This window comes from Lepisma saccharinum, chromosome 8, assembly GCF_977018435.1.
Source record: "Lepisma saccharinum chromosome 8, izLepSacc3.1, whole genome shotgun sequence".
Taxonomy (NCBI): domain Eukaryota; kingdom Metazoa; phylum Arthropoda; class Insecta; order Zygentoma; family Lepismatidae; genus Lepisma; species Lepisma saccharinum.
Genome location: NC_139236.1, coordinates 10,318,294 through 10,462,472, shown reverse-complemented (window position 1 = coordinate 10,462,472; position 144,179 = coordinate 10,318,294). Strand labels below are relative to the sequence as shown.

At 40.6% G+C, this 144,179-nt stretch overlaps 2 protein-coding genes and 1 long non-coding RNA gene across 3 annotated transcripts; 2 read left to right on the top strand and 1 right to left on the bottom strand.

The window, feature by feature from the left end:
- The first annotated feature begins 22,298 nt into the window (after positions 1–22,298).
- On the top strand, positions 22,299–22,649 carry LOC145991349 (histone-lysine N-methyltransferase SETMAR-like). The gene has a single exon (XM_083127350.1). It carries the CDS (start codon positions 22,299–22,301, stop codon positions 22,647–22,649), a length of 351 nt encoding a protein of 116 aa, XP_082983476.1.
- A 39,218-nt stretch (positions 22,650–61,867) lies between these two features.
- On the bottom strand, positions 61,868–112,633 carry LOC145991366 (uncharacterized). Its single transcript, XM_083127360.1, has 5 exons — positions 112,348–112,633; positions 95,102–95,236; positions 87,128–87,306; positions 78,121–78,292; positions 61,868–62,592 (listed from the first exon to the last, which is right to left on the bottom strand). Exons 1-5 carry the CDS (start codon positions 112,631–112,633, stop codon positions 62,045–62,047), a joined length of 1,320 nt encoding a protein of 439 aa, XP_082983486.1. The 3' UTR covers positions 61,868–62,044.
- LOC145991368 (uncharacterized) lies at positions 105,531–112,647 on the top strand. The gene is made up of 3 exons (XR_014442046.1): positions 105,531–105,828; positions 106,676–106,766; positions 112,402–112,647. It is a non-coding gene; the product is annotated as an uncharacterized LOC145991368 (long non-coding RNA).
- Positions 112,648–144,179: the final 31,532 nt, after the last annotated feature.

The following is a 144,179-nucleotide window of genomic DNA, read 5'->3' as shown; positions in this document are numbered from 1 at the left end:
CGTCCAAGCCCTGCCCTCCTACCTCCGTGACACCAACCACTTCCTTAACATCATCCAAAACTTACCACCCCTACCACCTAACACCATCCTCACAACTGTTGACGTCACATCCCTCTACACTAATATTCCCCATGCCCATGGCCTCCGTGCCACAGAATCATTCCTTAACTGCCGACCTAAACCCCACAATCCCAGCACTCACTTCCTGATACAACTAGCCAACCTTGTACTTACCTGCAACAACTTCTGCTTCGGTGATCAACATTACCTGCAGATACGTGGCACAGCCATGGGTACCCGCATGGCCCCCTCTTATGCCAACCTGTTCATGGGCAGGCTGGAACAGGAATTCCTTGACTCCCAGCAACTGAAACCACTCCTCTGGCTCAGCTTCATAGATGACATTTTTCTCCTCTGGACACATGGCGAACCCTCCCTCACTACATTCCTAAACCAACTTAACGACTTCACCACCCTCAAATTCACCTGGTTCCATTCAGAAGACCAAGTGACCTTCCTAGATGTGGACATCCACATTGCGGGAGACCACTTGGAAACCTCCATACATATTAAACCGACCAACCACCTCCAGTATCTCCACTACTCCAGCTCACACCCCTACCACACCAAAAATGCCATCCCATTCTCCCTTGCCCTCAGAGGCCAGCGCCTCAACTCATCCCCCTCATCCCGCCGAAACTACAACCTACGCCTGCACCAAGCCCTAACCAACCGTGGCTATCCCTCCACCCTCATCAACAAACAAATCACCAGAGCCAACTCCCACAACCGCACCAAACAACCTAAAACCAACCCTCCAACCCTGATCACCCAATACCACCCCCATATTACGAAAATCAGACATACCCTCCACTCCCTCCTCCCCATCCTGCACAGTGATCCTGATACGAGGGACATCTTTCGGGATAAAGCCAGGGTCGTCTTCCATCGCCCCCCCAACCTCCAAAACATCTTGGTCCGAAACACTCCCACCCCATCCACACCACTCCCCCCAGCTCACAGGTGCAACAAACCCAGATGCAAGACCTGCCCCTTACTCATCACCTCCCCCCACCCTCCTGATCCCCACAGCAGCAGGTGAGTTCACCCTTCACCCTAAGGGCACCTGCCACTCATCCAACCTAATTTACACCCTCATCTGCCAAATCTGCGGCAACTTCTACATAGGCGAAACCTCCACCCCCTTGAACCTAAGGATTAATAATCACCGTTCCTCCACCCAAAACTCCGATTTCACTGTTGCCATCCACACCAACAGCCATAACACCACCTTCAATAACTGCTTCCGTGTCGCCATCATCCATCTTTTACCCCCCCGCTCTGACACATCTTTCCGCAGGCGCTGGGAAAGGGCCTACATAACAGGCATGCACGCCACTATACCCCTCGGACTCAACCTAGCCAATTAGTAACCCTTTCCTCTCCTCCCCAAAATTACCCACCCACCTTACAGTAAACACTGGTGGAAGTACTTCTCATCATCTATCAACTGTTTCTGGCAACACTGATCGTAGAGACGCTACGGTCAGTATTCTGTGCCTCTACTCTTCGTAACGCCGATCTTTCTTCTTCAACTTGAAAATGCGACTTAGATCGCGAAATATAGAATAATTTCTCTTGGTGTGGTAAGTGTTTACTGTCTCCTTCATCATTAGTGTGTGTGTGTGTGTGTGTGTGTATATAGATATATATATATATATATATATAAATCAAATAAGGTAAAAGGAAACACTCACCGGACAGTAGGAAAATTCAAAATTTTCGCTAATTTATAGCATCATCGGTGTGAGAAGAAACAGAAGACGGAACCGGAAGTTGGGGTCCTGCAGAGTTGCCAGGTCCCCATTGAAGAAGAAGCGGTGCGTAGAACGAAAAAAACACTGTTTTGTCACCAGGCTCGTCGTAAACTGTGAGTGTGTAGGATGAGTTGGGAGGGAGGGCGGGAGGGTGGGTGAGGGTTGGGCATTACTGGGTGGCCTTGTTCAGGCCAGGTGGAGTGGTTGCACTCATGGCCGATATATAGGCCCTCTCCCATCTTTTGCGAACAGAGGTGTTGGCTGGTTGGGGTAGGAGGTGGATGATCGCTACCCGGAAGCAGTCGTTGAAACTGATGTTGTGGTGGTTGGTGTGGACGGCGACAGTGAAGTCAAGGTTGTGGGTGGAGGAGCGGTGGTTATTGATGCGGAGGTTGAGGGCCGTTGATGTTTCCCCCAGGTAAAAATCACCACAGATGTTGCAGGTGAGGATGTAGATAAGGTTTGAGGCATGGCAGGTCCCTTTGGGATGGAGGGTAAATTTGCCAGTGGCCGTGTGCACCTGGAGGGTGTGAGAAGTGATAAGGATGGGACAGGTCTTGCACCTGGGTCACGAGCTGCCTCACATACCACTACCACCAAGAAACCTGCTGCCACCAACCCACCTGCACTCATCACCCAATATCATCCCCACCTCAACAAAATCAGGCACACACTGCACTCTCTTCTCCCAATCCTCCACAGTGATCCCGAAACCAAAAACATATTTCCCGACAAACCCAGGGTGGTTTTCAAACGCCCCCCCTAACCTCCAAAACATCCTGGTCCACAACACTCCTTCACCACACATCCAACACCCCCCTGCCCATAAATGCAACCGACCCAGGTGCAAGACCTGTCCCATCCTTATCACTTCTCACACCCTCCAGGTGCACACGGCCACTGGCAAATTTACCCTCCATCCCAAAGGGACCTGCCATGCCTCAAACCTTATCTACATCCTCACCTGCAACATCTGTGGTGATTTTTACCTGGGGGAAACATCAACGGCCCTCAACCTCCGCATCAATAACCACCGCTCCTCCACCCACAACCTTGACTTCACTGTCGCCGTCCACACCAACCACCACAACATCAGTTTCAACGACTGCTTCCGGGTAGCGATCATCCACCTCCTACCCCAACCAGCCAACACCTCTGTTCGCAAAAGATGGGAGAGGGCCTATATATCGGCCATGAGTGCAACCACTCCACCTGGCCTGAACAAGGCCACCCAGTAATGCCCAACCCTCACCCACCCTCCCAACTCATCCTACACACTCACAGTTTACGACGAGCCTGGTGACGAAACAGTGTTTTTTTCGTTCTACGCACCGCTTCTTCTTCAATGGGGACCTGGCAACTCTGCAGGACCCCAACTTCCGGTTCCGTCTTCTGTTTCTTCTCACACCGATGATGCTATAAATTAGCGAAAATTTTGAATTTTCCTACTGTCCGGTGAGTGTTTCCTTTTACCTTATTTGATTTTTACTTAGCCCTTTTGGCCCTCCTTGCTTTTATCCATTATTATCCACTTTTGGTATGAATCCTTTCACGTATAACTCCTATCAACTGAACCGCCTGCGATCTCTTATTGTTTCCTACACCAAAGCTACGTCCCATGCACGCTTCCTGCACTCATGTTTGATATTGGGCCTAACACCCAAAAGCCTCACACCCAAACTGCCGTTTTCCGCCATGCCCCCAAGCATAAAACCCACGATTTTCCCACTAGCGAGAAATTTCGCTATTGAACTGACCCACGCCATGTACCGATCCCAGCTAAATCGTGCCCGAGAACTGTCCATTTCTATTCAATCCCTTACCAAAATCCTGTTGCTGACCCCAGGTAACCACCATCACAAAATAGACTCCTTCTGGCACACCGCCCATTCCATTGCCAGTGATCTTAACACTAAACACCTCCAAAAACTCTCCAATCTCTGCCGTCAAGCTTTTCAGACTGGCTGCACCCTTCCCCTTCCACTGCCGCCCAATTTCAGTCCCACACCAACATGCCCGCTATTACCCGACCCCCCTCTACCATTGCCCACCCCTCCCACACCACCACAGACCCCCCCTGAAAACCAAAACTGCACTCCCATACATCGCACCTTGGGAAACAACCAGTCCACGGACAAACCCACCCCTACCAGATCCATGACCACCAATGACCCTAACCCACTCAAAAACAACCAGACTGTACTCAATTTATCCAGCCATAAACTGAGCACTGATGAAATAGCTGTTTTATCCAAAGGCCTCACCTTCTCCCCCACAACTCCCCCCAACCAATTCCGCCTACTTTTTGACATACACACATTTGCTCGCAGCCTCCGATGGCAACATTTCTGGGCCAAAAATCCCTCACTCCAAACTACTACCAGTGAAACCTACCCGAGCCTCCTTCAAATTAGCCCCCCCCTCCTCCCAAGATCCACCCCCCCTGCCCACCAACCACCCCTTGGAAAGATACATCACTGCCGTCATTTCCACCACCTCTGACAGCTCATTCTTAAATAACTTTCACAACCAACCTAACCTCAATCCCCCCCAACAGAAAGCTCTCAGAGACCTCCGCAACAACCACAACATCAAAATCCTCCCAGCTGACAAGGGGTCCACCACGGTGGTCTTGAACTCTCAAGACTACCTGGCGGAAGCCAACCGCCAGCTGGCTGACCCCTCCACCTACAAACCCACCACAGTTGACCTATCCGCCGAACACCTCACCAAAATCCGGGACTTCATCCACACCCGCGGCCCACCTGAAGACCTAACAGCTCGTACCACCGCCATGTTAATACCCGACAATCCCCGCACCCCCACCTTCTATCTATTGCCCAAAATCCACAAACCTGGCAACCCTGGCAGACCCATTGTGTCCAGCTATAACTCACCTACAGAACGAATCTCAGCCATTGTTGACTCCCATCTCCAGCCTCTTGTGAAAGCTCTGCCCTCCTACCTCCGTGACACCAACCACTTCCTCCAGAAAATCAGCACCCTCCCGCCATTGCCCCCAAATACCATCCTTGCCACCATTGATGTCACTTCCCTCTACACCAACATACCTCACTCCCATGGCCTCCGCTCCATAGAATTCTATCTCAATAGCAGACCCAAACCTCACAACCCCAGCACCAACTTCCTGACCCACCTAGCCCACCTTGTCCTCCCTTGTAACAACTTCACCTTTGAAAACCAAAATTTCCTACAGATCCGAGGTACAGCCATGGGTACCAGAATGGCCCCATCCTATGCAAACCTCTTCATGGGCCAACTTGAGCAAGAGTTTTTGGCTACCCAACCCCTCCTCTGGCTCCGCTTCATCGACGACATCTTCATGCTCTGGACACATGGAGAACCATCCTTGTCAGCCTTCCTGGACCAACTTAACCACTTCCGTTCCCTAAAATTCACCTGGACACACTCCCCCAACCAGATCACCTTCCTGGATGTGGACGTGCACATCGAGGGAGGATACCTGACTACCTCCATCCACATAAAACCCACCAACCACATGCAATACCTACACTTCTCCAGCTCCCACCCGTTCCACACCAAAAAAGCAATTCCATTCTCTCTGGCCCTCAGGGGACAGTGCCTGAACACTTCACCCACCTCCCGCCAGAATTATAACCTCCGCCTACACCAGGCCCTGGTTAACCGTGGATATCCCTGTCACGGTATCTAGTGACATGTGAAACGCAGTTCGATATAAATTATTTTTTGTTTATTGATTCATTTTATGCACAAACATGAAAGTGTGAGGTTTGATCTTATTTTTTGGATAAACTTGTATCCGAGCCAGACGTCGGGAGTTGGGAGAAGGGTTTTTCTTGAGTGACAGCCGCCGCTTAGAACATGACATATTTGCACCAACGCGAAGATAAGGGAAGATTATTTTCGCCGCTACCGGGCTCGAGTCGCAGCGGGCGTTCGAACCCATGTTCACGGATGACCAGAGAGATCAGCTGGAGCTCAAGCCTGCAAGGATCGAAGACGCCTCGGTGACCGAGTTTCTAGACAATGGAGAGAGGTCATTTCCATCCCCTGAGAAAGCGAAGCCAAGCCACCTTAGCGTGGGTTTCAACGGACGAATTTGAATCTCTTATATATATGCGGTGCTACCACCCCAGAGTCAGTTTTTACCCGGATTTCACAGAGAGAGCAGCTCCGCGCTACACTCTCCCGTGATCATTGTTTTGTGTCCGTGAACTTTGTTTCCTTACGTACCGTGAACGAATCGGAGATAGAGAGTTACCAGTGTGCGCCTAATTTTGGTCAAGATTACGCGGTGATTTGTTTTTGCCAAGCGTGGACTACGTAATAATGGAGGGCTAAAGAAGATTGAGAAGGGAGTCCGTCGACTCCCCTGACGCCTGCAGCGACGCCGAAGCCAGCCAGACGACGCCAAAACCAACCACTGCCCAAAGCCCGAAGGACGTTTCCAGACCGACGTTCCAACCGAAGCTCGTTACCAGAGAGAGAGAGGGAAGGACGATTCCAGAACGACGCCCAAACGAAGCATGTCACCAGAGAGAGATGATTGCAGATCGACGTCCAATTGATGCCCGACACTAGAGATATTCCGGACCGGCGCGTGACCACGTACATCCGACGCTAGTGGCAAGAGGAACGCCCGAAGTTCTGAGGAGGTGCAAGTACACCATATCGTCGCAATTATTCTTTGTCGCGATCGACCTCGGAGGACAATTTCGCCACAAAGGAACCGTGTGCAAGTCCCGCGTCCAGGAGAGATGAAGGACCACGCCATGTAGCAGAGTCTGGTACAGTATACTTCAGAGGGTCTCATGTACATGTAAACGTGCGCCGTTATTATCAACACCGTACAGTTAACGCCGACGTCTCGCTTATTTGCAAAGTTACTCAGGAAAACCCAAACCTAACTTCCGCGTCTAAAAATTGTTTTGGTATTGTTATAAAAAAGGGTTATTTCATGTTCAGATGTTCTAATTTAATTGTCTGCATTCAGCGTTAGAAGCTCCATTTCATTTCTTTAATATTTAGTATAAATTGTCAAAGTGTGCTCCATTTTTTGTGTAACCGACCGCCCCGTCGCGCCATTTAATTTGTCAATAGTTGACTGATGAGTCCTTTTTAATTGTGGAAAGCGTAGTTGTTTTTATTGCAAGGTCGTGTGCGTGAAATAGTATTATTTGTTGCATAGTGGTTTTTAAGGTAATTTTTGCTCGCGCCGACGATTGATTAGTGTATTCCGGCAGCTGGAGCCAATTAAGTTTTTGCATCCCTATGTAATTGAGTAGTTGTTCTCATTGGACGAGAGAGGCTTATGTGTAATACCCCGTCCGAGAAACTTGTATAAGGTCGTGCTCACGACTGGATGCATACGTTCATTGGAACGAAAGATTTAACCACGCCGACCCAATTGTCTTAGTTAACCGCTTTCCGAGGGCTGGCACTCAAGTTAATTTAAAAGAGCACAGAAGCTGGCAGACAAATGCCCTAAATTCGTATAAAGGTTTAAAATTAAAAGGAATGATATGTTATTGAGGTCTATGATTTGTATCCATACTTCACATGTAAAAATACCTCATGTGTGTGAAAGAGAGAGAGAGTGAATGAGTGAGCGTTTGAGGAGGCTTTGTAAACAGTTGTTGATTGCAATATTTCTTTGTTGTTACAATATATATTCACTTTTTTACCGTTCGTCAGTGTTGTTATTTGACGTTTTTCAGGTACCAGATATTATGCTATTAGTGTTTTATGAATGTTCGAATCTACATATCAAAGGTAAACAAAACAGTGTAACTTTTCGAGGTATTAATCTCCGCCTCGCAATAGTATGACAATAAACGACCGTCTCAGTACCGAACTTGATAACTGGACCGTGAGTCACGACCGGTTTCCCGTACACATAACGACGTTTGGCCCCGTGCCGGGGTATGATTGACACGTCATTTCGGGGACCGTGAGTGCACTCGTTACATTTGACGCCGCGAACATGGGACGGCAACTTTTGTCATGTCTTTCCAGGAAAACCAGGTTGCGAGAGCGGTAGAAATTTCATTGTTGTATACGTCATGCATAAAATTCTTGTGTTAGGTTCCTGATGATTGTGCGTTTTTCGTTTTGTATTTCGAGGGTTATCTTCATGTATTTGTCGTAGGTTCACGTGTAAGGACACGTTATTGGGCGTAATTGGTAACAATAGGGCAGATATTTTTTTCGGCGAAAGCAGCAAGGGCAGCTGCATAGGGCATTTTTATGTACTTTTTTGTGCATTTTTTTTGGTTTTTGGCGTAATTTATGGCATCAGGCTGAGTTGCGGGATAAGGGATTCCCGACGGACCTCCTTTTTCTTTTCATGTATCGATTCGTAATTCACATTTTGTGTGAGCTCGCGTAAGTTTGCGTAACTGTTCCTAAGTGCGACAGAAGATTGAGCAGATAATTAAGGAAAGGCCTTCATGAGATTAAGAAATCGTCGCATAGACTGTTTGAACAAGAGTGACGTCATGATGGTTTGCAAGGTTTGTGGACAGGAATTTCATGATTTCGAAGTCGACAGCGAGGGAGATTCCGGACCGGTTTGTCTCCAGTGCAAGAGCCCGCCAGGAATGGAAAGGGAGATACCAAGTGCCCAGGGGGGTACATCGTCACCTGCGGACAGCGACCACAGCAAGGAACAAGATGACGTAGGAAGTGGCAGTGGTGCCAACCAATTCCAGCTTATCCTCCAGATGCTCCAAGGGATGCGTACCGACTCCGAGAGGTTGCAAGCCAACATCCAGGGGTTGGAAACCAGGGTCCAGACGAACATCCAGGGATTGCAGGCTGAGGTGCAAGGGATGCAGACCGACGTGCGAGGAATGGAAGAACGCCTACAAGGGACGGTTCGCGCCTCCGGAGAAGAAGTGACGCAACAGCTCCTTCAGACGATCCAAGAATCCGAGGCTCGAATCGAATCCAGGATCGCCAGGACCGACGTTCGCCTCAATGAACAGGAAGCCAAGGTGGCAACACTGGCGCAGAGCGTGCGTGAACAGGAAGGAGCTTTGCAACACATCGGCCAACAATGTGCACAGCTGGAGTCAGCCTGTAATCGGAGCAACGATGCCCTCGAGCGACAGGTACGGCGAGCAGCGAGTCTAGCGGAAGGGAATTCCGAAAAAATAAAGGAAATAGAGGACAAACTGGAACGACTAAACGTAGCCGACGTTCCGGGATCATCGCGAGAGGCGGCAGCCATGACGTCATCGCAGCCAGCTGCGGTCCCCTCGTCTTCAAGGCGCGCGAGTGACGCAAGACCGACTACGCTTGTCAACGGGGGAAGCGAAGTGGAACCTGGACTACATCTTCCATCGCCGCGACCGTTCGAAGCCCAAACTTCAACCCGGGAAGATATACGATCTGAACCAGCACCGGCGAGGAGGGCTCTGTTCCCGCCGGAATATAAGAAACATTTCAAGAAGTTCTCCGGGGCCGACAGGATTTTGCCGTCTGCCTTCATCGAGGAATTCGAAGCAACAGCGCGGGAGTTAGGACTTGCGGATGGGGAGCGATTACTCGTGCTGAAAGGCCTAATGCAAGATCGGGCAAAGAACTGGCTGGATCGGAATGAAAGACACTTTCATTCATACTCGGCGTTTAGGGAAGCGTTCTTGACACACTTTCAGCGCCCCATGCAAGTGGAAAGGATGCTTATCCAACTGAGGAACGAGAGGTACGACAGGAACGGGGGACTTACTTTTGCACAATATTTCTGGCGTAAGTTCAATGAGTTCCAGGCTCTCCAGCCCCAGATGACCACGTCCGAGATAATTGCGGCCCTAATTTATCATTACCCGCAAGAGATAAGACGGCATCTCAACGGGGCGTGCGTTTTCGATGCAGAAGCCATGTCGCTCACGCTAGAGAACCTGAACCAGTGCGAGGAGGAACGCGAGAGGATGCGGAGTGACAGATGGAACAAAAGGAGACGACCAGAGGATGAAGGAAACCGGGGAAACAAGCACCCACGCGTCCATTTCGTCCAGAGGAGGTACGATGGGCAGCAACGCGCTCCAGGAGCCGAAGTTCGCCAGCTTCGAGATGATCCGCCTTCGCCACGACAGAGACGCCAGTATCGGGGACAGAGACGTCGAGGTGGCCAGACTCGCAGTTCGCCGGGCCACTATAACCACGACAGCAACTTTTCCAACGGGCGAGTGAACAATGGTTATTATCAACGTCACCCCGACAGTAGACCGGAGAGCCCGCGTTCTGACAACGGGCACACAAGACGCAGCCCGCCGAGGGTTCAAAGGAGCCCGACGCGAAACGCGAACGGGCCGAATCCCAGCAACACGTCTCCACAGCCGGGGCCGTCAGGTCGTCAGCGCCGAAGAGAGGAATGGGATGGCGAAACATGGTTAAGCGACGTCGCGCCATTTTAGAAGTATAAAATAACATTGCGCCATACCCAGAGTGTATAATATGTATATTTATTATGTAAATTGGAGGCATCATTTATATCATGTGTTTCGTGTTATCGAACTGGTTTACTTTTCTTGTACAGGGTGTTAAAAAATTTGTAGTCAAAATTTTGTGCCCCTGAGTAGTGAAAAATTTTATTCGCCTACAGAATTTTTTGATCGGAAGGAGGGCGAAATGTCACGGTATCTAGTGACATGTGAAACGCAGTTCGATATAAATTATTTTTTGTTTATTGATTCATTTTATGCACAAACATGAAAGTGTGAGGTTTGATCTTATTTTTTGGATAAACTTGTATCCGAGCCAGACGTCGGGAGTTGGGAGAAGGGTTTTTCTTGAGTGACAGCCGCCGCTTAGAACATGACATATTTGCACCAACGCGAAGATAAGGGAAGATTATTTTCGCCGCTACCGGGCTCGAGTCGCAGCGGGCGTTCGAACCCATGTTCACGGATGACCAGAGAGATCAGCTGGAGCTCAAGCCTGCAAGGATCGAAGACGCCTCGGTGACCGAGTTTCTAGACAATGGAGAGAGGTCATTTCCATCCCCTGAGAAAGCGAAGCCAAGCCACCTTAGCGTGGGTTTCAACGGACGAATTTGAATCTCTTATATATATGCGGTGCTACCACCCCAGAGTCAGTTTTTACCCGGATTTCACAGAGAGAGCAGCTCCGCGCTACACTCTCCCGTGATCATTGTTTTGTGTCCGTGAACTTTGTTTCCTTACGTACCGTGAACGAATCGGAGATAGAGAGTTACCAGTGTGCGCCTAATTTTGGTCAAGATTACGCGGTGATTTGTTTTTGCCAAGCGTGGACTACGTAATAATGGAGGGCTAAAGAAGATTGAGAAGGGAGTCCGTCGACTCCCCTGACGCCTGCAGCGACGCCGAAGCCAGCCAGACGACGCCAAAACCAACCACTGCCCAAAGCCCGAAGGACGTTTCCAGACCGACGTTCCAACCGAAGCTCGTTACCAGAGAGAGAGAGGGAAGGACGATTCCAGAACGACGCCCAAACGAAGCATGTCACCAGAGAGAGATGATTGCAGATCGACGTCCAATTGATGCCCGACACTAGAGATATTCCGGACCGGCGCGTGACCACGTACATCCGACGCTAGTGGCAAGAGGAACGCCCGAAGTTCTGAGGAGGTGCAAGTACACCATATCGTCGCAATTATTCTTTGTCGCGATCGACCTCGGAGGACAATTTCGCCACAAAGGAACCGTGTGCAAGTCCCGCGTCCAGGAGAGATGAAGGACCACGCCATGTAGCAGAGTCTGGTACAGTATACTTCAGAGGGTCTCATGTACATGTAAACGTGCGCCGTTATTATCAACACCGTACAGTTAACGCCGACGTCTCGCTTATTTGCAAAGTTACTCAGGAAAACCCAAACCTAACTTCCGCGTCTAAAAATTGTTTTGGTATTGTTATAAAAAAGGGTTATTTCATGTTCAGATGTTCTAATTTAATTGTCTGCATTCAGCGTTAGAAGCTCCATTTCATTTCTTTAATATTTAGTATAAATTGTCAAAGTGTGCTCCATTTTTTGTGTAACCGACCGCCCCGTCGCGCCATTTAATTTGTCAATAGTTGACTGATGAGTCCTTTTTAATTGTGGAAAGCGTAGTTGTTTTTATTGAAAGGTCGTGTGCATGAAATAGTATTATTTGTTGCATAGTGGTTTTTAAGGTAATTTTTGCTCGCGCCGACGATTGATTAGTGTATTCCGGCAGCTGGAGCCAATTAAGTTTTTGCATCCCTATGTAATTGAGTAGTTGTTCTCATTGGACGAGAGAGGCTTATGTGTAATACCCCGTCCGAGAAACTTGTATAAGGTCGTGCTCACGACTGGATGCATACGTTCATTGGAACGAAAGATTTAACCACGCCGACCCAATTGTCTTAGTTAACCGCTTTCCGAGGGCTGGCACTCAAGTTAATTTAAAAGAGCACAGAAGCTGGCAGACAAATGCCCTAAATTCGTATAAAGGTTTAAAATTAAAAGGAATGATATGTTATTGAGGTCTATGATTTGTATCCATACTTCACATGTAAAAATACCTCATGTGTGTGAAAGAGAGAGAGAGTGAATGAGTGAGCGTTTGAGGAGGCTTTGTAAACAGTTGTTGATTGCAATATTTCTTTGTTGTTACAATATATATTCACTTTTTTACCGTTCGTCAGTGTTGTTATTTGACGTTTTTCAGGTACCAGATATTATGCTATTAGTGTTTTATGAATGTTCGAATCTACATATCAAAGGTAAACAAAACAGTGTAACTTTTCGAGGTATTAATCTCCGCCTCGCAATAGTATGACAATAAACGACCGTCTCAGTACCGAACTTGATAACTGGACCGTGAGTCACGACCGGTTTCCCGTACACATAACGACGTTTGGCCCCGTGCCGGGGTATGATTGACACGTCATTTCGGGGACCGTGAGTGCACTCGTTACATCCCTCCATCCTGGTCACCAAGCAAATATCACGAGCTGCCTCACATACCACTACCACCAAGAAACCTGCTGCCACCAACCCACCTGCACTCATCACCCAATATCATCCCCACCTCAACAAAATCAGGCACACACTGCACTCTCTTCTCCCAATCCTCCACAGTGATCCCGAAACCAAAAACATATTTCCCGACAAACCCAGGGTGGTTTTCAAACGCCCCCCTAACCTCCAAAACATCCTGGTCCACAACACTCCTTCACCACACATCCAACACCCCCCTGCCCATAAATGCAACCGACCCAGGTGCAAGACCTGTCCCATCCTTATCACTTCTCACACCCTCCAGGTGCACAAGGCCACTGGCAAATTTACCCTCCATCCCAAAGGGACCTGCCATGCCTCAAACCTTATCTACATCCTCACCTGCAACATCTGTGGTGATTTTTACCTGGGGGAAACATCAACGGCCCTCAACCTCCGCATCAATAACCACCGCTCCTCCACCCACAACCTTGACTTCACTGTCGCCGTCCACACCAACCACCACAACATCAGTTTCAACGACTGCTTCCGGGTAGCGATCATCCACCTCCTACCCCAACCAGCCAACACCTCTGTTCGCAAAAGATGGGAGAGGGCCTATATATCGGCCATGAGTGCAACCACTCCACCTGGCCTGAACAAGGCCACCCAGTAATGCCCAACCCTCACCCACCCTCCCGCCCTCCCTCCCAACTCATCCTACACACTCACAGTTTACGACGAGCCTGGTGACGAAACAGTGTTTTTTTCGTTCTACGCACCGCTTCTTCTTCAATGGGGACCTGGCAACTCTGCAGGACCCCAACTTCCGGTTCCGTCTTCTGTTTCTTCTCACACCGATGATGCTATAAATTAGCGAAAATTTTGAATTTTCCTACTGTCCGGTGAGTGTTTCCTTTTACCTTATTTGATTTTTACTTAGCCCTTTTGGCCCTCCTTGCTTTTATCCTATATATATATATATATATATATATATATGGAAATTATTGGTTTTGACTGTAATTACTTTTAGCTGGCCTCTGTGCCAGACTGGTTAGTGCAGTATGCTAAATGTCGGAGGTCCCGGATTCAAATCCCGGTCTCCATCCTCATTGTGGTTAGTGAAAAGTGGCAGAAATGCAAAGTAAAATAAACCAAATCAATCAGTATAATTTATTTTACCAGCTGGTATGAGACAAATATCCTGTAAATTAATGTTTCCCCTATTTTGTAGCTGGTAAAAGAAAAACAACACAAAAACAGGTTAAAATTCAAACCAAGCTTTTGGTCTGTCTCAGAGGAATTTGTAGGCAAATTGGATGAGGAAGGAGTTCCACTCCATTGCTCACCACAGATTAATGTATTCTGTCCCAAGATCTTCCACAGTATGGTTTTGCTAGATGTTCTTGTAACCATCAAGTGTACACAGATACGAGGCACATTTCAAAAGAAAGGGCTGATTATTTATAAATAGTGACTGCCAACAGGGATAGGACTGCCCCTGCACAGTAACATCAATTTGTCCATTGACGACCTAAAAGTAAAAGTAAAGTGCTCCCCTGTGCGTAGCACCACGCCATGAAGGCGTATAGGGGGTGTGGGGGTAACGCCCCACACTTTCTTGATCCGGTCGTGAGGGGGGGTGATGTGATCAGCATCACGCCCCTGACCGCCTTTACCCCCCAGGGTTTCCCCCAGGTACCCATGTTATTCGACGCTGGGTGGGCGCCGGGGCCGCTTCCAACCTTAGAAAAGTTCCCGGATTTGAACCGGCCGGGGATCGAACCCGGGACCTTGAGCATGGTAGTCAGACGCGTTACCGACTGAGCCACCGCGGCCATTGACGACCTAACAACCATATTTTCGCTAGTCAGCTTTTGGTTATGGTGTGAGTTAGAATGAGTTAAAATGTCTGCGTGAATAAACAATCCTGCCAGTTGAGAACTACAGTTGATTCGATTTCTTAACACCAAAGGTCGTAATGCTGCCGAAATTCACCAAAATGTGTGAAGTGTATGGTCCGAACGTAATGAGTGAATTAAAAGTATGGCAATGGTGTCCTGTATTCACACCCACCAAAGGCGAAAAGTTCAAGCAAACTCCATGTGCATGAAAAGTCATGGCAACTGTGTTCTGGGATCAACAAGGTGTGTTTTTGGTGAATTTCATGAAGCTGGGGAAGTCAATCACATTGCAGGCATACTCTGAAACGGTATCAAAACTCAAGATGTGCCATGCAAAACCAACACTCAGGAACTGTTCTTATCCATAACTGTGCTGAACCACACACTGTTGCCCTCTCTCTCCAGACGATTGAAAGATTCGAATGGAAACTTTTTGATCACTCCTTGTATAATAGTCCAGATCTTACACCTAGTAACTATCACGTATACTGCACATAAGCAAATGGCTTGGATCTAACAATTTGAGGAAACTGAGATGTTGAAAATTGGGAATGTTTTATTGGTTGAATTCCCAGATGGCGAACTTCTATGCAGAGGGTATAAATCTTGTTCAACAGTACCAAAATGGATTGGAAAATAATGGTGACTACGTTGAGAAATGAAGTAGATATGTATGTGATTTTAACCACTAATACAGTGTTGCTACAGTTATTTTCTTCTTTGTTATAATGAATCGGCCCTTATTTTTTAAATGTACGTTGCAAAGTGTGGAACAGCTTTTGGACTTTATTTCAACATGCCACGTTAAATAAAGATTACTGCTAATGTTGTCATTTAAATTATCATGGAGGAAACAAACGTGACACCCTCAACATCTTTTTCAGTCTTGTTTTCAGCATGTGTAAGAAATACCCCATTATATTCTATTCTGTTTTGATCGAGTGTTTAGAAAACCCTGATGTGCAATCACTCTTTTTAGTGCATCTGTGGTGTTTTGGAATTCTCTCCTAAATTGCTCATTTTCTTCATCCAATATATAATGTTACAACTGAATTTTAAACTACAGTTATCTTCCTTTGTGTGGTGAAAGTAGATTTTGTAATTCAATTCCAGTCACTCTGACAGTATTGAATAAACGTAACAACATAATGATTACTATAAATTGCTGGTTTAGAAAGCTAATAATATTTTTGAAACAGGAAGCACTATTTTCTATAAAAATTAAATTGTAAGCCATTCAACTATGTAAATACAAGCCAAATAATCCATTTTGTATCAGTGAGTGAAAAGGGAATTTGTAATGCTTATTTTCTTAATGTATTGCAAGTAATTTCAAATTGCTACACACCTTCAAGTATTGCCATCAGTACAAGTTCAAAGAGGTATTAACTTACACAGTTCAATAACTTAGTGCAGAATTCTGTAATTTCTTGATTATTAGTATGGGTATAAATATACAGGGTATCCAAAAAGTCACACAACCAAGATTTTGAACATATGTAACTTTTGTACAAAAAGCGATAGAAATATGAACCTTGCACTGAGTATTAGCTTTGTCTATGTGAATGTTTTTAAATTTCAAACATGAAAATTATTCCCTACATGAACGTTCAGTATGGGAGAAAAGTTACTAAGGTGTAAAAAAGTTTTTGTATGAAATAAAACCAAACAGAATAAAAAACTGCTATGGAGTAGCTTGCAATAATTTTTGATGTGTACTGATGGTCTCCGTGGGTACTTATCGAATTAATGAAAGAACAATAACTTTTTACGCATAGCAGGACAATTTAAAGGGTTCCTTATTGCATATTCACATAAATCTGTGTTGTTTTGAAATTATGAGGTGTACTGGCAATATTAGGTGTGTCAGAGGACAGTACCAGGTGTGTCTGGCTATGTTATTCAATCAAACCCTAGATGAAATAAAATAGTGAAATGAGAATTATAAGTTTCGCGAGAGTACATTTTTTCTGGCGGTCCCTGCCAGTTCCCATAAGGCTGCGTACTATTATATTTCAGTTATATGATTTTTCCAGTTATACGTTCGACAAGTTCAGTCCCAACAAGGAAAATACTTCAGTTATACATTTTTAACTCGACTTGCTCGAAAGAATGCTGCTCTTGGAGTTCAAGATTTCCGTGATGATAACATCTGCCACCCATTTTCATACAGGTTTTCTTATCAGCTGCAACCCTGGGATCAGACTCTCGACTTGGAATTCTATTTTTGTTGCTTGCATCCGACAGAAGGGGAGGGGCTATGCACCGTTGAACAAGATTACCCTATGCTAAATAATCCTTATTTTGTTCTTTGCATTGCCTTCGGCAAGTCGTATCTGCTGAAGCAGATTGGAGATTGATATCTTTCAAGCTTGTCAGACAAGTCACTTGCGCCACACTTCCCGGTCTAAGCTAAACATTACAAACAAGCTGAAGAAAGGAAGGGGAGTCGACAGCTGCCTGCTGAAAGGGGAAGTTCCGTTGGGTCTTATTACTACCATATTTAAAGATAATACGGTTGTTGAATACAGAGACGTTGCAGTACTTTTTATTATGCAAGATGAAATCGCACGTAAAGGAATTTTTGAAGACTGTGACTTATTTATAATGTGTGAATGTTTTTGAAGTAAAGCAGCGATCATACACTGTGTGCCTTTTTCTTTCTGCAAGCGCCATTTGAAATTAGCACTTTTCCCCTTTTGTTACTATGGGATAAATTGAAGATAAAAGGCTATAACTGCTTAACCATTGTATCTTTTTTAAAAATTTAAATTCTAAATGTAAGAATAAACAAAAAGCAACATTTTAAGTAACTTCCGACAATTAAGAGTCCAGGGGGGAAGCGGGGGCAAAATCCCAAAGTTTAAATTTTTCTGCAATTATTCAAAATTTCTGAACGCCGTAATTTCCATCTTTTTTCAAAGTTGCGGCGGGGGCATTACATATGCTCATAGAGTGGTCTTTTGTTGTCCTTCCCTCAAAAATTGGTCCATCCAGCGTCCATAGGACCAGTGCTAGAAGCAAAATCCGTAATTACGCAAAATTTCGAAATGCCTTAATTTCAGTTGTTTTTTTTGTTTTTTTTTCCAGTTTTTTTATTTTCTAAGTTGCGACACGAGCATTACATATCTTCATAGAGTGGTATTTTAATTTGTGTCCCTCAAAATTTGATCCATCCAGCGTCCATAGGGCCAACGCTATACTGGATTTCATTATAGGAACCAAGCACATCGATGTTTCTCTGAATTTTGAGGCAGCGGCCTTTCCACCCCTCGCAGGTCATCAACAGGCAGGGTTGGGTATCACCGTTGTAGACAAACAATGTTTCCAGCTCGAGTAGTTTGTGACCAGACTGAAGAATGACCACATATATGCAAACACTTACAAGTGGTCCCGAATCAGGGTGCAATACATGCAAAAATAAGTATAATGGTGGCAGGATGCCTACGTAGATTATCATACCTCAGGGCAAATAGTATTATTCTTAGCAAATAACTATTCTACTGTCGAGACAGCCTAAAATATGCAATGTGTTAAAAGTAATTATCTTCACAAACTGTACGATTTCTTGAGTCACATATTATTTTACTGGATTTCGTTACGACCGATTTTTAGAATCCTTCTTAACAAACAATGCCTCCCCGATGCCGCAGTGATAGCGTTGTTGCCTTGTAATCAAGGGGTTCTGGGTTTGATACCCGGTGAATGCACATAGTGGTTCGGATCCTACTTTAAACCGTAGATCCATTCCCAATTAGTCTTACTGTGCATAAAGTGGACTTAAATACCGTCTCAACTCCTTAACAAACCTTTCGAAGAATCAAAAATTTAAACAAGTAAATGCATTTTTTTTCTCTTTGGGGTAAATTATCATCTTTGGCTATTTTTGGTTCGTATGAATCTGCCTCGTCCTCCTCTGTGGCCGTGCAGTCTGAGGTGCTGTTCTTTGGGCTCCGACTGCGGGACAGCATGGGTTTGAATATGCCTGGGTTCTTGGCCTGTGTATAGGACCGGTGGCAACCCACCATCGTGAAGAAATTGGGGAAATACAAGTGAATAGTGTAACCCGGTCATAAAAATCTCATATAACAGTGAGGGGGTTTGTCGTGGTGACTCCACGTCACCCCATTACGAGTTGAATATCTCCACACCTCTAGGTAGGATTGTGGGAGGGAGACTGGCAGTCGGGAGATAGGTCAAGGGCTGTCGAGCCACTGGTTATTATTATTATTATTATTATTATTATTATGAATCTGCCTTGCTCAATAAATTTATTTTAGTGAGTCAAGCACAATAGCCAACTCTTGCAATGAGTCACTGTGTGGTTGCACATATATTTAAACATCTAAAGAATAATTATATTCTTGTGGTAAGGAGTCGTTGTCATTTAACAAACTTTATTGATTTATTCTATCAGCATTATTGAAAATATTGTGCCATCCTGAACTTAACAACTTAAGAAAGGCACATTGATTGCTTAATGAGGCATTTTTCTTGTGTTGCAGAGCAGGTTCAGTTTTTGGAGTATTACAATGCTTTACACAGTCCGTTCGAAAAATTTTGAGAATACTGATATTTTATCAGAGGGACCACCCCCGAATAGTTATCTGATAAATATCATCGCAATTAAGATGCCAATTTTTCGGTGCGACATGTCTGTTGTCACTCAGGCTGAAGAGCCTGATGATGTTGACGAAGTTCCGATTTATAGGTGGCAATACTTACAGGCAGAAACGACCTTGGCAGGAAGGAACTCTCATTCGCACCATGTTGACAACTGACTCAAGAAGTCCCGCGACCGACAGAACTCGAAGTGCTCGGATCCTTCGCTGACATAAACTTTAGAAGCGAAATTCCGTAATTACGCAAAATTTCTGAATGCCGTAATTTCCGTTTTATTATATTTTTTTTCAAAGTTGCAGCACGAGCATTACATATCCTCATAGAGTGGTCTTTTGTTGTGCTTCCCTCAAAATGTGGTCCATCCAGCATCAATGGGGCCGAAGCTAGAAGCGAAATTCCGTAATTACGCAAAATTCCCGAATGCCGTGATTTCAGTTTTATTATTTATTTTTTTTCAAAGTTGCGGCACAAGCATTACATATCCTCATAGAGTGGTCTTTTGTCGTGCTTCCCTCAAAATTTGGTTAACCCAAATTATTGGGAGGTACAATGTCTAAATTTTACTTCTGCTAAAATCCATGTGTTTAAAAAGAAAACAAACCTAATTTCCTTCTCTCTACGACAATTACTTCTCAAGCTACGATTTTTTTTGTACTAGCGGCAAGTTTGAAAGTGCATGCTTGCAAAGGTGTCAGCTTCAACGGGAATACAGGTACGTGTGGCTTGATTCGCTAAAGGTTTTAAGTCCACTTTATGCACGGAAGGCTAATCGGGACTGAACCTACAGTTTAAAGTGGGATCCAAACCACTATGTGCCTCCATCAGGTATCTAACCCGGAATCCCTTGTTTACAAGATGACCTTACCACGACACCATCGGGGAGGCAAAAATAAATGTATACATACCCCCTACCCCCCTTGAAAATCCTGGGCACGCCACTGATTCTAGTGTTCAAAAGGATTAATCTTGTGTTATCTGCAAGATAAGAGTTACGGTTTTGTTTATCAGAAGGCAAGACAAGATCGAAAAATTGCATCCTTTATGTTGGATAAGCCATTGCTGTCAGAAGCGATATAGGCAAGGGACTGCTTTGGAAGACCTAGCACTTGCGCCGGTAGCAACCTCCCTCCGGACAGACTGGCACCAATGCACAGGTGGTGGAATAGAATGTTCTGCACGTTTTAAAGATAAAGCACTTGTTGAAGACAAGAAAAGCTGGACTACAGAGTTCATGTTTTTTTTTAGTCAGCAGCTTGCTTATTCCTGAACCAAGTTACAGAAAGAAAGGAGGAAGGATTATTGTATTGTATAGGACACACGAGCAATATTTCGTATGCAGATAGCTGCATTAAAAAGAAGGCTGCTTCGTGAAATTATTGCATAACCCTGCACAGTGGCATGCCGAAGGGGGAGTGGGCAGCAAATATGGCAAAATTAGGGCTGACTACTAAAAAAAAGGTATACTTAAACACTCCCTTTCAAAAATCGTGGGCACGCCACTGGCCCTGCACAGCAGTTGCAGATTAATTATCTCTTGTGAGAGGAGATTAACGACTTTTTTCACTCGTCCTAAACCAATATCGGATAACCGGGATTGGCAAATTATTCTTACTGTTCTCCCAGCAAGCAAGAAAGGAAAGTTTTCCAAGCACTCTCCTCCTTCCCCCTTCTACTAGATATGTTGAATGGATTAAGTGGGTAAACCTTGCTTGTACCCCTTTCACCCCTGATGCCTTCAATGTCTATTTCTCGTGAATTTCTGAATTTACAATAATGATTTAGAACAGATTAGTGCAATACAGCAAACTTTGGTGTATATGTAGTACTCCTTTTCTTTCCTTGCGTACTTAATTTTACCATTTTAATTATATTTCAATAATATGTTTTTACCCTTCTGTCCCTCATAAATACCGATGAAGACCATCAGTACACATCAAAAATTATTGCAAGCTACTCCATAGCTGACCTTTTTTTCATGTTTGTTTATACTTCGTACAAGAACTTTTTTTTACACCTTAGTAACTTTTTCCCCATACTGAATGTTCATGTAGAGAATAATTTTCTTGTTTAATGTTTTAAAAACATTCACATAGACAAAGTTAATATCCAGTGCAAGGTTCATGTCTTTATCATTTTTTGTACAAAAGTTACGTACATTCAAAATCTCGGTTGCATGACTTGTGGACACCCTGTGTAATTTGTGTGGCTGGTTTGTGAAGAAAATGCCTAAATATGGAGTTACATTCCCTTAGCCAGGCCTCCCCAGTGGCATAGAAATAACACAGTTGCCTTGTAATCAAGGGGTCCTGGGTTTGATACCTGGTGGAGGCACTTAGTGGTTCAGATCCAACTTTAAACTGTAGGCCCAGTACCAATTAGCCTTACTGTGCATAAAGTGGACTTAAAACACCAACTCAATCAAGGGGCCCTGGATTCAATACCCAGCAAAGGCACATAGTGTTTTGGATCCCCCTTTAAACTGTAGGACCAGTCATGATTAGCATATAACTCAATTCAACGTATTTTTCTTTCCATTACATACATTAAATTTAAGAGGTAAATAAACCATTTAGGTTCTTTGTTCAAAATTTGAAATTAGATATGAGTTTGGTAACATATCGCAATTGATACAAGGGTTGGAACTTAAATAGTGGCAACACTGCTGTGGAGACACTATGCAATGGAATGTAGTAGTGGCGCTGATAGCACACGTTGTTGACATACCTACCTTACCTCCGAGCAAATGGACTCCCCCGTCCCACATCACAGGCAGGTGCACAAGCGAGGGAAACACAGTCACTTGTGAGCGAGCGGTCTAACGTGAAGGTCACTATGTTTTCCAAACAGGAACAACGGAGTTGGATCAAGATTGAATGTGCCAGAGGTCGTACATCATGACAGTGTCATCAAGGGCTTCAAGAGGCGTGCGGGGAATTGGCATTGCCGTACAGAACAGTGGCACGGTGGGTAAAAGCCTTCAACGAAGGTCAGTAAACTGTGGCAGACATGCATCGGGCAGGTCGTCCTAGCGTCTCTGAAGAAGAAGTGCAAGCTGTTGCCGCGTTAGTGGACAGTGATCGAAGCATGACGATTCGTGAGCTCGCCCACGAAACCGGATTAGCGCATACGACTGTGCTTCGCATCCTGAAGGAACGCCTGGGCATGCACAAAATTGCATCACGATGGGTTCCGCATGAGTTGACGGAAATTCAGAAATGGATACGTTACGACGCTGCTCAGACGCACTTGGAGCGCTATGAGCGTGAAGGTGAAGCTTTCTTACGCCGTATCGTAACACTGGATGAGACATGGGCCAGATCTTACGAGCCAACACTGAAACGCCAATCCAACGAATGACGTCATTATGGGCCGCCACGAAAGTCGAAAGTGCGTCAGAGCCTAAGTGTGGTGAAAGTTATGGTGATTCTCGTGTACGACTGTGATGGTGTTATCCTAACGCATTACGTTCCTCCACGGCAGACTGTAAATGCCCAGTATTACTGTTCATTTTTGGAGCATCAACTGCGACCAGCTTTGCGAAAGAAGCGGCGACACTTTCTGCGCAACCCCCCCATCATTTTGCACGACAATGCACGGGCGCATACAGCGCAAGCTGTGGCTGCTCTGTTCGGTCGATGGGACTGGGAAGTACTGTACCATCCACCATACTCCCCGGACTTAAGTCCTTGTGACTTTGATTTGATTCCGAAGATGAAGGAACCACTTCGTGGCATTCGCTTCAGAACTGTTCCAGAGATTCAACAGGCAGTAGACCTCTCCATTCGCACCATCAACAGAACAGGCTATGCTAACGGTATACTACGCCTTCCACATCGCTGGCAACGGGTTCTACACAACGCTGGTGACTACTTTGAAGGACAGTAACAGGTACAAACATGTAACTCTTGTGTATCGGTTGTGAATAAATAGTTGCCACTATTTAAGTTCCAACCCTCGTATATAACTCATATTGGTTCTTACCTAATTTTCTTTTATTTAATAATAGGTTCACAAGCATTTGATAGACCTGCTTCAGTTGAGTGAGCTGTTTTGCAAGTTTGCAGCAGACCTCGGGATAAATTTAAGCACAGAACAACAGAAGTGTCTGGATGAAATGACGGAGCAGTTTGAGTATGAAGTGTTTGGCCTTTTGAAACTTCTGTCAGGACTTAAATCTCGTCCATGCGGCACACACCTTTCCCAGCTTCTGCTTCGTTTGGATTTCAATCGCTGGTTTAGTAAGCAAATAAACATTTCTGTAACAGGAAGCACATACTCTGTGTAAATTTAAATTGTAAGCCATTCACTTATGTAAATACAAGCCCAAGTAATGCATTTTGTATCAGTAAGTAATGCAGTTTTAACATGTATTATTTTTCATTGTAAATATCTTGCAGAAATCAATTGTTTGTTACATTATACCATTAAACAGAATAAATATTTTGTAAATACTAATTTAAAACATTTTTTTAAGATTCTTAACTGGTTGATCAGTTGATGATAGCATAATCAACAATGCTTATGAATATGCAGGGTGTCTATAATGTGACGGGTGCAAAATAGCCTTTAAGTGCCGACGCACCCAAAATTTTAAATTCAATCAATCATTATATTAGGTGTCCCTAAAGTCCCATTACAATCAAACAACTTTGAAACCACATGACAGAGCAGAGTGGTTTGACCTTGAACACACGCAGAAAAAACTTTCAGCCCTGCTCTATGTCATGTGGTTTCAAAGTTATGTTTGACTGGACTTAGGGACACCCTGTACCATATAAACTTGTAATTTTCTTCCATAATTATGCCAATTTGTTATTGTTTGTATGAATTCATGAAACATTCAGTAAGTCAGTTTACCAGACCCTTGCACTAAATTGTAATATATTTATAGATATACTGGATCAATAATTTAAAACAATAACCAACCAATAACAGTGGTATCAGCTCAGGCCTTATAAAGTGACTGTTATTAACCAATACAGATAAACTCTCTGCAGCATGGTGGTCTGTTATTTCTTCCGACTTTACTGTATGGAGAAGTTTCACATTCTTTTCCTAATAAACTTTTACTTTACAAAAATTAATTTTGTGATATTTTTAGAATTAAACATGAACTTGGATCAACATTTGAAAACTAGAAGTGGTTATTAACAATGACCAGGTGAGAGAAGTGGAAATGTTTTCACACAAATATAGCAACATACAAATTTTTCACAAAATGACTCGGCAGAAAAAAAAAGTATGTTTGGAAAAAAATAACATTTTAATCCCATTTTACACACACACTGGAAAAATAGAATTAGTTGTCAACCACTGGATTGTCCTCCCACAGACAAATGAACCCATGACCCCTCGATTACAATAGGATAAATTTTTCCTTTCTGGTTAAAGAAAAGTGCAACAATAATGTAGTACCTTTATTCAATGAAGCATCCACTATCCACATGATTGACCATGAAATACACGTGAAAAAGACAAAAGTATTTTTAGATTAGTACTCTTCGTTTTTGCATTCAAAATACATATTCTGGTAACAAATGAGAGTTAAAATTATGTGACATGCACAGACCTGTCATGTGGCAAACTTTGCTCCAACGGATTCAAGTAATCTGAAATTAAATGATGGATCTGTGATTAAAACATCACAGCACTATTATCAGAATGAACTAATACTTTAATTAAACTGAACATATTCATTCACATGCATTGACAATTGCATGAATTATGCGAGGATGTACAATATTAACTTTTTCTTTTATTAAAAAATGCATTTATATCCTTCGCTTGGATTTCACTTTAGTGTTCATTGGACTACAATATTTAAAACAATATTTTTGAATCAATTCAAAATTATTGCCTGTGTAATACATTCACAATCACATTCTTATCACATCAAATCTCAATAAATGTTCACCCGTGTTCACAATTTCATCGATTCACATAAAAATATATCTGTATAAAAATGTTAAAGTTCTAAAACTTCTTCGCCATTTATGTGTGAATTTCCACATTCATTATCAATGAATGTGTCTATATTCCAAGTCTCATGCCGTGTAACTCCGACACCATTGAAAACACACAGAACAGCCATTGATGGAGTATACAGTAGATCTGGAAGGTAGGGAGAGTGTGAAAAAATATTAATTTTGCTGCTTTCCTTGTGCAAAGTAATTTATTGTAAAGCATTTTTATTATTTATTGAATGTTTGGAGTTAGGATGAGCCCCCCCCCCCCCCCCGAGAAAACTCCTATGCATTTGACCAATGTGTTTACTTAAAATATCGAAAGAAATGCAACACTTATTTATTTACTTGCACACCGCCTGTGTTTCATACTAAGGGTTAGTGGTAGCAATTAGGAGGCAGTTGTCCCCCCCCCCCTTTTTGCCACTTTGTCCCCATTCTATGCTATACCTTATGTACCAAAGAAAAGTAAATTGCTCTTGCTTCCCCTAGTTCTTGCACCTTGCCCCCTAGTTTTGGAACCCAATCGCTGCCACTGTTTAGTATTAGTATTTTCATTATATGAAAAACAAGGACTATGTTGAACATCTCTAGCACATGCAAGAATACAGAGATACTAATTGTTTCTTTTTATCATGTAGGCAAAGAAATTGCCTTTATTTTGATGTATAACACGTGTATAGTAAGACCAAAAAATAAATTGTTTCACATTGTTGAAAATCACATAAAATGCCCGGGTTTTTGAGTTATTGCCAATTTAAATACCCTGGGATTCAATGTGTTTCTGAAACAATAGGAGTGGATTGTCTAACATTTATTTCTTTATTTATACATTTCATTAATTTACTCTCCTAAAAACACATCCCTAAGGTGTGTTCCTAAAACAAATTAAAAATGAAATGTATTACAATGAAACCTTGCCATGCAGTTAAGTGGTGTTTTGATCTAAAATATACCAGTTTTTTTTTTAATGCTACTGTCACACAGCCCGATGAATCAATGTGCTAACATTTTTCACTGTCTCATGTTACAATCAACAGTGAAAATGTTCGATATTTTTACATTCTTTGTTAGTACTTTTAGTTCGTTTGATGAGATTTTCGGTCATGTTAACTTCACGTACATATACAGTCCCGTGCAAATTAATCGGAACACAGCAATTACATCCAAAAATTTACATACATACAACATAGAATACTTCAACTTTTTCAAACACATTTGTACATATGTTCATTTTTCACATAAGGTACAAACATATAATCATTTCTAATAGTTAATATGTCCTCCTTTTTGTTTTATAACTACCATTACACGTTTTGGCATAGATTCTACAAGCTTTGAACATATTGCATTAAGTTCATTATCATGCAACCAAACACGAACAAGAGACTCAATCACTGCTTGCTTTGTGGAACAGTTCAGTTTTGATATTCGTCGTTTGCAAATAGCCCATAAATTCTTGATTGTATTTAGATCCGGGGAGTTCCCTGGCTACTTTAACACTTAAATATTGTTCTCACTCATAAAATTCTGTACTTTTTTGGCAATGTGACAAGAAGCCAAATCTTGTTGGAAAATGCTGTCGAAAACTTCTCCTGGAGCACTGGAATAATTTTCCTTCTCAGAACATGTATGTATTTGTCAGCATTCATCATACCATCAATTGGCACTAATGATCCTGGTCCTTCATGGGTGAAGAATCCCCAAAACATCTTCTTGTCAGGGTGTTTTACGGTCTGTTGCAGATGTGCTGACGTTACAGATTCATTACTCGACCGACGCACGTATTGAACCCTCTGTCCCTGGACCTCAAAATGTGTTTCATCTGAGAACACAACTTTCTTCCAGTCGTCTTCTGTCCAATTTTGATGAGAACGGGCCCACGAGAGATGTTTCTTGCACATTGCAGCCGAAATATTATTTTCTTTTCTTTTTACTGGTTTCCTGGCTTTCCGTCCAGCTGCAAGAAGTCTACGTTGTACATTGGAAACGTCCAAATGCATTCCTTTGTCCTTCAATTCCCTTGTCAATTTCACTGCAGTTAGAGCCAGGTTTTATTTACTTTTACTGAGTGAAAATCGGTCATCATATGGAGATGTCTTCTTCCTCTCACATTGCCCCTTTTTATTAGGTGAAATGGAACAGTTTGTCTGTACTGCTTGATAATTCGATTTACGGTAGCTACACCAACAGAGCATTTTGCAGCTATCTCCCTTTGCGTCATAGACATATTTTGCGATAAATTCACAATCGCAGAATGTTTCCTAGGTGTTGTATCCATTGGCAGAATCTCACTGACACCTCCACCACAATTAGCCTACTGATTATATGGAACAAAATACACTTATGAACACACAAATATGTACACAAACGCAAAGGATCAATGCACGAGACACCTGACCGTGTCAACAATGCTCAAGTTAATGCACAGAAAATACAGGAGATAAAAATAACCACCGCGTGTAGATTGCTGCCACCTACTGGGAAAGTGCTGACAATTCAGACAAAAAAGGAACTTGTTCCGATTAATTCGCACGGGACTGTAGCTAATCAATATGTTACCCGTGGTCCACAGTGAATTCTGAACTACCAAGTACACACTTTTGATTATGTACAAACTATTTAATGTCAAGTGACAAACAAGTAGAATGAATCTCATAATATTTGCAGACTTTATGTACAAAATATAACTATATAATGTATATACCGGGCATGTATAATGCACACCCTGGTTTTTCATAGGAAAAGTGACAAAACAATTATATCTCGTATATAATGCACAGTATACTTGCACCAAGACATTTGAAACCCTGGCTTGGAGGCAGTGGTGCTAGTGTCGCTAGGCTAAGTTACGGGGAAGCGTGTAGTTCGCATATTATCTGAGGTTTCAGAAAGCTTAGTGGATCTATATAATCCAGGTTCAAAAAATGGCTTTCTTAGTTGTAGGTTGTTAAGCTGTTTCATTCACTCCACTTCAACCATCCTTCGTGTATTCGCTTCGTTCCTGAGATTTCATTCACACCACTTCAACCATCCTTTGTATATTCGCTTCCATCTTCAGGTTTCACCCACATAACTTCAACCATCCTTCGCGTATACGCTTTCTTCTTGAGATTTCAACCTCTCCCCTTTAACTATCCTTCGTGTATTCGCTTCGTTCCTGAGATTACATCCACTCCACTTCAACCATCCTTCGTGTATTCGCTTCTTTCTTGAGATTACATCCACTCCACTTCAACAATCCTTCGTGTATTCGCTTCCTTTCTGAGATTACATCCACCCCACTTCAACTATGCTTCGTGTATTCGCTTCCTTCTTGAGATTTCAACCTCTCCACTTCAACTATCCTTCGTGTATTCGCTTCCTTCTTGAGGTTTCATCCACTGCACTTCAACCATCCTTCGTGTATTCGCTTCTTTCTTGAGATTACATCCACTCCACTTCAACAATCCTTCGTGTATTCGCTTCCTTCTTGAGGTTTCAACCTCTCCACTTAACTATTCTTCGTTCTTCTTGAGATTTCAACCTCTCCACTTCAACCATCCTTCGTGTATTCGCTTCTTTCTTGAGATTACATCCACTCCACTCCAACAATCCTTCGTGTATTCGCTTCCTTTTTGAGATTACATCCACTCCACTTCAACTATGCTTCGTGCATTCGCTTCCTTCTTGAGATTTCAAGCTCTCCACTTCAACTATCCTTCGCGTATTCGCTTCCTTCTTGAGGTTTCATCCACTCCACTTCGCCCACACTTTATATAATTAACTTCTTCCTCGAAATAGGACCTACAGTGTTAAGTGGAGTAGAAAAACAGTGTTGTGTGCCTCCACCGAGTGATTGAACTCCGAACCACTTGCGTAAGACGCACTACCACTGCGCCATCTAAGTAAGTAGATTTCCGCTACCACCCAACTGCCTCCAAAAAAGAGACAGTTTATAAGGCATTCACGATCATTACATAGTTAAACTAATTAATATTCTGTATACTTTTAATGATTCCGTTTAGTGCATTCTTAACTGCACGATATTCATGATAGCATTTTTAAATTTAAATAAAAAACTGTTGTCTACTGTTTTTGTAAATTAATAGGCAAACTGTTACATTTTAACGGTAGATTATTGTAAATGTTATGGTAGCGTCTAACGGTGTGGGCGTACTCAGAGACATTCCCGAGAGAATTTGTGATGTACTTTAGTGAATCGTTGAAGCTGATGTCGCCACTGATTGCGGACTGCAGTATGAATGAACCGGTTTGTCGAAAATGCCTCATTCACGGCCCACGCTACGCGAGAGCTGGCCCCCGAGGGGGAGGCACATGTGATGGTCGTCGTGGGAACCGATGCCAGCAAATGCGGGTCCATCTTTTATGGATAGTGGCGCTGAGTTCTGCGTCGGTGGGCAAGTGCACTGAGACGAGATTGACGCAGGCTAATTCTTTCATCATGCGTATACACTTTTTGTATGGGCAGGCACAAGTACTATTTTAGGAGAACGTAACGGTAAATAACCAGTTTCCAAATTCAAATACTTAGGAGTAATATTAATTTATTTCTCTCCACCCATGCAATTATATACATACATACATACATACATACACACACTTTATATATAGTCTAGTGTGGTTGGGATTGTCTTGTGTAGTAGTTGTGCTGTCTAGTGTGTTTGTGTTTATCTTGTGTAGTAGTAATGCTGTCGAATGTGTTTCTGTTTGTCTTGTGTAGTATCGGTGGTGTGTATGTATGTGTCTTGTGTTGTAATTGTGCTGTCTAGTATGTTTGTCTTGCCTTGCGTAGTAGTTGTGTTGTCTAATTTGTTTGTGTTTGTCTTGTGTAGTAGTTGTGGTGTGTAGTTTGTTTGTGTTTATATTGTGTAGTAGTTATGGGGTGTTTGTGTTTATATTGTGTTATAGTTGTGATGTGTTTGTGTGTGTCTTGTGTAGTAGTTGTGCTATCTAATGTGTTTGTGTTCATCTTGTGCAGTAATTGTGCTGTCTAATGTGTTTGTGTTTATCTTGTGTAGTAGTTCCTCCATTCATATTGGGGGTTAGGCGTAGAGCTGACAACTCTGCACTGTAAAAAGCCATGTCAAGAATCAGCAATATAAGGCCATGGATGTTCCCAAGGTAAAATATTCCGGAGGTAAAATAGTCCCCCGTTCGGATCTCCGGGTGGGGACTACTTTGGGAGGTCCCTGGACTAAGGATAAGATCTACATTAGGAATAAGGATATTAAATTAGGCACCTGGAATGTTCTGAGCCTTTACCGGCCTGGGGCATTTCAGTGTACAGTTAATGAGATACTTAAGTATAAATTAGATGTAGTAGCTGTCCAGGAAGTTAGGTGGCCAGGAGAAGGGAATTGTAAAACTAAAAATTATACTTTTTTCTATGGTGGTACTGAAAATCATAATTTTGGAACAGGCTTTTTTATAAATAATAGAATTATCTCAGCTCTTAAAACAGTAGAATTTATTAATGATAGGATATCATATGCAGTTTTACAGGGTAGGTGGTGTAAAATTATTTTAATAAACATACATGCACCAACGGAAGATAAAGATGATAATACTAAAGATGATTTTTATACAGAGTTAGAACAGATCTTTGATAAATTTTCTCAGTATGATATGAAAATTCTGTTAGGTGACTGTAATGCACAGATTGGCAAAGAAGAGACATTTAAACCTACGATTGGTAAAGAAAGTCTTCATGAATTAAGTAATGATAATGGTATAAGATTGATTACTTTTGCAACCTCAAAGAATTTAATTGTGAAAAGTACCACTTTTAAACATAAAGATATCCATAAATATACCTGGTCTTCTCCAGATGGTAAAACTCATAATCAGATAGATCATATTCTCATTGATAAGACAAGACATACTAGTATAATTGACGTTCGTACACATAGAGGTGCGGACTGTGCCAGTGACCATTATTTAGTAATTGCTAAATTAAGAGAAAGACTCTCAGTGTTAAATCATAAGCAACAAAATCTAAAAGTTCTAAAATTTGATACAGGAAAGTTTACTGATGAAAGAATTAAGAAAAATTACCAAATTAAACTGTCAAATAGATTTGATATTTTGCAGGATTTAAATGATGATGAAAATATAAATGAAATAGACGTAAATAAGAATTGGGAGCACATACGTAATGCAATAGAATCAGCAGCTAAAGAAAGTATAGGATACTATAAACCGAGAAAAAGTAAGCCATGGTTTGATAATGAATGTCATAATCTAATAGAAATAAGAAATGAGGCTAGACTTAGGTGGTTAAATAACTCTGATGATACAAATCTAAACAATTATAATAGAATAAAGCGAGAAGTTAACCGAACGTTTAGAAGTAAAAAAAGAGATTACTTGAAAAGCAAAATTAACGAAATTGAAACAAAGAGCAAAAATAAAAATATCAGAGATTTATATAAAGGTGTAAATGAGTTTAGAAAGGGGTGGCAACCTAAAGTAAACTTGATAAAAGATAAAGACGGTGATTTTCTTGCTGACCCAAGCGATATTCTAAATAGATGGAAGAACTACTTTAATGACCTTTTAAATGTCCATGTAGGAGATAAATCAGTAGTGAATGAAGTACACACAGCAGAACCTTTAGTTCCAGAACCTAACTTGACTGAAGTTAAAGATGCTATTAAAAGGCTAAAGAATAACAAAGCACCTGGCATTGATTTAATACCAGCTGAGTTAATTAAATATGGTGGAAATTCATTAATATGTCAAATTCATAAATTAATTTGTTTAATATGGAATAAAGAAGAAATCCCTCAACAGTGGAAAGAATCCATAATTGTCCCTGTGTTTAAAAAAGGTGATAAAATGAACTGCAATAATTACCGTGGAATTTCTCTACTCTCAACAACATACAAAATATTGTCTAACATTCTTTTAACAAGACTAACCCCATATGCTAATGAAATTATAGGTGATTATCAATGTGGATTTAAACGTAACAGATCAACTACAGATCAAATTTTTCACATCAGACAGACACTTGAAAAAAAGTGGGAATATAATCAAAATGTCCATCAACTATTCATTGATTTCAAAAAAGCATATGATTCGGTCAAAAGAGATAAATTATATAATATATTAGTAGAGTTTGGAATACCTAAGAAGCTTGTTAGTATGATAAAAATATGCACCAGTGAAACAGAAAGTAAAATTCGTGTGGGTATTAATATGTCTGACAAATTTACAATTCATGATGGGTTAAAACAAGGAGATGCATTATCTCCATTGCTCTTTAATTTTGCCTTAGAATATGCTGTTAAGAAGGTAAAAGAAACTAAAGAAGGACTAAAATTAAATGGTGTGACTCAGTTGTTAGCATATGCAGATGATGTAGACTTACTGGGGGATGATGTGAATACAATTAAGAATAATGCTAAAATATTTTTCAAAACTGCTAAAGAGATAGGTTTGGAAGTTAACAAAGAGAAAACTAAATATATGCTTACAGGCCGAAACCAAGTGTTAGGTAATAATCAAAATCTAATTATTGATAACAACTCGTTTGAACCAGTTTCCAAATTCAAATACTTAGGAGTAATATTAACAAATGAAAATTATATTAAAGAGGAAATAAAAAGTAGGCTTAATTCAGGAAATGCATGTTACTTCTCTCTTCATAAACTTTTGTCTTCTCGTTTAATATCTAAGAAACTAAAAGTTAAAATATACAAAACAGTAATTTTGCCTGTAGTATTATATGGATGTGAAACTTGGTCCCTTACATTGAAAGAGGAACATAAATTGAGAGTATTTGAGAATAAAATCCTTAGGAAAATCTTTGGACCTAAAAGGGATGAGGAGACAGGTGAGTGGAGAAGGTTACATAATTTAGAACTACATAATTTGTATTCATGTCCAGATATTATTAGAATAATTAAATCAAGAAGACTTAGGTGGGCAGGCCATGTGGCACGAATGGGAGAGGAAAGAGGAGTATACAGGATTCTTGTTGGGAAACCTGATGGTAAGAGACCTGTAGGAAGGCCAAGACGAAGATGGAGGGACAACGTTGAGATGGACCTAAGGGAAATCGGTAGGGATGGAAAAGAGTATATAGATCTTGCTGAAGATAGGGAAAGATGGAAGGCCTGTGTTGCTGCAGCCATGAACCTTCGGGTTTAAGAAGGCTAGAGAGTTAGTTAGTTAGGTTGTTAAGCTGTTGCTATGCCGATGAAGAGTGAATGACATCATACCTATTCAATGAGTCACCTGTTGTTATGTGGACTAAGAGGAGAATATTCTCCTCTTGTGTAAACAATAAGTCACCAACCTCCCCTCTCCCTCCACTGTGTTTAGCATCTCAAAGCTTTCACAGTTTAACCACCTTGTTTATTCTGTAATAGTAGAAAGCGAGATAAAAAATATGTTATGGATTGACAGCGTTCGGAAAGTTATTTTCTATTTCTTGCCCACCAAGTACCACTGCTGATATACATCCCATGTGACGGGAGATGCATGCTCAAATTCCACCAGAATGGCACTGCTTCTCTTAGTGTTGCAGAACATTACATTACAAAGTGAAAAATCATGGGAAATGGTCTTTAAAATATTATACGTGGTTTTGCTCATTCCTTCTTTACTGTTTCTAGAAAAAACTTCAAAATAAGCTTTTTCCCTGACTAATGTAACATTTTTAAGAGGCACATTCAGGACCTCAAACTACCAGTTAGCAACACAAAGATTTCTTCCATTAAAGCATTTACACCCTCCATATATATATATAAAAAATCAAAGAAGGTAAAAGGAAACACTCACCGGACAGTAGAAAAATTCAAAATTTTTGCAAATTTCATAGCATCATCGGTGTGAGAAGAAATAGACGGAACCGGAAGTAGGGGCACTGCAGAGTTGCCAGGTCCCCATCGAAAAAAAACACTGTTTCGTCACCAGGCTCGTCGTAAACTGTGAGTGTGTAGGAAGAGTTGGGAGGGCGGGAGAGATGGGATGGTTTGGGAGGGAAGGTGGGTGAGGGATGGGCATTACTGGGTGGCCTTGTTCAGGCCAGGTGGAGTGGTTGCACTCATGGCCGATATATAGGCCCTCTCCCATCTTTTTCGAACGGAGGTGTTGGCTGGTTTGGGTAGGAGATGGATGATCGCTACCCGGAAGCAGTCGTTGAAACTGATGTTGTGGTGGTTGGTGTGGAGGGCGACAGTGAAGTCCAGGTTGTGGGTGGAGGAGCGGTGGTTATTGATGTGGAGGTTGAGGACCGTTGATGTTTCCCCCAGGTAAAAATCACCACAGATGTTGCAGGTGAAGATGTAGATGAGGTTTGAGGCATGGCAGGTCCCTTTGGGATGGAGGGTTAATTTGCCAGTGGCCGTGTGCACCTGGAGGGTGTGAGAAATGATGAGGATGGGGCAGGTCTTGCACCTGGGGCGGTTGCATTTATGGGCAGGGGGGTGTTGGATGTGTGGTGAAGGAGTGTTATGGACCAGGATGTTTTGGAGGTTGGGGGGGCGTTTGAAAACCACCCTGGGTTGTCGGTAAATATGTTTTTGGTTTCAGGATCACTGTGGAGAATTGGGAGAAGAGAGTGCAGTGTGTGCCTGATTTTGTTGAGGTGGGGATGATATTGGGTGATGAGTGCCAGTGGGTTGGTGGCAGCAGGTTTCTTGGTGGTAGTGGTATGTGAGGCAGCTTGCGATATTTGCTTGGTGACCAGGATGGAGGGATATCCACGGTTAACCAGGGCCTGGTGTAGGCGGAGGTTATAATTCTGGCGGGAGGTGGGTGAAGTGTTCAGGTGCTGTCCCCTGAGGGCCAGAGAGAATGGAATGGCTTTTTTGGTGTGGAACGGGTGGGAGCTGGAGAAGTGTAGGTATTGCATGTGGTTGGTGGGTTTTATGTGGATGGAGGTAGTCAGGTATCCTCCCTCGATGTGCACGTCCACATCCAGGAAGGTGATCTGGTTGGGGGAGTGCATCCAGGTGAATTTTAGGGAACGGTTAAGTTGTTAAGTTGGTCCAGGAAAGCTGACAAGGATGGTTCTCCATGGGTCCAGAGCATGACGATGTCGTCGATGAAGCGGAGCCAGAGGAGGGGTTGGGTAGCCAAGAAATCTTGCTCAAGTTTGCCCATGATGAGGTTTGCATAGGATGGGGACATTCTGGTACCCATGGCTGTACCTCGGATCTGTAGGAAATTTTGGTTTTCAAAGGTGAAGTTGTTACAAGGGAGGACAAGGTGGGCTAGGTGTGTCAGGAAGTTGGTGCTGGGGTTGTGAGGTTTGGGTCTGCTATTGAGATAGAATTCTATGGAGCGGAGGACATGGGAGTGAGGTATGTTGGTGTAGAGGGAAGTGACATCGATGGTGGCAAGGATGGTATTTGGGGGCAATGGTGGAAGGGTGCTGATTTTCTGGAGGAAGTTTTTGGTGTCATGGAGGTAGGAGGGCAGAGCTTTCACAAGAGGCTGGAGATGGGAGTCAACAAAGGCTGAGATTCTTTCTGTGGGTGAGTTATAGCTGGACACAATGGGTCTACCGGGGTTGCCAGGTTTGTGGATTTTGGGCAATAGATAGAAGGTGGGGGTGCGGGGATTGTCGGGTATTAACATGGCGGCGGTACGAGCTGTTAGGCCTTCAGGGGGCCGCGGGTGTGGATGAAGTCCTGGATTTTGTTGAGGTGTTTGGCGGATAGGTCAACTGTGGTGGGTTTGTAGGTGGAGGGGTCAGCCAGCTGGCGGTTGGCTTCCACCAGGTAGTCTTGAGAGTTCAAGACCACCGTGGTGGACCCCTTGTCAGCTGGGAGGATTTTGATGTTGTGGTTGTTGCGGAGGTCTCTGAGAGCTTTCTGTTGGGGGGGATTGAGGTTAGGTTGGATGTGAAAGTTATTTAAGAATGAGCTGTCAGAGGTGGTGGAAATGATGGCAGTGATGAATCTTTCCAAGGGGTGGTTGGTGCGCAGGGGGGTGGATCTTGGGGGGAGGGGGGGCTAAATTGATGGAGGCTCGGGTGGGTTTCACTGGTGGTGGTTTGGAGTGAGGGATTTTTGGCCCAGAAATGTTACCATCGGAGGTTGCGAGCAAATGTGTGTATGTCAAAAAGTAGGCGGAATTGGTTGGGGAGAGTTGTGGGGGAGAAGGTCAGGCCTTTGGATAAAACAGCTATTTCATCAGTGCTCAGTTTATGGCTGGATAAATTGAGTACAGTCTGGTTGTTTTTGAGTGGGTTAGGGTCATTGGTGGTCATGGATCTGGTAGGGGTGGGTTTGTCCCTGGACTGGTTGTTTCCCAAGGTGGGATGTGTGGGAGTACAGTTTTGGTTTTCAGGGGGGGGGTCTGTGGTGGTGTGGGAGGGGTGGGCAATGGTAAAGGGGGGTCGGGTAATAGCGGGCATGTTGGTGTGGGACTGAAATTGGGCGGCAGTGGAAGGGGAAGGGTGCAGCCAGTCTGAAAAGCTTGACGGCATAGATTGGAGAGTTTTTGGAGGTGTTTAGTGTTAAGGTCACTGGCAATGGAATGGACGGTGTACCAGAAGGAGTCTATTTTGTGATGGTGGTTACCTGGGCTCATCAACAGGATTTTGGAGATGAACAGTTCTCGGGCGCGATTTAGCTGCGATCAGTACATGGCGTGGGTCAGTTCAATAGCGAAATTTCTCGCTAGTGGGAAAATCGTGGGTTTTATGCTTGGGGGCATGGTGGAAACTGGCAGTTTGGGTGTGAGGCTTTTGGGTGTTAGGCCTAATATCAAACATGAGTGCAGGAAGCGTGCATAGGACGTAGCTTTGGTGTAGGAAACAATAAGAGATCGCAGGCGGTTCAGTTGATAGGAGTTATACGCGAAAGGATTCATACCAAAAGTGGATAATAATGGTTAAAAGCAAGGAGGGCCAAGAGGGCTAAGTAAAAATCAAGGAAGGTAAAAGGAAACACTCACCGGACAGTAGAAAAATTCAAAATTTTCTCTAATTTCATAGCATCATCGGTGTGAGAAGAAATAGACGTAACTGGAAGTAGGGGCACTGCAGAGTTGCCAGGTCCCCATCGAAGAAGAAGCGTTGCGTAGAACGAAAAAAAATATAATATTATTTGGCCAGTAATACATTTTAATTATTATTTTCTTTCATCCAAACTACCATTCAAACTTCATCTTGTGATGAGCTAATTTCAACTACATTGCACATTAGTCATCTTGAATGGAATGCTGTTGTCATATTCAGAAACTGCAGAATTTAAACATTTTGGAAAAAAGTGTGCATTATACATGAGTAAACACGGTATTAAGGATTTTTAGGTATGTGCAGATATGAAAGTTTTGCTGATACTGATAACAGATATTCTAACAATCTCATATTAATTACAGAAAAATTTAGTATCCATGCTTTCTGCAAAGCTGTTTTTAGTTTGTTCTATTAATTTTGGTGACCACTGCCACCATCCTCGTTGGAACTTGTTGCGCTCTTATCTCCTATCTGCTGGCATTCATGTGTGTGTGCCATTCACCGGTGTTGGTTGCTGCAGTAGGGGAATCCACGTGTGGTGTGCTTAGTTGTTTAGTTGGGTTGGAAGTGCATGATGGCATGTGTTTCCTTGATGTTAGTGTCTATGAGTGTGTGCCCTTTGCATTTAACATGTAATTTTTCGATTTTATGGCTGTTGTATTTGATATGTTTTGCAAGTCCAGTGGTGTTTTTTTTTTTTTTTTTTTTGTTTTTTTTTGCATCTGTTAGGTGCTGTTGAATTCTCTCAATAATTGATGTGATGGATCTGCCAATGTAATGAGTCTTGCAGTCACACTCTGCAAGGTTAATTACATCATCAGGTCCATCAGATTGTGAAGAAAAGGGGGCACACCCGGAGTATGCCCACCTCCATCCGCATACATTCGAGGGTATGCACTTTTTGTCCTGGTGCCTTAAAATATACCAAGATGTCAGTTGCATGAATTTAAGGGTTTCCCCACCTTTTAATTTCTCTTATTTTTTGGATATTTATTGATACAATACACATGGCAAAATAACATACATCAAGTGCCGGACCCTGTGGCCGAGCTGTTAGCACATCGTGCTGCGATGCCAAGGGTCCTGGGTTCAAATCCTGCTCGGGCTTGGTTGTTTGTGAATGTCCATTCATCAATTTCATCATTTCATCACTCATCCCCATCTTCGCAAATTAGCCAAGAGGCACAAAATGCGAAGTAAAATAAACTAAATCAATCAATCAATCAAACATACATCAAGTGAAAAAAATAATAATTGCATAATACTTAATTTGGAGTATTTTATTTGTTTACTTTTGCCATTCTGGGGACCAGAACGATAAGTAAGTACCTTGTGAGTGAAGGGATTGATGATTGAATAGCAGGTGTGAGGTTTGTTATTTTTAATAGTATTATTCTATTCATATTGCTCTCATTAAGTTTGAAATTTAAAGATTGCAACTTGTGTCGGCAGATCCAGTTTTCTCAAAAATGTGTCTTTGGTTTGAAACTAGTTGGTTGTTTCCCTTTTTCTAGAGTCCAGAACAAATAACTTGTTTTTGAATAAAGTGAGTGCTATGTTACAGTATGCAGTTTGAAACTAATGAAATATGTTTCAGAACATATGCAATTTTGTTATTTTGTTATGATCAGATTAATCAATCAAAGAATTCAACTGCACCTAACAGATGAAAAAAAAAAAAAGCCCAACACACCACTGGACTTGCAAAACATATCAAATACAACAGAGATAAAAAGTAAAGGGCAAATAGAAAGTGCACACAGCCATAGACACTAAAATCAAGGAAACCCATGCCCATTATGTACTTCCAACCTGAACTAAACATCGATAGTGGACAAGCACAGCATGCATGGATTCTCCTACTGCAGCAACCAACACCAGTGAATGGCAGACAACACGGATGCAGGCAGATAGGAGACAACAGCACACCTAGTGGCAATCAAGGAACAAAAAACAACAGAAATGCACCAAGCAACAAGTTCCAATGAGGATGGTGGCAGTGGCTGCTGAAATTAATAGAACAAACTTAAAACAGCTTCTCGGAAACAGTGGGTACTAAGTTTTTCTGTAATTATTTACTACCACATCTCTCATTTCCCAAAATATGAATCTGATACTAAGTTGTAAATGTTCCAGTAATCTTTTATTTAATGTGTGTAACCAGCAGACTCCAATGTTTTTTTTAAATAAAAAGAAAAAAACTGTATACCTACATATTTACTTAAAAAAAGCCACAGCAAGTTAATTATATTTTTATATTGATAAAAATAATAATAAAATTGATTTATAGACATGTCAGATTGGTAAAATTATAGGAAATTTTACTGATAAACCAAAATGCTTTTATCAGCCAATACTGATGAGAGTACCAGTTTATATGTCCCATACCCAGTGCATTTCTTGTTTCTCACTTTTTAAAGGTAAACAAGTGAAATCTGCATGGAAAAACATTGTAGCTGACTTATCAGCATATGCTTTACCTTACCTTTGGTGTCAGCAGAAAGTACTGTGCTGTCCCTCTACTTGTTACATTAGCTAGCAACTCAAGCACTCGTCTTTCATTGGTAGCATCCATTCACTGAAATGAACAAAACACAATGTAACAGGGTTCCCAAACACCTGGAAAACCTGGAATTCTCAGGGAATTTGAAGAAAAGTAAAAACTCAGGAAAATCATCTGCGAGGGAGAAACGAAATGTCTTTGCACCTATTTTTTTTTCTAGCTTGTTATAAGTGTTATTACAAAAGTGAGATATACGAGCGATGCAGTAGGCTTTTCTTGAAACGGCCCTATTGTAACTTCCGATTTCTTCCATGGCACGGCGCTGTTATCAGTTGGCAAAGATGGCCGGAGTGCTCAGGAAGTCCATGCCATATGAGCAGCAAAGTGTTATTTGTTTTTTATGGTGCAAAGGACAAACAGCCAAAGATATCCACAGGGAAATGGAGCCAGTGTATGGGGACAAGTGTTTGTCAGTGCGAAGTGTGCATTGGTGGTGTAAGGAGTGAAAATGGACGGGAAAATGTGGAGGATAATGAGCGATCGGGCTGACCTCGTTCCTTGCTGACACTGGACAACATTACCCATGTCATGGGGTGGGGAGGGGAGATTATGGAGCATCCCCCATACAACCCAGACCTAGCCTCCAGTGATTGCCATCTTTTTGGTCCGTTGAAGAAGTTCCTGGCAGGACAGAGGTTCATGAACGACACCGAACTGCAGAACGTTGTTCCGTGATCAGCCGGCCACCTTCTATGCAATGGGCATTGCGAAACTTGTGGTACGGTGGGACAAGTGCCTCAACAGGTGTGGTGATTATGTGGGAAAAATAGCAAAAAGTATGTACAAGATTGTGTATATCTTGCTTTTCTTTTATGGTTTGTAATCTGGCAATAAATAGTTAGGTGCAAAGACTTTTCGATTTGCCCTCGTAATAATCATTGAGTTCCAATGAAGCACATCTGAAGAACTAAAATACGAGAGTGAATCAAATATGAACGAGCCTTGATTGGCTAAGTGTCGGAATGGTTAGCAGGGTGTGATTGGGCAACTTTTCTCAGTAACATGTTTCTCGTTGGTGCGTCGATTCGACGCTACAACCTGGATGCTGGCAACCCAACACAACATTTGATCTTATCTGTGACGTCATTTCCTGCGGCGAAACAGCACACGGCAGGGTTGCAAGGAACACACAAATTTTGAGAAAACTGAAAAACTACCAGCCACACTATTAGCTGTAAAACGAAGTGAGAAACGCATCCAGTAGACCGAACATCATAGCCTACCAGCCAGAAGATCAGCAGTCATCTAAGAGGAAGGGGGAAGTGAACCAAGGGTATGAGAAATGATAAAAAACGTATTCAAAATGAAGTGTCAATATCAGATTTTGTCTCAGCCTACATGTCAAATATCAACAACAATATTTTTTATTGTACTTGCAGCTTACATGTGGCTGTTTATTCCCAGCTACATGTCAAATATTATCAAATTTCGTTGCAAGGTTGATATCTACAGTTGTCCAGATACCTTGTGGTACTTTTGTACTGATAACGGAAGTATCCGAGGTTCACGTTGTTACATTAATACTAAAACACGTACAACCACAGTAGCAAAGTAATGATGAATCAGTAACGAATATACTGCCCTGTTCACAGTTGCAAACTATTACATGTGTATCCGGTGCATACATAAACACAGTCGTCGGAGAGCTTGTATTACTACTACATATATCCCTGTATTTTCAACCATTCTTGTCACTTTCCTCATAATGCCCTGAATATACATTATACAGAATGTTGTTCGCTTTATATCCGACCATTTTTGATGGGTATTCACCTTAAGAGATACCGCGCCGCCACCACCGATTATGTTCTATTGAACCCCCAGCATTGATGACTATCGCCCGGCATCGCAGTTTCCATTGCAGCAAGCTCCGGCGCAGGACAGGCATGGGAATTCTGTCTCACTCCTCTCTGCAAGCGATCCATAGACCATCCAGGGTGCGCGGGTGGCAATGTTGAAGATGTCGTTTCAACAGTCCAAATGAGCAAAAATCCATTGGACTGGTATCTGGGCTTTTCACAGGAATGTCTTCAAACGGAATGACACGAATTCCTAATTCCTCTGCCATTTCCTGATAAAAACGTAGTGATGTTCTGGCGGTATGACTCGAAGCCTTGTCCATATGGATCATCACCTGGTTCGTGTCCATTCCATACAATTGTGCATTCACCTTCACGTTTTTGTCCACCTTGCGTATCATCAACTTACCCTTATATCCGAATCCCGTCACAACCATAAAGCCACGAGGGAAACTTTCACTGCACTGACGAACAAAGTTGCTGCGCCCCTTGCCGTCAATATCACGGTATGTGATCGCCCGAATGTGACCACTAGCAGTGAGATGGACATATGATTCATCCATTGTAACAACTTTCTTCCATTTGGAACCCGCCAGGTACTTTTCATACAGTTTCCTGCAGTTCGTCTTATGTTCGGTAATGTGACGCAGTAGAAGGTGGTGTACACAGGCCTTCCGCACACACTTCAACCTGAGGCGCTTGCGAATTGTTTTGTTCACAGTTGACGGTGCGAGGTGAAATCTGTGGGCAATATCATGTTGAGTCGGGGGATTTTATTGGCACACCAATCGACAGATCCCCCTTCGCACTACGGGTGACACTTTGCTTGCAGCCCTTCTCCTGGTGGTTGTCGTGGGTAAATGTTTCGCAAGGAGAGCCTGTTGTGTGTAACGGGCCACAATAGCTTTCGCAGTAGTCACCCCGAGTGTTAACCCATTCTCCCGACACTGTTTCACAATGCGTACATATGAAAACTTAGCATGGAAAAGGACCATTACATAACCCTCCCAATACCGGTTGATTTTCGGTGCCATTTGATAACATTCACTAGCACTACCAACACTCACACACCTACAACGTCAGACACAACACTGCTTCCGCCAGCAGACCCATAGTTCCAGCATGATACGCCAGGTGGCAGCACCGAATCGACAATGGTCGGATATAAAGCGAACAACCTCTGTATTATGTGTTGCTTACCTTTGGAATTTTGAGTTTTTTCATATCTATTTTGTCATCTGTTTAGTGCGTCACAGACAACTAGTATCAGAAGGACGAAGTGGATAGACTAAATTGTGGAAGCCAACTTGGTAACTAGATTTGCAAATATTTGACATGCAAGCTGAGACAAAATTCGATATGACCACTTCCCCTTGAATTCTATTTTCTTTCTACCATTTTTTGTATCGTTTGTATACTTCCTGTTAGGTTACATAATGTGGCTGATTGTAGCTATGTCATTTTTCATAGAATATGTGAAAACTTTTGAATCTACTTGTCACTGTATTCATAAAATATAGCTTTTTGTCAAAATGTTATCTAAATCTTAAAACTTATGAAGCAAAGAAATACGATATAAAGGTGAATCCTACAATGTGTGCCAAATGTGGTGAAATATACGTGAAATACTACATTTGCATTCGCAACTTTGAATCGTGAAAATGTGTTTAGTATATTATTTTTACACGTGATATTATACGTAGCGATTGCAAAAAATACCCTACAGGTCACACACGCAACTGTTGCATGTGGTTTCACTTAGCCTTCCCTACATAACATGAAAACAAAAGACTTAATAAAAATTGTCTCTGACTTTTGGAACACCATGTACATAAAAACTTTCGTTTTTGCACAAAAGTAAAGTTGTAGGCAGGGTTCCGAAACTTTTTCGTCTCACGGCACTCTTAGTATTTCTAGATATTTTCGCGGCGCCCAAGTCAGAATGTAGGCAGGCCTATCTAACACTTGCAACGCTTAGTTAGAGTGCTTAGGTTGCTTGCCCTAAGTTAAACAATAAACACACACTTCAAATTCAGAAACATTTTATATGTAAAAAAAAGTACTAAATAAGTACATATTTGGAACAATTATATCATTTCAGTGAAAATATTGGAAGATTTCGCAGCGCCCCTGTAAGCTAGCTACGGCGCCCACTTTGGAAACCACTGTTGTAGAGTAACAATGTGGCAAAAATGTAGCCCCCTTAGCTCATTCATGGCTCCGTCAATTCCAATTTTCTCACATACCAGTCTCGTGGTTTCCATTCTCTATGTAGATTATGTACAGTCGCTTGCAATAAAAATGCCTCTGCCTTCTGCTTGTTTAGGCGCTAATCGCAACGTTGAGGATGAATTGATGCAGGAGTATTGAGGAAGGACGACCATGCCAGGTTGGAACTAGAACCAGGAACCTTCCCCCTGCGAGATCGTGAGTCGACCGCTCAACGTGCGATTTACGTAAACAACACATACAGATATCGTTGGATACAACTCCGATCTATCTCCTGTGCTTTACAATGTTATGTATCCAGAATTTTCAACGCAAGTAAGGGTGGTGTCAGCAGCACCACACTCTGATCATTTTTATCCCTCAGAATTGGCCCCAGGTATCCATTTATTTGAGGCTGGATGAACTCCGGAGCCATTTTATAGAGGATCAAGGTAGGGAAATTCAAATCTTAGATCACGGTAATCGAATCCGCCATATCCGCCTGGAAGTTAGACGCCCTACCACCTAAACGGTATGTTTTTAAAAGTTTGCGTGCCAAGGGGGAGGGCGCCACACATTGTCGATCTCAACTATTTTTAGAGGTGACGTGGTCAGAACCACGCTCCGGCTGCCATTACCTCCCAGGATTGATCCCAGGTATGTACCTATCAGTTTGAGGTTAGGTGAACACCATAGTAATTTTATACAGGGACAAGGCTGGAAAAAATTCTTACATTAGATCATTCACCCCGGGAATCGAACCAGCTCTACCCGCGTAACAGTCAGACGCCTTACCTACTAAATCACCGTGCCTTACTTAAAGGTATATTTAGTATAAAATAGCATCGGTTATATCTCTGTGAAATATAGGCCTATTAAGAGTGTGTGACAGTACGTGAAGTAGGCTATTTGTAGTTTAGGCCACTAGATGGCACTGCGTTTGCGCATCGAAGAACTGGCTCAATATGAACGATAAGGTTCAACAGGTTTTCATTCACATAGCGGAACACACCCGCCCGTGCAGACCTCTAGCGGGTACGGTCACAGGCAAGAAAAATGGGACATCTAGGTCCTGAAATACACTTTAATCGTTGTGTGCGTTGCCTAACTCTACTGCGATCAATGAATTTCAACAACTAAAGCAACTTTTCCTAGAGAGTTAGGCAGCACACATTGCGCCACGCTTAGAAGTGAGTATTTCAGGATCTGCATATGCCTCATTATTGCCGGCGAGTGTACATTTGAAGATGCGATATTTCTATTCTAATTCCAGGCCAGATATGGCCACTTTACTGCAATCATTCGCTTAAATTTCATACAGACTTATTGAATATAGAAAGTCACATAGTTCTAAATGTATTTCTTTCTCTGAGCTTGCTAACCAATTTTGGTGTCAACTGGTAGCTAAAAATCACTCTTTGAGAGGTTTTGAGACAATTTGGTGTGTCTTTCCATACTTTTGACGGTAATTGCTAATTTTCTGTCACTGAAGTGCAACGTCGGATTTTAAAAAAATTATAGATACTCGAGTTTAGACTGCAATTTAAAATTAACCAGTACAACGGGTGGTCCGATCGCGATGATATTTTAGTATGGTGCAGGCAGAAAGATTTTAAATACAGTTCTTAATTTTCAGATTTTTAAAAATTGTCATGAAACCTTTATGATCAATTTTTGCGGAACAACTTTCTTTTAGTATTGGATAGCCCTACAAATACAATATTTATCTTGTTTTGAAGCTCTTTGCATCTCTTTTCAAAATCCATTAACGTTGTCAATTCACATTGAGAAACCGATTCTATATAGATTTTTATTCAGCGGAGCAAAGATGTAGAGTCACTCGAGGGAATATGCCAATCGGGGTTAAATGCCCACCCCCTCGTATCTCACGCAACGTTAATGTTATGATTTTTTTAGATTTATTTTCTTTTTGTGCGAGCCATAGGCTGTACTCACTACATAGTTTTCAGTTTTCTACAATATTTTGTTACTTCTTCCTCGCGCCACTTCTCTTTTCCCTCACTCTCACCAAAAAACGCATACATTTTACTTTACACACACTTACACTTACACTGGCTCGTCTGGAGCATGATCACTTATTTCGCTGCCTTCTCTAATAGCTTTTCCCCGCCGTTCTCTTACTTCTCCCAGGTATTTCCCCACTTGCTCTCCCGCTACTTTAATCTTTATTCTGTCGTCTACCACTTCTATTACCTCTCTCCCTGTTAAGTTTTTCATCCATTTGTCCCTTAGGTCACGTGTAGAAGGGCAGTTCAGTAGGATATGCTTATCCGTCTCCTCTCCATCGCACAAAGGACATATCGTTTCTCCTGCTTCGTTTCTCTTTCTTAGTTGTTTCCATCCCCCTAATCTGAACCATGCCAGCGCGCCTCTTTATTTTTTTTCCACAACCTGGATATATTTCGCTTTTCCCCATTCTCTTACTCTTAGCTGTTCCCTGATTGAGGTCTTTGTTTGGCAGTCTGCTATTATTTCTTGTCTGTCTATGTCGAGTAACCTGTCCCTGATTTGATTTTCTGTTGAGATGCTCCCTACCACTTCCCATACCCAACCCATTCCGCTATTATAACTATAAAATATTTTCCACTTCCAAACCCCAGCTGTAAACGTTTTCCTCCCTTGTCTGTATTTCCAAACATTGCCCCCTCAGCGTAGTTTGGCCCTCTTGTGATAATCGCATCCAATATTTAACAACCCTCATCCGTGCTTGTACTGCGTCTCTGTTCAGGTCCAATTTCTTGAGAATCCCAACATTGGCCGTGCCTCTGCTTACGCCCATTACTCTCTTATAAAATTCTGTTTGTATGCCAATTATTGTGTTGTCCCCCCTTAACCCCCACAGTTCTATTCCATAGTTAAATGTACCTAATACTATTGATGAATAGAGGTTTTGAATGACCGGGAAAGGCATTCGAGGTGCCTTATTTATTGTCCTTATGACTTGTTCTATTGCAAATTTTGTTTTAGTTTTTCTTGCCCTTATGTGGTATGTCCAGCTCCCTGTCATGGAGACTGTTGCCCCCAGGTATGTGAAGTTTTTAACCCGCTCGATTAAATCTTCCCCGTATGTCCATGTCTCCTGTCTGCTAAATATGTAGCCATTTTTGAAAGCGATGATTTTTGTGTTTTTTTAATGTTTACCTTCATTTTATATTTGATGCACCCCTCATATATGCTATCTATGCCCCTTTGAAGACCCTCTATTGTCTCGGACAAGATGACTATGTCGTCTGCATACATAAGGACTGGTATACTTTGCACTCCTATACATGGGATAGAATCCTGGTCAATTTTAATTTCATGCGCTACCCAATCTATGAACAGTGAAAATAGCACTGGTGATAGGATGCATCCTTGTTTGAGTCCCCTGAGCGAAGGCTGCAGTGCCGAGACTTGGTTCCCTTCGCATCTTACTCCAAATTCTACTCTCGCATATATTGCTTGCAGTGCTCTGATCATTCGCGCGGACATTCCCTTCTCATACAATTTTCCCCACAAAATATCCCTATGAACTTTGTCGAATGCTTTTTCAAAATCAATGAAACATGCGTATCATTTCCCCCGCTTCAGTTTTATTTTCCTCTGTACGAATGTTTGTAATATGAATATGTTGTCAAACGTGCTGTACCCTTTCCTTACAGCGCCTTGAATAATGTAGTGGGGGGGGGGCGGCACGGTTCTGGGCTCTCTGGTTGGTTCCACTCGAATATGATACCGCTAGAGGCGCTCGTGTTCGTCTGGGTGCATGGTATTCGTCTGCTTATAATGGAAGTAAATGGAGTTTTCGCTGCAACGTCTGATTCTTTTACGTGAAGCATTGCTATGAATGTGATAATTGATATGATATTTAGTACGGTGGTCGCGAAGATATTAACGAACATTCTATACAGTCGACCACGTCCTTTTATCGTTATACTTTCATTAATAATACGGGAGAAAAAATACGCGTGGAATGCTCTTGGTAACTAAATTTTTGTGTATGAATTAGGTTCATAATTATTATCATCATCATCATCATCAATTCTTTTAAATATATACACACTGAAGCATTTATATTTTTTATATTTACTGTCTCTTTTCTTCCGCTTTAAACTAATCGCGGCGATGATGATAATGATGATTGCATGAAACGACAAGGGGAAACCCACAAAACGTCCTTAATGCGATCGACATGAGTGTAAGGAAACTTTCAGACCAATGCGACAAGCGACACGGGATGTTTACACTGATGTGACTGGTGACACAAATACTTCCAGACTGAAAAATAGCACATGAGGGTCGAAACAGCAAACGACACGTTCATATGTCGTATTCGCATTCTACTTATTACTTCGGTCGGAAAGCTCCTTAAAGGAAGGATACTCAGACCGAAGCGACGCGCTAGAGGGGGAGTTCGTTCCCAACTAAGTGATAAGCGACAGCCTTGAAGCGGCACTTCAGTCTATTAGCAAGCGTTTGCTGCTAATTGTGCGAACAACAGATCTAGGTGACACGATAAGCCACACACGTCGCTCAAACAGGGCCATTTCCTCAATAGCTCACAACGTGTTGCCGTGGTTTGTTGTTCGCGCATGGGCGATGCAATGAGTGTCTTGCTTTAGGGATATTGCGCACCAAAGCGGCACGCGACACTTATCGCTTGAGGATTTCACCAACCGAACGCTGGCCTGTGCTGCCCGTCATGCCTTTACAATGTGAAATGTTGCTCTTGATTGGCTCGTTTACAAGCGACATGTGTCGCGTCTCGCTTCGGTATGAAAGTTGCCTTGGCCCGAAGGACCCGTGTCGCTTTGGTGTGAAATTCTCGTATCGTTTGTGGCGTGTCGCTGTGGTCTAAACTCTCCTTGAGGAAACGGTGCAGTCAGAGCTTGTGTCCCTACAGTTCGAAAGGCTTCATTGATTACCGACTGCTCGCTTTCCAGCGACACTTGTGGTTTGTCGCCTCGCTATGAAATATCTCTAAGGATACCATTTATATTCTAATAACATTGTGAATGAGAATGAAATGTGGGAATGAAAATCATGAACGCCAAAACTGTGATAAAAAAAACCCAACCGAAAACATGCATTCCATGTAAAAAAACAGGAACAAAACATGCAATAGTAAAGACAACAAAGACTGCCCAACATACACCTCATGTGGCAAAGACTAGTGGACAAGACAGACTATGAAGTACACCCCTAAAACAAAAAGGAAAAGAAATCCACCAAGTAGAAAAAAGAAACGCTAAAAGAGCGGCAGCATACCGACTAAAAAAAGCAATCGTTTTAGTAAACTCTTTCACGCTAAACCCAGAAGCTCCCCCCTTCATGTACCCATATAGCACATACTTCAATCCCCCAACGCTTCTCGACCTCTCTGCTGAACCGTCCAACCCATCGGAGAATATAAAATCCACTTCAAACACCCATTCCATCCTCAATGACCCTTTTCCAACTCCTTCTGCCCCAATCGAGGTAATAAAACCCGCTCTGACACAAACACATACATCTGACACATCATCTCACACCCCTCTCACATTCAAGAAAATTGAACTCACTGCAGAAGACACACTTGACTTATATGACACCGATCTCGATACTGACTCGGAACCTCCATCACCCTCGCCAGAACACTCATCCCATCCCTCTGATCCGTACCTAATATATAGAAACTTTGAACACAACTTGAAACTTTCACGCCTAGAAGAGAGAGATATTCTCATTACTGCACTGAGACTACTAATCAGGAAGAAGCATAGCAAGGGCAAAACTATTAACTTCCCCATACCAGAAGCAGTGGACAGGATAACGTTAAAAACTCACAACCTTCCTACCGACACAGAGGAGCTGTTCCGGCTAACCGAGACAGCTTTCGGACGTCGCGGAGAGTCCCTGGTACTTGACGATGTTTACGCGGACTTTGTAAGGGCACACGGGATGATGGAGTTCATAGCAACAAACGAATGGCCCCGATGCCACCAATTAGTACGGCACTCATAGATAACGACAAGATACGCGTTGCACAGATCAACACCAGAAGAAACAAGCTTGCAACACTTGAAACAATCAATTACTGCAAAGAGCAACACATTGACATAATTCTCATGCAAGAACCATACACATCCAAAAACAAAATTCCCTACATACCACTCCACGTTCACACAATTCAGGACCGCAATCAAACCATGGCAGCAATAATTAACCTAAACAGAAATCTAACAATCACCAAAATAACACAATTTTATGACACACACATAAATTGCGCTCAAATATCTTCCGAGCATGGTTCTTGGATCCTAATAAATAGTTATTTTCAATTCAGCCATGACATAGACCCATATCTGGAAAAAATCAATCTGATCTGCAATGCGTACAAAAACTACAAGATCATAATCACAGCTGACACGAACTCCTCCTCTCCGTGGTGGTACAGCCAAGAAACCGACACCAAGGGGGTAGCCATGGAGGAATTCATTTCTGAGCACAACCTACAAGTCGAAAATCAGCCAGATAATCCCCCCACCTACAGGGGAAGGGCGGGCGCCTCAAGCAACATTGATTTAACACTCACGAATGCAAGGGCCTTGGGCGATGTCCAAAACTGGAAAGTTATAGATCTCGCCACAACAAGCGATCACAACTTAATACTATTCGACTTAATCTACAGGCAACATCAGCTTGAACAGACAGACGAGGAGAACATATTGAACTGGAGAAAAATGGATCATCAAAAATTCCTAGAAAAACTCATTATCCCTGAACAATTGGACCAACAAAAACCACTCAACACGCTCGCAGAGGAACTCTCTGCAAACATCAGACAAGCAATTGAAAATTCAACACCCAGAAATAACCAAAGAAAAATGAAGAGCAAGCCATGGCCAAAGAAACTAACCAACCTTAAGAAACAAATGCAAAAAGCCAGGAAACTATATCAAAAATCCATCATCGCACAATACAGAAATGTCAACCTCCAGATTTACCGCGCCAAAAAAAGCAATACGAAACTGAGCTACTAAATTATAAGACACAACAATGGAATATCTTCATCGAAAAACGTCTGGAAATAAATAAATGGGGTACCCCGTATAAATTCACTACCGGCAAAATAAAAAAACCGCAAACCATTTCCACCTTAATTAATGACGGGAACATCACGAATATGACAAAGGACTTAGAAGAAACCATCAACTTCCTAATGAAGAATCTCATACCAGACGACAAACCTGAAAACGACAGCGATGAAAAGAAAGAAAAATCTATCACCAGCCATATCCAGAATCACCAATATTACCTTTCACTACCCAGGAAGTAGAAAACGAAATAAGCAGCATGAAAATGAAGAAGTCCCCGCGACCAGACGGAATTCCTGTGGAAATAATACAAGAAATCATCCCAGTACTTACGCCTTACTTTACTCAACTATTTAATGAGTGCCTTATTCAGAAGATATTCCCAGAAACCTGGAAGGAAGCAAACTTAATAATCATCAAGAAACATCCAAATAAAGATGAAACCAGGGTCAATTCATACAGACCAATATGCCTTCTCAACGTTTTGGGAAAACTCTTCGAGAAACTTATCCTAAAAAAACTCAAAGAATTTCGCCTACTCAAACCCATGTCAGGGATACAATTTGGGTTCACGAAAGGTAAATGCACTGACGATGCATTACGCCTGCTATCGTCTACAACACAAAACACTCCAAACAAGTACATGGTTGGAATTATGGTGGACATCGCCGGGGCATTCGACAACTTGTGGTGGCCCAGCCTTTTTCAAACACTTAAAAACATGAACTGCCCAGGTACATTCTTCCTACTTCTGAAAAGTTATTTCTCTAACAGAAAAGTTAGCATCAAATATCCGGATCTACAAATGAGTAAGATTACGTCAAAAGGTTGTCCTCAGGGTTCCATTCTGGGACCCGAGCTTTGGAATACTAACTTGGAGCCTGCGCGTATGAAACTACAAGACCATCCAGACATAGACCAGATCATAGCTTATGCGGATGACATTATCATGCTCACTTCCGGTAACTCAAGAAGGGAAATCGAAGATAAAGCATCTACTGCAATCAATATGCTATCCGATTGGTGTGATCATGCTAAACTCAAAATAGCTTCCGAAAAGACACATTATATTATCCTTAAGGGGAAGTTACAAAGAAACCCTCAAATCAAACTCAGAGAAAGAAACTTAAAAAGAGTAAGAGAAACTAAATACCTTGGTATTACTCTTCAAGAGAAGATGTTTTTTAACAGACACATAGCCCTGGCAATAACTCAGGCCGAAACAACTATAAACAGTCTAGCCACATTGAGTTCTGCAAACTACAACCTTCCACTATCACACATAAAAACATATCTCATTACCACATATAATGCTATTATTTCCTATGGCTCGCCCCTGTGGGCCATGGAAACCAGTAAACAGTACATTAAAAACAGAATGAGATCTTCACAACGCAAAGTGATACTTCGCCTTACGGGCGCATTCAGAACAGCCTCAACCCTGGCTCTTCTCATGATTGCGGGCCTACAACCTATTGAAATCGTTATTAAAACTAGAGCATCAAAATATTACTTTAGAAATGGACAAGAGGACGAAATCTATAAACGAATTGGAATACGCCCTGCCACGGTACCAGAAATTTACCACCACTTATTTAGCGTCTGGCAACAGGAATGGACACAAGCTACGCAAGGAAGGAGACTTCACAGCTTCCTTCCAAACATAAAAGAACGACTTTCAATGGACCATTTCCATCCCACGAGAGGTCTCATACATTTCCTAACGGGACACGGTCCCTACGGTCAACACCTAAATAAGCACAACCTCAGACAGACTGATAAATGCCTGAAATGTACAACCGAAACGGACACACCGGAACATAAAGCCTTCTTTTGCCACACATCGAACAAACAAATTGAAGATTTAAGACAAAAGCTACCAAACTTCAACACGTACCAGTTAATAAGAAATCCCGAGCACTTTACGTTACTAAACGACTTAACAAACCTGGTGTCGAAAGAGGAACATTCCCTCTTCAAATCCGGCATCACTCACCTCCCCATTCAACACCTACCTCCGGAATGTAATATACCCCCAGAAGATCACAAAGAATCCACCTTCGACAAACTCAACAACAGGACAGGACTAAGATCACCAAGAGGATAATGAAGCCGAACCTTCCACAGGAACATCAAGAAGGACACACTAATACACAAGACAGTGATACGCCAAAACGAAAAAAAGGTTACGCCTCCCCGGAGAAAGGTAAAGGATAACACTGCAAGGATTCGACCCAGGAACCAACCGAATTTAACCCAGATTTTTCTTTTTCGTTTCTTTCTTAAACTGTAATCTTACACCCCCCCTTCTTTATTCTCGTTACTAAACACTCTGCAAACTTCTCTCACTGATTCTTGACAATTCTCCATATTTCCACTACTGAACGTACTAATGTACCCGATACTTCCCAGGAAATCTCCCTACTTCTTTCCTTCCTGATGATGTCCCGGGTACCAACCGTCGTACCGATGTTCATCCCAGTCCGACCAACTCTTGTTGGTCTCCCGCAAGTCTCCTTGCATCAGGTACCACTCGTTCTTTCATATCCCTTCCTAGTATTAATACTTACATCTCAAAGCCAATAATACTCTCACTATCTCAAACATAACATACTAGAACATAGACCCTGCTTAACATTCATAGAATCGTGTTAATGTCTATTCCTCATCTCATCCATCAACACTAATGCACACGACACACAATAAAACTTATCCTAAGAAAACATTACCCACCCAATTACACACTTATGTAATTTCGTATCTGTGATCATAAATAATATTAATGTTAAACACTAACACTTATTTACTTCTTACTATTTCTAACCTTTATCTTAATCTTCTTACCTTGTAGAATGATGTAAAACCAACTTTGTTCAGGAAAACCGAACAAATTTGGTTCTTCACACTGGGGCATTCTTGCCAATGTCACAGTGAATTATTGTAAAAAAAATGGTAAATAAAGGATGAATCAAAGAAAAGCTGGGGAATCCGTAAAAAACATTCGCGGAACTGACACCCTTGGTTAATTTTCAGGTACCAGGGCATAAGCGCATACCTCCGAAAGTAGTTTGACTACTTTTATCCGTATACATAAAATAATAATCGTTCTATGTAACCATATCTTGTATACTGTTTAGGAAAATTCTAATAACATAGAAAAATCAACTCTAAAACACGGTCCAAGAAATGACGTCCGGATTCACATTGCGATGTTTCTTCTTGTGTTACACACGCATGCTATTTATTTATTCATTTTATTTTACTTTTCTTTCCAAATTAATGCCATTTCGTGACTGCAAATCACTCCACAATTATAATTGTTTCCATCAATTCCTTTCAAGACAAGCAAATTGCATAATATATTCCGAAAACTAACAAAGCCGCATTACTTTCATAAGAAAATTAGCACCGATACTGATTGCACTGCCATCTATGTTCTCATCCGTCCCGGGAACCAGTTTCTTGGGTTGTTTTCCACACTACGTTATTCAAGGTGCTGTACTTTCCTAAAGCCCGCTTGTAGTTGTGAGATTTTGTCGAATATTTCTCTCCATTTCTGGATCCTACAGTTTAAGATGTGAGTGTGTGTGTGTGTGTAAATTTTACTCCATATACGTAATAAAGAAATGCCCCTGAAATTGTTTGTGTCATTTCTGTCCCCTTTCCCTTTATAAATAGAACATATTATGGAGCTTGCCCAGTCCTTCAGAAAGTACCCCTCTTTAAAAATCTTGTCCATTAATTTGCTTTGCGCTTCAACCATATGAATGTCAGTTTCGTTGGCTTTGAAAAATTCCGCCCCAATGGAGTCAAGTCCTGCCGCTTTCTCCTTTTTCAGTTTCCTTATCGCTATTTTTATCTCATCAACCCCTATATCTTCCTCGAGAATCGGAACGAAATCCCCTAAAAAGTATATTTCCCGCTTAACTTCTAGGCGTGGTGGCCCCCCTTCCCCCCTGACGACACAGCGACAGTGTGCTTCCCAAATGTAAGGTTCAATATGTGCCCAGTTGCTCTTTTAGCCCCGTAATTTCCGTAATATGCCCCACAAAGCGGTGTTATAAAAAAGGCCTTAGCAGAAATGAATATCTTCAAAATTTCCGTTCCCATTTTTCCTTTTCTTCCGGTAAAAAGTTATTATAAGCCTTTCTACTCGAGATATAGTTGTTTCTGGTTTCCATAGTATTTACGTATCTGCACCCTTTTAAACGGGCTCTTGTTTGAAAGCGCCCTCCGGGGTGAGACGAGGCAGCAGGTTTGGAGCTTGTGAGAAGATTCTGAAGCCATCCAGGGTTAATTTCATGAGGTAAGAAGACAATTTTTGAGTTAATAATTTTTTGGACGTTGCTGTATTAAAAGTATGCAATAATATTCCCAAGAGAGAAGGAAACTGAATTATATTTGGTGTAAAGATCAAGAGTGAGGGAAACATATCTGCAGAGTGAAACTGCCGCATGGTGCTCAGAGTTGCCAACCCAGTGATTCAATTTTCTGCTTGTAGCTGTGGGGTGATATGTCTACAGAAATTAAGAAATTAAGTACAATATGCCCATGGGCATTATTATGATAAGAAAGGACACAATGTGACTGGATCCAGTGTATTCGTTGTAGTATGTGGATGCATGAAATATCACATTCACGTCCATGTGTCCAAAGTGCAACGCAATTTCTCACAAATATAAACAGTAAAAGAGGCTGTGGTAAATTCAAAATAAATGTTGTTAGAAACGCTATGCTTGTCTGTACAAATGATGTTCTGTTTACGAAACAAACGTTAATAATCTTCCAGTTAATGCTGTGTATTATTTTCCTTTAAATATGTCATGTCAAGTATTACAACAATTGTTTCTTGTATTGGGCATTTTACCCCTAATGGGTGGGCATTTTACCCTGAACACGGGGTGATTTGCCCAAATTGGCGTTCATCTGTTTATTTTTCTATGGTTCTTTTGCTATAAGACTTACAGTAATAAAACTTACAGGTAACAATAACAAAACATGTAGCTTTCATTTGACATCCTTTTCATTGCGAAACTCCTTCATTTCGCGAAGCTATAAACTGCCAAAAAAAGTTGGGCGTATTCGCCCGAGTGACTCTACGTGAAACATGGCAACACCGTAAGCCAGACTCGCAGTGCCGGCCCGCAGTTTCCACGGTTCAACGGAAATCGCTGTGTGTATATGTGAAATACAGTTGCAATCGTGTGTATTCCCAGAATTAGTATCTTCTAGAGGCTAAATGGCGTGAAATCATATCACAATGCTATCGATAGGCCCTAAAAACGGTTTCATGGTTTCTCTTAAACGGTCAAAATGTTATGTTGTGTGAAAATGCAATGGAATGTACTTTCCTCACCTACCTTCAAAATTGCTAGAGTCTCTCCGGCTCTCTTGGTGTTAAGTCCTTCCGTTGCGGTTGTTTTCCGGTTCGGCTACATTGCAATAATTTTGATCCGTGTTTAAAGAAAATACATTTCCACAATAACATTATTCTTTAAACGCACTCGTAAATTGAATTTCAATAAAACACATAAGAAACCATAGCAACAAGAGAAAAATGGTACATGCCATTGTTGATGTCGTCATTATGTACTAAACACACACACACACAGCTACCTACGTTGGCCAAGGTATCCCAGCATATTTCCCCCTGGGCCCTGGCTAGTGTTGCACACTATCATCACTCACGAAATCACTGTTGTGGTGGTGGTGGCCACAATCCTACCTTGTCCAGGTGATGCGTGCCGTCCTCCGTCCAGCACTGGTCCGTGCGCAGGGCCAGAGGGTCGCGATGGGGGTCCTCGGGTCGAGTTCCGACGGCATGGGGCAGGAAGTCTGGGTGCCGACACCACGACTACGGTCAGCCAGTTCTCTCGCGCCGTTTGGTATCACAGTCGAACTCAAACACTACTCCCGTGTTACATAGGAGTCTTCCCAGTTCGAAGTCCGCTAAAATAACGTACTTCTTTAGTCGTCAGATTTCCACCTCAACACCCGAAACTCACTTCTGTGTTCGGTCCCTGTTCTAAATACACTCGAGAAACTACTTCTGCATATCACCGCAGTTTTACTCCAACTGTCGGTTCCCCTTTTGCCTTGGCCCTTCGTCCTATCACCTTTGATTCCGGGATTGTCACCCCCTCCTTTGGCGTGATCACCGAATCTAAAGGGGGGTGGGGGGCAATGACCACTCTTGGATCCTCGATATGTCTGAAAGCGGCCCTGGGACTGTCGCTCGCCGGGACCCGAAAGATTTCTCCGTTGTCCGGTGCTGCCATCTAGGGACTTCTCCACGCAAACACACACATCGACGAACAAAATATTCCATCTTTTTGTACTTCATTTTTATGTTATGCCTCAGTTATTTTCATTAAATATCAACCCTCCTAAATTGTTTCATTGCACACTAATGTTTCCCCTTTTCCAATCAAATAGATCACACATCTCCTATACAATATCAAGGTTCCCCCTTAATAACAAATGCCTGGTACCCATTAATCAACCGAACTACCCCTAAACATACTATTAATACTATAATACAATGAACTTATGCTGATTGTATTTGAAGGAATGTATTCAACACGGAATATTAAGTATTATAATTTAGCTATATGAATTTCTAAGGGGGTTGCGATCGTTGCTGCGGGTAACGTGGTTGACAACACTGACATGCCACCTTTCGGCAAAAAACAGACCCCTCCTTGGGCGCAAGTGCGGAAACAATGAATCAAGGCTTCCCTATACATACATTGCTGGACATAGAGAAGCGATTAAACGTTGCCCACCGGCGGTTAGGTCCTAGGAGGACCAAAATTTTCTGGCGCAGATTTTTTTTCCATTGGGAAATGGCAAAAATTTTCAGTCCCAAACGTCGGGATTGTAAAAATCTCCCTTCCCGATCCCGTTCGATCAAACATTTTCTGTGCAGCACACTCCTAGTGAAGCAGTCAATGTGATTATAATGTGTGTGTGGTCAAAACTTTATTTTGTTATTTTGTTGGACCCTAGCAGTTAATCGCTGTACTTTACATCCTGTTAATCATAGAATGCAATATTATTTGTAATAAAGTATCGCTTGAATTTCCCCATTCGAATTAATTGAACTTTTCACAGATATCTCACGGTTGGGCAAATGCCCTCTGCCCCCCCTGAGGGCACCCATTTATATGAACAGGAAGAAAGATTCCGGTACTCTTCAAGTTGGTCTCTTATTGTGTTCATCATAAGCACTACTCAAAATATTGGGATACGTTAAAAAATGATTGTGCATTCACGTAGTCACGCACAAACACACACACGCATACCTATATGAAGTTCTGATAAATTCAACTGTACTTGAAATTTTTTCCCAATTTTCTATGGGTACCTGTAAATCAAGGTAGTGTAAATCTACAAGGTAGACTGTACATTAGTCATAAACAATGTAATATTTGTGATCAAATAGTACCAAATGTTACATACAATTATTTCCTTTATATATAATCCTTCCACTACGAAGGACACATTTGAGATGTGTAAAAAAACACTATATAATTACAAAGTGGCAAATATTTTTACATCATTACAATAGGTAAATGTTCCGATTTAAGTATGAAATACAACATCCGGCATATATATGATATATCCCCCACGACTTGCTCTGCAGGACTTCACTCTCTCGATGAAATTTGCAATCACCTTTTCACACACTTGCACATTGATGTGCTTGATAACACATTCAATTTCCACCTTGAGTTTTTGCATTGTTCAGGGTTTGTTTATATAAACTTTCGATTTCAGAAACCCTCAAAGGAAGTAGTCCCAAGGAGTAAGGTCACATGACTTAGCTGGACAGTTCTGGTCACCGTTGCGAGAGAGGACTCGGCTCGGAAATCGTCTCGTGGGAGGTGTGGCAGGTAGCGCCGTCTTGTTGAAACCACATGCGTTCAGTGTCAATTCCGTTCAAATGCGGGCACAAGAAACTGCGAACCATATTGCGGTACCGTTCTCCATTAACTGTCACAGCATTTTCATCATAGTCTTAAAAAAAGTACGGTCCTATCACTCCACCAGCCCAAAATCCACACCACACGGTCACTCGTTGTGGATGCAATTGTGTCTCATGGATTTCTCGCGGATTTTCTGTTGCCCAAATGCGACAGTTTTGTTTGTTGACGAAGCCGTTTAAATGAAAATGTGCTTCGTCACTAAACAATATTTTCTGTGCAAAATCTTCATCCACCAGTTTCATCCCCAAAACCCATTCAACAAACTGTCTCCGTTTCACGTGATCATTTGGTTTCAGTTCCTGAGTTAACTGAATTTTAAACGCATGCATGTGCAGATCTTTCGTGAGAATGCGATGCATGGAACTTTTCGAAATATTCACCTGTTGTGAACGACGCCGAATGGATTTTTTAGGACTCACCATAACTCACGCACAATAGCAATGTTCTCAACAGACCGGCTAGATCGAGAGCGCGGTGTTTTAATGTCTGCTGTCTACCCTGTTCCTCAAATTTCTTGATCAACTTGCGAACTGTACTCGCATTAGGTGCACTTTCACGTCCAAGTATTGCACGAAGCTTCCTAACAGTCTCTGCATAACACTCGCCATTCTCGTAATGAGTTTTCATTATCAAAACTAGTTCCGTTGTGTAGCGCTCCATGCCGATTAAGCCAACAATCACTGATAAAGGAACTTGTAAGAACAGTGCTGCCAACACACACACAAGACATGTTGCGTAAATCAAACTTGGCATTCTTAAATCGGAACATTTACTCGTTATACTGATATAAAAATATTTGCCATTTCGTAATTATATAGTGTTATATTAGAAATATTAAATGTGTCCTTCTTATTGGGACACCCTTTATATAATTCCATGTTTTGTATTGTTATTACTAGGGAAAGGCTTTCTAGTTCCATACCTATTTTTTTGTACGTCCTAGACGTATACTATGTAGAGATTTTTGCGTTTCAAGTACTCAGCACCCCTCTGATGAAATTTCGTTGGACCTAAAATGCCTGAATGAACTATAAATTCCTACAAATGCTTAAAAGTGTATTTCGTACCTGAAAAACACCTTTTAAACCTTTCACGTATGTTTAAATATAAATTTTGTTAAGAAGGACACTTACTGCAAAAATGTGGAGTGACCTGACTGGACGCCGAACTTCCCAGGCGGTTAAAGGGACCGTAGGTGTTGCATACCAAAATATTTCAAGAATACCTCCGTCTGATTGGCTGTTTCGAGTGCCTGCTGTGACGTGTAGGAAAGGCAATCCTGCAAGTGACTAATCACGTCGCATATTTCCTCTCTTGTATCTTATTGTGAATGCCACCCCGTTGAAAGCAGCTATGCACTATCCACCTTTATATTTCCAGACCCTCCCGAAAAAAAGTCCTGCGTACGGCAGTGTCTCCAGCACCGAAGAAGTTCAAGGTTCGACAGTCCAAAGGCAAGGTCATGGCTTCCGTATTTTTGGATACAAAGGGAATGCTATTGGTGGAATACCTTGAACACGGCACCACAGTGACAGAGTGTTACTATGCCACCAGCCTAAATGAAAAAGTACGAAATGCTATAGAAACGAAGAGGAGCAGAAAGCTTACCCAGAGTGTCCTCTATCAGAATGATAATGCGCCCGTCCACGTATCCCAAATTGCAGAGGCCGCTATACACAAAACACAATTCCAATTGGTTGATCATCCACCCTATAACCCGGTCTTAGCCCCCAGTGACTACCACCTGTTCCGAACTATCAAAACCACCTGCGTGGGAAGAGTTTCAGTAGCGATTCTGAAGTGATGGATGCTGTAAACGTATAGTTTCAGGAACAGTCGGAAGATCTTTTCCGTGCCGGAATTGAAGTCCTAGAGCACCAATCGAAAAAGTGCATTGGAGTTGCAGGGGAACATGTTGAAAAATAATAGCAAATCCTTCTAGGTCAGGGGAAGAGCATGCTGATAAACCCTCGTATTTTCAAAAAAAGAGTAAGTATCCAAATTGGCTACGAAAAAGTACTTTAAACGATGTGCATGTACTATATTCCTAAATCAGGCATGTAAAATTTTATACAGTACATAACATACCTTAAAGTGTATTTTACTAAATATTACAAATAACTTATTTTAATGGCATATATAAACCAAACAATCAATATTTGTTAATTGTGTATGTTAAATGGCTAAATTGGATGGAAGACAGTGAGAGCAGGGGAGCTTACACTTGTAAATGGAGGTGCGTGTGCCGTCAAACTTCCCTCTCTACACGGTTAACTTTACACTCTACAACTTTTGTTAGGATAATTTTCCATATTATCATTTGTCACGAAAATACAGTGCAAAAAGAAAAAGGAAATATAAAAATGTACATTTTTTACACTTTGTCTTAAAACATAAAGAAGACCAAATTTGTTGAGCGTAATATAGAGATTGAAATAAAAAAGAAAGAACGTCAGGATATGCCCACTGGTTTCAGAGTTATGCATGTTTTCCTAAAACCCTGCATGTCGAAAGTTCAGAGGGTGTAGGGGAAGAAGCTCTGGGTGAAGGGTGCGTGCTTTCGGGAAAATACATCTCTTATGATGGCCTCACAATACACCAAAATTCAGCTTTCCGCTAATTACTTCCCACGAAAAAAATCACTTGGGATGCCCACCGGGCGCAACCGAACTGTTTGTACAAAATAATGCTGACCAAACAACAGAAAGTGGCTGAGAATGAATGTTTTGGAAATGGTGCACTTTTCCTGGACGCTCTAAACTTTTTTATTTTTCCCGAATTTTGTAAAATTACTCGAATGCAGCGGACTTCCAAGCAGCACACTGTTTGCGATTTCGGTGTTACAGTGGAATGAGGAGTAGGAAATGCGACTGGGCATTGTATTGTAGAGAATATGGTGGATTTTTTTCGATGTGAGCAACAAGCAGGAGAAAATAGAATCCCTGCATTCATAATGTAAAATGTAATTAAGGCGAATAGGTAAAGAGATATACACTTTTATTTTGAAGAGCTATCTGTCATCCCGACATTGAAATTTTAATTTACAGATAATTTTACAAAAGCTAGAGATGATGTGTGAGCTTTGTTATTACTAGATACATGCACGTAGAGTCAGTTTAATGCATTAAAATTCACTATTCACAAGCACACTAGTTCCCGTGGGGCTATTTGCAAATCAATACAAGTCCTCAGGGCCAGAGGGGTCCGAAGACGACGCCGTTCCCGAGAAAGTCCCGTTGCTGCTCCCGGAGAAGGCAACCTTCACGCAATATTCTTGCTCTTGTTCGCATATCTCCGCGTATATGTTCTCCTCCGCTATGGCATCAAACACGTGCGCGTACGGTGCTTCCTCCGGAGGAACACTTTCAACGGACGATCTGTCTATGGAGTGAGAAAACGTCTGCCTCCTGTGCTTATCTTTCGCGCTATTCTTGTCCCTAGTGGCACTGTCACTCGAGCTGTTCAGAGAACTGCATCGACGGAGTTCGGGCAGCGGGAACACGTGGTGGGCAACTTTCATCTGCCGCCTCCACAGCTCGCCTCGGCTGCGGCAGAAGGACAGAGCAGCCTGGAACAGCGGAGTCTTCACCAGGTAGTCCTCTTCCATCGCGCGGGTTAGCAGGAATTTGGAGTCCAGTTCGATTTCCAGGAAAGATGGTTCACGACTCAAGGTGCAAGCCAACAGAACCTCCTCTTGCTGGAATCTCTCCAGAAGCAATGTTCCTGAAATATAAACAGGATACATAAATTAAAAATCGGCGAATGACTGCACATGACAGTGGCAAAAAGGAAACAAGAAAATATCTGGATATCCATGCATTAGTTTAGACTGTGCCGACAGTCGACGATTTCCTCTCTACGAATTAACAAAGTCCCGTTACCATTACAATCAAACATGACTCTAAATTGCAAAATGTTATGCACTTCAAATAGTATTTTCTTCTTGTTGTTGTTATGTGTGTTCATTTTTGTCATTAATTCATTGGTGTTCATTTTTGCTATGTAGATTGAAAAATAATGACTCTACAGAAGATCCGATGTATGCTGTTGTATGCTGAGTACAAGTCACCAGTTACTGTGCAAAGAGATCCTCGCTCCTTCACTATTCTGGATAAATATTTCTCTGGAAGATGTTACAGATCGATCGTCTGGCCCAAAGCTCTCCTTATATCACCCTTGGATTTCTTCCTTTGGGGGTAACTCAAGGATTGTGTATACCAAACCCCTGTTCCAGATCTTGTTACACTTCGCAGAAGGATCATTGCAGCTGTGCAAACAGTTGATATTGATGTTCTGCAGCGTGTGTGAGAGAAGTGGAATATCGCCTTGACATACTGAGAGCAACCAGAGGGAGACACGCTGAGGTGCACTGACGTACGAAAAAAAAAACTTTTTGAGCTGTAGAACATTTTGCAAAAAAAAACATTCCTGCTCTATGTCATCTGGTTTCAGAGTTATGTTTGATTGTAATGGTAACTGGACTTTAGGGACACCCTCTATATTCGAGCACAATTAAATAACTTTGATCTGTATCCAAGAGAGAATGTTTCACATGAGGTCGTAGTGTGTTCGTTAATTATTATTAAAATTACATGATAATCATACCTAACGACTAGCTGATAGTTATTCATAGCTATTATTAGTTCTTGTTAAGGGCGAGAAAGTACAGACGTTTAGCGCCCCCAGTCGATCATTCCGGAGCTCTTACAATCCCCGCCCAGTAAAATGACAAACTATATTAATAAATACACTTTTATCCCACCATATCTAGTAGCGGTCCTAGACTGTTAGATTACCTGAATTAACTGAACGCTTTGTTACCTGTCTGTGCTTTGCACCAAGTAGTTTGTTACTACAGGAAATAGTAACTTATTTACGCAATCCATTTCTGTTCTTACTTTTAGGTAAGTGTTGTTAATATGTTTGTTCCAATGTTCAGTGAGACAGTTTCCTTCTAAATCTAAACAAGAAAAATTTCGTTCTGTTTCTATGGTAAATATAGGGCTGTGTATATACACCAACAATCGTTAATATATTCTTTATTTCAATTGAGTATGTTCCACCTGTTCCTTTGGTATTGTAACGGATTCAGTGCATATGTACTCCATGCAGAATGTGGATTTTCTAAAGTCAGCGACGTCGCTAGGGGAGGGGTCAAGGGGACTCTGACCCCGCCAGTTGTAACGCTGTAAAGTTCATGCAAACCAAACTGACCAAACTACACTTGCATGTTCTAATTTGGTTCTAACAAGGCAATTAAACAGGTTAGTCATTGCTCTTGCACTCCATATGTCTTGTGAATTTCTAATTAAGAACCCTGAAGCTACTTAAGCATCATTACAAAATTTGATCAATATGTATTCCAAAAGATAATTTGTTATTTAGTGTTACTCCAAAGTAATTTGTTTTGCCTGAAAAATATTATTTTGAAGCATTTTGTAATATTAAAGTACAATTTCGTTTGGTGACTCCATCTTTGTGCATTTAGTAACTCTGTAAATTGAGTGCATCGTTTGGAACTTTTATTACTTTATGGTCCTCTTACTTGCACAGTCTAATGCAATTTGTAAGACGCTATGTCATACACCTACATAAAGCAAGTTGTAAGAGAGACCGAACTTAGACAATATACTCGCTAATACATCGCGATCAAGATTAACAAAGGCTTTCGCAAAGCCCACTATAGCATCTACAGAATTCCTATCATCTAGAGAATCAGATATAGTCCGTGTGAAATTAACTAAATTAGTTACAGTGGATTTTCCAGGAGAAAATCCATGTTGATCTATTGATATACAGGGTGTTTCTGTGACCCTGTTACAGACTTGCAGGGGTGATGGAAGGGAACAAACGCAACAAAATGAGATAGGAAACCCCGGTCCGGAAATGCCCTAGTCAAAAGTTACAAGCCAAAACCTTCGAAAGGCAGGCAACCACGCACAAAACATAGGGGAACCATGAAAGAAAGGGGAAAGAATCCGCCGCGCATGCCCTGGAGAAGACGTGACGTCAAACTCGACGTGTGTAGACTAGAAGCACGAGTGTCGCTCGTGGAGTATACGCTAGAGGAACAGGCTGATATGGTGTTTGTGTATGGACGAGCAAATGGGAACATTAGGGAAGCAGAAAGGTTGTATCGGACCGCGTATCCATGGCGCAGACATCCAGCGCACACCATTGTTCCCAGACTTTTCCAACGATTACGGGAAACTGAGCAAGTGCAACCTCAATTCGAGGACAAAGAACTGCAAGGACACACGACCTTGAAGAAGCAGTGCTAGATTGGGTGGAAGGACAATCATCCATTAGTACACGGGCTGTGGTACGTGAAATTGGGGTATGGCCCATAGTATTGTTTGGAAAGTTCTGAGCTACACCCTTACCATCCATAGCCACAGCGTGTCCATGCCTTGGGTCCAGCTGATTTCGCACCCCACGTCGTGTTTAGTGAATGGTTACTGCAGCGCTGTGTGGTCGACCCTCAGTTCAATGCCTGTGTGCTTTTCACTGATGAGCTCTGTTTCACAAGAGACGGGATGCTAAATAGTCACAATAGCCATGTATGGGCCACTGAAAATCCCCGTGCCACAATCGTCAAGAGCCATCAAGACAGATTTGCTGTAAGCATGTGGGCGGGCATTTTCGGCGAACAATTAATAGGTCCACATCTTTTACCGCTACGATTAACTGTATCAGGGTACACTTTGTTTCTGAGAGACATCCTCCCCAAGTTATTGGAACATGTCCCACTTCTCGTTGGTTAGCGCATGTGGTTTCAACATGATGGGGCCCCAGCCCACTTCGTAGCTGGTGCTCGTGATATTCTGACGCAGATCTTCCCACAGCGGTGCACAGGGAGAGGCGGACCTGTTGCTTGGCCTGTCTGTTCACTTGATCTGGCCCCACTTGTTTTGTTGTTGTTGTTGTTGTTGTTGTTTTTGTTTGTTTGTTTCTTTTGTGGGGTCATGTCAACAGTGCTGTCTACGAGACACCTGTGAGTAATGTAAAGGAACTCTTGGCAAGAATCATTGCAGCCTGCGATCTGGTCGGAACGATTCCTGGGATATTAGAGAGGATGCGACAGAGCTTATTGCGACGCTGTTATGCCTGTATCGAGGCAAGGAAGTGCCACTTTGAACAACGGCTGTAATGATGGCTGCAGTTACTACTCATTAAATCCACTTCAGTGATTCTTCTATGTTTGTTTTCCACTTTCCCAGACATCGTTTATGGTTCCACTCCGCGTTGTACGTGGTTGCCTACCCTTCGAAGGTTTTGACTTGTAACTTTTGACTGGGGCATTTCCGGACCGGGGTTTCCTATAAATAGCCGATAATTTGTAACTTCACGTGTTTCCTTTTTTTCAAACAGGACAAATTTTACTAACTATCCAAATGAAAGGAAAATTTTGTGTTCTTAGAATAACATTGTAAGACAAAGGAGTACATAATAATTCGGCACAACCTTTGAATGAGCATGTTTGTAATTTTATTGCATTGAATTTTGGGGTCTCTTGAATTTAGTTTTAGTAGCTTTTGAAAAAACAACTAACTACCCTCTTACCGTAGTTATCTAAAAGTCGAGCATATATGCAGATGTAGATCGTACATGCAATTCAATTAGCTTGTTACTGAATGAGAAAAAATTAGACTCTTCTTTACAATTATTTAAAAATAATAAGTTCGTACAAATATTATCTTATCTTATACTGATACTCTTTGATGAAAAAAACGGTAAAGGTGTTATTATTTCCTTCTGCACTATTTATGTAATTTTCGGATATTGGAGACGAAATGGGGTGTAAGGGTTGATCCTTGCACGTAGTACACCCAGGGCAGGTTTAACCTATGGGCAACTGGGGCAATCACCCCGGGCCCTCCACCAAATTTATATTTTAACCAGCTGGCTATACTTGTAAACAATTACATAAGAAGTTGTATTTTAAAAATTAAAAAAAAATTCAATATTGTCGTATGTCTACACTGATCTGGTTCAGTATTCTAAATGAACTTGCAGTGGCAACTCCATCACAAATTACATCTGCAGCTCGCGAGCTTGTGAGCATCTATGAGGAGGATCTGGAACCCTCGCTAGAGAATAAGCTGATACAATTTGCACACCTAGTAAGCAGTAGCAATGTCAAACATCAGGAAGACATCCCAATGGAACTGTCTATGTATAATACTGTATGTAAGGACCCGTTCCGCAGTACATTTCTCAATGTCGAAATTCTCTTTAGAATATATTGTTCATAACGGTAACAAACTGCAACGGAGAAAGATCTTTCTCAAAAATGAAATGAGCAAGAAACAGGTTTTATTGGGATTATATAAAATCAGCATTCAGAATTCACGGATTTCCTATAATCACACCCTATAGCTAGTAGAGTAATCAATAATGAGGTCTGGCTCCATTCAGGTCAAACATTACGAAATAATCAAATTGTTAGAGATCAACATTTCGGGGGTGCCTTTTAGCTCCAAAGTTGTAATTAAAGTTCTTGCGTAACAATTTTGAATACTTGTTCCGGAAACTAGTTTTTCAGAAGGAAGTAGACATTAAAAATCAAATATGAAATAAACTCTGTTTCATACTAAATTTTTGAAAATTCTAATTCATTTAAATTCCTTGCTTGTTTACTCTCGATTCCTCTGATTCCTCGATTTCAGTTCCTGCGTACTGAAAATGCTCTATTTTCATATCAGAAAAGAGACTTTCAATATGGCGAACCGTATAGTCCATCAGGTGGTTACCACGCATCCCTTTCTTATTCGAATGTACGTGATAGATATAATTTTGGTTAAGGCATAGCTTACACTACATGCCATCATCTCACTAAGTACAGTGCGTTCGTTTTCGCTCTGGGCCAAGATAGCGCGTGACATGGAGCAGATGGCGGTATTTTCGACCCGTAACGTCTCGCTTATTTACGCACATATCTTCAGCATGTTACTTACTTACTTACTGGTCGGCGCTACAGTCCATGTAGGTCCTTGGCCTTCCTGACTACCTCCCTCCATTCGTCTCGATCCTCTGCTTTTCTTCTCCATCCCTTGACTCCTAATCTTCTTAAGTCCTCCTCCACGTCCTCTATCCATCTTTTCCTGGGCCTACCTCTTCTCCTTCTCCCTTCCAGTTTTCCATTGAATATTTTCTTGACAACCCGTGCTTCTTCCATCCTCTGAACATGCCCAGCCCATCGTATTCTACCCTGTTTGATCTTCACTACAATATCTGGCTGGTTAAATAATTCCTGTACTTCCATATTTGTTCTCATTCTCCATCCCTCTTTATCTCTTACCGCTCCAAATATCCTTCTCAGTATTTTCCTTTCCCACCTTAACAACCAATCTTCCTCTCTTACCGACATCACCCAACTTTCTGAACCATACATTACTATGGGTCTTAATATTGTTGTATATATTTTAATTTTTGTGTTCCTACTAACATTCTTAGATTTAAACACGTTTTGCAAAGAAAAGTAGCATCGATTTCCACTTGTTATCCTTTCCTGTATTTCTGTAGCTGTCTTGTTATCTGCTGTTATTATTGAGCCTAAATATTTAAAGGCTTCCACCCTTTCATATTCTTTTCCATTTATTATTATGTAAGGTTCTCTTCTGCCTGTTTCTGGATTTCCCATCTTCATATATTTTGTTTTATTTGTGTTCACTTCCAGTCCTAGTTCTTGAGCTTTCTCTTCTAATACTTGATAACTCTCTTCCATAGCTTGCTTATTCCTTGCTATTAAAGCTACATCATCTGCATATGCTACTATTTGTGTTAGCCTATTTAATATTGTTCCTCCAGGGTTGATTGGTAGTTGTCGGATTACTTTTTCCAATGCTAAATTAAATAATATTGTAGAAAGTAAATCTCCCTGTCTCAGTCCTTTCTCTACTTTAAACATGTTTGTCATTTCCTGTTCTACTCTGACTTTACATTCCGTTGTCTTCATTGTCATTTTTGTCAGTCTTATCAATTTCCTTGGGATCCCAAACTCTTTCATTATACTGTAGATCTTATTTCTTTCCAAGCTGTCGTATGCTTGTTTAAAATCGACATATAGTTGGTGAAGTTCTTTTTTGTACTCATAGAACTTCTCCAACACTTGACGCAGTAAAAATATCTGGTCCATCGTGGAGCGATTTTTTCTAAATCCTGCTTGGTAATCTCCCATGATTCTTTCCATCCAATCTTCCAATCGTGTTGCTAAAATTTTACCAAATACTTTATAAGTTCCATCCAGTAGTGTTATTCCACGGTAGTTTTCACACTTAGCTTTATCCCCTTTCTTATGTATCGGGCATATTATTCCTACTGTCCAGTCTCTGGGCATTTCTTCTTTTATCCAAACTTCTTCTATCACTTCATATATGGCCTTCTTCACTCCTTCTCCACCATATTTCAACAGCTCCGATTCTATGCCATCTTCTCCTGGCGCTTTATTATTCTTTAGAGACTTTATTGCATCTTTTACTTCCTTTAAAGTTGGTATTATCTCTTCCTCCTCTTCCTCACTTATTTCTTCCTCTTCATCACTTTTCCCCTCTTCTTTATCCTCCTCATTGGTTCCGTTAAGTAGTTCACAGAAATACTCCTGCCATCTTTCCATCATCTTTCTTTTGTCTCCAATGAGGTTTCCTTCTTTATCCTTGTAGAAAACCGCTCTGGGTTGGTATCCTTTCTTCAGATCTCTTGTTCTCTCATAAAACTTTCGTATCTCATTTCTATCTTTCATTTCATCTAACTCTTCTATTTTATTTCTCTCAAACTGTCTTTTCTTAGCTCTACATGTCTTATCTGCTTCTCTCCTCTTTTCTCTATATTCTTCCACTACTTGTCTTGTTCTCCGTTGAAGCATCCTTTTTCTGGCATCGTTTCTCTCCTGTATTAATATTGAGCATTCTTCATCAAACCACTGTTCTCTCTTCTTGTTTTGTTTCTTTCCCAATGTATCCTCTGCTGCCTTACCTATTACTGTTTTTAGTATTTCCCACTTACATTCTAGTTCTCCTTTCTCCCATGTATCCTTTTTGGTTTCTAGTGCCTCCATAAGTTTTTCTTGGTATTCCTCTCTTACTCTGGCATTCCTGAGTTCCTCTATATTATGTTTCATGTTCTTATTTTCCTTTTTTGATCTTTTCACGTCAATTTTCTGTCTATACTTGATTCTCACTAGATGGTGGTCTGAGTCACCATCAGCACCTCTACAACTACTGATCTCCATAATATCTGTGGCATGTCTCCTGTCTATTATAACATGATCTATTTGGTTCTTCGTGCGGCCGTCTGGAGACACCCAGGTCTCCTTTTTTATGTCTTTTCGTGGAAGCCAAGTACTTTTAATTACCATTTCCTTACTGCTTGCAAAGTCTATCAATCTCATTCCGTTATCATTGCTTACTTCATGCAGGCTTTCTTTGCCAATTATGCTTCTGTACATCTCTTCTCTTCCTATTTTGGCGTTTAAGTCCCCTAATATGATTTTTACATCGTGTCTTTGTACATGATTTATTTCTTCTTCTAATTTTGAGTAAAAAGCATCTTTCTCCTCCTCCTCTGCTTCTTCTGTGGGGGCATACACACAAAACATTGTGATATTGAAGAATTTTGCTCTAACTCTGACTGAGCACATCCTATCATTAATTGCTTTAAAGTTAATAATACTTGGTTTAATAGACTTTTGGATTAGGAAACCTGTACCATTATTACCAGTTTCTCCTCCACTATACATCAGTATATGTTTTCCAGACGTTATCATTCCTTGTCCTTTCCAGCGTGTTTCTTGTAATGCTAACACTTTCACTCCATATTTTTCTATTTCTTCTCTTATTTCTCTCAGCTTTCCTGGTCTCTTCAATGTTCTTACATTCCAGGTTGCGAGCATTATATCTGTTTTCCTTCTCATTAACCTTTTCTTTCGCCGGGTCGTCAACAAATTATCCAATCTCCTCCGAGGCAATCTTGTGGTATCCGTAACAAGTTCTTTTGACGGGGTAGGGGAGTTAACCCTACGCCCAACCCCCAACCTGGAGGACCAGGATTTATTTAGGGTTTACTCCCCTAGGTAGGTTGGTGTTGCTTTGCCTTCGGAGCCCTTCCTACCCCTTGGTTTTCTGTCAGGGTATCCTTCCCTTAGCCTTTGGGGATCCCTCCCCTCCCTGCAAGGCAGCAGGGGCTGTGCTTATTTAATGGCGGCACTTCTTCGCCATGTCACAGTGCTGTCTTTGGGCATTTCTGGGTTTTAATGGGAGTGATCCTGCCACAGATCACTCCCTCCAGACCCTGATAGCACTGCCGCCTCGGTCCGGGACTGCTTATTTGGTTATTCGCAGCTAACCATCATATCTGATGGCCATTCGCTATCCGCCACCTGCGACCCGCCCATCTTCAGCATGTAGACAATTATATTTATATTCCATAACGAGTACTAACCTTGTGTTATAAGAGTTGTACAAAGTTGTTCACGCACTATCTCGGCCCAGAGCCAAAACGAACGCACTGTACATTGATAGATTTGGTTTATTTTACTTCGCTTTTCTGCCATTTTTTGCTAATCGTGAAGATGTGGAGGAGTGATGATATGATGAAATTGATAAAGGAAGACTCACAAATACTCATGCTCAGGCCGGGATTCGAACCCGGCACCCCTGTCACTAAGTAGATGAAGTCCAATTTGGCATGTACTTACTTTTCACTCAAGCTTTCACCACATCATGTGGCTTCCTCATCTTGGTTCTTGTCCTTTCAAATTGGAGCACTCCCCCTAATAACTGGGGCTTAATTGAGATAAACACACGATGTGGTAATAGCTTGAGTGAAAAGTAAATATTTGCCAAACTGAACTTCAGATACTTGGAGATATAATTTTGTTTGTTAGAATGGCATTAGCATAAATATGTTTGAAGTTTTTATGGGATACATTTTACACTTATAAAGAGTTTAAAATTGTCCACACTCATTGACAAACATTTCTCCTCTTAACTCGGAAACAATAGTTCCTAGAAAGGTGGGATTTGACCCGAATACAGACCACAGATTAAGTTTTCAGATAATTCACTTACTAAATAACAAGGGGCGAAAATCATTCTACTTTTATCTGAAGGTTCAAAGATTACAATAGTAATTGCCTGTCAACAAATTTTCGTCCAGAGTAGCCAAAAATCCTTCCTAATCATTTCCACAGATTGGCATTCTTCCTAGAAGAATACACAGTCCCACGTGTTTTAATACATAATACATCATAAAATATGTAAATCAAGTAAAAGAAGTAGGCTCGGAAAATGAATCAGAGGAAAAAAAATAAGGTCGAACTAAGTTCGAGAGGATATGAAATGTCTTAGGAATACAAAAGTTGTTCGCAGAATAATTCAAAGCAATTTTGAGTACTCCAAACTAGATTCCACTTAATATTTCAAAGCGACAGAATATGTGTTGTACAAATTATGACATTTTGGACGTCGGTACTTATCCAAACTTGGTAAGTTCTAAGAACAGATTATCTTTTTCCTAAAATTTACTAAGTAAATATGTGGTAGATGGTAATAAACACACTAGATAAAGTGCTACGCTACTTCGGTGGGTCTCAATGTGAAAAATATAGAATCCTCTTTCATAGAATGAATTTAGTGTAATAAACATATCTATATTTATTTATTTATTTATTTATTTATTTAGTTTATTTTACTTCGCGTTTTGTGCCTCTTGGCTAATTTGCGAAGATGGGGATGAGTGATGAAATGATGAAATTAATGAATGGACATTCACAAACAACCAAGCCCGAGCGGGATTCGAACCCGGGACCCTTGGCGTCGCAGCGCGATGTGCTAACCACTTTTTTTTTTTTTTTTTAATTTCCTTTACTATTTACATCTGATTATAACAAACTTTTCATGATTACTATACAGGTTTTACATACTAGGATATAATACATTTAGAAAATTCGCATAGACATTGTTCTTTTTGTTTGCCGACATATTTTGAAATGTGTGCCTTAAATAATGCACAAATTGTTCATGAAAGTCAACTTGCTGATAAGTAGAGGCAAACCAAGCATATTGCCCCAGTAACCACAATACACTGTTCTGTTTCTTTTTAGGGAAATAACTAAAATTGGGAAACAGAAGATGATCAATTGTAATATTCTTCTCATTGGTACGACAGATGACACTTACGAGTTTCGCAACATATTTCCATGACGTAGCGGTTATTAAGCATTCACTGAGCTTATGCACTAAACTATCAGGCACGTTACATATTAAACATAATGATGAATCTGCCATGTGCAGATCATAGAGTTTCACTCGAGTCAGCAGTATTTGATGCACTATAACGAACCACGCCGATCGTATTCTTGTTGCGAGATGCCTCGCGTGTATATTTTTCCACACCACAGGCCAACGACCTTCCGGGTGTCTTGCAACGATCTTAACAGCCTGTTGAGACGCTACACGCATTCTTCTGTATATGTGCGACACCACTGGAACAGGCAGGGTAGGAGTTTGTAACAATCCATAGCAAATCTCTACTAAGGTATCACGGAGGTACCTAAGGTTGTGGGGGAGGTTAGTCACGTTTATGGGGGGATCCAACTGTATATGGGCCAAGCAGTCTCGAAGAACATGACTTGTAAGGCTATCAGGGCTCTGAATCATCGTCTGTATGTCCGCTTGAATGCGGAGCGCCTGGCTCTTGTGGTGCACGTGTGCAAGATTCAAGCCTCCCCCAGCATTATCTAAACACAAGGTCTCGTGATTTACACGTAACAACTGCCCATTCCAAACAAACCAGTTCACTGCACTTTTCAGCTTTGTTACATCCAGCATTCGCATCGGAAGTATTTTGGCTATAAACCACACTTTCGAAAGAGCATACACATTAACAAACGTGACTCGTGATTGCAAGCTAATGTTTCGAAACTTATTAATTTGTAGCACTGCTTTTACACTCCCAATCACTCGATCATAATTTACTTGTATCATTCCTTGCAAAGAAGGCGTAAATACTACACCAAGTATTTTTACAATGTTTACAACAGGGAAGTGTTGAACTGGTGTGTGTGGTGGAGAATTATTTAAAAACATCAAACATGATTTCTTTACATTTATGTGAAGGCCTGAATACACCTCAAATTCCGTCGTTAGTTTATGAACCGTGTCCACATCAACAGGTGACTGAACCAAAATGCTGACATCATCCGCATAAGCTAAAACTTTTAGCGACTTTGACAGAATAGTTATTCCTTGTAACCGTGCTTCCAAAGAGGCAAGCAGGGGACTTAGGGAAATACAAAAAGCCAACATGGATAAGGGATCTCCCTGTCGGACACCTGTGACAATGCTAAGCGATTTTGTCAGAAACCCATTAATCTGTATTTTCGATTCAGCATTGTTATATAGCCCTTGCAGTGCTGAGAGAAAATTCCCCCGTATGCCCCTTTTGTGGAAAACATGAAACATATAATTATGGTTCAGCGAATCAAATGCACGTTCGAAGTCCAAAGCTAAAATCGCTTGATCCTTTAAATTTTTCTTATTATGATTACTGGTAACCACTTCACGCAGCGTTTGCAACACTGCATAAATGTTTTTATTTTCACCATATACATATTGCATGTCCCCCACCAAGTTGCTTGAGTACGGCATTAAACGTGCAAGCATACATCGTGTGAAAATTTTATAGTCGTTGCACAGGAGTGTAATGGGGCGATAATGAGTGATCTCTGTCGGCTTTGCACATTTCGGTACTAATACTATAATACCTGTCTTGGAAGTCTTGCCCATTTTATGTTGCTGAAAGGCCGCGTTGACCCACTCAGTTAAAGTCTGCCCCACTAGCGTCCAAAATGTTTGAAAGAAGCATGTAGGAAGCCCATCCACACCAGGGGCGGAGAAAGGCTTTGCCGCTTTCACCGCTTTATATACTTCTTCGAATGTGAAATCCTCATCAAGCTTAGTTCTATCATCATCGGAAAGTACTTCCGTAACTGCATCCACAACAGAATCATAATTTGAATTGGCAGGTTGGTGCTGCGAAAACATCCGAACATAATGCTCATATATTGTACGTTGTATGTCCTTAGGTGCTATGATTTTATTACCCGCTCCATCTGCGAGTTCAGTAATGAGTTTCCGTTGTGCATTTTGTCGTTCTTGTATCACGTGACTAATCGACACCGCTTCTTCAGGATCAAACTGAGGCAGTCTACTTCGAATTTTTGCACCCATACGTTTGTGGGCGGTCATATTTAAGAGTATTGCTTGTATACGTTTAATTTCCGTATGAACCGGTCGTCCTGCCGATGCTTCTTCTATTAATTCACGCAACACACGATAATAAAAGTGATATTTATTATTCCAGTCACGAGACCTCTCTTTACAGAATGATATACAGAAACGTTTAACTGCCGGTTTTAGGATTTCATCCCACCACCGAAGGATGTCAGTACGTCGAAGGCGATGCGTCTCCCAAAATCTCCATTGCTCATGAAATGCTCGTTTAAATTCCTCATCAGACAAAATGGACGTATTCATTTTCCAATACCCATATCCCCTAGGCACTAAGGGAAGATCAATGTTAATTGCCATTATCACCGCCAGGTGGTCCGAAAAACATGTAGGGGTGAGAGAAATCGAAGTAACTTTCTGACGCAGTGCCGGGGTAACATAGAACCGGTCTAGCCGGGACGCACAATTGTCTCTAATATAAGTATACCCCTGCTTATCAAAATATTTATCTGTCCAAACGTCCACCAATTTAAAACCAGACACGAATTTTTGGAGGGAATTAGATGTTGCAAAACCAGGACGTTGATCTTGTGGAAGCAAGACGCAATTGAAGTCGCCGCCACAAATGATATGTTCCTTTACACCTTGCAGTTCAGCCGCCACATCTGTCGCAAAAAAATTGTTCCTCTGTGATCTCTGATTTGTACCTGATGGGGCATATATATTGCATATCCAAACATTTGCCACTTTCGCACATATAATTCTCCCATTAGGATGACACACAACGTTAGTGATGGGCACCGTATTTTTCACGAGAAGCGCAGTCCCCGTTGCCTGACAATTTGCATTATTATATACTACTATAGATGGGGGCAGTTCAAAATTTATCACTTGAACTTCCTGGAGAAAGGCTATATCGAGAGACGACTGGATAAAAAAGTCACCCAGCGCCTCTTGTTTATTCCTGTTTTGTAGTTTATTAATGTTAATCGTGCCTATTCTGAGTGTTGTAAACATATTTATTGTAATCGTCCTACATGTTATCAGGGACGCTGTATCCCCCTTATTGCCAAGGCTCTCCTTGTAACCATTATACCCAACATTTACACCACAATACAATAAGACCAATAGATGACAAAAGTACCACATCAAGTAAATGGAACAGAGTGGTACAAATCGTTGATCTTCTTTACAAAAAGAAGAAACTTATATATACAAAAAAAATATATACTCGATCACTCTATCATACCTATCAGTCCCCTATCAAAAGCCCTTCTTATAACCACAATCATTACACTCTTACAAAAATTACTTAACCTCCTCAACATTACTACTCTGTCCACGAAATCAGTTTGTGGAAAATTTAGTACTATTAACACTGTTACCTTTAGGTACATTGCCTAAGTTTTTATTTTTCTAACTAACCTGTTTATAATCATGTTTAGTGTTGTCAGTATCCACTCCTCTCTCGAAGAAATATTATAGAATGTACACCTGCAGTATTTTTCTTCATTTTTTCTATGACGCACACGACAAATAACTTTGGATACTACACTAGGGGTGGTCACTCCTTCCTTTCTTCTGTTAGTGCAGATACCCATCGGTGTGGACTCAGGACTCCCCAGATACCTGTGGATGTTGAGGCAGAGCTCCCCCGGGTTTTTTCTTCTTGCTTATTGGCGGGACGAATCGTGGTCTGGATCGCTTGTGTCTTGAAGAGCGTCGTTGTCCTTTATCCGTGTTAATTGCCGGAAATTCATCCTCTGTTTTCGATTCATCCCCGGATCCACCTTCTGTGCCGGTGTCTACTTTCTGGAATTCTATCTTCTTGTCTGTTTCATTTCCGAGTTGTGAGGGAATTCCTGAGGTGTGTTGTACCTTGTCAGGTCCATCTAGTGTTGTTAAGGGGTTGGAGTTGGAGCTGGAAGGTTGGCTACTCTCTTCATTTTCACCTACACTTTCACCTTGTTGTTCGTTATGTATTTTGTCTTTTTCGGTGCTCTTCTTTTGGCTTGGGTCGTTGGGTGTTAACTGTGTTTGACGCTCTGGATCCGTAGCGGGTGTCTCTATTGTTTCATTCGTGAAATGGGGGTTGGATCTATGGCAATTGACCTCTTCTCTTGATGTTGTATTCGAGTTTTGGGGTCTTGTCAGTACTGGAAGTACTGTAGGTTGGGATACCATAGGGGTCGTTCCAGTGGTCAAATTAACAGGGACTCGTCCAGTTCTATTAACGCGGGGTCGTCGCGAGGGGCATTCTGAGAAGTTATGTCCCTCCAAATCACACCCACTGCACGTACGTACTTGACCAGAATAAGTTACCCAGTACCTGTCTCCTTGTATGGTAATGTACGAAGGGATTGCTTTCCGCAGGGCCATTTTAAACACAATGCGCCCCGTTCGTGTTCTATAAATATGTTCTTCTGAATACCTCTCTTCCTTTACGTTCAGCACTTCACCGTATTCACTAATTACATTACAAATCGCATCGTGGCTTAATTCGTCTGGCACTACATGCACACTTACAAAAACACTCTGCTGATCTGCCCATTCCACATCTATTTTATGCCGTCCGTCTGCATCATAATAGGGCACTTCAGCTCCATAATCATTTAATAATCGCTCACCCACAACTTTCGTTACAAATTTCACAAATACACAGTTTCGATAGTAATCAATTTCAAAACTTTGAACTTGGTTCGATGTCACACCGTACGTGTTATGAAACCACTTATGTAAATCCAGCGAAGTAGGTCTAGATTTTACACTACGAAAAATAAATTTCAACGTATTTTGTCTCTGTACCGGCATGTTTGTCTTCCTTCTAGTCTTTCTCACTTAGCATGTACGTACTCCAAAACAGAGCTTGCTCAATTCAACTCAAGAGTATTTTGCCTTACCTGCCACACGGAAAACAGCGAACGCGAAAACACGATCTGCACGCGGCCGCGTGTGCAGTTAGACTCCAACCACTCGGTCACAGGGACTGGCTAAACATGTCTAGAATATAATCTACACTCACCTGTAAAATTCCTTGGTACCGTCGGCAGATACCCACAACATAAATGAGCTTTGATGGGCAGCTTGTGGTTGCGAAGTAAGTGAGAAAAAAGGTACACATGGTTGGGGTCCTTGGAATCTCGTCCAGCCACTGCATAGAAGTGACCTGTGACTGAGAAAGGGATGTATATAACCTGGAAAATGCAAGAACAAATGCTCATTAGCATATTTACAAATTTAAGGAAGCTTCAAGTAAAACAAAAAAATATATTATTAAATACTTCCAAGATATACTTTCTTCGTGCTTGAAACATAACAGGCGAAGACAATACACGTGTCCATAAATGCATTTCCCTGTGTTCTGTGTACACCTACTAAAATATTTATATCATTCTTTCATATTGTTCTTACTCTTAGAGTATGGTATATGCTCAAATTACTACATTTGACTTCATGAAGAAAATGGTGTATTGCTTTATTTACTGTGCGACGTATGGCTTTGCTTGTTCCTTTCATCACAAGATATGCGATTACACAATTCACTAAAACGTAGTCTACATTTCATAATTGGATGTTTTAAATAACATGGGAGTAACATTTTTCTAATTAAAACTGGTATTTCTCTTTGGTTAACTAATTGCAATGAACAATTTATGCAAAGCAATGTCTGTGGCCTCAGCAGCCGAGAGCGTTTAATGCTCATGAAAAGTTCTGGAGTTTGAGTTCAAGGTTGGATGTTGCTGTATCGTGTGGAGATCACGTGCAAGAACGCTGCAAAGAAGCGAATATCAATACAATAATTATTTCGATACCCTGACTAGATATTTTATACATATAAATTTGTAATGAAGCTAAATTATTTTAAAATATACCGATGTCTTGAGATGACACAACTTCGATAAATCAAATGTAAAACCCTATAAAATGTTTGACACAGTTTCAAAAATTAATTAATGTTGCTGTTTCTACATTCCTCTTACAGTTTTGCAATTCTTCCATTATCAGTAACACGATGAAGAAAAAGGGAGTGTTATTTAGAAGTCCGCTTAAAACGTATTTCATTCATGAACCAAGATAGTTATGGTCGGGCAGATACGAGTCTGTTATTTTTTCATGCAAATCTCCCTTAATATATATATATATCTTATGTTATTTTCATGTGAATAAAAATGTTTACCTTGAACAATTTTATGTCAAGAAATAAACAATTCCTTGACGATAAATTACAATGCATTGGATAAAATTAGTTATTTAAGCTGTGATATCCAGAGACTGGTATATATGATAAATTCGCTTTTTCTTACCGTGGGCTGTTGAACTAGTGTTATTCTTTTAATTGGGGTAGGCCTTTTGAGAATAGAAGAAAAATTTATAAAGAACATTGATTGTATGCAGGGCCGGATTAACCTATGGGCAACTGGGGCAATTGCCCCGGGGCCCCCACCAAAAGGAAGCTGTGAAGGGCCTCCACCAAAAAAAATTAACCAGCTGGCTATGCTTGTGAAAAATTACATAAGAAGTTGTATTTTAAAAATAAAAATAAAAACTTCAAAATTGTCTTATGTCTACACTCTTCTGGATCCAATTGTAGCACAGCTCTCAGTCGATCTGTTTGTAGATATCTGAAGCTCAGTACTTTATACCATGGATTGATTTGGCTGTGGTGTGGAAATAAGGCACGTCAGCGGGTGAGAAACGTCCGACTGAATCCTCTTGACTATGAAAATGAACCTCAAATCCACCTCTCGCCTAGTGAACATTTCAGAGTGGAAAGTTTTCTACCAATGATTGATCAAATCACCTTTTCACTCGCAGACAGGATTTTTCCCTATGAAACTGTCGCAAAGAGGTTCAGTATTCTAAATGAACTTGCAGTGGCAACTCCATCACCTGCAGCTCGCGAGCATCTAGGAGGAGGATCTGGAACCCTCGCTAGAGAATGAGCTGATACCGTTTGCGCACCTAGTAAGCAGTAGCAATGTCAAACATTAGGAAGACATCCCAATGGAAGAGTGTATGTATAAGATTGTATGTAAGGACACGTTCCGCAGTACATTTCCCAATGTCAAAATTCTCTTTAGAATGTATTTGGTCTTAATGGTAACAAACAGCAGCGAAGAAAGATCTTTCTCAAAAATGAAATTAGTGATAAATAGGTTAAGTGCTGTCATGGGACAGGATCGCTTATCCAACATTTGTTTATTAAGCATTGGACATGGACTTCTTCGTGAATTGGACTTCGATGGTATAGTAGATGAATTTTCGGCGAAAAAGGTAAGAAAAGTGTGTATACTATAAGTGTTAAGCCTTTGGAAATTTTCTTGAAGAAAGTGTAGTTACTACAATTTCCACAATGAACCTGTCCGTAATTGTCCAGTAGATGGACCGTGCATATGTAGTGACATATTTACTCAATTGTAAATAATATCATTTATAATAAATTATGTACGTAAGTACAGTCTACTGCAAAGTTCTCTGTTTCATTCTGAACCCTCATAGTATTTACTATATAATGTAGTAACGGTGTTCCTCTTCATAATATACTGTAGACATTTAGACGTAGAATTTTACTGCTGCTAGAGCGATACAATTTCCGTCCTGTAACTTTATTTTACTGCGCTATTCTCCCTGCAAACCTATCTGCGATATATTCGATTGTGAATGACTACTGATTCTAAAATCAGGTCTACCATTTCAACTGCTGAAAATTGGTGGTTAACATATTGAGCTAATAAAGCTCCTAGTAAAAAATAATAAGAAATTGGGAGGCCGCCACAAAATATTTTGCCCAGGGGCCTCCACAAACCTTGATACGGCCCTGATTGTATGTATTAAGTTCGAAAGTGTAACTGCCCATGGAGCACACAAATCACAGTTGCATTTCAATTAGGCATATACTACATAACTAGAACATTCTAACATTTAAGAAATATGAAGATACTGTACGTAATGTACCACGGATGTCCATAAGGATACAGGCAATACCCACGCATTTATGTCAGTGAATGAGTGAGTGAGTGAGTGAGTGAGTGGTGGGATTGTGGCTTTATAGAAGGTGTTTCGTATATATAATATAATAATAATAATCCGTTGCGCAACAGCCCATGAAGGGCCTAGGCATACCTACCGACTGCCGGTCTCCCTCCCACGCTTTCCTTCGTCACCTCTAAGCATGGAGGACGCCGAATTTGATTCGAGTGCTGTTGTTTTGTTTCGAGGTTGGCAGACCTGTTCTTACTAATGTTAGCATCTGTTGTCGTGCCGATTAATGTAGCCTCAATTGTTTTGACTCGTTTGTTGTGGTTTCCTTCCGAAAATCCTCGAATAATCCAGGAGCGTGAAATCCATCCATCCGCTGAGAACGACTGTGTGGTGTGGGTTTTGGCAGGTGGAGTGTGATCTTACACCCTGTGATTCCTTCTCATGGGGGGTTGTGAAAGCACAGGTGTACGCCAAGAAACCACGAACCCTTTTGGAACTGAAATAATACGGGTGATTGGAGGCATCGTGACAGACATCTGCGAGAGGGTTATCAATAATTAATTTTGTGGACCGTATAAATGCAAGCAGACTCAGTAGCGGTAGTCATATGCCTGACATTGTCTTTTATACGTAAATGAGAGATGCTACTGCTTACATATATGTGAAATATAACTATTTTCATGATATTTCCCTATTTTTATTTAATTTTCTAATTCGGCGTCCTATACGGAACATCCTATAGATATTGGATGGACTCTCGCACTTTTGACGTGGCCGTTGGCCACATGCTTTATGCTCGCATGTTAGAGATGGGATTCCTCCATGCTCTTGTTTCAAAATGTTGGCATCCGCTATTGAAGTAAGGGAAGTAAGTGAATACGTACACCTATTTAAAAATTTTTGGAACGCAACGTTATGTGTGGACGTGCTCTAATATTCTAAAATGTTCACAATATTATTGTCTATTTTCGTTATGATAAACTGGGTAAACACTGTCCGTTTAAAAATAGTTAGTTATACGTATGTTTCATTTAAACAGATTCAATAGCAGCACCTAATTATGTTTTTGATCATTCTCCTCAAATTGCTATCTTGCCTCCTTAATATGAGATCCCGAGGCTCATAGTTTGAAATACGAAAATTCAAGTATTACTTAGTTAGCGTAGATTTTCGGAGATAAAATATCTTATTTAAGTTTCCTAGCAACTTCCGTTTCCATGGCCAACAACAAACATAGCAAATTTGGAAATATTGTTACATCTCAACATTTTATTAAAAGCCATGGTGGCGCTAAACTTCATGTGACTTTGGGATGGTAGGGTGACACGAAATCATCACAAAAATCTGGACAACACGAAAGCAAACTATACGAAGTTTTACCTCAACGCCGTAAAAAAGAATTAGAAATAGCTGTCAGAATTTGGAACACCATAGCATTTTTTTTTTCAAAAGTAGTGGAATTTTCGGAAACGACTTTGCTGGCTCAGTCAAGGTCCAGCGCAACCTTACAAAGTAGCTACGCAGTGGCGCAACTACAGGGGGGGGGGGAGACAAGGAGCATTCAGTAGCGGCCTTGCCTATTCACACATTCGCACGTGCACACCCAAATAAATCTGCAATGCAATTATTTTTTTTATACTTATTCACTGGAAACTACCTCCTTCAAAATATCAAACGTTCCGAAGCCCAATCGCCCCATCGGGTTCGCCTTACCAGTGCCTGCTACCGAGATACGTTCGCTCGCAACACAAGTCACCCTGTGCTCGTTTGCCGCTGTTTGCAAGAAAAGAGAAGAGATCGCGGTATTATGGGCTTCACGCACACTGCTAGCGTTGTGTTCACGATACAGCAGTGTTGCAATCCCGTTCCATTTGAGATCGTGCAGCGGAGTAGAGGCAACCCACACATCGTCGTAAATCGATGGATTTTTTTTTAAAGGGAATTTCTATGGTATCTTTGCCCACACTGTTCCGAGCATGAAAGGTGCAAGAAGGGGGGGGGGGGCAACTGAAAGCGAAACGCGTGCTTCAAACAATGTCTTGCATTGTCTTTGCTTAGTGCAGCTTGGTCAAAATAAAGTGCCCTTGTGGCGCTGTAGCCGAATTATCATATTAACCCGCGCAGGGGAACCGTGGATCAGTCAGCTGTGCCTGCTCGTGCATTACAAAATTGTTGCACTGTCAAAAGCTCGTTCTTGTTTCATTGAAAAGTGTTTGCTTTCATAATGAAAGGAAAAACTGTACATAGCGAAAGCAGAGACGTAATATTTAACGTTATTGAATTTTTGGAGGGAAGTTAACTACAAAGCGTGCAGCGACTGCAGTAATAATACGGATACGGTGGAAGAGAAAGGAAAAGTTCGAAGTACGAAGAGGACAGTGTGGAGTGGACTGAGTGAGTACTGTTATTTTCCTTAATATTTATTACTCTCTTGATATCGCTTGCTTCTGTCGGTCATTAGAAGTAAACTATAATAATAACTGTATAATAAGTAAAGCTGTGCCGCATCTTCTTTATGAGTACTATTTGTCGACATATGGAGATGTGAAGTCCATTTTCACACGATTTCGGCATCCTCTAGCTAACACACGGTGCGTCATTAGACAAAATTCCATTTACATTTTCGTCTTCATTTCACTTGGCGATTCACCTCCTCCGCGTTGTAAACGGAATTTTGCACCACCCTGTGTTAATATTTTTGATATTTTTCATGAAATAAAACTCTCCCACAGCCTCATTTTCAGTAAAAGGTGGTCATAACTTGGGTTGCCAATACATTTAGCATCATAATTTACGCAAAAACGGGTGCGAGTATTTGAGAGGGGTTAAATAACACTTCTTCTGGACACGAGTCTGAAGTGCACACCGATAATGTAAGACCACGAGCCGCCACTGCATACATTTCGTAAAATTCTCTTGGTCGCTTCGCTCGTAATACCTTCATTTCTCAGTCTCGTCATGTTCAGAGCCGTAGCTAGGGGTCGGCGGGAGTCGGCCATGGGCGCCGAATGATCTAAATGAAAAAAAGTTGTGAAAGAGAGAATGCCTTGGCCCCCAGTGATATTATTTGTGCCCTATTAGGGCAAATAGCGGGGTGCAAAGGGGGCAAACATTGGCGATCAAGGGCAACTGCACGGTGGGGGGGGGGCACCCAGGATCAAGTGCCCTATTCGATTTCAAATTTTATGCACATAAAAATACATTTCATAAAATTGTCTTGTTTACTTCGCTCGCAATGCCTTCTTTTCTCCGTCTCGTCAAGTTCAGAGCCGTAGCTACTAGGTGGCGGCGGGAGTCGGCCGTGGATGCCGAGCGATCTAAACGAAAGAACGTTGTAAAAGAGAGAATGCCATGGCATCCGGTGAGATTAAATTTATTTGCGCCCTATTAAGTCAATATTGTCTTAAATTGCAAAAACTGGTTCTAAATACTTTCTTTAGCTCACTTTGCTCGCAATGTATCTTTTTTTGTAATGTAATGCATTTAAATAATATGTGTTGTATATATGTATTGCAGGCCCGTAGCCAGAATTAGTCTCCAGGAGGGGTTCACAGGTTATCAGGGGGGCTTATAAGCAAATTTCATTTTTCTAAAGTTTAACAGAATTGAATGAAGGTAAATTGTGTGTGTCGGGGTCATTAAGTTAATGTAAAATATAAAATTTAGAGATATTGAAAAAAACTAGTATTTGTGTATCTTCTAGAAGTGTTAATTGACTGGTCTTGACACCATCCCTTAATGCACACTCCATACTATTTTTGATGACAATTATTTATATCATACAAGTAAAAATGAACAATATTCACTTCAATCATAGTTCCTACCGTACATTCCACCCCCAGCAGACGCAATAAGACTCCTCTTGGTTCCCAAAACATGTGATCTACTGACATTTGACGCAGATGTGGAAGGAATGTGGATGATGACGTCAAAGTCACAGATTTCTGTCAAACGAGAGGCTGCGACAGGGATTGGGAAGTTACAGATAAAGAAACTCCCCTCAGATAAAAATTTCTAAAGTCTAGAACTGGGATTCCCAAACTTTTTCGTTTCACGGCGCCTTTAGTATTTTAAGATTATTCCGCGGCGCCCAAGTCAGAATGTAGGCCTATCTAACACTTGCAATGCTCATTTAGTGTGGTTGGGTTGCTTCAAATTCAGAAACATCTTATTGTAAAAAGTACTAAATAAGCACATATTTAGAAAAATCATATAATTTCTGTGAAAGTATTGGAACATTTCGCTGCTCCTCTGCAAGCTAGCCACAGATCCTCAAAGTGGGGTGGCGCATACTTTGGGAACCACTGATCTACAGAATCTTCTAAATATTTGCTCCTACTTAGACCGGCTCATAAACAAGATTGAACGAATATAACAGCTGCTGTTCACGTTCTGTGAATTTATCTTTCATCAAGTTGTATAATAGCCCCGTCTAGTTGGCTGCACTTTTTGACTCGCTTTGACTCTCTTTGCACCGAAGCGTCTAGTTGGATGCACGGTGCAACACCGAGTTGTCTAGCTCGTTGATTTCGTCTGCACCGTCTGCACTACCTTCCGGACTGGTGCAAGTGTGGTGCATGTGCATGGTCACGTGGTGCGTGCTAAATAATCAAATTACCGTTTAAAGCAGCAGACAGGCTTTTGTTGAATCTTCTGTACTTGAACACCGCTTTCTGTCTGGTTGGTTGAACGTCATTTCCTTACACCACCCTTGACACTGGATACACCTGCACTGCACCGAGTGTCAAAAAGTGCAGCCAACTAGACGGGGCTAATATCTGCTGTCTACACTTTCACTCTTCACTGCAAACAAATTAGAATACAAAATAGTTTTACCTGGTGTCAAGGGGGCTGGTGGCAGTGCCAGAGGGGGGCTTGTAGCCCTGCCAGGGAGGGCTGAACAACCCCTGGTCCCTGTCTGGCTACGGGCCTGATGTATTGAATACACTTTGAAAACGTACGTGATTTAGTGTTATCATGTTGTATATGTATTTACTTATTTTGTGTCGCTCGATATTGCATATGTGTAAAACATATGTTGTACTTGAAACTTATACATGTTATATGTACAAAAAAATTATCTTCGGAATGCATTTATGATTCATTTTCTGCCATTCAAAAATACAGTTTGTTTGCCTGTTTTCCATTATTAGCTAATGTGAAATTGACTGTGTTGAAAAAATATTTCAAATCTTTGATACTACCACTAGTAGTAGTAGTAGTAGTAGTAGTAGTAATGCAATTATTATTATTATTATTGGTACATTTATCCTGGTACTTGCCTCTCCGACGAAAATTCGTTGTTGCGCCTCTGTAGCTACGAGCTAATACTAATACAATGTAGATCCATATTATGGCATTTATTCAAGCAAGAGTTGTTTCCTGGTGGCTACAATTACCGGTAGACATGGTACTACAGGGCGTTCGTTTTTGCACAGAGCGCGTGAACAACTTTGAACAACTCTTATAACACAGGTTAGTACTCGTTATGCAATTTAAATATAATTGTCTACATGCTAAAGATATAAGCGTAAATAAGAGAGGCATTACGGGACGAAAATGCCGGAATCTGCTCCATGTCCCACGCTATCTCGGCCCAGAGTCAAAACGAAGGCACCGTACTAATGCTATGAAAAAAATGTTAGGTTTTCAATATCGCTATGCTTTTGCTTGTTAGTTTGTTGTAAGATGGATGAATCCAATATGGAAGCTGTAAGTTGAAGTGGTTACGGTAAAGCTATTGTTGCGTATTAAATAGTGGTCTGCTTATGTTTCAAGTAAAGGCATGCCCAGCGATTGGGTTCGAAAACCGGGGGAGCAAGATTCCAAAACTGGGTGGGGGGGGGGGGGCAAAGACAGTACATTTCCCTTGTAGCTAAGGTTTAGCATAGTGAGGGTTACAAGTGGCGAAAAGTGTGAGGGGGCAACTGCCTCCCCCCCCTAATCGCCGCCACTGAGCATGCATAAAACGCGTCCATATTAGTCTGTGTGCACATACGACAGGAAACATATCAGCATCTACAGTAGATATATTACCAGGAACTCACCTCGTTGCTATGGTTCAAACACTGAGCGTACTTGGTGGAAGGCGAGAAGCCAGAGCTCATTCGCCCAATGACAGACAGCTTGGAGTTCTTCTTGGCGTTCAGGTCCTCGAACACCCCCAGCAGCTTCAGAATGTGGCCGGAACGAGCGGTCGTCTTCACGTACATCTTCCCCTTGGCATCTGCAGAGTCAAAGCAAAGGTTTCACTTCATAGGTGTGCGCACAGGAAGGCACCCCTAATCATGGAGGTCCGCAGTTTTTTTTCCACTGAGGGACAAGCAAGGTATTTTTCTATGGGGCATATTACCCCGATAATAGTGTTGCCCCTCAAAAAACACCTCTTGAATTTGAAATTCTCATTCCTGCATTGTAAATTATTATGACTGAAATCAAATTATACGTGTGAAAATGTACTTTAGGTTGACATTCGATTTCTAAGAGATGTGGCTATCACGTCCATGCCCCTATATTATTATATTTTCACCTAGATTTGGATTGATTGAGTGGGTGTTTTAAGTCCACTTTATGCATAGTATGGCTAATCGGGACTGGACCTACAGTTTAAAGTGGGACCCGAACCGCAATGTGCCCCACCGGGTATCGAACCCGTGACACCTTGATTACAAATCGATATTTTCACCTAGAAATTTAAGATAGAGACATTGGCCCCCATCCTTGGACGGAAATCAATTTAGGAAGCAAACATGGAAGTAAAGGAAAGCAAGACTAACAGAATCTAAGAGTAGCAGAACAAAAGGATACTCAAGATGGAATTTGTTTTAACGTCTTTCTTGCATTATTTCTTCAAGGCGGCCAAGAGCACCTGCAGGGGGGGCCACAGAGCTGCAATTGCCTCCTCGATTTCAAATTTTATACAAATAAAAATAAGTTTTGTAAAATTTTCTTGCTAGCTTCGCTCGCAATATGTGCTTTTCTTACAGTCTTGTCAAGTTCAGAGCCGTAGCTAGGGCGCGGAATTGGCCCTAGACGCCGAACGATCTAAATGAAAAAAATGTAAAAGAGAATGACATGGCGCTCCATGAAAATTTTTGCACCATATTAAATCAATATTATTTTCATTTTGCAAAAATTTGGATCTGAACATTTTCTTGCTCGCTTTCCTCGCAATTTGTTTTCTGCAGTGCCGGATCTACACATCTTGCCAAAGCCCCCCTCTACCTAACTATCTTTAAACACACATATATATATATGTGTGTGGCCGCGGTGGCTCAGTCGGTAACGCGTCTGACTACCATGCTCAAGGTCCCGGGTTCGATCCCCGGCCGGTTCAAATCTGGGAACTTTTCTAACGATGGAAGCAGCCCCGGCGCCCACCCAGCGTCGAATAACATGGGTACCTGGGGAAAACCCTGGGGGGTGATCACATCACCCCCACTCACGACCGGGATCAAGAAAGTGTGGGGCGTTACCCCCACACCCCCTATACGCCTTCATGGCGTGGTGCTATGCACAGGGGAGCACTTTACCTTTTTTACCTTTTTTATATATAATGTGTGTGTGTGTGTGTGTGTGTGTGTGTGTGTGTGTGTGTGTGTGTGTGTGTATATATATATATATATATATATATATATATATATATATATATATATATATATATATTATTGTATGTGTGTAATTCTTGATCTCATGTTGACAAAGGAACTAGAGGGTAATTCAAGAGTCCCTTAACACCCCCATACAAAAAGTAAAAGAGTGAGGGTGGGTACAAGTGGTCATAATAGAAACAGGTTAGCAGGTTAGAGTTAGGGGAACCACAAGTATGTTCCAAGCGGACGTCCACCATATTGAATTAAATTCAAAATTTTTATATTGATGCGATAAATACGTATATGACACTGTTTTCTCACACCTGGAAAATTATACATTTGTTACAATCATGCACTCATAACTATTTCCTGATTAAAAATAGGTTGAAGAAACTTTCACCACCGTATTTATCGTAAAATTCTAGACTGATTTGATTCTAGTCTGAGTGCCACGCGGGAAACCCTGCTGTTTTCCACGCAAAAAAGCGCTCTAATGCCCACCCAGCCTAAAATCAAATGGTACCTGGCGGGGGGGGGGGGTAAATGCGGCCGCAGTGTGGTGCTGATCACATCTCCTCCAAGATGATCGACATTGAAAATATGTGGGGTCCTACCCCCACATGCTCTAAATGTGCCTTGATGGCACGGTGCCATGCACATGAAACTTTACCTTTACCTGTATTTATTGTATTTGTTTCTGTACCCCTGAATAACTACGTTTATTTTTTTACGTATGTATGAGCCCTCTGAGGGCTCCCTAAATGCTTACTTGTCTCCGCCCCCTCCCCCGCACTGCGGGGTTTTGCGGCTTGTAGATCCGGCACTGGTTTTCTGTAATACATTGTAAATTACCAGGGAGAGAACTACTGCTGCTAAACGGATTTCTCTTAAATGCATGAACAATTGTTTGGAGGGAAAGGAGCGTCCACATTTCAGAGACAATTTATATTATTTTTGCTCTTGGTTTGTTAAGGAGCGGATGAATTGATTATGTATGTATGTATGTCTCTCTCTCTCTCTCTCTCTCTCTCTCTCTCTCTCTCTCTCTCTCTCTCTCTCTCTCTCTCTCTCTCTCTCTCTCTCTCTCTCTCTCTCTCTCTCTCTCTCTCTCTCTCTCTCTCTCTCTCTCTCTCTCTCTCTCATATATATATATATATATATATATATATATGGGGTGTATATAGGTATATGCACACTCTCATCGATGCAATAAGACGTAAAACAGGGAGATCAAATTAGGTATTTCTTTCCCGACTGAACTTTCATCAAGGCTTTCCCCCCGCACGCCTATGTTTCACTTATACAAAATGCAAGATACGTTTTTACAGCATTTCAGTGGAAGAACCTGAAATAACACTTGGGTGTTGAGCGTACCACTGATACAGGGTGACCCATAAGTCACGACTGTGTTCGAACAGCTAATGACTGTCTTGATAATTAATCTCCTATTTATTTATTTATTTTTTTAAATCTTAGTCCACATCGAGGAGATTTATCATGGAAAAATTCATGGAATTAAAATTGTGAAGTTTGGAAAACCAGCATTCAATTATTCGAGGATATCTGGAAACAACTAGCCACCACGATATACAGACCTGAAGGCTTCTGACTTCTTGTGGGGTTATTTAAAAGAGAGGGTGTATGTTAACAAGTATCAGACCATCCACCAACTGAAGGAAAATATTTGTACAGAATTATAGAACTACAGCCAGCGACGCTAACAGGTAAAGGCGGCCAGAGCCGTGGTGCTGATCACATCACCCCACCTTCGGCCGTGATCAAGAAAGTGTGGAGCCCTAACCCCACACCCCCTATACGCCTTCATGGCGTGGTGCAAAGTACAGGGGAGAACTTTACCTTTTTACCTTTACCAGCGACAAATATTACGGCCATACGTACATTGATTGCTATGAAATTACAGATGCATTCTTTCTTACAGTAAAGAGAGTTAGAAAAGTATTTTTGTAGTAATTAATTGTACTATTATACATTTTCTATACCTGGGACAGGGTATGGAAAAGCTCTTTCCAATCTACCTGTGTGGTCTCACAATGATTGAAACGCACGTGAAAAAGAGTTTTATATATAAACTAAGACTTCGACAAGATAATAAATATTGAGATTTAAATTTACAAAACTTCTATAACCTGTCCCGGAATCTGTGGGGCAAGGCAGAGCATAGCGGCAGAGAAGGGGGGGAATCGTGTGGGGATGCGAAGCAGTACACGCTGCTGCGAAGGCTGGTAACTGCAGTTGCTTTCCGTACTATAGATCGACCACAAGGTAAAAAAACCTTGGGACGAAAAGTCCCCGCGCAGCTTTCCCTTCTTCCCTACACCTCGGGCCATAAGGAAGCATGGTCCACTCTCCCCCCTCTCCTACTCGCGGGGGTACGGTGCACAGGAGTCGTGGGTCTGCGCAAGTTGTTTTGCTCGTGGTTCCACTATACACCTAATCCCGTTCCATCTCACGTGTTGATTGGTGGAGTCGTCTCGCGTCACTACTTGCGCAGAGACTTGTTTTCGATCGCTTGCTCCAGAGTATAAGTTGAGGATTCTTATCTGCTAGACTCGCTACTCCTCAGTACACTGTCGACAATCCCAGTGTATTTTATAAGCTCGGCAAATGTAAAAGGAAACAAACATACTTGATTCATGAATAACATTAGTCTTCATGATAGACGGTAAAATGGTGCGTAGGAGTCATTGACCTCATCGATATCTCTGTGGTTCTGCTCCTGCTAATGCATATGAACAAATAACTTTATTGAAGATTTACGGCATCAATCAAGTTTACTGTTGTTGCATTCATGCCATTGTTGAACTGGCTTGAATTAACATAAAATACCGCAATAGGAAAGTAAAATGAATTTCACGAGATAAGTTACGGAATCTTATGCATAACTGTTCATTATCATGTAAAGGTAAACCTTTAAACATTTCCTATCCAGGCAGAGAGAAATTCAGACGTTTTCTAATCCTTAAAACGTTTCCTCTTTCTTCACGTGGACAAATTACAGCGAGATTTGAGTTCAGCAGTGGTCCACGAACGCGGGTCACCTGTATTCCCTTTCATATTTTTACGGATTATACCAATTCTCTAAACCATTTAATGCACAAAATGTAGCCTCCCCGATTTAGTAACGTGGTCGCATTGTAATTAAGGTGTCTCGGGTTCGATACCTGGTGAACACGCATAGTGGTTCGAATATCACTAAACTGTAGGTTCAGTCAAGATTAGCCTATCCGTGCATAAAGTGGACTTAAAAAAACAAACTCAAACTCCACAAATTGTACCCCAAAATCATTGCAAATCTTTCGCACAATACACAGCTGCATTACTGAGTTGATCTCTGCACTAAGATAACTTATCGAAAGCTATGCACAAGAGTGCAAAACGAGTGCAGAACGATTAATAAGTTTAAAGTTTGATGTTAGAATCTTATCTAAGGCTTGAAGTTAATTTCACTTTACACGGATGGTCCCTAATTCGAGTCCTAACGTGGTCATTTGTAAGAAGTGCTTTCAAATAGAAACTTCACTTAATTACAAATAATTTCACTTTATGTATCAGCACTTAGGCTATTTTGGACCCGTCAGATTATACGGAGTCTAGCCCCTTACCATAACAATTATATCATAACTGTGATGTCGAAGGACTAAACTATTCTTACCTGCGTTAAAAGCTGAGGCTGTAACGGCACTCAGTACACATAAGAACAAACACTAGCCGTAGATCCAGACGCCAGAGCCTCGTTAGTCTGCTAAATGCAGTCCAGGGTGTAGAAGTGAGGTTGACAATTGGGTGTACTACGTGTAAAACCCCTTCACTTTGTGTATGAATGAAAAGTAAAAAAAAAAAGTGCTCCCCTGTGCTTAGCACCACGCCATGAAGGCGTATAGGGGCTATCCACGAGTAAACAAAAACATATCGAACGGCACAATCGATTGTCGAACTGTAGCACAACAACTTCCGGTTCACGGCGGCCGGGCAATTCAAGCGCGTACTTGTGGCATTTCTTCTCGTTTTGTATACCGGATGAAATGGATCATATAAAAGCACTTAACGACGAGGAGAATAAGAGATATCAGGGCAAAGTAGAGGCCTTTGCATATCAATTGGATGAGCAACTAGGAAGTAATACGGTATTATCCCAAGATGAGATCCATTTGCTGATCGTCGTTTCTTTGGCGATATTTGTAGCCTACATATTAAATAGAAAGTAATTTTTCCTACAGAGCGAGAGCGCTTAAATGCATACATTTATGTTTTAAGTGAAAAAGTGCGAGATGTACGGACATATAAAAAAACGGAAAAAGGGTCTTCTTTTCTTCTTTCTTCAGTCAGGACGAGTCAGAGGGATGCGATAATGCACACTTGCTGGTTTCGTTCTCGTTTGAACGCAGAAATACAAAACGTTCATTGTTATTTTAAGTCAATTTTCTGCTATTTGTGTTAAACATGACGATGAAGATGAATAATAAACTGGAAAAATTAATAATGGGACAAACACAATGACACACCATTGCCTCACCATGGTGTTCAAACCTAGGACCTCTTCTCCATCAATGTTGAATTGATTGATTGAGTTGGTGTTTTAAGTCCACTTTGTGCACAGTAAGGCTAATCGGTACTGGACCTACAGTTTAAATTGGGATCCGAACCACTATATGCCTCCACCGGGAATCGAACCCGGAACCCCTTGATTACAAGGCGACGAGGACACCACTGCGCCATCGGGGAGGCACTCTATCTATCAATGTTGAAAAGATTTCCATTGCAAAAGACGAAAATTAATAATAGTACCCGCACTTAATTTTCTGGCTACACAAAAAAATATTTCCTCTGGTTGCACAAAAATTTATTTCCTCTGGTTACACACACAAAAAAATCTGGTTACACAAATATTTAATACAGTTCGTGTGTACTTCAAGAACTTAACGTGTAACCTATCTGTTACAAGTGTTGCAAGTGGTGCGGGACGCAAAATTTTTGGTTGGGAAGGAAACAGAACGGGATATTTTTAAAGTCCTGACGTTCAAAACGGGAAAAATAATGTTATTTACCGACTAAATTGGGAGATTATAGGAGCGGAAAATATTCAACATTACCCGATACTAAAAAAAAAAAAATAATTATACACACAATTTCACCCTCGGGTGATGATTTACTTTGCATTTCTGGATTAAAAACTGCTAATTTCAATAAATTTCGGACATTTAGTACAAAAAAAATGTAGGGAATAAACTACTTTTAAACTGCGCAGTCTACTCCTGCTAATGGTCTTCCAATTTTCACGCCTGACAGCTTGAATGCAATAATTTGGCGCCTAGATCTCGAGGAAATGGATGAAGAGAGATCCATGAAAGATTATTTAGCCCTGATCGTAGTTTACATCCTCCTTGTACACACTCGTTCGTTCCTTTCATACATGATACAATTTCAGCTCCCTTTAACGGCATGTTGTGAGCCTACGAACCGGAAGTTGTTGTGCTACAAGTATGGCCTCCGCGCGAAGGCACTTCCTTCCGGTGGATAGCCCCTATAGGGGGCGTGGGGGTAACGCCCCACACTTTCTTGATCCGGTCATGAGTGGGGGTGATGTGATCAGCATGAATGTGTATGAATATATGTTTAAAAGGTAAGAAAACTGTCTTTCTGCGCAAAAGCAGTGCATGAACAAAGAACGCTACCACGATTTTTTTATTAAGTGTTACCGATTCTGATAAGTTATACTTACGGTAATATCATGCTGAGTTTCTCCGAAGTCTTCCAGGTTTCTTGGAGCTTGTCAACGAGAATTTATTTTCAAGACTCTGGAACGATTCATTTATAGAGCGACGAAAATCGTAAACAGAGAGTGGTTTTGCACATCCTCCACTTCCAGAAAAGCATTCTGTATCTAATACCTATCTCAAATGCTATCAGCGAAGTCACGGACTCACCCCTCTTCCCTCTCCCGTTAGTTAAAAATAATTGGTCGGTGAATATACTAACATTGGGATTGGTGTAATGATTTTATATGTTTTAGTTTACCATCATGCGAGGACAATAAAGTTTAATACGCATTAGTGACACTGAAATAAGAGGAAAACCTTAACCCACAGGAAAGAAAAAGAAATAACAAAATTTCAAATTTTTGATACATTTTTAATTTGAAGATGTTTTCTGGTAACAACATTTTGCAACCTCCAAGTTTCTATATTATCAGTTAATATTTAAAAACAATAAAGAAAATAGTGCTAATTTTATCAAATCGTTTTCCTTTCAAATTTCTTCACTTCATTTGGATAATTTTAGACATAAGCCTGATGACTTACAGTTCGCGCTTATCTAGAGACAGAGTCTGGTTGTTACAAATACAGGATAATATACGTACATAGTGTGTATTTTATTATAACAAGTAAATACATGTGTTATGAGGCTTACCTTTGGAGTCGGATAGCTTGTAGGCTCGAATGTCAAATCTGGTGAGGAAGTAGTTGAGCCTGGCTTTGGCAATCTGCTCTATGCTGTTCATGCTCTGTGCCATGCGGCCATTCTCGGAAACAAGCAAGAACCAACCTGGAAACAAAATAGATATGCAACTAATAGATAGATAGATTTTCGCTATATTCAAAATTAAGAGACTAATTTGATGCAATGTAAGTATGTGTAGAAATGTGACAAAGATGGAGATCCAGCCAGCATTTGAAATTCAAGACGACATCGAAACCACAACCTTTGAGATGTCTAGACGAGACCATAAATGAAAAATGCGATGCCAAACTGAAAAGGAGAGCAAGACTTACATCGGGTAATGTATACTTCTTCGAAGTGGGTGTGTGTGTGTGTGTGTGTGTAGTCGACCCCGTCACATAAGTGTCGTATCTCAAACAAGCGAAATTTCGTATTTCACCTACGTGCAGTATAAGGTGGTCCGCATAACCTGGCAGATCGACGTCCCTCAACTATCAGCCGTTTTCAAGATACACAAGTCCAGTGGCGTAAATAACACCTCCGCGGCGTACAAGCTTAGGGGGAGCAGTAAGAATGATAATTTAAGAAAGACCGATAGTTCACAAAAGCTTTCGGCGTTAAAATATATTTTCAACCGGACATATTATATTTTTATGCACCTACAACTGCAAACATAAAATGTTAATCACTATAAGCTTTTTTCAGTTCTTACGGCGGGCGCTCTAGAAGCTGGCAGGAGAAGTGGGGAAGGGGGATTACGCAACAGACCAACCAGACAACAGCAGTGGCGCCGAGAGAGACAACGCGGCCGGAAAAAGCACTACGTGAAACTCGTTCTACTGGCCGCTACGTTTCTTATCGCGCTGGATTGGTCGTTTCCCCGCTCCCCACTTCCCATGCAAGCTTCTAGAGCGCCCGCCGTAAGAACTGAAAAGAGCTTATAGAAAAGTAGAAAGTGGATTACCAGCTTAGAAGAAAACCTTCATTAGTTTAATAGTTTACGTCGCCGAAAGGTAGACGACAAGCAAACAAATGGGCTGACAACGCTGACCTTCACCGCTCCCCGCCCATAATTACAACATCTACCAAACGGAAAAGAAATGTAAAAGACAAAACATCTTCAGTGAACTGACAGATGATTTGGCTTTCTCGACCCATTGGATTGCTTTTAAAGTAAATGCATTCTAGTAAATCAAGTAAACAATAGATTTCAGGGTATGAAACAAATCATAGAAAGCTTCACCCTTTTATTTTTTAAGCCCCAGTCTCCTAACAGAACACACCGACAGGCAGTTAGTGGAATCTGCTACTAATTTCTGGAAGAAACATGAAGAAAATATATCTTGCATTGTAGCTACAGAAATTGTTTATTTTCGGAATGTAGTGCCAACTGAAAGCAAAATAAGAAACATGTCGAACATCAGCTAAGTTGCAGAATTAATTGATTGAAAACAAAATTCTGGCTAGTATCATTCCTGACGTATGCACTGCTTATATGCTAAAATTGATCGAACGTTACTTGAGAAGCACAATTGCAAGAGTGAGAGTGAGTGCACTGGTGCTGTTAAGCATAAAAATCGATCTGGCTCGAAAACAGGACTTGACCAATCTAGGAAAATAATTTACTTCCATCAAAAAACGCAGAGGACTGGTAATGGGCATTTAACAATATTGTAATTTTTGTAGTAACAGTTTTTACAGTTTGTCGGTTGTCTTAACCTTTCGTACCAGTTTTTACATTGATTCAAATTCAATTTTGATATTACCTAATATAAATGTAGGCGTGAATAAATATTTTAGAAAAGAAAAGATTTAAAAAAAAACAGCTAGTAGGGGCGCATAACTGAAAGTTGCGAGGGGGCGCAGAGATTGCTAGCTACGATACTGCACAAGTCATTTAGGATTTGTCAGTGTGTCGTATCTCAACAATTGGTGAATATGTTATTGGTCACAAACGGTTGTGTCTCTAGTCACGTCTCTTTGTGAAGAAAATTTTCCAGCACAAACTGAGATACGCCCGCCTGGCCCCTTGTTTGTAAAGACCATTTTTCTCGATGGAAAGTTAATATTTTTAACATTGCTATTGTTGCCACTAAAAGGTTCTAACTTTGTCGGAAACCGAAAAAGAAACATCAAAATGCTTTACAATAATTAACAGTATGTACATTATCCACAGTCTATTTACGACATATATGCCTATACTTGCTTTGCTCTAGGGCCTCCCGGATGGCGCAGTGGTAGCGTCATCGCCTTGTAATCAAGGGGTCCCGCGTTTGATACCCGGTGGAGGCACATAGTGGTTCGGATCCCACTTTAAACTGTAGATCCAGTCCCGATTAGCCTTATTGTGCATAAAGTGGACTTAAAACACCAAATTAATCAATCAATTAATCAATAATTGCATAGTAATTTGTTACTAGAAAAAGAAGCAAGGTGGATATTTGAGTTTAGAGGTAAGACTGTACGTGTCAAAATTGTTGGATCTACTAAAGACTTATTTTTTTTCTAGTGAAGACACTTTAAAACAAGTACTCAAGTTCAAATGTATTGAGAGCCAGATCACAAGTAGTAACATGAATTTTGATTGCTATTGACAGGAAACATCTGGCAGTGACGTTCCTTTGTCACAGATGCAACATCAAACGAAAAACGCGCCTTTGAGAATTTCGACCTGAATTCATTGGCCATTTCTGTGCTTGTGAAACTAACACTTCTACTTGCATGCATCCGTCATGTGAGGTTCATAGATGTAACAAGGAGTCTTTAGTGCGTGTACCAAGTGTATGTATTTAGTGTGCTGGGATCAATTAAAAACAATACAAACTGCAAAAAAAATAATAAACCAATTACGATTTTGAAGAAAACAACCAGTCCCTTTGGTGATCAGCCAAAGAATCCTCACACAAAGTCAGAACAAGCTTGGTCTACCAACTTAAAAATGAGAGAAGTTGATACACTATACTCTGTCCCAGCTAACTGTGGAGCAAGCGAACGAAAACAAGTCTCTGCGCAAGTAGTGACGGGAGACGGCTCCATCAATGAGCACGAGAGAGGGAACGGGATTGCGTGGAGGGGGAAAGTGACTGCAGTTACCAGCCTTCGCAGCAGCGTGTACTGCTTCGCTCTACCCACTCGATTTCCCCCAAGCTCCCTCCCTTCTCTGCCTCTTTGCGCGGCCTTGCTCCAGAATAAAAGAAGTGAAGGTTTGGAATTTTAGAACGAAGAAGTGTCTCCTTACCAGCGTCTGGAATAACGACATAATAGACTTGAGTGCAAAAAATTAGAAAATATGTGTTGCCTAATATCTGGTGAAGAAGAGCAAATATTTAATGAAAGAGAATTTATCTCTGAAGAAATGGAATTTTGGATCATTAAACATGGAATTATACAACAGAAGTTATAGCGATTTTCATAAAAGTCTGAAAACAGTAAAATCACCGAATGCACAAATTAAAAATCTAAGCCCAAACCTTAAATGTCGATTGGAACACTTGAAGAATTTAGAAATAAGTTATGGAAATTATTAATAGAGTATTTTAAAAAATATATGATGCGACAAGGGTTGATCGGAAATGGAATAGAATGACCCACCTATTTTAAGTAGTTTACCACTACTACACACATGCACACACAAAATATTATCAATAATATATTTGATGTTCCACAGGTTTTCTGAGAAGCAGCAGTTAGAAACAGTGTTGCCAGTTTAACATATTTTACAGTAAAAACCCTCAAAAGTATGGAACATGGAGGGCATTATTAAAAATGTCTCCCCCATTACACAAAAATTTTACCCGGTCTGATTATACCTCCTGCAAGTACAGTAACCAAAGACTATATTGTACAATTTTCAGAAATTTTGATACGATCTGGCTCTTTGTGTACCCGTGAACTGTGACTGTGAAATGGGGCGCCCGCCCCCCTTCCCATCACTGGCTCCGGCCAACATAGAACAAATTTTGCCATGAGCATACATTTTGCACGTGACGTAATATTGTTATATTGGCTGCGTCTCCCCTCCCCCCAGCTATTTTTATAGCGCCGTGGCTGACGTGAAGAGGACAATGTTCTTAACCGGGAATTCTTTATTTTCGATTTCATACGACCATTAATGGATTTATTGAGATCGGTTTAGCTGCCAGATCTAAACTAAGAATAAATTGCCATTACTTTAAATTTAACGGTAATAACAGCCTCCCGCCCCACTCCTTTGGCACCTAATATTACCCTAGGAGGCACTATATTCAGCCTTCGAAAATTCTAGCTCCTTGAAAGCTAGTTTCAACTCCATTTAAGGTGAACTGTGCTAACTGCCATAGGACGCAAGGAGAAATGCATTAAACGTATGGGACCATTATTTTACTCGTTCTCTCGGGAATATCAAACATCTGATGACATAGAAAAAGTACATGGACGGAAAAAGGACACCCTGAACAATTTCTTGGTCGTCGGAAAAGTCGAAACTTCCATTTGATTAGGCGTTACTTGAAGTTGATTTCCCATAAGGAATACATGGGATTCTGTAAATACTTATTCATCACATTTTTCAAACATCGTGTCTAGATTAATAATCGCTTTAGAAAATAGCTTCCACTTGCAACATGGAAAGAAATTCATACTCCCTTGTATGTACTACGATCATTATTAAATACAACAATTGTATTTCAATTTTACGGACAAATTATATTCACCATTCTGCACTCTCTCCCCTTGTATTCAACTCCCTGTAATTGTTTTTTGTTTTCTCTTTAAGGAATTTTAATGTAGTAAGAAGTGCTACAATTTCAAGTTGAATTGCTGACTAACAATATAAAGTAGTCATTGTCTTGTTGCAATATCCTTGGTTACTATATAACTGTATTCGAGTATAAAATATCCGTAAGTGTTATGAATGAACTTGAAAAGTGTCAATAGAAATAAATTGAGCAAAGTACAGTTAAGAAGTGACTAATTGTTGGCACATGCAGGCCTGCAGTGTAAATATTCCACTTGAAATAATGTAAGTACATACGGGACTGCAAAAACGTTGGACAATTTTTATTTCTTAACTCCTGATGTTGTTGAGTTTTTGTATTTTAATACCTTAAAAAATGTTTAGAATTTGATATTGTAAAATAATCATGTTTTCCATCATACAAAATTAATAATTAATTGGAAAATCAATTTAGGCAACAATTTTCTGATTAGAAATATTTTTTCACCTCAAGAAAGATAATACATCCCCCCCCCCCGCACACATATTCCATAATTGATGTAAAACCAATTATATCACCAACTAATTGCCCTTGGTTCTGTCAACGTAGATCCGTTCGCTATCTCTCTAGAGGTCTTAGAAGCGAGCAGAGAAAGACTCTTCTGGAATTTGTCACAGCCTTTTGGATTCCTGGAATATCTTGATGTCACTTTCCTTCCATCGGCGACAGATCTGGCTTATATGGAGGATGCAGATGCGCCGACGCCCACAATCCAATTCGGCGACGCAGAATTGCCTCGCTCAAATGTGTTAAATGTAAGAGTTGTGGATAATCGTCTGTTTCACATATTCAGCTGTATGTAGGGTGGCCAGACGTCCTCTTTTATCCGGACATGTCCTCCTTTTTAGGTGTCTGTCCGGCGTCCGGGTGGATTTTTTTAGAAATCGGTAAATGTCCTCCTTTTTTAGAAAGAGTATGGCATCGACCATAGCAAATGTGCTGCATAGAGAATGCTTCCACACATAACGACCATCATTTAAGGCATATCACTTAGGGTGCGTTAAGTATTCGAGCAATGCTCACCTAGCATCTGAGAGCTGAACACGATCACTTTTTCGACTGAGTCATTAGTAGGGTGCGGATTTATAGGCACTAAAGACCTCTGAAATATGCACTAAAATGATGAAAATAGGCACTTAGGCACTATAAACTAAGAAAAGACACGAAAATAGACACTTAAAAGGCACCCTTAAATTAAAAATAAATACATTAAAATAGTCAATGAATTTGAACTTCTTTCAATTTTCTTCTTACAATGCACAGTTATACTGTATTAGCATTTCAATTTATACATAAAACTGGGCTAACGATTAATCCCCAGGCCTGGATTCGAATCCGGGACCACTTGCGTTGTGACGTGGTGTGCTAACCACTCCGCCACGGATGAAGGCGAGACAGTACGCGAGACAGAAACGCGTAGTGAGAATTTTGATTGTTAAGTAACATTTACTTTTATGAAATAACGAAGTGAAAGTGTAAATTCACCACTGATCTCGCAAGAAAATATCCAGCTTATAAAGGATAGAAGAATCGAATATGAGATAAACTGTAAGGTGGCTGCCAGTTTTCCCTGCTGTTGAAACTGTTGAAAGAGTTCTAGAAATGTTCGCGGCATTAAAAAATCATATTTCGTGTCCCAATCTAAACTATCTAAAATTTTAATTCGGTTTCTGGAAATAAGTTAAAGCGAATCTTACTTGTTACATTTCATTCTAATATCCAAGAATTAGAAAATGTAGTAAAATTCTATGCTTCAAATTGTAGATATTCTTTGTCATTTGTTAAATAACAGATTAGGAGATTGCTTTCTTTGCTTAAAGGTAAGAGGAAGTTATTGAAAGATATCATCTGAAAAAGTATCTGTGAGCAAAGTGTTGGTAATTTTCTATTATATTGATTAAATTATGAGTAATGGAAAATGTGTTTCCATTTCTTGCGGTGTCCTCTTTTTTATGACTTTGTCCTCCTTTTTCGCCATGATCGGTCCTCTCTTTTGAATGTATCTGTCTGGTCACCCTAGCTGTATGTGATGTTGATGGTTCCATGGTCATGAATAGATTTCCACTAAACCCCTGCCCTCCCAAAATCTTTCGTGTCATTCACACACACAGCCTCTTGATAATGCCTGGTCGCCATAGGTTTGCTGTAACATTTTCTACGTTTCCGTAGGTCTTTTCCCTAGCTTAACACAGAACTTAATGTTAACTGTCTGCTTCAACTCCGCGTCAATTACGTTTCTTGTGTAACTCCAACTAAATGCCACCACGACCAATGACGGACTAAGGTGGGTGCTATTGATGCTGTAGCATTAGGCCCATTCCTGAAATAGGCCCAAATGAAAAAACAAACTAGAATGAACAATTTTCTTTTGCTATATTAACTTGAAAATAATTTTTAGAATGAAATTTGGAGCCCCAATTTCGGACGCCTAGACACAGCGTTACTTATTATACAGTTACTATTATTCTTTGCGCTGTGACGTAACTATAACGTCGTTGTGTTTATTGTTCACTGAAGCTTTCAAGTTAATGCTATCAGCATGCAGCATCAGGCCCAATTTCATCTTAATCCGGCCATGACCACGAGTCATTGTTAGGAGCAGGCCTGCCACCTGTTGGTGGTCGAGCGGAACCATTTCCAAAAACATGTACAGGGTCTCCGAGAATGAATGGTGGGTTTTCATGAGGTTTCTGTGAAGTATGTATTATGTGTAATGGATTAAAAGTACTTTTATTTTATTCAGTCACTCAAGAAGATTGTATTCATGTATTTTTATTTTCTGTCATTCTTGTTAAATTTAGTAGTTTTGTTTCATACGTTTAACCTTTAAAACAATTGCAGATCAATTGAAGGAGGGCCAACTAAAATTTAAAAAATATTATATTTCTATCGTGAAGAAACTCAAACGAATCCCACCCCCCTTTGATTACTTTTTGGCACGCACTTGGAGCACCGCCCCACTTTACTAATCATGCGTGAGAAGAGCTAAATCGTCGATTTCCAGAACGTGGATTGGCTGAAGTGGGCTCATCCCATGAGCCGCAAGCAGTCCTGATCTCACTCCATTAGACTTCTTCCTCTGGGGCTATGTCAAAATGAGGTTCACAGCCAAAGAATTGATCTTGACCTCCACAAGGAAAGAAAAAGACAAGCAATTGCAAGCGGTACTCCAGACGTTCTTGGTAGAGTGTGGACCAACACTGAATATCGCTGTGACGTGTCTCGTGCTGTTAATGGTGCGCATATTGAAACATACTAATGTTGTTCGTAATATTTTTGACTGAATGAATGAAATAAAAGCATTTTCAATCCATTACACTTAATACATAATTCACAAAGACCTAATGAAACAACAGCATTCATTCTCGGAGACCCAGTACATTCACGTATCATGTATCTAAATAAAAAGCAATTCGAGTGTTTCAATACCGCAGTTAAAAGTTTAAAAAGTCAATCCTGTAACTTCGCTGACAAAGGTTATATCGTTACATAACTTGAAAATAAGTTTTTTTGAAAATCTCAAAAACACCATTTTTAATTTTTTTAAAAATATATGTGATTTGAAGACATCAATTGACTATTTGTGTGCAAAATTTCATAATGGGAAGGAAATGGTTTCCTATGGAAATTATATTTTTGTATTGTGCGAAATTTGCTAAATTTGTTGACTTCCATGTTATAACCACAACTATATGCTGAGTGGTTGATGTTAAAGTCTTCATATTAGTCTATTTTATAATTTTTGGACTACAAATAAGATGAAAATACCTAAATTTATCACTTTTAATATCAGGTAAGCAAATTGAAAAATGTACGAGGGGAAGTCATTAAATAACAGGAATCTTATTCTAAACTTCATGGAGATTTATGCACAACGGAAATTTGTGTTTCGGCACTCGATCCCGCATCTAAACCAAAGTTGTTGGTAGGGGTGGCACATACACTGTGTTTTGATGTGTGTGAATGAGTAAAATTGTCTTTTTATCTTTTTTGAGTGTTAATTACTGAATACATAATTGTAATTCATTCATTTTTATTCATAATTACATTGATGTGTGTGAATGAGTAAAATTGTCTTCATATTTTTAGTGTTAACTACTGAATGCATAATTATAATTCATTCATTATAATCCATAATTACTTTGATGTGTGAGAATGAGTAAAATTGTCTATCTTTTTAGAGTGTTAATTACTGAATGCATAATTATAATTCATTCATTATAATTCATAATGACTTTGATGTGTGTGAATTAGTAAAATTGTTTTTTATCTTTTTAGAGTGTTAATTACTGAAATATTTAGAAGTGAAAATGTAATGGAATTCCTATGTTATAGTAGTAATTGTATTTTGTTTGTTTTATTGTAATAGATTTTGCGGGTTAAGTGGTAGAGCAGCCACAGGCTGAACTTCGCCCATGAATAAAGAATTTCTAATTCTAATTCTAATTTTTCACATGCCCCCAAAGGGAAAAATTACAAACCGTTAGGTCAGGAGATCTAGGAGACCATGGGAAAAGCGCTATCCAACGGCGTGGGAGTTCTTCGTTCAGGTAGCGACGCATCTCAGTGTGCCAATGGAGCGGTGCCCCATCAAGTTGGAATACGAAGTTATTGTAATCCTCTTTCATTTGTGGAAATAACCGCAACTGCTGCTTATCGAGGAATGACATACCCGTCACAGTGTTCTCTGCGAAGAAAAAGGGACCGTACATCTTTGATTTGGACACTGCAGCAAACACATTAACTTTTGGGGAATCTCGTTCATGTTGCACTGTAGCATGTGGTTGTTCAGTACCCCAGATACGAACATTATGGCGATTAACCTTGCCACTCAAATGGAATGTCGCCTCGTCACTAAACAGCAGAAGCTCAAGAAAACCATCGTCCTTCATAGCGTCCTGCATGGAATTACAAAATTCATATCGTTTGACGAGGTCATCCGGTTGGAACATTTGCAATAACAATGCGGTACTGTTTCAGTTGCAGTCGGGTTCGAAAAATCTTCCAGACAGTTGGCTGCGGAATAACAAGTTCCCGACTGGCGCGGTATGTTGACTTCTGTGAGCTACTCACAAAACTCGCTCCACTGTTTCATCAGAAACGCTTGAACGTTTATGCAGGCAACCAGTTTCCTTAAATTGTCGATGCCATCGCAAAATGCTTTGGTGACCTGGCGGCGCAGTTGCAAACTGTCTCGGGAACGCACGTTGTACGGTAACAATGGAAAAACACTTCTCATATTCCAAAACTGCTGCATAGATGCCGTTTTGGAAACTAGGTTTGTGCTACAATCTGTTGGCAGGCGCCAAGATTACAAATATGAGAAATTAAACTTTCATATGTGTTCTTTCGTTTCATGATTAGCACGTGCATATTATATTAATAGCTTTGGAAATATTTCACTTTAAACCCGATGAATCATTTATAATTACCCTGTATAATCAACACACACATGCTTTTTATTGAACTCGAATATGTATTCATACATGATGTTCGCGAATTCATTCCTTAAAAGAAAATGTTCAAATAAATGTGTCAAACATGTAATGCGCTGACAATAATATAGCTTTTAATTATTGGCTAATCAGATTTGTCGTGTATAAAGCTCATTGCCATGGAAACATTCCTGATCCCCCTCATTGAAATCACAGACAATAACAGCTTTTCTTTGTCAAACTCATAGATTATCTTCACATGACCAAACGTTCGCTCTGGCAAGGTTAACGCAGCATCTAGCAGAGAAGCAAGTTGCAATTAGAACACTGCCTAGTCACCTACAGTCCAGCGGCCAGTCTGAAAGTCAGTCCAGCGCCAACTAGAGCATTCCAGTGAGGAATCCAGCTCCGTGTGATTCGGCCTTCATCGACAGACCGCGTCCGTACCTTCATCATCATCGCCGCTAAGTCCAGAAAAGCCAGATGACTGCCTCTCGTACCTCATTGGGTAAGTGACCTCTGCTCCTTCGATCATTTTCTATCTATCGAGCCAATGAGGGGCTACCCACGATCCTAAACCAGAGTTTGCTTTTTTTCCCTGATCCATTCCACGTGACAGACCCAGTACCTCAATATTTAGTCGCGTAACAATATATACAAAGCGATTCATATAAAACTAACATATTTTTTCTTTCCTTTTATTTATACAAGAATACTATTATCCATGTTAGTTTCAGATGACGCGGGGCATCTGGGCGATTCTAATCATCTCAAGAGAGTGCTCTGCTGTGTTGGATTTGGTAGCTGTCGTCTCCATATTGCCTCAGTCGCTGCGAAGATGCAGTACGCGCTACGATTTTTATGTTTGTTGGGGAATTGAATGGTATTGAGCTACGTCAAGGATATTTTTAACGGAATGGCGCCACGTCCCATACATAAAATGAGTCATTGGAGCTGATTCGTTGTTTCTTTGAGGACCCGGATAATTTCCTGAAACTAATGACCACGCAGATCACCTGATTTGAACCCCCAGATTTCTTTCTGTGGTGGTATCGTAATGGAAGCGTGTACGCTAAGCGCCCTCGGACATTGGACGAATTAACGGAGATCATTACATAAGAAATAACCAGTATTGACAACAGAATAGTCCAACCAACGGCGAGGAATATGGAACAACTTGTCAACCTATGCCTTCAAGAGGGGGGCATTTTCAGCATGCTATGTAAAGGTTATTAAACTCCCACATCTATGCTACATTTCAGATATAATTAATTGTTGCTAGCTTTATTCTTGTTCACATACATTGATAATGAAATGTGTCAGTTTTATTTCAATCACCCTGTATACTTTTTCAGGTATTTTCACATGGAAAGAGATCGACCTAACAGTCAGGACGAGCTACAATCGATTAAGTCACCAAAAAGACATGACGTCACGTTCTCCAAGGTAACATATGCTACACGAAAGTTCCTTCGTAATGCACCGAATGCGTTAGTATACATAACGAGAGGCACGCAGAACTCTTGTTGTGTTATTATAGAAGTAACAATTGAATTCTGTAGATAACGCAGCAAGAAGAAAGTGAGGACCTCCTCGATAACCTGGTGATTAAGGTTGTCGCCTTGTACTCAAGGGTTTCCGGGTTGGATCCCGGTGGAGGTTCCACATCTCAACTTCAACTAGCTAACTGGAGGGAAATCAAGCACCGTTGAATTTTTCAAAAAGCTATCATCGCAATTTATTTATTTAAAACTAGCACGTGTACGTGCTCTGGATACACGTTGGCAAAATTAATCACAAAACGAAACCTCTTGGGAAGCCTTATGAAAGTATCCGTGAAGGAAAGTGCGAAATCATCGAAGACTGTTGGGGAAAGAGATATTTTAATTTACACACTCACAAATATATGTGGCTTATTAATATATTATTTGCATATAAAATGCAAATTACTAAATATACTATAAGGTAGGTGACCCGAATATGGCCCACCTAAGCTTTGACAATTTTTGTGACTAACTTTGAGTCAGTTTTTCCAAGCAAAGTATACGCCGCGGCGCCTGGGGCTAGCCTACAGTGGCACCGCGAAATGTTGCAATATTTTCACTGAAATGTAATCAATGATATGATTGTTCCTAATGTGTACTTATTTAGTATGTATGTTTATTTTTTAACTTTAGGCAAGCAACCTAACCACATTAACTGAGCGTTGCAAGTGTTAGATAGGCCTACTTTCTGACTTGGACGCCGCGGGAAAATCTTGAAACACTAAGGGAGCCTTGAAACGAAAACGTTTTGGAACCACTGGTCACTTGCAGTGCTTACTTGGGAATAATGAAAAAAAACTTTCTCGTACATCTGTCATATGGTACGTGGGCCTCTCCGATGGTATTCAAGGATTCTCGGGTTTTATGACAGATGATCCTACAGATTTCGTTGTGTTGTTTCGTTCAAGATCTATTTAAATCCACCAAACCCATTCATATTGTACTTGATTTCTTTCTAGTTAGCTGCAGACAGGGCCCTACTACAGTTGTACAAAAAGAGATTAGTACGTACGTACTTGGGACCATGGGATCAACCCACTTACTGTCGCTAACCTCGAGTCTATCTTTGTAGCCATTTGGAGAAAAAATCTTCACCAGAAGTTGGCTTCAATTTCTTCGAGTTCGACTTTAAAAACATCTCCTTGCAAATATTTACACAATAATACATAACTTATTTATATTTTTTTAATTCTTTGGATCGCAATGATTTGTAAGTTGGTATATTTTCAAGTTAAATTAAGAAATATTTGTTACAATTTTACTGCCATCTATTGAGAAGAAACTAATGTATAAGATGCATCGCATTTTTAGTTTACGTTTATAAGGAAAAGTCTGTATCGCTGAATTTATAATTAATTTAGAGTATTTCAAATATAAAGTAATGTGTAGGCCTACTTTCAACAAATAACTTATCTAATCTAACTATGAAAGAATATATTTTAATATTCTTCGTCACACACCGCAAGGAAATCGTCTAACTCAGAACAGAGACAATTTCCAGAAATGAAGGTAATCGAAAACTGAGTATCTTTTTCAGACCTATTTTTAAAGGAAAATGAAAGTGAGTCCTATACGCCGTCAAATACGGTAATTCGTTTATTCTAGGACAGGCATGGACGTCCGCAGGATTTTTTCCAGGGAGGGGCAAACAAGGTATTTTTTCCAGGAATGGCAAAACACGCATATTTCCCCCCAAAATGGTGATGCCCCTCAAAAAACACTATTTCAGTCTAAAATGTTCATATATCTTCAACAAATTTATAATAATTAACAAATTACTGTGACTGAAATGAAATTATGTGTGAAATATAGAATTTTTAGATTGACATTCATTTTCCAGGGAGGGCCGTGGCTTCCCATTGACCCTCTTCCGGACGCCCATGAAAACAGGCGTTCTCAAACTTCTAGATTGATGCACCACTAAACCAAAATGCATATTTCCGCCGTCCCACTAACTAATGTTACGGAGATTTTAATGCTAACATTTAAAATTGCATGATAATGTCGTCCCTTTCCGAAAATTGCTAAATTTCTCTAGATCTCTCCATTTCATTCCCTAAACTTTCACTCGATAAACGGCGTTCACTAAACACTTACTCATCTACTAAAACTAAATTACATTCATCACTATATGTATATAAACCTTGTTTGTTCCGATAACCAGTAAAACCAAAGTACTTTTAGTATAAATAAAAAAAAATGTAATCTCAGAAAAAACTAATAAATCAGCCAAAAAACCACGGGGTATTCGAAATTATGATAAAATGACGTCCTGGTTTATTATTAAAAGATACCAGGGCATAAGCACAATCCCCTGAATGTATGCGGGTGGAGAGGGATTTTCAGGGATTCCCCCCAAAAGTGGTATATTGTCCAATACTGCAACTAATTATTACACAGGGTGTCCGGAATGGGACTGACAGTTTTTAAAAGTTTGTGGTTTTAATATGGATAGAAGTAGATAAAAAAAGGAAGCATTATGAAGATAAACTCACCAAGTGTTATTGGTAGTAGTTACAACTCAGCACAACTCAGTATAGCTCCACATGAGCTCCTTTTGTGATATGGAGGATGTCCAACCTGAATTCAATTTCTCTCCACGTATTCTGTAGCATAAGAGGCGTTTTGTCTTTGTGGCTTGTCATTTGGCTTAAGTTCTTGCATCAACTGCAACTTATACGCACGCAAACGTAATAGTTTATGTACTACAGCCGAGATTTTTCTTGTAGCACTGCACATTTGGGAGGGGGCGATATTGAAATAAATGCACAACTGGTGCTGGTCCTGGGAAGAGTGACAGTTTTGCACCAGTTGTGTATTTATATCATTATCGTCGGAATGGGCAATGATGACAAATTATTTAGAGAATACCTTGGATTCCTTGGAGTAGCAACCTTAAATTCAAGTTACACCTAATCAAATGGAAGTTTCGATTTTTCTCAACATAAACAAAATCTTAAACATATCCTCTTTCGATTTATGTGTTCTTCTATACCATCAGAAGTTTGATATTCTCAAGAGACCAAGCAAAATAATAATCGCAGGGAAAGGTTGTGGGGAAGGAGCGGTTAAGGTATTTCCAGAAAGGCTGTCTCTCATGGCCTCAAAAAAGACGTGAAAATGTTCTAGTCCAAAAAAAGACGAAACAAAAGCAACCGTTGCTATAGATTCATAAAGAAGCAAACTATTTGTGCTCTTTGATTTCAGTAACAAGGAGTCCTTTATCATTTTGTAGTAATTCTGAAAGACGACCTCTGTGGCGGAGTGATTACCAGAGCACACTACAACACCAGGGGTCTCGGGTTTGAATACCAGTCTGGGCATGTACCCTATCCCGTGAAGCAGTCCACGCTGCTCCAAATGCAGGTAACGGCAGTCGCTTTTCCCTCTCCACGCATTCCCGCTCCGTTATGCTTGTTTATTAGTCGAGCCCTCTCGAGCTCATAGATTCCCGGGACAGAGTATAGGTAATTTTGTGTGTTACTTCATCAATTTCATCATATGATCATCGTCGTGATTATCAGAAAGTGACAGAGAAGCGACACTAATTAACAAAAATCAAACAAATAGTAATGCTGAAAACAAGGGCTGTTTACTCTTTCGGAATTTCTCTATTTCAAAAATTATTTCCTCGCAAATCCTTTCCACTCGACCTGCTACAACTGAAGAATATATATCAGATTCCTGTGTACATGTTACATCGAGCTATGCAGCATGTCCTTCGACGACTGCAGGATTGGTTGCTTAGAAAAGGTCGTTATCTACTGCACGTCATCATCAAGCCATAAACCTACCCACTTTTTCAGAGGAATAAGTATGTAATGGTATCCCACGCACTAATCATTGATTGATTTGCTTTATTTTACTTCGTTTCTTGTGCCACTTTTGGCTAATTTGCGAAGATGGGGATGAGTAATGACAATCATGATATTGATGAATGGACACTCACAAACATCCATGCCCAGGGTTCGAATCCCACTTTAAACTGTAGGTACAGTCCCGATTAGCCTTACTGTGCATACAATGGACTTAAAACGCCAAATCAACCAACCAACCGGGACCCCTGGCGTCGTAGCGCGATATGCTAACCACTTCACACGCACAAATCAGTTCCATCATTAAATCCCTCACAACTATTTAGTTTCATCTCTATACCACCGTTCAAAAATGTCCCATCTTTTTGAGACAACCTTTATATATATCACGAGCCAGAAGCAAAATGCTATATCGTCACAAAAACGAGAGCCAGGTCTCGGGTGACGAGAAGTCGCCAGGGAGAGTCTGAACAGAGCAGGCAAGGCGAGCGGTTGGTCTAAGTGGTGCGACTCGTGTAATGTGTCCGTGCGAAGGTAGGGCAGAGTCAACGGAGCACACGGCGCCGACGCGACCTAGCCGAAGGACCAGATCAGGTACAGTGATGACCCCAGAAATTTAAGTATCAGTGTTTAGTAGTTCAAATCCAGTTGAGGCCTGTTCACCCTTTTACCTGTTCGGCCTGTGCATAATAAATAAGAGAAGGTCTAAGGAGTATTAATTATTCCCCCTTCTCACATTCAAACTCCTCTCGTAGCCAAGATGTTTGGCCAGCGAAGACCTAAACGTAACATGGTGGAGGAACCGGCTATTTTTGGGGGGTTCCCCTTTTTAGTTTAAGCCTGTTCCACATCTGTTTCACCGAGATTCAATCCGGACCACTTTGATTATAAAGAGACAGCGAGAAGGTACGTGTGTTGATTTCATTGCATATAGAGAGAAATGTTTGCTTTAAGATGATGCATTCATCTGTGAATAGTACAGTAGATTACAAGTTCGAACCTTGCTTCCGGACATTCTGCTTTAGGTTGGTTCCTTAGTCTCTCCCTTAATTTTGAATTCTTCCATTCCCTTCTTTTCTATCTCTTCAACATTCTTTCCTTTCCCTTGGTTTCTTCTCTTTCCTTTGCCTATCGTACCCTATACTGTTCTATTCCATCCTCCTCTATCTCATCCCATCTTTTCTTTAATTTTTTCTCTGCTTTCCATTTCCTTCTCCTACCTTCCTTTTTTTCTATCCGACCCCTTTCCATTCCTCTCCGTGTTTTCCCATTTTGGGAAAATTGTGGAAATTCTGGTCAACACACAAACACACAATATGTTTTAAAAACCTAGCATTCCTCTTTATTCTTTGTAATAATAAAATTATTAAATTTATGTAGCTATGTTTTGAAACAACTTCTGTTAAAATTTGTATTTCACTTGTTACTAAAAATGACATCTTCATACTTATTTATAAACACAGCTGTAGCTAGATATTATAAAATGCAAAAGTAAATCTATACCCTGTGTATTGGACCGTACAGTGAAGGCACATGGGCCGTACAGATGTAGGGTTGCACACATTCAGAATGTTGATGGAGGTGATGTGATGGGTATCCCGCTCCATCCCGCGAACGACCTAAACGTAACATATATACAAGATGGTGCATTTAATAGTAATATCTTACCTGTGTAAGATTCGGGTACGACAACACCCGAGCCTATTTCCTTCCATTTTCCAGATCTGCTCAGTTTGAGATTTTTGGCCTGCACGTTGGTGCTCCTGTAGCTGCGATACAGCACCAGCGGCTGAGAGAGATCCACGTTGGACACCGCCTGGCTGGAGTCGCTGATCCTCACCAGTCGGGGCAGAGAGTACTTCTCCACGAACTGGCGCGGCGTTAACTTCTCGGAACTCCAGTAGAGATAGCGAAGCACCGAACTGCCGCTGCTGGTGGACTCTGGCCCGCTCATCGCACTTACAATGTCCACAACTGGAAGGGATTCTTCTCAATGCCTTCCCAAGGCATTGTTGCAATAACTACTATATCCGTATTACATACTTTACATGGTCAGTTTTCGTATGTGTGTAAATTAATGATTTTATATTAATATCACTTGATTATAATATCGTTCCTGTATGGAGACAATCATCTGAAAGAAAAAAATAGAAATATTATAATTTAAATTTGCTGGCAATATACAGGTTTAGAATTAAAATACGCCAAGAAAAAGCAAGTAAATTTGCTCCTTTCATTGCATATTGCCATGAAAACACCGAATGGTAGAGCTAGCTCTATGTAATCTTCATCTCAGCCGTAGCTGAGGCGATGTGGTCTATACCATGCTTTGGCCACTTTTACTCCCTTACATGCTGGATCTCTGTTCCTATATCATCGTAGTATAAGTTATACGGATGCTTCAAAAAGATGTTACCACTTATATGGGAGGTTGAGTTATGTTTATTTTGTTGTCATTATGTTTGATTTGTGAAATACATTTTTTTTATGTTTTTGATGTTAAGTGGTAACATCAATAAATATCAGTAACTAAACCTCCCATATAAGTGGTAACATCTTTCTGGACCACCCTATTAGTATATGTTCTCTGTTTTGCTATCATCCGACTTACATCAAACTTTCAGATTGGTTATGTGCAACGTTCCAGCGCCACGACCTTTTTAGACTTATAGCAAAAGTTTCTAATTCTCTCAATGGAAAGGACTGGGACTTCAGAAAATCTCAATGCTTGCTGGATATCCTATATGTTGTGTTCATACCACAGCAAGGAGTACGGTAAATTACAATGGCTATATATGCTTTTTAACGGCGTCGGCCAGTACGGACTGGTAAGGTACGTACTAGCGGAGTCCGATGGTGAATACAAGGCCCTAGTCGGGTGTCTCACGCTTGTCCGAAGGTACTAACTGACGTCGGCGGTCCGCATGGTCTGGGAAGTAGTGATTTGTAGCTATTTGATTCATTTTACCTCGATTCGTGTGCCACTTTTGGCTAATTTGCGAAGATGGGGATGGGTGATGACATGACGAAAATGATGAATGGACACTAACAAACATCCATGCCCAGGTCGGGATTCGAACCCGGGACCGCTGGCGTCGTGGCGCGATGTGTTAACCACTCCGCCACGGGGGCCGGAATCGGCCGCCGAGAAGGAAGCTATTTCCTGCTTCCCCTTTCGGCAGGAACTCTTTAGTCTGCTACTCTTTTACTTCTGTTGATTCTCCTTGGCCTGATCTTTCCAATGACATTTGCCGTTGCTTAGCCCCTGAGTGGTGCTGACAAACAGCGCTAGGCCGGAACTACTTGCAGCTGTGCGCAGAAAGATGCGCACAGACATCGAGCGTACGGCGTCCCATCAATAGGCATTCCACTATTCATATTAAACAACTATACTCAGCATGATAAACTATTCAATACGAACATCTTCTATACTGTTCGTGTTTCCAGCTGGAGGCTGGGAGACAACGAAACATCGATCAGTTGACTTCTCTTCGACTGACATCGGGCATTTTCGAGTCACAAGACACCCAGAGTTCCTGGCGGGAAGAAACAAATGAGTGTCGGATACACAGCATGTTGCCAAACGTACTGTAAAACGGGAGAGAGAGAGTTGATCAGCGCCGTTATTGGATTAAAGTTGTACAATAGAACACAAATCACGGAAAATTAGTGCACAAAACATCTAAACACTGCACAAACAAGCTAATACAAGCAAGTGACAAAAACAGACGTACGCTTGGCAACGTTGTAACGGGAGAGCGATGTTACCCCTACAGCTTTAACTTCGCATTTCGCAACTGAGGTTGTTGACACTCATCAAGGCACACACCCCCGAAGACAATTTGTGGACAAATAGAACTACGTAGCAAGAAGTGGGTGAGCAGCCAGTTGGGCCCGCGATCAGTATAACAGGACACAACGTACAGTGCTGGACAGTTCTGGGTTGTAACGACCCCGTTTAAATAGCATGAAAGTAAGTCCTCGATGCGTGACCACAAAGCACCTACCGTACAGACAACACAACCAACGTGGCAATTCTGCGGCTTGTATACCATTCACGGGTATCCATCTCAGTAGACGGAGCAGTCATGCCAAATAACATTAAATAAACAACCATACCTTGGAACAAGTATTACTCCATGTCGAGAACTCGAGGCATTACTTCCGTTCATACCGTATTTTTCTTTGGCATCACTGCTCAGTCTACTGAGATGTATACCTGTGATCAATGGCGGATTAAGCTTCCTCGCCGCCCCTAGGCACAAACTTAATGTGCGCCCTTCTGAAAAGAAAAGTAGTAACTTATTTGCAGTATTTTTACAGGCTAATTTAAAAATTAGTGAACATACTGAAATAAAAAACAAAGGATAAAAATCAATAACAAACCATTCATTTTCTGTATGTGCTATACCTAAAATTATGTAATGTATTGAGAAATTAAATTCACCACTCACTACTTTTCGTGTGATGCTAGAATATTTTAAATGCTTTTCCAGTCTGAAATGCCGTGAGTTGCGATGTTTGTCTTGCCCTTGAACAACCTGCATGATGCACAATAAACGGCACCAGTGCTGCACGAATATACCAAATAATTCCGCAAAATTGATTCGTCATTTACAAGTTTACGAAAAAAAACACTATTATTTAAAAATCTTGTCTTACCTGCTATGAGTCTTCGCGATTTAGAAAAATCGTTTCCAGCATTCTGATTAATTCCACGTCTTAGAAGAATGTCAATTGTAGACTCATTCAGAAACCACTCGGCAGGATCGTAACTAACGAAATTTGCACTCTCACTGTCACAATCAGGAACTCCTACGAACTGAGGGGACAGTACCTAAGGTGTACTTTCTTCCTCCACTAAACCCACAATATTTTCGACATTTTGCGTTTCACAGAGTTCACTCGGTGTAGCCGCTTCCACTTCAATTTTTGAACTGCTTTCGGAAATCACTTGTTCCTTTCGCCTAAAAAACGTGCCCACTGTACCAAGCTTTTTCTGTAAGGTTGCTTCTCTTTCACGCTTTTCGTTTGCAAGTTTACGATAAGCCGCCCCACTTAACTTTGTTCGCTTCATGCTGCCTGCTGCATGAAAAAAAAAATCTTTTTTCCTGCCTGGCCATTAACAAAAGCTTAGTGGAAGATCGAGTGGTATGTATTTACAAAAACAAACCAACAAGGGCTGGGAGGCTTGCATTGTCATTGTAAGCGATAAAAGCCACAGCACGGGTTGAAAACAAATTGATTGGCTCCTGAAGGAGACAGAGCAGACGAAACATTTCTTGATAACACATAAATTTGATACATCGAGGTTTCTTTCTTATGAAGCGAAAGTGTTACAAACCGTTGATTTGAAACATTGGTTTCATAGGTCTAAATTGTCACTGTGTACGTAAGACACTTTTTATTATTCTTGATATTCTGGAAAAAAGATTTGCCGCCCCCAAGAGTTGCCGCCCCTAGGCACGTGCCTAGTGGGCCTATTTGGTAATCCGCCACTGCCTGTGTGTGTTGGTTAGGTGTCTGTACGAAAGGCGCTTTGTGGTCACACATCGAGGGCTTACTTTCATGATACATATTTGAACAGGGTCTTTACAACCCAGAACTGTCCGAGACTGTACTATGGAACACAATATTACAATAATAAGCCTCACATGATCTAGTGATAATATCATTTGATTCTAAAGCCTCAATTATAGCTTTACTATATACACAAGGATGAATTAAAGAACAATTTTACATGTTTAATTGTTGACAATAGAATACCCAGTCATAGGATAATAAACTAGAGATAACACTTGTCCATCTAGTGATAACCCAACAATCGAACTGAAGTAATCATAGATTTTTCTAACGACTTGCCTGCCCGTTACAAAGGAGAGGGTCAAAATAATCAACAAAAGTTGCACTTACATCCATGAACACTTTAAATAGATTAATTATTCTAAATATATCCTGTTACATTATTCTTACCACATTTTAATAAAGTGGTTCCTGTATTGTATTTCTGACAGTCACTAATGTGCGGGAACATTGAGAGAAATATTCCTATTCTGGCTCACGCACGCCGTAAATCAAACAGGATCGACCGTGTACGAGTCAAACGATTTGCCGAGTGGACCAGCGCCACGTCATATTTACCATAAAATAGCTATTTCTAAAGGGATGCAGTGATTACTTTTCTGTTCATAACGTTTTTGTGCTAAATAAATTATAATTTATGCATTATTTTTTACTTCTGCAATCATGTTTACGAAGAAAAACTATTTTTCTTTTAAAAAAGAAATAAAAATAATCAATTGTGTTTAATATAGTTATTCAATAAAAATATCATATTTCAGACAATGATAAATAATAATTACAACAATGTTATTTTTAGATTAACCTTAGCACTACGTAAACTAATCGTGACAAATGCCTGCCTCTGTGATGTAGTCGTTTCCTAGTGTGCTATGAAATCAGGCGTTGACAAGCAATGGACACTGTGCAATTAATCTAGGGAGGTAGAAAAGCGAAACGAATTAACAATAGAATACGAAAAATTTCATACTCATTTTTTTTCAAAGCTTCCGTCAAATTTGTTTTAAGTCCATTTTATAAACATAACACTTCAGATCTAAAATAAGTAATATATACTCCAGAATATCAAAACTTGATAAAACCTATTTCTCGTAATACCATATTTTCTTACAAACAATTGTTCTTCTGAAGGCTGATCCCTGGCTGTAAAATGTTTTGCGTTTAATTCATTTTATCATCTCAATATTTTTTTTTTTAATATATAAAAATGGATGTATGTGTATTTGTTCCAGCATAACTATCGAACGCCTGGAGCGATTTCAACCAAACTTGGAACACGTATCACTTGCAATCTCGAAAGAAATACTGTGGGGGTGAGACACCCCTGGAACCCCTAGGGGTGGAGGTGGGAAGGGGTGACATGTAAAAGGACCGACATTAGTGTGGAATCCACAGTTTTTGAGGTGGCTAAGATAAATAGTGACACTTCCAATGCCATTCAATTCCAAGACAACCCTGGCACCCCTAGGGGTGGGGGTGAGAAGGTAGTGACATTAAAAAATAATCCAAAACCACCGATATTAGTGTGGAATCCATAGTTTTCAGGTTCGCTAAGATGAATAGTGACACTCCCAATGCCGTTTAACTGCAAGACACCCCAGGAAACCTCAGGGGTAGGGTGGGAAGGGAGTGGCATGTAAAAATAATCGAAAACAACCGATATTAGTGTGGGTTCAATAGTTTTCGGGGTCGCTAAGATGAATAGTGACACTCCCAATGGCGTTCAACTCCAAGATACCTGTGATACCCCTAGGGGTGGGTTGGGAGGGGGTGACATGTAAAACGACCGGTATTAGTGTGGTATCCATAGTTTTCGGGGTCGCTAAGATTAATAGTGTCACTCCCCATGCCGTCAACTTCAAGATACCTCTGACACCCCTAGGGGTAGGGGTGAAATGTAAAACGATTGATATTAGTGTAGAATCCATGGTTTTCGGGGTCGCCGTTTAATTTATTTTCTCTTGCTTCTGGAGGTGGAACTAAAAATTTTATTCATAATCAAGTTTTGACTTAAATTTATATTATAGTGAATTTGTAAAATGTATTACTTTATAATTTGTATACTGTACTTATACTTTTAAATAGCTGTAAATAAAATTTGTTACATTTTACGCTATAGTTAGAATTCATTAAACACCCAGGCAACGCCGGGTAATCAACTGGCATTAAATAATGAGAGACTGAATAAGGACCGTAGTTTAGGTTCTGAAAGAGAAGTAGAAATTCTAACTAGAAAATAAAATGGCATATACCTTGGTAGTGTTTCATTTCGATGAACGCTAAGATGAGATTTCCCAGTACTTCACTGCTGTGATGGAAACAATTCTCCTTCTTTACAAACTCAAGACATAAGGGTATCTGGAAGAGAGAAGAAAATATTTGTTACTTTCACCAAATATTCCTTTTACATTCACCGTCTGCCGTAGCAAGCAAGGACAACTAGATGAACAAACGCTCTTCTACACAAGATATGTAATTTCGTATGCTATTTGCATGTACAGAGTGGCTCAATAACACCACCAGTACAAGGCCACTGCGGCATGGAACGTGAAAATGGCAATGACCAATCGTTGCCTGGCCAAGGGGGAACCACATTGACGTCACCCGCATGGTTGGCAGCCATCTTGATGTCCGCCATCTTGAAATCAACTTCAGAAATTTAAATGAGAAGGAAGTCGTGCGACATATCAAAATGGGCTAGAATTTTACCAGGAAAACAACTGTGACATTTGTTTTCACCTAACTTTAATTGTTGCAGAGTTAGCAATACCACAAAGTTAAAACACGTGCTCAATATGACGTCCCTCTTGTGCAACACACACATGTAATTGTCTCTCCCATGACCTTACCACATTCTGAAGAACCTCAGGAGTTATTGCAGTACAGGCATCCACAATGCGTGTGCGCAAATGAGCCAGATCCCTGATTTTTGTAGCATACACAATGGGTTTCAGGTGTCCCCAGAGGTAAAAGTCCAATGGTGTCAGGTCAGGTGAGCGTGCAGGCCATTCCACAGTCCCTCGGCGACCAATCCAGTGGTGAGGGAATTGTTGATCCAGGTACTGATGGACTATCATCCCATAGTGCGGTGGAGCACCATCTTGCTGGAACCATTCAGGATAGCTCCCATCCTCAGACAGTAAGGATGGTAAGATCTGCTCCTGTAGCAGAAGCAAGTAGCCCTCTGCATTTAAGTTTCCCTCAATGAAAAATGGACCAACAAGTCGGGAACCCCAAGTACCACACCACACCATTAGCTTCCTGCCTCCCGTCACCTTGCTGGGATCTGTCCAATGTGGATTTTCGGGTGACCAGTACAGCAGATTTTGCTTATTCACCTCCCCCGACACATAAAAATTAGCCTCATCTATGAACAGAATCTTGCTACCGACGGCAGGGTCACGTTGCAGTTGTGCTATAGCCCACTCACAAAACTGCAAACGCCTGTCTGGATCGTCCTCACTGTGGTGCTGCTGGTGCTGTATCTTATACGGATGCCAGTGGTGGTCACGTACAATCCTTTGAATTGAACCCCTGCTGACACCGCTTTCCAGCGCCAGTCTCCGTGTGCTACGGGTTGGGGACATTGCAAATGATGCCAACACCGCTACAGCAGTACCCTCATCCGTGGCTGTTTTCGGACGTCCATGTCGCGGCTTGTTGTCCACAGATCCAGTATCTTGAATCTTTGCCAGCAACTGGCTGACGGCCACATGTGACACCGGTTGGCTTGCAGGATTGCGGTTATTGAAGTCTGCGGCAATATCACGCGTACTCTCCTGACATCAATTTGATGGCAATCCGTTCCTCACATGTTAGTAGCATTTTCGTTCAGATCAGTGAAAAAGGAAATGTGCTACTCTTGACACGATCAATTCACATCATCACTCTTTTAAACTTTTATGTAAAGACAAAACACAATCGTAATTCCCATGTCAACCAATACTACAAGATATGTACATACCGGTAAGTCAATATCCGGACATTTTCAGTGATTGGTCTAAACAATAAATACCACATAATCACATACTAACGATAATTTGAACAATAAACATTTAAGCAAAAAGGAAAGGATGTGTCACTCTCCCATGCGGAATCGCCCTTAAATTTAAAGTTAGGTGAAAACAAATGTCACAGTTGTTTTCCTGGTGAAATTCTAGCCCATTCTGATATGTCGCACGACCCCCTTCTCATTTAAATTTCTGAAGTTGATTTCAAGATGGCGGACATCAAGATGGCTGCCGACCATGCGGTTGACGTCAATGTGGTTCCTCCTTGGCCAGGCAACGATTGGTCATCGCCATTTTCACGTTCCATTCCGCAGTGGCCTTGTACTAAGGGTGTTAAGTGACTTATTGAGCCACCCTGTATATTAAATGTGACACTTCCCTCTTCACAGGAAATATTCCTGTCCTCTTCTGCTTCCCACTCATGTTATTGCAAGCGTCTTCGCTGACGTTCACTTTTATTTTTATGAAGGTTATGGATAACTGATAATGTGAACACATTGGATACCGCCAAAAAGCTATATCAATTCTCGATGATGTGCAGGCCCCATAACTGCAAGTTACAGCGTTGGCCACCACGTTATCGAATGTGAGAGTTGATTGATTTAGTTTATTTTACTTTGCTGTTCTAAAACATTAAAATGCTGACCAAGGCAAACTTTTATAGTATAAAAAATATACATAAAAACGTAACATTTTCACCCTCTAACAGGGCCTTCTGCAGACGAATATTTGCCCTGTTAGAGGGTGGAAACGTTACGTTTTTATGTATATTTTTTATACTATAAAAGTTCACCTTGGTCACCATTTTAATGTTTTATATTAACATGGAAACAAGGCTTAACAGTGTTACCATTCGCTTTTCTGCCACTTTCGGCTAATTTGCGAAGGTGTGGATGAAAGGATGAAATTGATGATGGACACTTACAAACACCCATGCCCAGGCCGTTAATCAAACCCGGCGATGTGCTAACCACTACGCCACGGGGGGCGACATTACGCGGTGTTTGAAGGTGAGAGTTGTTACTGATGATTGCTTTCTGTTGTTCCTGTATATTTATCTTTTTCCCTTATTTGTTGTAACTTATTTTTTTTCCATTCCTGACAATATTTTTTCCAATGGAGTACTCACACGAACTGTTATGAGCTCCTTAACATCATAGTGGCAAACGCTGTCACCCTTTTAGGGGAGTGCAGTACGTGTCGACAAATTCTGGAACCAGTGACCTAGAAGGGGGGGGGGCGTCGGGATGATAATATATTATTTGCCCACCTTTCCTTTTTTAAAAAAGAAAGATCTAACACGAAGTAGAGGAACTGATTGCTATGTAAGGACTGACTGCGAAGCAACAAAGGACCCCCTTTCCATTTTATGGCCATGTCCCCTTATTCCGAGGCATTTATTTCTTCTCTGAATCATGCTGGCCGCCGTCGCGGAGTGGTTAGAACATCGCGCTACGATGACAGGGGTCCCGGGTTCGAATTCCGGCGTGGGCATGGATGTTTGTGAGTGTCCATTCATCAATTTCATATCATCACTCATTCCCATTTTCTCAAATTAGCCAAAAGTGGCACAATAAGCGAAGTAAAATAAAGCAATTCAATCAATCTCTGAATCTTCTATACGGCTGATGGGCCTAGCGATAGGGGACCTTTTGGTTGTTTATTCCATTCAGCCTCCAGGCCATGGCTGGTTTTCTGTCAGGGTCTCGTGGGCGCCACTCCACGTACTTACTAATAGTAAGCCCCCTGGGGGAATTACTTTTCGGAAAATGGCAAATATACACCAAAACTAAACCACAAGTGTATGTCAGTAGTGGAATCAGTTTTCCTATACGGAAGTGAAAGTTGGCCAATAAGAGGAAAAGAAGTAAAACAAATAACGACAGTTGAGATGAAAGGCTTCCGTAGAATAGTTAGTAAAACAAGAAGAAAGGAAGGAAAGGATCAGAGAATTAAATCAGAAGTAATTAGAAGAAAAACTGATACAAAGATAATTAAAATGGTTCGGACATGTGGTAAGAATGAACGAAGATAGAAAAGGGAAACAATTAAAGGAAGCTAGAACAGGAGGAAGGAAAACAAGAGCTAGACCCCGGAAGACATTTGAAAAAGGAATAGAAGAAATTGGACCAGAGAAAGGAAAAGGAATAAGAAAAATGAAGATGGCAAAGGAACGGGAGAGATGGAAGGAGTGGATAGAGGCAACACCGACGCTATGAGGCAAAAGGTGAAAGAGGACGAAGAAGAAGAAGAAGTCCCTTATTACGAAATTGCTGGTCGAGCCACTGACCATAAAGGATATTTATTTTCTAAAATGTAAATTCTTGTTTGCTTTTTCCGAGTAAATAAATCACTCACGTAAAGAATTGAATTCACCAAGTTGTGAGACACATGTTTACCAAGCAACAGCAGGAGTTAATTTCTTTCTAACCGGTTACTTTCTCCGTTGCATTGTTAATTACAAAGGACGTCTACAATGGCGTTCCACATTCCAGACGGTCTCACAGAAGCAGCACGCGACAGATTTGCAAACAAAACATGAAGTTGCAAAATGGCATGTGTTTCTTCCTGGACAAAATACACCACTATGAATCAGCGTTTCCCAACCTGGGCTCTTGGGTGATTCTCAACCTTCGTGAGCCGGCGGGCCGGTAAATTCGTTTATTAAAAGTCGATGCCTCAATACCAACAATTTTACTCGTATATTTTTTATCTGTATATGTAAATTAATATATACCCTCAAAATTTAATATTAACAAATAAATTATGGCATAATCATAGAGAGTGATAGTTCGATTATATCTAGGCTTGCTGACAAAAATTAAATTTGCTTTAAATTAATTGAAACGACTGCGTGTAATGGCATCTTTTATTTTCCTCTGGCGTATATAACTAAATTAATTTGGTAAATGCTAGTTTTAATTGGCATGTCCTATTTCGGACACAGAAAAATCCCAATTAATCAGAATATTTCCACTTTAATGTATTTCTTAATGAAATTTGGTGCACAAACTAAATTGACCGTGGTGATGTTTCGTCGACCGCCAAGTTTGGAGGCGGGAAGCATCGCGCCAGTGGCACAACCACAGGCGGGGCAGAAGGGCATTGCCTCCCCCTCCCCAACATCGGAAGGAAATCAATTTTAGGGGCGGCAAGGAGGTCAAACCTTGACGGCCAAGGGCACCTTCAGGGGCACAGAGGGAATATTGCCCCCTTCGATTTAAAATTTTATGCATTTAATATAAGTTTAGTAAATTTTTTTGCTCGCTTCGCTCACATTAACTACTTTTCTTACAGTCTCAACAAGTTTAGAGCCGTAGTTGGGGGGCGGCAGGAGTTGGACCTGTGAACCGAACGATCTAAATGAAAAAAGTTATAAAAGAGAGAATGCCATGGCGCCAAGTTAAATTATTTGCGACCTATTAAATCAATATCGTTTTAAGTTTGCAAAACTTCGATCTGAAAATTTTCTTGGTCGCTTCCCTCGCAATATTATTATTTTCTATAATGCATTGTAAATTACTAGAGAGAGAAATAAGACCAAATGTGTACTTCAGACTGTTGTTGCTAAACAATTTTGTTTGAAATGTACACTATGAACAATCGTTTTGAGGAAATAGAGCACACACATGTGAGAGACAATTTACATCATTTTTGCTGTTGGTTTGTTATGAAGTGGATGAATTGATTTTGTAATGTATTTAAATAATATATATGTATTAAAGAAACATTGAATACGTGCACAATTTTGTGTTAACATGTTGTATATCTATTTTCTTATTTTACGTCTCTCCATGTTGCATATCTGCAAAACATATGTTCTACATGAAAGTTACACATGTAATATGTACAAAAATAATTATATTCGTATTTTTTGTCTTTCAAAAATACAGTTTGTGCGCTTGTTTTCCATTATTAGCTAATGTGAAATTGAACGTGTTGAAAAAATATCAGAAAAAATGCCAACAATAATAATAATATCATTATTATTATTATTATTGGCACGTTTATCCTCCTCCTACTTGCCCCCCATCCCAGACAAAAAATGGTGGTTGCGCCTCTGCAACGCACCCCACTCTTAGATTCTTTTCTCGCTCACCGTCACTGTCGCGCGGGCATTTTCTGTTAACGTAGTCAAAACCCGAACGTAAGGCAAACTTCCCAAGTGGTTGTCAGCTTGGGCTGCAAGTCGCTTAACCCTTCCGGCTCTATATCGAGAAAGCCCCAACCGTTAAAATTGAAATTTCGAGGTTGCACGGCTATCCGTCTCCCTTCAGCGACTTTGATTTCTCGTCAGCACAGACGAGAAGGAATTTCCATTTATCGCCGGTGAAACCCGAACGGAAGGTTATCTTTCTAGGTGGTTGCCAGCTTGTGCTGCAAGTTGAAAACTACAGAAGAACCTCTCGCGGTTTGGTCTAATTGACGACAGGGCCCGGTACCGGGCCGCGGACCGGCGGTCGAGACAGATACATCATAAATTACTCTTGTAACGGATTTATATGTAGTAAAAATGTGTTAAATATGGAAATACAGTTATTTTCACCAAAGTATGGAGTTAAATATGGACTCAAAATTGTAAAAATTTACATTTTTAATATTATAAGACACTAAACGGGCTACATAAAATACAGTCTCGACATTGTAACTGTTATGGTGAATGTATTAAAGAGAAACCAAAAGCGTGTGGCGGCGATTGGGTTCCAAAACCGGGGGGGGGGGGGGGGGGGGGGCAAGGTGCCAAAACTGGGGAGGGGCCAAGGACAGTATATTTCCTTTCGTAGATAAGGTTTAGCATAGTGTGGGGGCAAAAGTGGCGAAAACTGGGGGGCAACTGCCCCCCTCGACCCCACTATATTGAACATGTACTGTAACTGTTCGTTTTTTGTTGTTTTGATTAATGACGACAACGAGGATAAGTGATGATATGATGAAATTGATGAAGGGATACTCGCAAAGAACACCAATGCACAGGCCGGGGCCCCTGGCGTCGTAGCACGCTGTGCTAACCACTCCGCCACAAAGGTCGGCTGTAACTGTAACTATTGCACGTGAATCGTGTATATCTGTATACGGTTTTCCTATGCAACCATACTTTTGCGTATAATTCCTTGCAGTTTATCAACTTGAAGCACTAGACATTACAAACTTGTATAACAGGCAGCCAAATTAGAGCCCAAAAAAATGAAAATTAATAAGACATAAGAATAGACAGTGAAAATGAATTAATTTTTTCACTCAGTTGCACACTTATTGATTTGGTTTTCTTTTGTAATTCAAAGCATTTTGTGTATAATCACATAAATGCCTATTTTGAGGTGTACAATCACCTCCTAATAGGCATTTATAGCCACTATAAAAGTGCGTTATTAGGCTACAAGTAGCATAAACTTAATTTTAAACATTACATCCTATTTTTTAATACACAGAAATAAAAATGACAGAGGCAAAAATCCTCACCCAAATAATGAAACATACAGTCACTCACAAAATTGAATTTTAGTGTATATATTAACTGATCTCTCTTGTTCGTAATAGGGTTATTGTGCATTCAATTTTATGAGCCGATGTATGTCAATTTCCTAGAATTTAATTGTGTATTAAATATAATGTTATTTCTTTCAAAACTACTCTATAGGACACATTTGGCTCTAGGTCATGAGCTCAATATTTGCACTAGGCTTCACATCTACCTAGGACCTGCTCCGTTTAATTCCTCATCCAATCTCTACAAAAACTGAACCATTTAAATAAGCCCCAAGAGGTTCTCAAACTATTCAAACTATGTTCTGAAAAAAAATGCTAAAGGTAACTTCAAACACTTGTTCTCATCCTACGCTATAACCCTTCTATTTTTTACACAAGGTTAGAAGAAAAAATGAGATTTCCCTTCTTAAAAAGTAAATATTTTATAAATATTTACTATTTATTGTTTATACTAATACCTTACAATTCTCTGGTTATATTACAAAGTTATCGGTCGTTAATATTGTGAAAGTATTTACCTTTGGATGACAGACTTTCGAATTCAAGGTTTTCCAATTTTGACAACAAACATGCTTGCTACAGTTCCTTTCTTATTTTAGTGGCTATATTAGTAAGAATTTCATTCATACCCTTTATACCTGTCTATTTGAATAGTTTTATTGTGTAGGAATCCGTGCTAAAGGCTTTATTAAATTTATTTAATTTCAGATTTTCAAATTTATTCCCGCAGTCTATTTTGTATTCATTGTTCTTATATTCTACTCGTAATCAGGTTCCCGAGTTTCGAACTTCTTCTGTTTCTAGTTTCTCCATCCTTCTTCCCCTCAAGTTCTTAGTCCTCTGTTGTCTGTCTCTTCTTTATTCTCTTTCATTTCCCTTCCACGTAATCAGTAGTTCCATTCAATTCGTCGCTTTCCTTTTCCTTCCTACTATAAAGGTATGTTCTACTCTTACGGCGGCCAGTCCTAGTTCTGGAAAGGGATGTGGGAAGCTCAGATTACACCGCAGACCAACCAGACAATAGCGGTGGCACCGAGAGTCACGACGTCCAGGGGAGGAACTCCCACGTGAACCTCGTTCTACTGGCTGCTGAGTTTGTTATCGTGCTGGATTGGACGCTTTCCCGCTCCTCACTTCCCTTGCCAGCATTAGGATCGACCGCCGCACGGGCGCCGACTTGTCAAAATTATTGGGGGGGCTCTGATCACCGAAATAAATTAATGAATGACTCACTCGCTCCCTTTTTTAAGTTTTGGCCTCAGTGTTCGGAATCTCATAAAAGCTAGGGGTGTGCGGGATCCCGAAAAGTCAGGACCGGGATCGGGAAAAAAAATTCCCGTTCCGATTCGGACTTCGGGAAATGATTTCCCGAATTTTCGGGATCCCGTGCAGTCGGGAAATACCGAATTGTCATTTGAAAATGTCGTTATTTCTCGACGTTTTCTGCATTGTCAATTTCTGGAACTTACCGTAAATTGTTAGTTTTTATCCCAGAAATCACTTTAAGTGAAAATGTCGTGTATAATTCGAGATTTTCAGAGCTTCGGGAAATTTTGAACATTTCCCGACTCAGTAGGGAAATTGAAAATTTTTCCCGTCCCGATCCCGTCCCGCACACCCCTAATAAAAGCCCATGAATTCCTCCAAAATATCATTTTTTTATTCACAGTTCGAATGCAGAATATTAATTGTCCACGGATGGATATGTCACAAGTTTCGTCAACCGTAATAGCAAAATATTCCCGACTTTTATTATCTGCTACCACGGAGCGCGAAACAGATCTCCCTAATATATCAATGACCTCGTTCTGAATGTCATGCGAGAGCCATTTGTAGCCCGAACGTCGCATCCACTACCCTAGTTCATGCACATCGTCTTTTGAAACTTTTTTTAGTAAAAATTTTAACAATACTCATAATTACATACGTAGTATATACTAGTAATAAGTCATGTGTTTTGCTGTCTCTGGTCATAGCCTCCCCAAAGTTGATGGTTTAGCGGTTTCAGTCCCCCAAAGTTGATGGTCTAGAAAATTTTAAATGTGTATTAAAAGTTAAGTTCATGTGGCACAATTCAGAGTAAACTTTACAAGAGAAGCAAAATAATACATTAGATCCTCTTAAACAAAATTATTTGGGGGACTCTGCCCCCACATTTTTAATATTGGGGGGGCTCGAGCCCCCCCCCCCCAAGCCCCATGGATTCGGCGCCTATGGGCCGCCGTAACAGTAGAAAAGACCTTTAGCACGTTCTCTTCCTACCACTCTTTTATTTCTCTTCCACATAGCTCTCTCATGTCATTCTGTTTCCCTCCCTTTCTTTTTTCTTCTCGCCATTCTCTTTCTCTCTCTTTTTCCTTCCACATAGCCCTCTGGTGGCGTTATCTTCCTTCCACATATATATCTTTCTCTTACCTCGCAGATACTACTGCCGTTCTCAGTATTTCTTTCTTCCATCTTTACAAATGTCCTTTCCAGATCCTCATCCTTCTGCATATCACTTTTTCACTTTTATTTAAGTCTTTCAAGTATTTGTACATTTCGTGACACATCGATACTTCTTTCCACTCTCAGTCAAATCCACGCTGAAAAATAGTGTCTTGAGAAGTGTTCAAATTTCAGATATACCCATTTGAGGTCACACATCATTCTGACTAACTTGCCATATTTATTGATGCTGGCAGGAATATACTTTCGTCCAGTGCTACTATTGTTGTAGTGTGATAACTTATTTTCTACAGAATGTCAACTGTCACTGAAATGAAGCAAGGACACTATGAGAAATGTTTTCTGAAGAAACTGAAGTATGAAAAACTAGACCTTTTGTTCGTTACATTTTTCAATTTGATTTTTTCAAAGTAGTAACAATCATAAACACCCAAAATTGTGTTAAAGACACCAGTGACACAAAGAAATATATTGTAAAGGGTCGTGTCTACTGCAGACATCACATCTAAATGATTCTGAATAGCATTGTTAACACCAACGTATGCTGACAACTTTGGAGTTGATGGTGCACAGCTAGGAGGACTGTTAGGCACAGCTTTAGACAGTTGCCCCCTCCCCCTGATATATTTGTGAAACATTCTTGTAATTCGAATGGTAAGAAAGTGTTGCGATATTTTATTACGAAGAATATTGTTTTCTACGATTTATAAGCTGTTAAGTTACAGCAATTAATTGCCATATCCAACAAAATAACGAGACAACGTTTTCACAAGAGACATTAGAATCTTCTTCACTCCCGTAACTAGATATGTGAGGGACAGGATTGGGAAAGAGATATTATAAAGGAGAATATTTTATTCTCCATTTCTTTCACCACGTTGGAAATTTTCGGGATGAAAAATTTTCGAAATTTCCCGATGCTGTGAAAATCTCGAATTTACATACCATTCCACCTTCAAGTGATTGGTTTTGCACTTCTGGAAAAGAAATTGTTAATTTCAAGAAATTTCAGACACTTATTGTAATATAGAAAATATCAAGAATTAACCTCTTTTAAATAAGATCCTTTGGAATTTCTCGGCTTTTCGGGATTGACAAAAGGCTGGAAATAATTTCTCGACGTCGGGATTTAAACTTGATAATTCATACTCCGTCATTTTGAAGTATTACTATTTTGGCAGTACCTTTCGGCTATGTAAAATCATGAAACAGAGGTACGTACCACGAGGGACTGTACAGGGTGGTCCATATGTCTTGTTACCCCCCCCCCCCCCCGAATCAATATCTTGTTATCTCTAATTCAGTGTTTCTTTTGCAGAGATGGCTGACACAAGCTCCTACAATGTAGAAGAGCGCCTTGTCAGTGTTTGGGCCCATGAACGTCCACATATCGGCAAGACCATGGAGGATGTGCGACGAGATTTCACAAGACGATTCCAAAAAATGCATCACCAAAAGTGACAATACTGCGTTGGGAAAAGAAACTGTTTATGTTTGGATGTATTAAAGACAAACCGAGGACTGGTGCACCAACCAAAAGACAGAACACATGTGCAGGAGTGGAGGCATCTGTGCTTCGGTCACCACAGAAGTCACTGCGCAAACGGTCTGCTGAGCTTGGAATCCCGAAAACAACAATGTTACGACACATGAAGAAGGAATTTGATTGAAATCCTTTAAACCAGCAAGCGTCAACGAGCTCAGTGATGATGACATGTGTAGACGACATGCAGCATGTGGAAGAATGTTGGAGGTATTTCCGACACTCCCGCAGCGGGCTGACCTTTTCTTCTCCGATGAATGCGCAATATATCGAAGTGCACGTGCAAGGAATGTGTATTTCTGGACCAAGGAAAATCAGCATTATTACGAAGAGCTGGAAAACAATCCCCCACATGTGATGCTCTGGGTCGCTATGTCCGCTAAACACTTGACACTAAACACACATTTCTTCAATGGCGTAGTCAATCAACACTCCTATCTCGAAATGTTACGGGCATTTTTTGTTCCACAGCTCCAAAGAATGAATCTCCTAGGACGTTCCTGGTTTCAACAGGATGGAGCACCGCCCCACTATGCCATCGCTGTCAAGGAATATTTAAGTGAAGTGTTTCCCAATAGATGGATAGGACGCGGATCGGTACATCATCCGACGCCTCTGGATTGGCCTCCCAGAAGCCCTGATCTCTCGTCTTGTGACAATGAATGCCCTCTGGGGCATTATTAAGGAAAAGGTATCACAACAACGATACCAAACAACAGAACAATTAAAGGACGCTATTAGGGCAGCCTTTCAGACAACAATCACGAAAAATTTGCTTTGTAAAATTTCACACAGGTCATGGCGCCGTGTCATTTTGTGGCATGAAAATAATTGTGGTCATACTGACCTTTTGGATGCGTGAACAACATCCTGGTTGACGCTGAATCCATACGTCTTACAAATTGTTATATTGTTATTATCATAATATAAAATTATGTAACATTGTTGGTATCACACGACATATGGAATGAATGGCTACCTTACACTTCATTATATTATATTGTATTATTATAAAGTTGTATTATTATCAAGTTATGTAAAATTATGGGGGTAACAAGACATATGGACCACCCTGTAGATTGATTTGTCTCTGTGTGACATTTGTGCATTGTGCAAAATACAAAAGGACATAAATCTGTCCATCAAGAAAGTGAGAGATTATTTTGGAAAGGAAGCAAGACAACTCTAGTTTCTATTTAAATAGTAGACTCGACTCTAAACTAGCATGCAACGCCAAAGTATTTTCAATTTAATTTGAATTTTACGATTTGTAAAGTAATAATAATAATAAAAACAACAAAGAAATAATAAAAAAAACTCTTTAATATTGCATATTATAGCATTCATATAAGCTTCCCCTCTACATGGAGATGCGTTGATGTCGCGAGGAGCTTAGCAGAGTATGAAGGCGTCTTTGTTGACTTTATCCTTATGAGGCTTGTGGTTTTCCTTTTCACTCTTGTATTTCTTAATTATTATTATTTGTCGTGTCTTGTGGATTCGATTGTGCGTGTGTGATTGCGCCCGCGTGTTTTTTGTGTGTGTGTGTGTGTGTGTGTGTGCAAGGTGGGATTTGAAGAGAACAATTGGGAATCGCCCCTTTGGTTCCAAATTCTGGGTCTTGGAAGGGATGTCTTATGTATGCTATTCCAATGCTTCACAAGAAGTTATGCTACTGGAATTGCCCCAGTGGAAATTTTTCAAACACCACATTATACTCCCACCCAATTCGGTGCTAAGTGCTTTGTGTGGTTAGGACCCCACACTTTCTTGATCTCGGCCGAGCTGGGGGTGATGTGATCAGCACCACGTCCCTGGCCGCCTTTGCCCCCCAGAGTTTCCTCCAGGTATCCACTTTATACGACGCTGGGTGGGCGCCAGAGCCGCTTGAACAGGTTGAAAAAGTCCCGGTTCTCCCTCGCCGGGGACCGAACCCGTGCCTCTCGCATGGTAGTCTGACGCCCTAACGACTGAGCTACCGCGGCTCAGAATTCGGTGTTGTATACGAAAATATTGTTCTCCAAAATGAAATTTATGCAATTAACCCCTCCCCCTTCCCGTACTTTTGGACAACCTCTCATCCTTCAAATGGATGATCTTTCAAAGATTATATATATTCAATAAATTTGTACATTACAAATATATTGTCCTGGTATACATATAACTCTAGTATACTAGCGATAATAATAATAATTAAAAAAATATTCTCCTGTAACATAATCCCGCTTACGATATTATTAAGTACTGGAAACACAGTTGAATCTATTGAAATATAAAATGTTCTCATGGCAATAGGTGCACGTGCAATGAACTTCAGGGAAGTAGTTCTTTGTTGCTACAGTGAACAATAGAGTATCGAGCTAAGTGTGAAGTGTTAGGTTACGTAAGTGTTACGCGATATTTATCGTTTGCTGTCATTGAGAAATGCTTCGTGAGAAATACTGTCGATACCATTTAGTTATATGAGGTTATCTGACTTGAACTTCATTTAAAGTGGAGCGGTTTCTCTTCCGATTGGGAACACTAATGTTACTGCTTCAGTGTTCAACTGGCAGTGACAGACAAAGCCTTTTTAACACCAAAAAGATCCCATTTATTGTTAAATATAACTATTTGTATTGTATTTTTATCCTCTATTTAACCTAACGTAAGTGTTGGCATTTTCGTTGTACTTGGGTCAAGAACTGAGTCACTGTTGCGTTATATAAGCAAATTCTGCCACTAACGTAATGCAATTCATAGTTCAGAAATATTCATAGTCATATCTATTCTCAAGCTTTTAATGCGAATTGCTAATATAGTGTGGCCTAATGTTCAGAAACACTGCCTCCTAAGCATGTGTTTGGATCCTATACTACGAGGGACGATTGGAAAAAAATGGTTACAAAGCATATAACTTTTGCTTTATTCACTGCAACGTAACGAAAATTTATGTGTAAATTAATAACATGTTTGTCTTGTTGCGAGTTTGAGGACTTCAGATTCTGACCATGTATACCCGACAAGCGGACATTTAAAATGGTGACTCGTCTAGAAAATTGGTCAAGAGTAGAAGTGAGGGCAGTGGTGCGGTTCCTGCGGGCCAAAAAAACTACACCTGCTGACATTCATAGACAGATTGTGGAGGTGTATGGGGAGGGGACAATTTCAAGGCAACATGTAGTGAAGTGGTGGCATGCCTTCAAAGAAGGACGGACCAGTATTGTTAATGACAACCCTGGACACGGCGGTAGGCCCAGTACCTCAACCACTGACGTGAACTGTGCTCTTGTGGATGAGTGTATTCGTGAGAACAGAAGAAGAACATTACGCTCAATATCAGCTGAGCTGGGACTACCATTTGGTTGGCTGGCCACCATTATCTGACATGTGATAATGTCAAAAGAGCTGCCTCACGGTGGCTACGAGAACTTAACGCGGATTTCTGTGCAACCGGTATGGAAAACCTCATCTACCGTTGTGACAAGGGCTTGAACAAAAAAGGTGATTACATCGAGGACTAGTGTTGAGTGCCCTCCATCATCAGGTGTTTTGTTGATCTTCTAGCTATGTCTAACACATACACCATAATAGGCTTTGTAACCTTTTTTTTCGATCATCCCTCGTATATGTTTACTAAAAAAAATGTAGAATCTTTGGAATCACATGCACTGCGGACAGTGTGGTCAGTTGCTTCTGCTTCTTCATATTTTTCCATTATTACGAGTATTATTATTATTTCCTGAATTGTTCCTTATTGGTACGTAATGTTAATTAAACATCATAAAGTATGTATAGTACTCTAAGGCAACGTTTCAAAAGAGCTACTCTTCTCTGGTCTTCACGTGCCACAACTCCACGTGTATCCAATCCGTGACCTCTTGATTTCAAGCCGACGACATTTATTAAAATATGCCGTAATTATTCTTGTTAATAGTATTATTACTTACAATTTTCTTCCTCCAACTTATCATCCAGCAACTTTTCAACGCTTACTCAACATACAGTTATTTAGTAATTAGTACAATATTTTGAATAAAGTTCGAGGGTTCTTTAAAATGCCTACTGAATTACACAAATGTCGTGAGATTTTTTTCTAATATTGAGAAAAATGCAGGCGTTACGGGGAAGGGCGCAATATGCCTTCAACCCTTGAACAGATATATTCTAGGGATGGCCAGATCCGGTTGGTTCCCGATCCTAAAATTTTTCGGATCCGGAATTTTCGGATTCGGATCCGGTACTTTCGGATCTGAATCCAGAACGTTCGGATCCGGATCCCGTACTTTTGGATCCGGATCCGTTTTGCCATCTCACATGCGCTTCTTTGGAAAGTAAGAATGTGTTTATAACATATTGTTACCTGCTAATATACATATACTTGTATATTTAATATACATACCATAGGCGTAGCTAGAACTTTATATTTGGGTGTGCACAAAGAAAAACAATGAGGACTTCTACCTTTTTAATATCATACTTTGCAACACAATCACTTAGCTCTTTAACTGCACTAATGTTTGTGAAGGAATATAAATTCACTAAATGACATTGTTGAAAATTTCTGAACATATGTAGTAGAAAAAATCAAATTGCATAGAAATTACACACACACACAAAATGTTCATAAATGACGTCTGTCAAAAGGTACAATGTTCTTAAACTCATCAATAACTTCATTTACATCAATAGACTAAGCTTTTTCCTGTTCCACAAATAGCAAGAGCAGGGCTTCCAATCTATCCTGCTTCTGAGTTGCTAGTTTAACTTAGGAAAGCTTGGAGAAAGCACCCTCACACGTGCAGCTTTTGTGACAGGTATAGAAGACAGGCGCTGCAGTACAGAGTAGAATGCAGTAAATATCTTCTTTCTCCAATGACATCAAAAAATCGAAAAACTATAGACACTCGTTTTATCAGCGATAATGCACACGTTTGTACCAAGTAATGACATTTTCAACTTACGCCGCTTATTTTCTCTCTTATTAAAATATCTGTCTTTAATTCTCTTTGATAAAGCAGCCCATTGGGGTGTGCCTAGGCACACCAGGCACACCCCGTAGCCACGCCTATGATACATACATACACACACATATATATAGTGTGTGTGCGCGGGTGCGCGATTTGTAATTAATTAATACACTTACAAGAGAGGTCTAAGTCTTGAAACTTGGCAGGTGTATAGAGGGGACCAAAGGAAGAAATACGTGTTTTTGTGTTTCAGCTAAAAAAAACTGTTTTAGGGGGCAAAACCCCCCCTCAAATGTCAAGATGAGGAGAAATTGAAGTGGGGATCTGACCCCGAAACCACGTAAATATGGCATAGGAAGAAACAGGCGGCATACGGCCCCTCTATACAACTGCCAAATTTCATGCAAATCGGAGGGGGACACAGGGGTCAGATGATCCCCACGTCAATTTGTCCTCATCTTGACATCTGAGGCGGGTCTTGTCCCCTAAAACAGTTTTTTTATCCGTAACAAAAAAAAACACGTATTTCTTTCTTTGGGCCCCTCTATACACCTGCGAAGTTTCATGAAAATCGGAGGGGGACACAGGAGTCAAATGCCCACTTAAATTTGTCCTCATTTTGACATTTGAGGGGGTTTGCCCTAAAACAGTTTTTTAGCCGAAACAAAAAAAACACGTATTTCTTCCTTTGGGTCTCTTTATATACCTGCCAAGTTTCATGGAAATCGGAGAGGGACACAGGGGTCAGATCCTTACTACAATTTGTCCTCATCTTGACATTTGAGTGGGTTTTGCCCCCTACAACAGTTTTTTTTTTTTAGCTGAAACAAAATAACACGTATTTCTTCCTTTGGGCCCCACTATACACCTGCCAAGTTTCATGGAAATCGGAAGGGGACACAGAAGTCAAATGCCCACTTAAATTTTTCCTCATATTGACATTTGAGGTAGGTTGCCCCCTAAAACAGTTTTTTTGCCGAAACAAAAAAAACAATATTTCTTCCTTTGGGCCCGTTTATACACACACCTGCCAAGTATCATGGAAATCGGAGGGGGACACAGGGGTCAGATACTCACTTCAATTTGACCTCATCTTGACATTTGAGGTGGTTTTGACCCCCCTAAAACCGTTTCTTAGCTGAAACAAAAAAAAAAACACGTATTTCTTCCATTGGGTCCCACTATACACCTTCCAAGTTTCATGGAAATCGGAGGGGGACACTTAGATAACCTCCCTTGTTAGTCTTACACTTTGTAATTATATAACACTGCATATATTATAATGTTTTATCTTAATTTGTAAAACTGTAACTGCAGAACAATTGTATAATTTTTGTATAACATTTCTATCTTGTTATATGTGTTAAAGGTTTCATCCTGGAATGGAATGTCTCTCATTTATGTGTGTTTCCATTTCCAATACATTCGAATGAATACATATTCGTTCAAATGGCATTTACAAAATCACCTCTGACATTTTATGTTAAACAGGTAAGATTATTTTTGTGCACGAGTGTGTTAGCCGATGCGTAGCAAAGTAGTTTAGGAACAACACTTGAAAAAAAATCTTGTAGGACTAACTAATGAAAAATTCCTTTTTAATCGAAGATCATAATACCTTTTAAGGTGTGGTAATATTATAATGCGATTGAGATACGAAACTCTCGGATCCGGATCCGGAACTTTCGGACCAGGATACGGAATTTTCGGATCCGGATCCGGATTTTTCGGGTCCGGATCCGTTTGGCCATCCCTAATATATTCCTCCTTCCGCAGACAGAAAATTGTCCGTGGGCTGTTTAAAATTAATGAGGCTGGTTTCTTTACTCTAAATCAGATGTCTCCACAAGCTACGAATATTTTTATTTCAAATTTGCAGATTTTGTATGCAGTATTTATTTTCAGCGTTGCGAATACTCAGAAATGGCACTCTTTAATTCCGGGTTCTATGAAGAGTGTTCAAATGGAGTCCCGCCAATTTCAGTTAGTGTTGCAAGACAACAGCAGCATCATGCGGCCGGGCATTGTCATGGAGAAAAAGCCCACTGTTCATTGAGGTAATTTTCGTCTTTTCTTTCTCATGCCTCCTCTCAAATTGATTTTCAAAACGTTTGGAGTAATCTCCGTTATTAACAATACAGTACAGTCAGTGGAGCAATCACAGGGAGGCGGGAGGCATTGCTCCCTCTTTGGAAGGCAATTATTTCTACGGGGGACAAAGGTTGGGGGGAGTGGGCAAACGTGGAAGTTTAAAAAGAAACGCTAGCAGAATCTAAGAGTAGCAGGACAACATGATACTCAAGATGGAATTAGTTTTCATATATTTCTTGCATTTTTCTTCCAGATGGTGAAGGGCACGTGTAGGGGGGTACAGAGGGACAATTGCCCCGTAGATTTCAAATTTTATGTAAATAAAAATACATTTTGTAAAATTTTCTTGCTCGCTTAGCTCGCAATACCCGCTGTCCTTACAGTCTCATGGTCTCACCAAGTTCAGAGTCGTAGGTAGGGGTGGCGGATGTCGGTCCTGGGCGCCAAAAAAGTTGTAAGCGAGAGTATGCCTTTTCGCTCCGTGAAATTATGTGTGCCCTATTAAATCAATATTGTTTTCAGTTTGCAAAAAATTGGATCAAGAAACGTTCTTGATCGCTTCGCTCGCAATATGTTTGTTTTCTGTAATTCATTGTAAATTACCAGGGACAGCAAATACAGTATACGCCAACATATACAGTACTGAAATTAAAAGACGAACATTAAATTGTTGTCATCTGTGAGTTTATTTATCCTGAAAGAAACACTAACATACACACTATTAGCGAGTTATAACTTCCCTTTTACTACTGAGAACACGAGCGGCTGGAGCTATGCCCCATTGACAAACGCACATTCGTGTTCGAGGTGCGCGAGTTTCAGTACTGCATATTTTGGCGCATACCGTATAATCTTCAGACTGTTGCTGTTGGTTTGTTATGAGGTGGATAAATTGAATACCATATTTGCGGGCGATATGCCACACTCAACGATTGAAGTTAAGAAATCAGGAACACTCTTCGACATTGTAACAGTGTTCTTGTTCCATTTGCTCTTCTGCAAAATATCTGGCTACACAACCTGCGCATATAGGACCCATTGTATTCCTGTTTCACGATGTGTTGAGTTGGTTCGAACCAGATGCCAATTGAAGCCGAAAATTCTAGTAAAGTGAGCGAGTGTTTGAATCTGTAGGCACCAAAATTGTTCATAAAATGGTTATTTTATTATAATATACAGAGGTAGGCCACCGCATACAACTTGACTGCTAATCACAGAAAACAGCTGTTTTTATTCGTTACGTATCTCAATTGCATTGAAATACAAGGCGTTACCTAGATTTTTACATGTAGGAAATGGAAAATTGTGAGAGGGTATTAGTTTAAATTTAGTCCCGAAGTGGCAACAATTTTGTGCTTTGTGAACAATTTTGGAGGATGGTAGATAAAAATTAAAAAGGAGTGTTAGGAATGAATAGATAAATCACCGTTGGAATTAATCGATACAGTAATCTAGTAAGCTTTTAGAGCATGTTATAAATATAAATATTATTAGAGATGTATTACAAGAAGGAAGTCCTCTTCACGTATTTATCATCAAAAAATATGATCGTCCCTTTTCACATCCCCTACTCCGTATGAACATCTTCACATTATTAAACTAACTGCTGTAGGACCTCTCCTTTGGCGTAGTGGTAATCAAGGGGTCACATGCTCGATACCAGGTTGAAGCACATACTTTTTCAGTACAGAACTGAAAATGTGGAACTTTTTTCCATTATGCTGACGACATTTCATATTTAATAATTGCGGGTAGGATTGTTGTGGCCTGAAAATTCCCAAAATGTGGAAAATGTACTTAGCCTAAAATTATAATAAATGTGCCCTGATATTAAAATTTCTAATCAATAAATTTGTTTTCTTCATGAGGTATAAGATTTATGTACGATTTAAAAAACAATTTGAATGGATGTACGACTACTTATTTTCTTCCAAATATCAATAGCCTACCATATGCTGGGATATTTTCTAACACTTGTTTATTAGTTCACTTTATGAGCCCTGAGTTGCAACCTACAATGAATATTCTGTGCAAATTTTCAAATGTAAAACATAACTATTGTCAACAAAGCCTTGTTCACCTAACGGCAAAAATGATAGTAGGCGAAATGTACATAACTATTTTAATTAAATCTGTTTTCGAGAATGTAGTGATGCTCAATCTAGATATAAACATAAATAAAAAGAAAATAACACAACTCAATTTCATTCCTCAGAATAATGTAAATGTAGAACAAAACCAAGAAAATAGTGATGGAAAATTTGCCTATTATCATAACATGAATTTGAGAAAAATGTCACCCTTACGAAAATGTAAAATCATGAAGATCCCAGAACTAATAATACGTTTTAACACAACATTATATTGTTTTAAAGTGCTAATTTTTAAACATAGCAATCATAACTTCTGTTAAATTGTAGTGTACCGTATGTGTCTTAAATGGTAAATATTGAGGATATTCAGCCAATGTACATTACTTCCTTATAAATTTACGTACTTAGAAAAATTATAAATAATTCATGTGAGCATTTTTTATTAATATTGCAATATTGAGAAGAACATTCTTGTGTAGTACTTTCTAAGAATGTTATTTCAGTACTGTGTTCTTTCTAATGACGCTCGGTTTTAGGGATTCTTGCTATAACACTAAAGTATAAGAATATTTTATCTTTTTTATCTGTGCACTGGATGGAGAAAGTGTTTCTGCTGTCCAGTTCTAATATATAAGGAAGTATTTTCATGGTTATGTATTACAAATATAATTATCTATATAAAACGATTTATTTAAACTAGCTTCGAACAAGATATAATTATTTTCTTTATCAAATGAGAGAATCAAAAAGTCCCCCTTTGCTTTAAACATTACAATTTTGGGACGTATGACAAACTGCATATTTATTTGATGTCCAATTTAAATTTCTTCTACTTCCTCCTTATACGTAGATGTTCTTCCTCTCCAGTTTAATTGCAATGACGAGGAACGATAAAGTGATGAAACAGATAAGTCTATGAGTCGTATGAGTTACGAACCTAATTTCTCTAGCTTCGTAGCATATTGCACTAACTCTTCCGCCAGAGAGCAACATTTATTACCCTTCCTTCTGAACATAATTTCATACCTTTAAATCTAGTTATGTCATTATAAAAGAAATCAATAGATTCAACTTACACTAAGATGGGCCTGATTTTTAAAACAACAAAACGGAATATTTTTTTTTATATTTCCTAAATAAAAATGTATAACTAACTAACTCCCTAGCCTTCTTAAACCCGAAGGTTCGTGGCTGCAGCAACACAGGCCTTCCATCTTTCCCTATCTTGAGCAAGTTCTATATACTCTTTTCCATCCCTACCAATTTCCCTTAGGTCAATCTCAACGTTGTCCCTCCATCTTCGTCTTGGCCTTCCTACAGGTCTCTTACCATCAGGTTTCCCAACAAGAATCCTGTAAACTCCTCTTTCCTCTCCCATTCGTGTCACATGGCCTGCCCACCTAAGTCTTCTTGATTTAATTATTCTAATAATATCTGGACATGAATACAAATTATGTAGTTCTAAATTATGTAGCCTTCTCCAATCACCTGTCTCCTCATCCCTTTTAGGTCCAAAGATTTTCCTAAGGATCTTATTTTCAAATACTCTCAATTTATGTTCCTCTTTCAATGTAAGGGACAAAGTTTTACATCCATATAATACTACAGGCAAAATTACTGTTTTGTATATTTTAACTTTTAGTTTCTTAGATATTAAACGAGAAGACAAAAGTTTATGAAGAGAAAAGTAACATGCATTTCCTGAATTAAGCCTACTTTTTATTTCCTCTTTAATATAATTTTCATTTGTTAATATTACTCCTAAGTATTTGAATTTGGAAACTAGTTCAAACGAGTTGTTATCAATAATTAGATTTTGATTATTACCTAACACTTGGTTTCGGCCTGTAAGCATATATTTAGTTTTCTCTTTGTTAACTTCCAAACCTATCTCTTTAGCAGTTTTGAAAAATATTTTAGCATTATTCTTAATTGTATTCACATCATCCCCCAGTAAGTCTACATCATCTGCATATGCTAACAACTGAGTCACACCATTTAAGTTTAGTCCTTCTTTAGTTTCTTTTACCTTCCTAACAGCATATTCTAAGGCAAAATTAAAGAGCAATGGAGATAATGCATCTCCTTGTTTTAACCCATCATGAATTGTAAATTTGTCAGACATATTAATACCCACACAAATTTTACTTTCTGTTTCACTGGTGCATATTTTTATCATACTAACAAGCTTCTTAGGTAAATAAAAATGTATACATTTTAATATACAAACTGTTTCGCCATAACTTCTTATGTTTGAAAACTAATTAAGTAAATAAGTACTGTGTACATAACTTACAAAATATGGAAAATATGGTGATATGTATAGCACTCCAATCCAACAGACCTTTAGAATTAGAAGTCATTCATTGATATTTTGCCGATGAATGGTTGGCCTCCCGTTTTGCGTTTTAAAGAAATCTGGACAGAGACTCAAAACAGGGACTGTGCAGGCTAATACAGACGTCTCGTCACCTTAACCTACACAAGAATAGTAAATTGTATTTCTTTAATCGCTCACTGATTGGAGAAATAAAAAGTAACGATAAACTAATAAAGCAATGAAAAAATAAAAATTTGCTTTCGTTATTAATGAAAGTCATATGGAGATAGATGAGAGAACTTCGAAAACGTGGATGCATGTAACCATTTAATGGAATAACGATTATTTTGTGATATTTTCTAGTCAAATTACTTTATAAGCTTTTTAAAAGGTGGTATCCCAAAAGTGTTCCAACCGAATGCACTTCCTGAAGGTGTAAAGTGAACCAATTTGCACATTTTTAGCCATCTTTGGATACTTTCAGCACAGAATTGAATCACTGTTCAGTCATATAAATGTAATATAAATTACAATTTATTTGTGATTGAACACAGAAAACAGTTCCTAGAAAATGTTTCAAAAGCATTGCTGTTATTGCTATCAAGCATAAAATATTGCTGCGAGTTCAGTCTGAGAAATTCCACTTGCGACATTTAATATTTCCTCATCTGTATGACTGGTAAACCACGGTAATTAGGTAAGATTTAAGTCCCCTGGACAAACAGCTTTGGATCCGCCACTGGTGTTATAGGGTATTTAACTTCAAGTGAATTTGACGGAAAATTGTACACTGCAAATTAATTTCTTCAGAAGAGAAGTCTTGTTCATTTCTGAGAAAGATAAAAGTTTAAAACAGCACACTTGTGCATGAAAGACATCAGATGCAAAGAGCCCGATTGTAATTTCACTACTTTCGTTCGCACCACTTTCTCTCTCGACTACGTGCGTTCAGATCGCATCGGAACGAAAGCAAAACCTGTAAGGTAAATCCTACGCAAAGCAATGCCTCCACCTACCAATTCACAGAACTTCACTTACCTTTGCACGATAACCAAAACAATCGTAGACACTGCACAAGCACACACACAAAAGCAACAGTCGATGCACAATCAACTCGATACACAAGCACACAACATGCGTAATGAGAAATCCACAAGAGAGATTTGATCGCACACCTAAACAACTTCAAGTGGCAGAGGTTTTCTTCCTACATGAGGTAAAAAAAATTCCCACGTCTGCGCATGCTCCGTGTGGCTCGAGGCCTTCGTGTGAGCCGTTGCGTAGGCTGCATGAGAATTGTCCAGCCTTCGGGTGGAGATAAGAGGTAAACCACAGAGAAGCAGGAATTGAAGTTTCCCAATTTTCTTCCGTTAAAAAGAAAAAGAAAGACGCTTGTGATTTACAGTGAAGAAAGAACGCTACCGAACACTTTCTTCTTCTGGCCAGCAGTCAAACTTCCAAGGCGGCTCTTCACCAAGGTAACTTGCAGCAAGGAGGCGCACGTGACTAGAAATTGTACTTATATCGCAATTTATCGCACGAAACTGGTACGGAAATCATTTGCACACCGACGTCAAAGATTAATAGTTGGCAAATTAGTTGAAATTAAATGAATGAAATAAAACATCTTTGGTGTATCAGCACTTCTCAAATTATACGAAGTCAATCCCCTTACCATAGACAATTCAACACATGTATCTGAGGCCTAAATAGATTGATTGATTGATTTGGTTTACTTTATTTTGTTTTTCTGCCACTTTTGGCTAGTCACGAAGAAGAGGATGAGTGATGATAGGATGGAATAGATGAAGGAACACTCACAAAGCACACCCATGCCCACACCGAGATTCGAACTTGACGAATTCGACGTCGTACCACGCGGTGTTAACCACTCCATCACAGAGGTGGACTCGACTACATGATAAAACGAAACAAACTTGCAAAAGAGAAACGAAAGGAATACCTTTTGAGCATGCGCCTCGTTATTTATACTTTTTTAGCCAATAGAGCACACTTTCTACGAGATTTTTCGCAGGGTTGTCAAAGGTTCAGGATTTTTTTTAAAAAAAAAATCAATTCCCGTCCAGGAGAGAACATCAGCAAGCGTAAATGGGTTCTGGACCGTAAAAAACCTTTTTATCTGTAAAGTATTTCAATTCGATCCAGTAACCATTATCCGAATGAATTTAAATACTGTCTAGGAACCTTTTTTCAATTAAACAATCCGCAACTTGGACTGAATTTATATTGTGCGAGAAAAAAAGTTCCGGTCCTGCAACAGAACCCAATAGAACCTAATACAATTTATGGGTTCCGGGACTTTTAAAAACCCTGATTTTTTGTGTAGTCACCCGATAGTTGTGCCGGTGTCACAGGAATGGTTTACCTCCGAGAGGAGTAAACCATCCCTAGGGTACGATTACCCGCTCTCTCACTCAATTTGTCTTGTAGGTCCTTTGTATTGTCACCATATGCCGACAAAATGGAATGGGATAAACGATTCCTAGGGATTTAATACCGGGGGTAATAATTCGCAGTAATGTATTACTCCCTCCTGTGCTGTATTCTCTTTGATGTTTCCGCGGGGTTAAACCATTCCTAGGGAATTATTACCGGGAGGAGGAGGTAAAATCTCTCGGGAGTAAACTATTCCTGCGTAACCGGTTCCTCTGTACTGGAGGTTTTTCTTTGAATAGATTGGGTTTCTGTCTAGATCTTGTTAAAGTTTATTTCGTGAATAGTGATTTGCTTTATTTTACTTCGCTTCTTGTGCCACTATTGGCTAATTTGCGAAGGTGGGGATGAGTGAAATTGTGCATGATGAAATTGATGATCCATGTCCAGGGCACGATTCGAACCCGTGACCCCTGGCGTCGTAGCGCGATGTGCTAACCACTCCGCCACGGGAGCCGGATTTATCCCGTAAGTGTTCGATAGGACTGATGCTAGTTGACTGAGGGGAGTGGAGAACTTCTGGAC

Excerpts from the sequence above, each read along its gene's own strand:
- LOC145991349 (XM_083127350.1), top strand. The coding sequence starts at position 22,299 with ATGCATCGGGCAGGTCGTCCTAGCGTCTCTGAAGAAGAAGTGCAAGCT.
- LOC145991366 (XM_083127360.1), bottom strand. The coding sequence starts at position 112,633 with ATGAGCGGGCCAGAGTCCACCAGCAGCGGCAGTTCGGTGCTTCGCTAT. Across the intron at positions 95,237-112,347 it reads CGTACCCGAATCTTACACAG|GTTGGTTCTTGCTTGTTTCC; the intron begins GTAAGATATTAC and ends TTTTGTTTCCAG. Across the intron at positions 78,293-87,127 it reads GTTTGAACCATAGCAACGAG|GTTATATACATCCCTTTCTC; the intron begins GTGAGTTCCTGG and ends TGCATTTTCCAG.